The sequence below is a fragment of the Dioscorea cayenensis genome, chromosome 19, assembly GCF_009730915.1.
Source record: "Dioscorea cayenensis subsp. rotundata cultivar TDr96_F1 chromosome 19, TDr96_F1_v2_PseudoChromosome.rev07_lg8_w22 25.fasta, whole genome shotgun sequence".
Classification (NCBI taxonomy): domain Eukaryota; kingdom Viridiplantae; phylum Streptophyta; class Magnoliopsida; order Dioscoreales; family Dioscoreaceae; genus Dioscorea; species Dioscorea cayenensis.
In genome coordinates this window covers 5,398,929-5,543,107 of record NC_052489.1, presented here as the reverse complement: position 1 = coordinate 5,543,107, position 144,179 = coordinate 5,398,929, and the positions used below count along the sequence as shown (strand labels likewise).

The 144,179-nt window shown below is 34.9% G+C and overlaps 7 protein-coding genes across 11 annotated transcripts; 2 read left to right on the top strand and 5 right to left on the bottom strand.

Moving 5' to 3' along the window:
* Window positions 1-15,897: 15,897 nt before the first annotated feature.
* LOC120283537 (lipid phosphate phosphatase delta) lies at window positions 15,898-19,618 on the bottom strand. The gene is made up of 8 exons (XM_039290237.1): window positions 19,391-19,618; window positions 19,199-19,294; window positions 19,019-19,093; window positions 18,796-18,926; window positions 18,540-18,643; window positions 18,192-18,320; window positions 17,928-18,043; window positions 15,898-16,540 (listed from the first exon to the last, which is right to left on the bottom strand). The coding sequence occupies exons 1-8, from the start codon at window positions 19,553-19,555 to the stop codon at window positions 16,133-16,135; spliced, it is 1,224 nt and encodes a 407-aa protein (XP_039146171.1). The 5' UTR covers window positions 19,556-19,618; the 3' UTR covers window positions 15,898-16,132.
* Window positions 19,619-35,617: 15,999 nt separating this feature from the next.
* Window positions 35,618-36,427, top strand: LOC120283996. Its single transcript, XM_039290823.1, has 2 exons — window positions 35,618-36,076; window positions 36,161-36,427. Exons 1-2 carry the CDS (start codon window positions 35,618-35,620, stop codon window positions 36,425-36,427), a joined length of 726 nt encoding a protein of 241 aa, XP_039146757.1.
* A 5,680-nt stretch (window positions 36,428-42,107) lies between these two features.
* Window positions 42,108-75,186, bottom strand: LOC120283840 (phospholipid-transporting ATPase 3). 2 transcript variants are annotated; one of them, XM_039290603.1, is made up of 27 exons: window positions 74,823-75,186; window positions 71,043-71,107; window positions 70,861-70,922; window positions 68,983-69,064; window positions 68,754-68,864; window positions 62,936-63,013; window positions 62,717-62,813; window positions 60,172-60,278; window positions 54,034-54,099; window positions 53,786-53,907; window positions 52,551-52,635; window positions 52,383-52,460; window positions 52,162-52,278; window positions 50,951-51,100; window positions 50,711-50,815; window positions 48,967-49,109; window positions 48,533-48,634; window positions 48,383-48,446; window positions 48,091-48,303; window positions 45,329-45,494; window positions 45,105-45,184; window positions 44,473-44,712; window positions 43,961-44,182; window positions 43,718-43,885; window positions 43,242-43,604; window positions 43,062-43,168; window positions 42,108-42,655 (listed from the first exon to the last, which is right to left on the bottom strand). In XM_039290603.1, the coding sequence occupies exons 1-27, from the start codon at window positions 75,019-75,021 to the stop codon at window positions 42,358-42,360; spliced, it is 3,690 nt and encodes a 1,229-aa protein (XP_039146537.1). In that variant the 5' UTR covers window positions 75,022-75,186; the 3' UTR covers window positions 42,108-42,357. The 2 variants fall into 2 exon arrangements, with proteins under 2 accessions (XP_039146537.1, XP_039146538.1); XM_039290604.1 differs by lacking the exon at window positions 74,823-75,186 and having other exon boundaries at window positions 70,861-70,917.
* Window positions 75,187-76,898: 1,712 nt separating this feature from the next.
* On the bottom strand, window positions 76,899-93,679 carry LOC120283897 (replication factor C subunit 1). Of its 3 annotated transcripts, none has more exons than XM_039290693.1 (23): window positions 93,540-93,679; window positions 93,329-93,445; window positions 93,131-93,241; window positions 92,028-92,537; window positions 91,882-91,949; window positions 91,635-91,710; window positions 91,493-91,554; window positions 91,259-91,410; window positions 89,829-89,977; window positions 89,559-89,747; window positions 88,639-88,760; window positions 88,341-88,548; window positions 87,421-87,474; window positions 86,970-87,139; window positions 85,437-85,527; window positions 84,256-84,437; window positions 84,122-84,161; window positions 81,108-81,232; window positions 80,626-80,698; window positions 80,445-80,537; window positions 78,753-78,999; window positions 77,406-77,471; window positions 76,899-77,307 (listed from the first exon to the last, which is right to left on the bottom strand). In XM_039290693.1, the coding sequence occupies exons 2-23, from the start codon at window positions 93,329-93,331 to the stop codon at window positions 77,177-77,179; spliced, it is 2,922 nt and encodes a 973-aa protein (XP_039146627.1). In that variant the 5' UTR covers window positions 93,332-93,445; window positions 93,540-93,679; the 3' UTR covers window positions 76,899-77,176. The 3 variants fall into 3 exon arrangements, with proteins under 3 accessions (XP_039146627.1, XP_039146628.1, XP_039146629.1); XM_039290694.1 differs by having other exon boundaries at window positions 89,829-89,968; XM_039290695.1 differs by having other exon boundaries at window positions 89,829-89,938.
* A 23,348-nt stretch (window positions 93,680-117,027) lies between these two features.
* LOC120283275 (josephin-like protein) lies at window positions 117,028-121,049 on the bottom strand. 2 transcript variants are annotated; one of them, XM_039289916.1, is made up of 3 exons: window positions 120,963-121,049; window positions 118,020-118,123; window positions 117,028-117,615 (listed from the first exon to the last, which is right to left on the bottom strand). In XM_039289916.1, exons 2-3 carry the CDS (start codon window positions 118,095-118,097, stop codon window positions 117,151-117,153), a joined length of 543 nt encoding a protein of 180 aa, XP_039145850.1. In that variant the 5' UTR covers window positions 118,098-118,123; window positions 120,963-121,049; the 3' UTR covers window positions 117,028-117,150. The 2 variants fall into 2 exon arrangements, with proteins under 2 accessions (XP_039145850.1, XP_039145849.1); XM_039289915.1 differs by lacking the exon at window positions 118,020-118,123.
* A 1,551-nt stretch (window positions 121,050-122,600) lies between these two features.
* On the top strand, window positions 122,601-124,638 carry LOC120249674 (polyubiquitin). Its single transcript, XM_039258263.1, has 2 exons — window positions 122,601-122,710; window positions 123,037-124,638. Exon 2 carries the CDS (start codon window positions 123,037-123,039, stop codon window positions 124,408-124,410), a length of 1,374 nt encoding a protein of 457 aa, XP_039114197.1. The 5' UTR covers window positions 122,601-122,710; the 3' UTR covers window positions 124,411-124,638.
* A 501-nt stretch (window positions 124,639-125,139) lies between these two features.
* Window positions 125,140-125,541, bottom strand: LOC120283995. Its single transcript, XM_039290822.1, has one exon. It carries the CDS (start codon window positions 125,539-125,541, stop codon window positions 125,140-125,142), a length of 402 nt encoding a protein of 133 aa, XP_039146756.1.
* Window positions 125,542-144,179: the final 18,638 nt, after the last annotated feature.

Here is a 144,179-nt window from a genome sequence, read left to right as displayed (position 1 = left end):
CTTGAGAAACAAATATATTTAGAGAAATTTTATGAGATCTTGATTTTTTTTAGTGGAAAATTAAGTTAAATATGATTTTTTAAAAAGGGTATATTAGTGATTACCCTTTTATGTGAGGGTATAAAAGTAATTTTATTTTAATTAGTGACTTCTATTATCAAGTTTTGAGACATTCTAGCTTTCATCGGAAGTCAATAACATTATCTGCTAATTTTAGAGCCTGAAAACAACTTTGATATTAGCCACCGTCATGATTAAGTTGAGAGTCATCAAAGTCTTCATATTCGTTGACTTTTCGAGCCCCCTTGTGGTGATCTCTGGGTTGTCGGTGTACCAAACATTAACAGAGCTTATTATGCCACCTCCCATTAGTGCGGATCGTGAGAACCCACTACTGCAATAGTGGGTAAAAGAACCTTATTAGCATCAAAACCACACCCTGTTTAACATCATATCACATTTTACCATTCTTTTAATAGTATCAAAATTAATATGTGCAAGTCTTTTATGGCACAAAAATAAACAATCAACCATATAAACAAAATCAATTTTATTATTATTATTCTCAATAAGTACAACAGATAGTTTAATCATCCCATTATAAGAAAACCCTTTCCCAACAAGAATACTATTTTGGGATAAGATTAACTTTTCCGATTCATACACAAATTTTACTCCAGGTCTACTTAACAAATCTCCACTCACTAGATTCATGTTCATGTCTGGAACATGAACTACATTAGTGAGAATAACTTTTTTTACCCAAAGTAAAAACCAATAATATATTTTCTTATCCAATTACTTTGGATCTTACTTCATTTCCTATTTGTACTTCTTGGCCATCATCAATAGCGATATGCATCTTAAACAAAGACTTATCATAGCAAACATGAACAATGACACATGTGTCGTACCACCAACTAGGTACTTTTCCTTGTATTGAATTAACTTCGCTAATAGTTGCAACAATATCTGACTTCAAGTCTTGAGAATTTGTCTCTAACTTATGCACCTTCTTCAACTTACAGTCTCTTGCATAATGATCATATTTTCCACACACAATGCAATCCTTCCTTTTTTTTTTTGTGTGTGTGTGTTTTAACTTGGTTTGTTCCTTTTTTGGACCAAGAAAACTTTCTTTGATTTGCTTGCAGTTGTTGGGTTTAGATGATCGATTGAGAACATTTGCCTTGTTGTTTCCAAAGATGTTCCTGCTGCTTTTGTAATTCTTCCAAAGTAAAATCTTTGGAATCATGGAGCAATTTATTTTAATACCAATTCCAAGAACTTTTCAATTTGGCCACAATTGCTCCAACTTGAAAAGCAACAGGAAGATCGATCTCGGCAATTCTTAACTGATTTACTGTAACTTGTAACTCACGTACTTGTTACAGCATATATAGGTACATTATCTGCAAACTTAAAATTGAAATATTTTGAAACAAGAAACTTTTTAGTACCTACCTCCTCCTCGTATTTAAAATCTAGTGCATTCCATATTATATTAAGTGTGGACTTCTCGGATGCATATAGATCATAAAGACGATCATACAGAGAATTAAGGATAAGTCCTCTGCATACAACTTCGTCTTTCTCTCTTTTTTTTTTCTTTGAGTGATTAAATCATCAGATTCATATCATTTGATGGAGGAGTTTGCGTCAAATTTGGATCAAGTATGTAGAAAACCTTCAAAGCAGTAACCATGAACTTTAGTTTGTATTTCCATCTTGTGAAGTTTGCGCCATCAAAGCTATCCAGGTGAATGAAATATTAATTCATCATTTTGATAGTTTCGGAATCCATTTAATAAATAACACTTTTAGATTGTTGGAAATCTATGTAAATAATAGATAGGCTTGAAAGTCGTTGATGAAAGCTTTCCTAAAAGAGCTATTTGCCCCTCTCATCTGAGGTTGCTATAGGATTTGAATGTAAATAGCTTTAGTGGATAAGACAAGACTTTGTTTTTTTACACTAACACTAGTGAAGAGAAAACTATAATTGGAAAAAAGAAAGTAGGTATTGATCTTTTTCTTAATTTTAAAAACTTAAGATGGTTGTTTGTTATGTCTGAAAACCAACCCTTATCCGTTCACATTAATAGTTTATGAATGGATGTGTTTTTCAAACAATATAATTTTTTAAAAATATCTTATCCGTTAATTATCATTGAAAATATGCAAAGTATCATATCAATTAAATAATAACGAAGAGATGTAAGCCGTTATAGACAAACAAGAGTATATGTCATTTTATACGATAACTACCTAATAAAATGTACTCTTTTATAAATGATGTATTTAAGATATTTTTTTTTAATTAGATAAGATATTCAAATTTGAACAACATAATAATAATAATTTTATTAATAACCTAATTATTATAAAATCTCTTAATAATCTCCCACTTGTTCAAAATTGAATTCTATTCTAAAGAAGATCAAATATCATGCTTATGCATAAAATAATGTATCTTTCGATTTGAACATTACCTTAGTATAATAACACAAATTGTAATTGATATCTCTAGTTGCATGAAACATTGAACCAGTTAGTCCTTGTGATAACACCGGTATCATTATATACATAAATATTGTATCATTTTATTCTAATCAAACACTAGCTTGGCACTTATTATGGCCATGTACTATCTATTTACATGAACTTTTATAAAAGCAACTCCTAAGCTTTCGATCGAAGTAGCACCACTTTTAAGTTTACATAGGTGAAAGCAACTCTTAAACTCTCATACATTTACTATTGTATGCCTACACCTAACTGGAGGTTATGTATTTAGCCATTTATCAATCTCTCTTGTCCTTCATGTTTGTTTGCTTGGGGACAAACAAACGCTTAAGTGGGAGGATATTTGATAAGTGTCTAAATACATCATTTTTAGTGTACATATTTTATGCACTTTCATGCATATTTTATATGACTCCGATGCCTTTACCTCGTATTTTTCATTCTTTTTATTTCAGGGCATCGGAAAATCGTTTGGAGTAAAAGTAAGCTTCTTTACAGTGAAATTTGGATGATTTATCGAAGCTCACACACATTCGGGTGTTTTACCACCGATTACTTAAGCAAAGACTATGATAGAAGAAGAAGGAAAAACTTCCAATGGTTGATTACAGGTAATTGACATTTTCTGGATATAGTTGAAAAACGTTTTTTGTAGACAGTTGCATTAATGATTGAATGTTGCTTATCAGAAACATTTGTTTTGAGATTTCTCTTCTCTGCGAACAATTTTTTGTAAGTGAAAAGTAGATGTTTATTACCAGCAGGCAATATAGATAAGATAAAATCATGCCACCCAAAGTCGGATCAATTGATGTAGACCATGTTATGCAGCTATGATCAAATTATGCCACACGTCCAAATATATATACGTCCAAATATATGTATATATATATCCCAAATCAATATTCAAGAATTATTTGTAGAAACCTCAATAATGCGCATTAAGATTATACAAAAAAAACTTGAATAGAAGAAAAAAAAGCACTTGCTATGACAAAAGGAAAAATAACCATGGATTCAAGAACAAAAAGTAGCAATAACATGAAGAACAAGGCTTTTTTTTAAATATTATTTTTTTAAAAATTATTTTTATTTATTATTTTTTTATAAAGTGGACAAGTGACAAAGTAAAGGATAAGCGTGTATAGAGGTACGGAGGTGTCCTAGGGAATAAGGATACCCCGTTATGCAACTTTGGAGGGTACAAAACTCCCACAGGGCCTGAACATGAATTGTAATTTCATAATATTTTTTAATAATATTTTGTTATAACTTGTTTTACTCCTACTTCTACTCTCTTATTTCTACTTTTAATAATTCTAATTGATAAAAATTGTTGTAATATTCGATCAAAATTTTAACAAATAAAAATTATTATAGTTATAATTTTAATAAGTTAAAATTACATATATCAAATACCGTATGCCTATTTCCTCAAGTTGAGGGAAGATCTACTATCGGTCTTTCAAATTACATAATGACCGAGATGTTCAGATGATGTTTAGTTGCCACCAAGCATTTCATGATGTTCAAGTTATACAATTGTATGTGGAGCTTGGTGTCGTGACTTCCACTAGTGGGTTTTCTCAGCACCAAATTAATAGAGATAACAACATTTTACCAGAAACACTTTCAACAGAATGGAGGGCATGGGATAATCTACAACACAATTTCAATTTCACTACTTCATAACAACCATCAAGCACATCGACACACCATATAATAGAGGATATTGCCAGTCATGAAAATGAATTTGGTGAATATGGGAGTTAAAGCGTAGATGACCAAATTGAGGATAACTATATAGACAATAGCAAAGCAAGCACTGAAGATATTAACTTAGAAGACTATAATGCCGAAGATGCTAGCAGACAGGGATAAAGTGTAGAAATAACGATGCCGCCATATGAGGGCACTTGATTTGGAAACAATGTCTGCACTAGAATTTCTTGAATACCCCTCACTATATAGAAAGGTATGGATTGCATAATAGAAAGCCATTGAAGCTGCATTTGACACTTGGGAGGAGTCATACAAAGAGTTACCGAAATGGCTATTAGCATTATAGCAATTTATTCCTGGGACAATAATCGATCTCCAGACTCAATTAGCATATGATGGAAATTACCTGGTATGTGATACTAATGTTTTCCATAGGTTTTTTTTGGAGTTTCCCCTCATGTGTGGAGGCTTTCAAATATTGTATGCCGGTAGTGCAAATAGATGGTACCCATCTTTATGGAAAATATAAAGAGTTTTTGTTGATGCCAATTGCACAAGATGGTAATAAAAATATTTTTCCAATTGCATTTACCATTGTGGAAGGAGAGACGTTAGATGCATGGTGTTTCTTCTTACAGCATCTACGAGCAGACTTGACACCGCAGGAAGGCATATGTTTTATTTCTGATCATCACCGAGCTATCAAAGGAGCATTTAGAGCAAGTGGCTGTCAAATGAGTGCTCCTCATGCCTATCATGTTTATTATATCAAACATATATATGCAAACTTCATGCGTCGTTTCAAAAATAAAGAAATGCAACGGATAGTTGTTAACATTGGTAAGTTGTAAATCTAAATTTTGATAATTTCAATCTCTCATTGTTATTATTCTTTTTTAAAATATTTTTTTTGGGTAGCTTTTAATGTAGGTTACTTGAAAATATCTTATGATTTAAATTATTCAATATATTATGGGAAAAAATAAAATTATTTAAATTATTAATAGTCTATTAGAATTAGTGAAAGTAGAAATAAAAGAGTAGAAGTGGAAAAAAATAAGTTATAAGAAAATATTATGAAATTATAAGAGCTTTAATATAAACTGTTTTTTAATTTAGAAAACTTGTGGAACCCCAATTAAAAAAAATAAAATTTTAATATTAAAAAACTAGTGGGACTCCCGGTTTTTAAAAAAATAAAATAAAATTTTAGTATTACAAAATTAGTGGGACCCATAAATTTTTTAAAAAAATAAAAAAATTAATATTAAAAAAAATAAAAAATGCACATTTTCATAAATAATTATGAAAATACATAATTTGGTAAATAGTTTAAAAGAACAATATTAAAAAAATTAGCCCGAAAAACAATCACAAGAATAAAAAGAAAAAGTAGACATTAGAAAAAAAAGGGAAAATTATTGTTCACCCCTCGTAATTTTCAAAACTTCCCAAAAACCCCCTCCTACTTTTACACACCCCGGACAGCCCTTCCGTTAGTGTTTAACTTCCCTTTTACCCCCTACCGTTCACTTCAAATGGGTCCATGTTGTGAAATCCAATTTTTGGCCTTGAAAATGGTAGGAAAGAAAAGCGCCAAATAACATCATGTTCAACCTTTTGAAGGGCTTTCTGCTTGGTTTCTGATAGACAATGCCAAGGAGTTGCATTACATCTTGTTGTTCTCCTCATTATCATACCCGAAATATATAAATCGGTTTCTCAAACAGAAAATGAAATTGATTTCCATCGGATTGGTCAAGTGCACTTCATCTTCAAATGAGCTGTAGTCGATTTTATTGTCGAGGCACAGCATGTGCCATTGTCGTCTTCTCGTTTATGGTTGTAAAGTTGTATTACGACGAGAAGAACTATTGTTTAAATAATGTTCAACTATTTGCTATTATCCGTTTAAATATATTACTAATATGTTTAATAATTGTCATATCCGTTTAATACTTGCCATCTCCGTTTAACATTATCTTTACATGTATAACTATTAATATTAACGTGTAAATTATCAAAGTCTCTGCGTAAAAGCGGAGATCTTTTTCGCTTTGATCCCGAATTGTTGGCGGTGGCACGGGCGGTGGCAAGGTTATGGTATCCCGTGCATAAGAATTAATGCCGTCATTAATTCTTATGCGCGTAATATAAATATCCGAACACCCGTTCGTTCTCATCGATCGATGTCGACCCATCTGTCGTTTAACTTTTTTTCTCGAATATGAAGAGTCGACCGCTGTGGAATTCACACCATAAATAACCGGGAAGAACCCTCCCCATGGACAACCACTCCTCGTCAGTCCTCATTATCCTCCTCCTCCTCCTCGTCCCTCCTCTTCCCATGGACAACCACTCTATCTCGAAAGGATGTTTTCGTGAACCTTCTTCCCTTATCTTGAGAATCATTTAGCCGCAATCACGCAACAAGTTAAACTATCTTTTTCCCTGCCCAAGTCGAAATGCTCTCATAATTACACGAATGCGGAGGATTCTTCGACGAGTGGATGACGGGCAAGCAATTAGCGAGCATTTCGACTTGGGTAAGAAAAAGAAAGTTTTCACGTATTTCATGATTGCGGAGGATTCTCTAGAGGAGGGAGATCGTGAAAACATCCTTTAAGACTGGGTTGATATTTATCACTGAGACTTTTCACGTTACCGTTTAAGAACATTATGTCAGTGTACAACTATTACGTTCTGTGTTTAACTATCAGGATCTTCGCTTAAGTCCGACCATGACACATTGATTAATAGTCGTTTCATGAATGTGTTTGTTTAACCTTTTTAATGTTATACGTTGTGCGAGGGTTCAAGTTGATGCGCATGTTATGCAACCGTCGTGAGCATTCGAATGTACAGACACTTGTTTCGTTATACGAGGGTCGAGTCGTGAGTTATCAAAGTCCGAGAGGACATTGTAAATGTTGTAAATGTTGTAAATCTTTTTATAAATAAAAGCGAAACAAGCTTATTTGAATGTGAACTTTTTGAAATTTAAAGCGAGACCTAGTAAAAAAACAATGTGGGAAACAAAAGAACGTCATTGTAAACAATAGAAAATATGTAAATATGTTTAAACAGTGACAACGGTGTTTAAGAAAAAGTTACTCTTTAAACAATGACAACGGTGTAAACAATAGAAAAAGTTAAACAATACTCTAGTTACTCTTTAAACAATGACAGCGGTGTTTTAAGAAAATACGTAAATATGTTTAAACAGTGACCCAGGAGGTACCCATCTTCAACGCGATGTTAGTGAAAGCATTCAATTTAAACAATAACATATATTTTAAACAGTTAAATAACTTTATTTAAACGGTTTACGTATTATTTACATGATATAGACTTTATTTAAACCGGTAATCGTTATGTTAAACACTATATCTATCCGTTTAAACATAAAATACTGTACGTTTAAACAGATACTCATGTCGAGCGATGACAATATGTCTTCATCGCGACAGTGACATATATTTTTACTTTTTTGCCCTTGGGATGGAGGGAAAAATACCGCCCAATCACATCACGTCTAGTCTAACCTCTATGCACTTTTTTTGTCTTCATCGCGACGATATATATATATGCATTTTTTTGTTTGCCCTATCCATTGCTGCTTTTATTGTTTACATCTTCTTCTTCTTCTTCTTCTTCTTCTTCTTCTTCTTGACTTATTTTTTTGTTCTTCATTTCATTTGGTTTAGTACGATTTGGTTTTTCGGTCGATATATTATGGAGAGTTTTTGTGGTATTGCTAGATTCAGCGGGGAGGGAAGAGTGCTAATGTTCACGGCTCAGACTTCTTGGGAGTTGGTGTTAGCTGAGATTTGTGAGCGATGGGGTCTCGAAGTTTCTATTGTCAGGGTTAAGTTCATCACACCAGATGGATATAAAACGGTTTGCCCAATAGAAAACGATGTTGACTTCCAGCGGATGTGTCACGTGCACTCCATCTTCAAATGTGTTGTAGTTGATCTTGTCGTCGAGACAGAAAATGTGCCATTTCCGAATCCTAATGAAAACGAGTTTTACTCGTTGTAAGTTCCTTCTCTTTTAATTGTTCCAGTTGTCTGGGGTCATTAGTGTTTAAATATGTACGTTACTAGTTAAAATCTTGTACTAGCCGTTTACGTTATTAGTTAACTGCTTAAGTATTTAATTTAACGTTTAAATATTGTCATTATCACTTAAACATTATATTCTCCGCTTAACATATTGATCTTTTTCATTTGGTGAAGTGTTGGCGAGGGAATTCGATTCTGCGAGTGCTCGAGTTCATTCCCATGAGTGACCACGAGCGGCGTGGGATGTCTTCCTTCCTCGTCGGATCATTACGAAAGTGCTTTTCGTTGGATATTGGACAACATTTTGTGAGTGTCGAACATTTTCGAGGGATGTACTTGAAATCATGCAATCAAAAAGGAATTTTGACTTCAAATTCATAAAGAGCGAAAAAAACATCGGAGTGATCGTGGAATCTGGCTGCCGATGGTTGTCATTAGCGCCTTCATGCATCAAAAGAGTATAACAAAAAAATACTTTCGGAATCAAGACAATCAACCCGTCACACACTTGCGGTGGTGGCATAGGTTGGCGTCGCATCCGAAAAGCGTCAAAAAAATGGGTTAGCGCGCGGCGATTGAAGCTCAAGGACCGTCCCTTGTACTGAGGCCATCGACATTCGGAAGGACATGTTGCGGGGAACATGGTGTCCACATACCATACAAGCGAGGCTTGGTTGGGAAAAGAGCATGCCGGGTGGTCCTCGGCGGCGGTGACATCTCCAGCCTCATGTTTGCTTTGGTATGTGGATAAGGTGGGTGAGACAAATCCGGCGGCGTTGCGATCGTGGAAAGAGGCGGTGATCGTTTTAAAGCGTGCATTCTTTTTCTTTCGGTGCGTGTATTGTGGGATTCAAGAGGGCTTGCGGGGCGGCTACTGTTTCTCGATGGTACCCACCTCCTTGGAAAAATATCGGGGTACACTCTTTGGGTGCCACGAGGAAAGATGGAAACAATGGTTTTTCCACGTCGCCTTGGTATAGTCGACAACGAGACCGATGCCAATTGGACTTGGTTCATATCTAAGTTAGGCGATGCCTTATACGAGGATGGAGATTATCATGAGATAATTACCTTCGTTTGAGACGAGTCGAGGGGCCTAGTGAGCGCAATTGCGAGAGTCTTCCCTTCTTCGCCACATGCATCTTGTCTTCGACATTTGGAGGCCAATTTTATGAAAGTCGATGTCGGACTTGGGAAGGCATTGAGGGAGGAGTGCTTGGTCTATATGCTTCCCGCATTGCGTGGGCATCCACGGCTAAAGATTTCGATGATACTCGTAGAATGAGCTGCGAGCCCACATCACCGAGCTCATCGACTGGGTTGATTAATAAATCGGATATGGCACATTGGTCGAATTATCTGATTCGGAGGTGATCGTTGGGGTGAGATGTATTCAAAGCGTCGGCGAGTCGTTCAATGCTTGGATCAAGGAAGCTCGTCATTTACCGGGTGGCGAAAATGGTCGACTCTATAAGGTCTGCGAATGTTGGTTTACACTTAACATTTAGTGTTACCCTTTAAACATTCTCAATCTTTGTTTAATTAAACTTTTCGACTTTAAATATTAATCCTTTTCGTTTAAATATTTACAATAATGTTTAACCATGTTTACGAATTATTTAACCATCAACTGTCTTTGTTTAACCTTATTTGCCAGGTTCAAGTTGATGCGCATGTTATGTAACCGGAGTGAACAAGCGAACAAATGGGAGACCTATTTATGCCCAGACATACATTCGAAGGTAGAGATCATTGTTGAGGACAGCCGAAATCTTCGTGTTGAGTCGTTGTGTCGATGATCGTTCACGAGTGATCGACCGAGTCGCGACAACTACTGTGGATCTCGCCATCGGAACTTGTTCATGTCGAAGGTGGCAAGTTTATGGTATCCCTTGCGAAACACGCTTACGCGGCAATAATGCGAGCGGGACACCAGCGTACATCGATTTATTAGCGGGTACTTCACCGTCGACAATTACAAAGCTGGGCGTACAAGGAAGCTATATTCCCCATACCCGACGATGGCGGGGCCTTGAGGGCGAAAAATCGTGAGCTTCGTTTGCGACCGCTGTGTGAGAAGGCGACTGGGCGACCTAGGCGAAAAAGAAGATCGAGTCGCATAGCGTTTGATGTCCAGCGAGTTACATTGCGACCGCTGCCATGGATCCGGTCACAATCGTGAGATCTTGCAGATGAAACTGTCGCCGACTAGGCATTGTAAATAAGCTCGAGCGATGGCGGGAAACATTGTGTATTGATGGGAAACTTTCTATATTTAAACTCTTACTCTTTTCTACGAATTGAATGTATTTAAAGCGAGACATTGTTATTTTAAAGGGATACATCTGTAATTTGAAACATTTCAAGCTGATGTTTTAAGCGATATATAGTATATTTAAACAATGAAAGTGAAATGTACACAATTAGAACGTAAATTAAACAATGAAATGAAAGCCCGAATGGAATTTAACACGCTTTACAATTCAAAACAAACAAAATTTACATTAAGATATACAAGTCATGCTCTTGAATACGAAAAACAATGAATTGAATTTGTCCGAGTTTACATTCGAAAAACAAAATTGACATTCGGATATACGAGGACATGTTCTTCAAAAAACAAAAATTTAACCCGCTTGTGACGACCCCCCTTTGTCATGGACGCTAGCGCCCTCCCTCCTTAAGTATCGCGGGTAACATACCTTGATCCCGAGGGTAAGGGAACGTCCGTCTGCGGTGGCCGTAACTTCTCACCCCAAAGTAATTGCTCGATAAACCGCATGTCGTGAGCGGCGCAGATTGACGCTTCCTTGTTTTTGGCGTGGGGTTTTCTATATCGTGCGCAGTGGGTACTTTGCTTGTCGCCGACTCGCGAACTCCATATCGACACAAATGTCGAATAGATTCATTGTCGAGATATGCAAGTCGAGATTAGAATACCGATTTAAATACCAAAGCGGATATTAATCGGACATAATTAAAGAACTTACCATGTCCAACGCGTCCTTATCGTACCCTGGACATGAAGAATAATGCCTGTATTCTTGTTTATCATTGTCCAGGATGACGACATGGAAGTGGCCATTCATGATTATCGAGAGGATGACAATTTGAACTTCATGCAGTTTGCGCACAGCATCCTCGATCATAGCCATAATTGTGTCATGTGCGTCGTCACGCTTTGACATAAAGCAATGGCAAGCGGTCTGGTGATGGAGGCGCGCTTCTTGTAAGGATATGGCTCTTTGCTCAGCGACTTTTGTATTATGCATACGAAAGCGTCCATCACATCATCGGTGACCATCTCCTTCCCCTCAAGCGGTGATGTATAATTTGTCGCGTGTGGTCTGCGGCAGTCGTTCTTCCACACGACGAGTCTTTCGAGGTTAAAGCGATATGAGATATAATAAGACCATATTGTAAATATTTAAATGATATTATCAATTGTTACATGATATTATATATAATTAAGCGTTAAGTAGACAAATTAAATGATAACATAAAAGGTATTAAACACTATTAGGTAATAGTTAAACACTATAATAAAAACCTTTAAACAATATCATAAAAAAACTTTACACTTACCCAGTCCATAGAAGCGGTTGAGGAAGATCCTCATCGACTCCTGCTCGTATTTATTAAAACGACTCGAGGCCAACCCATTTCTTCTTCTTGAATAAAAAAGCTTTTTCGAGCCGTTTGGTCCAATTTTTGATTGGCCTTGATCATCTCTCTCGTTGCTCGGTCGGGGGTCTTGACGACATCTTCCTTCGATGTGGGGGACGATGGCGGCGATGATCAGCTGCAGACACGTCCTTACATGGTTGTTCTTGTTGTGGGATTGTGTGCGGCTCGATCTTGAGGGACGGCGGTGGCGGCATCAACCGCAGACATATCCTTACATGGTTCTTGTTGTGGTGGGATTGTTTCCTGCTTGGGCTGCTCTGCTCGGCCCGCGGCCACGCCGCAGCAGCGGATTCGACGATCTTCTCAGCCGTGGCCATGACAGCGGCATCATTTGGAGACACACCCTTAACTTGTTCTTGATCTTGAGGATTGTGTCCATCTTTGATGCCGCAATCTCGGCGACCCGATTCCACAGGGTCGAGGATTTCATCGAGAAGAGAGTCGGCGACCTTCTCAGCGAGCGGCAGCCACATCATCTCGATGTCCTTCTCAACAACTGACATCGGTACCGCGGATGGTGTTGCTATTGTTTCATCGTCGGTACGGCGGTGGAGACGGAGGCGATATTGTTCTCCTCTTTTTCGCAAGTCTCTTGAATGTGGCCGCCTTGGAATGACCTTCCCGATGATGTCGTCATCGTCAAATTCCGACGCCTCGTTCGTCCGGGTGCTTGATTCTTTCGAGGGATGGCGCGGTAGGTTGTGAAACGTCCTTCCAGCGCCTCAACACGAGCGACAAGCCGAGGAAACTTCGGTCATCAATATCGGCATGCTCGCATAAGAGTTGCGGTGACATCTTCGCCTAATGTCACCGGTGGGACTGCCACGGTCGAAGGAGCTGCCATGGTCGGGTGCGCCACGATCGGGAGGGCTGTCGTTGTCGTGGTAGGGGGTTGTTGCGATCTGCCGGGGTAGGGGAGGGCTTCTCCGGCGTCGAGGAATGTGTGCGGCGTGGTGGGGTTTGGAAGTAGGAGAGCGGCGTCCAGTAGCGCACGATGAAGTGCCCTCTCGTCACGCCTTGAGCAAGTGGTTCGGGAGCGATGGCATCCATCCAGTCGGTTGGCCCCAACAAATATTTCTTCTTGACGTTCACGGAACCACTTTCGGAAACTAACATATGTAAACCAAACAATTTCAGCGAAATCATTCATTTTAAACTATAAAAACTATATTTAAACATAGTGTTTATATATTTAAAGCGTTATAGAATATAATTAAGCGGAGAACAAAAATATTTAAACCCGAGTATGAATAAGTTTTTAAAGCGGTAAATACTAAAGTTAAGCGCTAAATAAAAATGTTTAAACATTAAAGACTTCTGTTAAACATTGTCCATGATTTATTACCTCTTTATCCTTCGAGCGATGACAAGCTCGTTTCTACCGTCGCTTGCTTCCGGTAAGTACTTTCACCGTAGCACGACATCCTTGGGATCTTGCGAAATGGACTTTCTTCCCCGTTCCGGTCATCTCAGTAAAAACCGGGACGTTAAGCGCGACCGAGCAACCCTTAATGTACCACATGTTGGTCTTCTTCCCAGCAGCATCTATCTTTGCACTCGGGCGGCTACTTGTGGAATATCCTCCATGCAAGCCACTTGTACGTCGCTGCGCCCGTGCGTATCGCCCCATGGTACGGTAGATCATCGGCGTAATCAACGATCCGATTCGGAACCGAGCATGATATATTTGGGAAGAGGGACTGTCCCCATGAGGTACACCATCGGGAGTTTGACAAAAATTATCTTCTTCTCCCCTCCGTCGAACAAGTTGCACGAGTGCTCTTGATGGAGTCTCTGTGTCTCTCGTAGGGTCTTTGATGAGATCACGCCCTTCGAGCGTTGACTCGGTTTTTCTTCTTACGAAAGACCACTGCGTCGCCATCGCAGCGCGAGACCAAGAACGAGGGCCACATCTTGAGGGTCCCGAAACTCGGCGAGCTTTCCACGATCCTCGAATTTATTGAGTGCGACCATCGTACCTTTGCAAAAGAGAATCAAGAAGGGCCCTCTCTTGGTATATAGCTTCAGACTCGATGAGCAGCTGCAAGCGGTGTCCTTGAATAATCTCCCGAGTAGTCGAGGGTCATGTTATTTTTCAATTCGACTAAGGTCTCCATGACCGGTGTCAAATAGCATCGCCCATTAACTAGGGTTGACCGCCATAATCACAAGCACTGCGACAATAACAACACATTCAACATGCAGTATTGACAAAAATTTAAGCGGAAATATAAGGTTTTAAAAGGTAAACTCTCAGTTATTAAACAGAGATATAACATGTTAAACAGAGACCCATGTTTTTTTAAAGCAGAGGCGAGAATACTTAAGCAGAGACAACAAATTTTTAAACTATAACATCTCATTTCTTAAGCGTCAACCTCCTTTGTAAAAGCTGCAGACCATATCAAAGCGAAAGGGGAAATGTATATTATAAATATTACACTAAATCATAACAATCGAAAAAACTATTTCGATAGTGTATACATACTGAAAATGCAAAACAAAAACAAAACCCCGAGCAGAAATCTCCCTGAGACTAACAAAACCCCAGTAGAAATCCCTTTCGGAGACTTGATATCTTCCAACAAAAAGCGAGAGCACAAAACAAAAGCGAAAAAAATCTTTCTTTGTAGCGAGCAGTTAACATAAAAACCATACTCAATACCTTAGATTGCAAGCGATGAAATGCCAACTAGTTGCTGGGGGACTTCTCCTTGAGATACTCGGGTGGAAAGGGAAAAAGGCGATGAAATGCCAATTCTGGAGGCTTGCAGTAGAGACAACTTCGGAGAAAGCTTGGAAATGGAAAAGTCGAAGGCGTGAGTTGAGAAAAAAAGCAAATAAAGCGGCTCCAATAAATTAGTCTCTCGGGGATTACCCTACGGAAAACACGCCCACTTCCTCTCAAATCGCTCGAGATGGGCTGCGACCCACGACTCCCCATGCAAGGGCATTTTTCGTCCAAAAAAATTTGAAACTCACTCCGTTCACATCCGTTCTGAGGGGTTTGGAGGTTTGAAAAAAACATAGAGTTTAAAAGGAGGGATTTTGGGGATTGCAAAAAAGTAGCAGGGTGTTTTTGGCAATTTTACTAAAGCTTAAAAGGGTTTTTAGCGATTTCACGAGAAAAACATCAAGAGGGAGAGAAAAATGAAAATAAAAAGTAATAAAAAGAGTAAATTAACTTAAAAGAACATCGGAAAAAAAGCCAGCTTTAATAGGCTTTTAAAAATGCCATGACAAAAAAAAATAAAAGATTTGCCAAAAAAAAACATTATTTAAAAAAAAATGAGCACCACCGAATGGTAAAATTATTATTTTGCACGCGGAAAATCAAAGATTTAATTCTCTTTCATTTCGTAACATAATTGACAATTTAATGTATAAAGTAACAAGTGTTTAAAGCGGAAAGTTAAATTTAATTCCCTTTCATAACATACTTGATGATTTAGTGTATAAAGTGACAAGTGTTTAAGGCATAAAGTCAAAAATTTAATTCTCTTTAATAACATAATTGATAATTGACAATTTAGTGTATAAAGTGACAAGTGTTTAAAACGGAAAGTCAAAAATTTAATTCTCTTTAATAACATAATTGACAATTGACAATTTAATGTATAAAGTGGCAAGTGTTTAAAGTTATTTGTCCATATTATTATATAAAAAATAAAATAAAATAAAAGCGCCAATTCAATACAAAAATTATTGTTATCACCAGGGAATCAGATATCAAATCAGTAATAAGAACACCACAAGTCCAAATCCAACCATTGCCCCCATGCAAAATCCATGCCACACTTAATCAACTCCCCCTAACTTACCTAGTTTACGTTCTTTATAGCCCACAAATCTGGAGAAAGCAACTTGGATATATTAATTACTCAAGTTTCCAATTTATATCTAATATATTTATATTTAATGGCACCTGACAACATTGACAATGTAAACTGTCAAAGCAGGGTATAAAAGATCTCTAGTTTACAGAAGCAAAGTTACATATATGAAATAATAAAAAAAAATTTTAATGAAAATTCTATTTACAACCTCCCTTCAGAAGAATGAGTGACTAACAATATAAATAAGCTGTGAACAACATTACATGAATTCTCAATTTTTAGTATATATTACTGCTACATATTGAGATGAGAAAAGAGAGATGGAACCAAATCAACAACTGACCAAGCAAGTCCTGCATATTGAACAAATCTTATTCCATTGTCCACTTCATATGTCTTGGGAGGAAAAATGGAAACCATTTTCTGAAGATAACCCGGTTGCTTGTTCTCCGACTTCATGCCATTTTCATTCCCTTTTAGGGCTGGGATATAACACGATGACCTTATTCGGATTCCCAAAGTGTTGCAAACCACAGGTAACAACCATTTGGCCAATGCCTTGCTGCAGAACTTCACGACAAGTATTGTTGGAATCCCGACAATTACCCTTCCGGTGAATACCATCAGGGGCAGTTGAGGGCCAAAAATGTGAGGAACTTCTTCAGAGTGGAAAGAATTATAGGTCTGCTGAATTCCACTGACCTACATGGCATATACATAATCAATTTAGGCAACAATCAAGGAATGAGAATAACAACTACGCTTGTGATATTAAAGATTACAAATGTGTATTTCTCTTTCAGTGGTTATTGGTAGATGAAAAGAATCCTTAGGATTAGATTTCCAACTAGAATCATCTTCTAGAAGCCAATTTATGTAGCTATCTCTTACTTGTGTTCCACTAAGTTATTGGAATGTAGCATAGTAATCTTCGCCAAACAGTCAAGTTCAATTTGATAAAAGTTATTAGAAGATCGTTGTTACCTATTATACAAGTCAGATGAATTTTATCTTGGAGCAATAACCTATCGAAAAAACTAATTCACCATTCTATATTCCTTTCAAACAAGAATAAAATCAAGTTCCGTACAGTTGGTTCATTTTAAATCACCAAGAATTCATGCAACTATCTCTTTTACTATATATTCAATGTTGTATACTAATTTTCTCCAACCCATCAAAGTTCATTTTGAAACAAGTAATTAGAAAATTGGTGTTAACAAAGTTGAATGAGAAGTTTCCAGTTGAGAGTTGGGTAGAGGATGCCATAAAACAGTCAGTTGTCTCCGAGAGCAATTACCTAACAGAAAAATCATACCCATTCAATATTCCTTTCAAACCAAAAAAAAAAAAAATCAAAGTTACATCAAGTTGTTGTTTTGGAGGTTATTAATGTCATCAAAGTTAAATGTGACTTGATTTCGACTAGAGAAGTTTTGATGACATAAAAGAGAATAAACAAGCTAAGCAAACTCAAATGCAAAATTGAAAACTTTCTGCCACCCCTACAATATCAGGGTTGGTATCTTATTCCCCTTCGAAGTCAAAGATCAAGAGTTTGAATCCGAAAAAAAAAAGAAAGGAAAAAGAAAACAAACAAACAAACAAATTTCTTCCTATAAATTATCTTCGTTCCTCATGAAATGATTTAAGGATTTCTTCCTCAAATATCCTCAAGCAATGCTTACAACTTCACATACTTCACATAGATGATACATAGTTGGAATGAGTGTCAGTAATAGCTAATATGACATTATAGGATCCTAGATATAATAAAATTTATTTATCTCTCATTGCTGACCAAATGCAACTTCTCTCAGCAAAGCTGCCGTTTTGAAAACATACACAGGAACTTATATAAATCATTGATATAGAACGCAACTCTGTATTCCTGATATTTTTCTCTTGTAAGAGTGCTGACTCCTATTTCTAATGCAGTAGTAAAAAAAAACACCTTGATAGAATGTCTAACCTTTAGAAATCTCAAACAGCTTTGTTTGAGGAAGCTGACTTATAAATCAACATTTTATGTCCTTAAATCAACAGTATTAAAATTCCATAAGAAATTAAAGAGAAAGTCTTTGCTTACAATTCCAAATGCAACACCAGTGAAGGCACTATGATATTCAAAGCTCGGGGTTGGGAGCTCTGGAGTAGGATAGGCAAAAAACAATAGACAAGAAAGGCAAGCCCAGAAGGAAGTGACTGCAAAAGAAAAAAACAACAAAGCATTTAATAGTGTTTTCAAAATGAGCAAAGACAAACTTTTCTACCCATCTTAAGAAGGAAGTAGTGAGAAACATCACAATAAAAATGTTAATTTGTAAAAATTACTATGTTTGAGGATGAATACCGTTTTGCCCAGAGATAATGAAGTCATCAATGTATCCATGGACTAAAAGCCAAAAGGCAAGCATAATAAGACCCATGCTGATTCCAGTAACAACATCTATCAAGCTGTGCATGCCCAAGTATATCCTTCCTAATAAAAAAAGGAAAATTAAATCAGGTCTTAAATAAGAATATAAAAAAAATAATTACACCAATCTCAATCTTAGTCCAAATTCAAAGGAAACTTCCTAGCCTTGGATTCTCATCCTAATTTTGACCAGGTATAAATACAAAGACATTAATTGTAAACAAATACAAAATTAGAATTTGAAAAAGTCATCAGTCAATAAATGTGTGCCAAAATATTCACCTATTCCAGTCAGTGCCACAAGAAGACAAACCAATGTCAACCCAAACAAAGTCATGGTGATATTCATCTCAGCTTCGCTGGTCAGAACATAGTAAAGCAAATATCTGCGAAACTAAATGTCAACAATAAGGAAAACAAAAAACAAAAAATCAAACTAGAAATTTCCATCATATATACTAATCATTTTCAATAGAAGTGTTTAATTTAAGCAACAAAAGTCATTTCTAGATTCAAAGAAGGGAGGCGGAGGCAATACCCAGACAGGCAAACCGTGTTGAGAGCATGTGAAGAAGGCAAGCCGTATTCCATGGCATGTTCCTCCTCATCTTGTGTAGCTGTCACTCTCCTTACTGGAGGGCAACTCGGTCTAGGTGCTGATACCATATCCTATTTGCAAATCAAACACAACAACCAAAATAAATAAAAAAGACATAAGAATTCAATCACGGAGAAGGCAACAATTAATTATAATCTCTCACCTTAATACAACACCCAACATAATCACAAAATGCCATCAACAAAGTCATCTGTCTCGCCAATTTGCTATGCCCGCTCTGGAAGAAAAAAAAGTCAACAACAAAAACGGAATAAAGCTCAAACTAAACAACAACAACAACAACAACAACAACAACAAATTGATCAAAAGGCTGAACTTTTACCCAAAAAAGGAGGGGAAGGAAGGCAGTATAGAAAGGAACAGAAACAGCACAGGAAAGCACAGAGAAGAAATTATCCAAAAACGCACATTGAAAAGCCTGTGTAAAAATAGAATCAAATCAACATCAAAAACTTTCCTAACAGAACATATCAAGAACCCAATAACATCATCAAAAAGGTATAATAGAGATGACCTGGATTTTCAGGATAAGAGGGGTATCTGCAACGACATGGCGGGTCACCCACGGCTGGACAAGAGATCTCAACCTAACCGTGAATGACAATAACGATGAAGCAATGATCCATCCAAGGACGCAGGAGAGGGATGCTGCTTGCCACACCGACATGCTTCCCTTCATTCTTTCTTTTCCGAGAGAGAGATTGTCTTTCTTTTCCTCAATCTTCTCAAAACAGTGTGGTGTATTCTTGCATTTATAACACTTGCAGGCCCTGTTTGTTTTGGTAATCTAACCGGAACAATTCAAAGATTCAATCGCACACTAGACTGTGTCATATCATATGTGGGACCTACGGACATATGACAATTGACAAGTACAAATCCATGTGCTGGACCGTTGTTAGTAGGTGTGGCACATTGAATAGGTCTGAGCTTGCACTTTAATTTGCGTACAAATTTGGGTTTGAATAGTTTTGAGTGATTATCTGTGTTTGTGATCAAATGATTTCAAATTCCAACAAATTTTCAATCTCTTATATTATAATTTATTTTTGAATGTTTTGTAGGTATTTTGTGTGAAGAATATTTTTTATTTTTTCTCTATAGTTGTATAGAGAGAGAAAAAAATTATTTTTATGAAGTCAGTCAAGACAACATAACTAGTGTATTTCCGTATTCATTTGTCTTTTATTTTATCATTTATAAATTTTATCAAAATAAATTTAAATAATACTTCTCAGTCAATTCCATTTTATTTTATTTAGAGGTTTATTTAGTATATTTTATTTCTCTATTTAAAAAATACTGAACTATTGAAATAGATAACTAAAAAAAATATTTTTGGGAGAGAGTATTTGACTCTAAATTGTCAAACTTAGAATTTTGTCACTTAAAAAACCTTAATTTAAAATTAATTTGGTTTGAGATTTTAATAGATATATATACACACATCAATTTATTTTTTTATAAAATATAATACCAGTTTTATGCACAAAACCTTCATTTTTTTTTTTAAATTTTAACTCATTAATAAGTTTTTCTTTATTAAATGAATTATATTTGATTTTATATAGGGATGCTATATTGTTTACAAAGATAAATTTCTCGTTCCCTTTATGCAAACTAATCATTGAGAATTACATCATTTTGGAATTTTTACAAATAAATCATTCTAAATAATGTAAACAGTTTATAAAAATAACAGCAAGGAGAATGCTTTCTAGTAATTCAACCTTTTTTTTTTTTTGGTTAAGGTGATCGTTCAAAATATATTATAAGAAAAAAAATATCCATTTGTTCAAATACAATAAAAGGTATTTGAAAATACATCACTTCAGGTTAAAGAGTAAAAAATAATTAACTATAAATAAAAAAAAAATTTAATTATTTACATAATTTCTATTAAAAAGAGGCCCCTAATGTCAAATTCATGGACTTGGACTTACGAACAAACCTTATACCATTCTTTATTATTTGAGGGAATTTTCATCTTTATCACTTGAGAGGTCCATTTGTAAGGTTGGAGACAGAAGCAAAACTAAGAGGGTATATTGATTTCAACTTAACAAAATTATAAATATTAAAAAAAAAATTATGTGAATTCAAACTTGAAGATTATAATAATTAACATTTTGATTTTATCAGTATTAAATTTAGATTGATGTTGAAACATGATATAGAATGTAAAATTTTTTATAGTATTAAATGATTTTAGAGGGGCTGGTTTGAAGCAAGTACGGCAATTAGTGGATTTGATCATTACTAAATAAAATACTTATAGCATTTTGTATTTAACTTATGTCAAAAATGCATTGCAAATTACCCTAATATGACACATATTTTATTTGCTTGAGTGCTTTAAAATATTTCTTTGTTTTATTTATTTGTATTTTTATTTAATGCATCAATAAGCTCATTAAGATTCAGGCTCTTATAATTAAAAAATTTGTACAGCAGTCAAGTACATTAATGCGCAAACAAGAGCTATCAATTAGCAATCAACAACCGAAATATTATTGTCAAGAAAAAGACAAATGTAAAAGAAAAACGATATATATATATATATATAAATAAAATTTTATATTAACATGGATTAATAAAAAAAATTAGATAATTATTGAAAATATTATAGAATTAAATAATAATTTAAAAATATCTTGAAAATTTTCACAAAATTTTGTTATCTGTTACAAAAATAAAATGATACTAGAATGTACAAATTTTTCGAAGTTGAATGATTAAACGCCTATTCGACTTGAATATGGAGATCACAAATTTAACCCAAAGAATTTCATATTCTAGAAAACCTAGTGCCAAGATACTAGTCTAGAAGATTTGATTCAAATCTGGTGGAATGAAATTTCACCAATGGGACATGGCCATTTGTGCTTGTGAAGAAGCTCATTCATCTCAAATGCAAATTGCACCATTGGGCAAAGTTCAGTGTTGGATCCATTAAACTTAGAAAGCTTGCTCTTCTTAATGACATAGAAGCCCTAGACATAACCAAAAAAGCAAGGAGACTTACTATTGAGGAAACATTTTAGGACTTTGAACTGCACATTGCCCTAGACACTATTCTCAAACAAGAGGAGATCTATTGGAATCAACGGCCTAGATTGAAACGGATTCAAGAGGGAGATTGAAACATTAAGTACTTCCATTCAATGACAAATAGAAGACGAAATAGGAACTATATTCCCCATCTAATCGAAAGAGGTCGTCTGATCAAGGGGCTGAAGGAAATCAGTAGACTTTTGACTGAGTACTTTAAATTGCAATTTGGGAACGGAATATGACTCCAGATCCAAATTCTCTTGGTCCACCTTACTAAGGGATAAGGAAAGAATTGACCTTAGCCATCTAGGCTCCCCTATCATTGTAGAAGACATAAAGAGGCTACTTTTAACTTGGGCGCAAATAAATTCCCCGGTCCAAATGGGTACCCTCTATTTTTCTTCCAAAAATTTTGGTCAGTGATTGGTCAAGATTTAATTAATTTAGGTGCGAATTTCTCTAATAGGAGCTTGGTAGGGACGCACGCAAGTGCACGTGAGATTGTGTAATAAAGTGCTCAAAAGCTAGGTCAAATCCACGTAAATAGTAGAAGTACCAACTCCAATCTTGTTATCCAGTTAAGAACAAATTATCAATGAGTGTTAAATCAACTAAATCTAAGAATGGAAAGGACTAGAATCACAAGTTAAGGGTTGAGAAATCAACAGGAGAAGAAGATGTTCAAATAAGATTTCTCTTGGAAATTTAGAGTTAAATAATTGTTGTTAAATATAGATAACCCCTTGTATTATTGGACCAAGGGATTTCATATATATATCAAGTGCTCTCTCAAGACTCCCCAATCCTTAGTCCCATGTTACAATAGGATTGAATCTCTAGAAAATCCCTAATGGTAATCGAAGCTCTCACTTTACGACTCTAATCCTGAGAAATCTCAAATGGCCTATCTCTAACACACATTCTTGATTCCCTTCATCTATGGATGATCTCACGTGATGAATCTCTCAATCTCAATCATGAAATAAATATCAAATAGACACTGTCATTAGGCTAGATCAACAATATAAAGACATAGATGAACCCAACAAGCCGAAGAAAATCTATATTAAAAGCAATATTAAAATAAAATCATATCAAGCTAAATCAATCGAGACACCCGAGGAAGCTAGCTCTCAATGGAGTCAATGTTCAAATCAAAGCAATGAAAATAAAACCCTAAAACACTATCCACGGAAGAAGAACCCCCCTCTCAATATCTTCGATGTCCAAATAGATGTGAGCCGATATCGTCGCCCTTGGATCGTCACTCCGGTGACTCCTTTGAACTCCTCCTTCTTCCTTAGATTCGCCTCGAAACCCTAGCCATCTGCCCTTAGTCACTTTCCCAAAATCGGATCCCCTCAAATAATTTTTTTAGCTTTCTATTTATATCCCCAGGAATTTGGACGTTACATGGGGCAAGTACACGGGTGTGTGCTTTGCCCGTGTAGATCTCTAGATAAATCAAAAACTAGATCGTTGGGGTACACAACCAGGTGTACATGATTGCGTATCTCTTCATCTAATCTTGTATATCTCTGGATGATCTTCTCTTCAATTTTTGAGATGCATAGTTGTGTTTTTCTCTTCAGGCCGTGTTCTCCTCTGGATCATATTCTTTAAAATCCTATATGTACACGGGAATGTACATCATTTACATGGATGTGTTCTTCTCGGAAGGACTTGATGTGTACCCAAAGTGCATGTGTTGTTCAAGTAGTAAATTAAATATTGTTTCCAAGAGAACTTTGTTGCTAATTACCAATTATTTGCAATTAGGGTTATTTAGACGAATTAATAGGTATGTCAATTGTGGAAATAATAATTAATGAAAACTAAAATTGTCAAAGTTAGGGCCACCAATGGCTTAGATGAATAATTCAGATTTCAAGGGCTTCTAGGATTAATGTTCACCATAATGATAGATAAAAAACTTTGTATTGACTCTTTCTTGGTTAAGTTTAATTTCTTTGAAGGTGGAATACCCTAAGATACTCACTATTTTCTTTCAGAATATAGTGAGGTATCTAACTTAGAACAACTTCTACTTTCGTGGTAATTGAATTTAATTAAATCTTTTAAATTCTATGGAATCCAGTAATCCTCAAGAAAATCATAATCTATGACTTCAGGTTCAATTCTAGGGTTTCTAACACCTTAGTTCACCTGTCAGTTCTCCTTTGGTATCTAAAATCATGCAAATATGAGGGGCCAACTCATTCACAAGCATTAAGTACCATAGAATTGAATTAAAAGCAAATAAACATTAATATGAAAATAGAAGTCAATACACAATTAATTATCTAAACATTGGGCTAATCCCAATCCTAGAACAAAAGATCTACGCTCTCATGTTCAATTTACAAGCTAAAAAGTTCATCACAATCATAGATCTAAACATAGAATAAATCAAAGAATAAGAAAGAAGAAACTCTTGATCCTCCGCGCGTGATGTTCTTGTCGATCGATGAATCTCTCCCTTGATCTTCATCTTCTTTATGCTTTAGATAGTCTTCAATCCTTGAAGAAATCATCCTCTTGTTCTCGTAGCCAAAAGATCCTTTCAAATTCTTTTTCTTAGCTTTGAATAGAGGAGGGTTAAATTAGGGTTGCAAGCGGCAAAGATCCACACCTATGTTAGCTGGCACGAGCAGGTTGTGTTTCTTCAAGGGTTTTAGTTTTTTAAATTTCTGTATCACGATCCATGGGTGTAGTTGCTACCACAGGTCACCCGCGTTTTAAATAAAGGTCAAACTCCACTTATCTGCATGTAAACTGATGAAGAGCAATAACTTGAACTAAAAGAGTGAAATTGAGCAAGAAATATTGGAAAATATACATGGTCAACTAAGAAATAAAGCCTAAATCTAATAGAAATATACTATAATTTATTACTTATCAGACTTAAGTATGGAGAATGCACGGTCTTGTACACAGCTATGTGAATAGCACTTGTATTTCTTTGGATGCTCATCTTGCAAATGTCTGAAGGGTACACGGGCATACCTTACCTGTGTATTTCTCTGTTTGTTGCTTTTAGCCCCATTTTGCTTTCAATTTCATTCCTTTGGATTTTGTTGTGCTCCTTTTGTCTTGAAAGCATAAATATAATCAACTAGGTACCAATTATCCATTAAAAGCACTCTTAAAGACCACTTAAGTGCACAAGATGATCAATATGATATGCATAATATAGCAACTTATTAGAGCTATAATTTGGAGAGAATCAATCGGGACTCTATCGCCTTAATCCCAAAAATGACAACCCTGAGAATCTAAATGATTTTCTCCCTATCAATCTTATAAACTCATCCCTTAAGATTCTCTCAAAGGTCCTTGCCTCTAGACTTGTCAAAATCATAGAAACTTTGGTAGACACCAAATAATCTGCCTTCATTAAGAACTACTGTATTTTGGATAATATAGCCACTAATGAAAAACTAATTTTCAATTTTCGCAAATGCAAAATTCCTAGTCACATAAACAAAGTTGACTTTGCGAAAGCCTTTGATATGGTGGATTGGAACTTTGTGCTAAAGCTATTACAGGCATATGGTTTTGGGCCAACATTTATTGGTTGGATCAGACTCATCCTAGTATCCTCTAAAGTGAACTTCTTTGTCAATAGATCCCAATGTGGATATGTGAGATACTGCAGGGGTTTGAGACAAGGAGACTTTCTTTCTTCGCTTTTGTTTGTTCTGGTTTCAGACATTTTTAGTGTCATGTTCAATCATGTTCTAAAATCCAGGATACTGTACGACATCCACTAGGAGATCTCAAGAAAATGTATCACTTGCAGTATGCGGACGATCTTCTAATCCTAACAACATGAGGGACAGAAGATTTGAGAATCATCAAGATCATGTTATACCTTTTTGAAGGCATGTCAGGATTGGCCATCAACTCTCAAAAGACTAGCATTTATAAGGTTATTCCTGGACAGCCAACAGACAACTATCTTTCAATCAGGTGTTGATAAATGCTTGAACATGCATATTTTATATATCAATTAAACTATATTTTCATGTAATTTCATATAATTTCATATGTTTAATGCCCAAACTAATACATCATTTGAGGCAGATCGGACAAACATACAAGTTGTAGAACATCATCAAGGCCTTATAACGGCCATGGTCTGATCGTGCTAGAGCACCAAATCCACAAGACGACATCACAGGAGCCACAATGGTCTTTACAACGGCCATTATATACATAACCCCTGTGGTCACAATGCACAACACCCAGAGCCAAATTGTGCCAGAGTGCGACTTATGACCTAAGAAAGAGATTATGCTCACAACGGCTAGAACAATGGTTATTGTGACCCTGACATGTTTCACAAGTACATGGGTTATTCAAGTAATAAAGTGTACCCCGAATAAGAATAGTTAGTTAAGAAAACAAAACAAGATAAACTTAAGCAAAATACAACTTGACTACTATCACATGCAATAAGCACACAAGGAAGTGCCACATAAAAGAAAGGTGTTTTCAGACAAAGAATCTCCCTAGGACTTATTAAGGCTCAAGACCTAATTACTGCTTCCTAATTCAGGTAATTTGAGCTACGGCTATCCTAAGGTACTCCGTTCCTGCTTTCACGGTGATCGACAACTATTCCAATAGAAATTCCTACCTATAACCTGTCACATCATAAGGGTTTGGATAAATGCTTGACTATCTAGGGATCCCGGTTAACCGACTAGGCTCCCAATATAGGTCAGCGCTCTTACAAGACAACTTACACCTAATCCAATAAAAATCCCTAACTATGACCTGTCACGTCAAAGAAATTTGTATGATTTCTTAAAGAACATGGGAGTATGAGAATAGGCATGGTCACATTGGAAGGGAAGTGCATACTCCTCTACCCCAGACTCTCTTCTCCCCTTTCACCAATATTGCCAGACCTATTCTAGTGGGTCTTGTAATTCTTTACAAAAACATTCAAACACATAATCAATGTTGTCACTACAAAAATCATGAGACACAAGAAACACAAGATTAGAACTCAACAAAGATCTCAATTAAAAAAAACAAGAGTTAAATCATACAAAATAAATAGTCCTAGGGTTCATACATGTTCAAATACACAAATGAGTTAGTTCCTCATGAGAGAGGAACACATCTACATACTAAAGAAAGAAAGTGCATAAAAAAAGTAGAAAACTCCCTCTCTACACTTGATCTCCTCGGATAAACAGTATCGCTAAAGGTTTTAAAATGATGTTAAAGATATCTTTCCACGGTGACTTTGTTGATGTCTTAGATCTTTCTCTACCTTCCTCCTCTTGCATGTGCTTGCCTCCCTTTTGGGGAAGATGTGTGATTTCGCCTCAAGATCACCGCCAAAGGGCAGCATCCAAGCCCAAACCCTAAAAGCCAACTCTCTCTCAAGCCTAAAACGAAGCCCTCATTTATAGTACTGATAACAGGTTTTTCCACGGCTATGGAAAATTTTTCTATGGCCATGCACCTCTCTGACTTTGTCTACCTCATAGCAACGCTACAACACTACAGTGTTTCAGCTACAGTGCTCTTGCTATAGTAATTCATCTACAGTGCACGCGGCTGAGTATTCTGCCAGTGGATCTTCACGTGTGCATCCACACAGCCGTGTTGTTGGTGGTATGATGTTCTACTTTCTGAAATTGATATAATCTTCTATGAGAACGCCTCAAAATTGCTCCAAACCACCAATTATATTCCCAAGAGGTCCTCAGACACCCTAGCTACACAAAAGAACATAAATACACAACTTGAGCACACAAAACTAATAAGAATCATGCTCGATCTATATAAAATACTATAGTACAAAATGTATAAACAAGAACTTATCAGATCTCGCGGAGGACACACTATAAATAACCCTAGAGTTTATGATTCCAGAGGGGGATATTTTATCGAAATAGGTTTGAGGCAACCGGATTTCTGGAGTTTAGCACTACTGGAGACAAGATTTAATATGATTTCAGCACTAATGTTTAAAGGAAAAGTCAATGCACATCTATAGTGGAGGGCACGCTATGAGATTCAGCGCCATCTTGACGTCCTTGGGATCTTCTAAACCTCAACCATCAGAGATCTATTAGAGGAGTTAGTTTTAGAATTTTTATTCCTTTTCTTGTCAATTCTTATATTATTTGATACTTATTCTTGTATCCATGAAGGACCAAATTAGGAGGGGAATTGTATGAAGATGTACCTAATCTTTTACTTGTGAATATTGATTTCATTGGTGATATATTATTCTTTATAGTTGATTGAGATTCATTGTGTGTTTGCTTCATGTTTATTGTGTTGATGCCGTAAGGAAGAGATTCCCACTTATTAGAACATACATGCTTTGTTAGATCTATGCATGGACTAAAGAGATTAGGCATAGCTAGGTTTCTGGATTAGGGTTTAATTATCCTTTTTGTGGATTTCTTGTTCTTAAGACGAAGATAAGAGGCTGGGTTGGAAGAGATTCCATTTTAAGTTCCTAGTGATTCAGACCTAGTTGCCAAGAGATTGAGACTGGTATGCCTCTGAATTCCCCTGGTCCAACACTAGATAACATTAACATATTTTATTTCATAATTAAGTGATGAGGGAATCCCATACGAGTACCAACTCCTTCCAATTGCACCTCAAACTCCTCAATTGTATATTATTAATTAATTTGCAGAAGTAAATTTATTTTACTATATTTATCACTGTAGAAGTTAGGCTATTGATTAAGAGAAAAAGAAGTAATAGGAGCCTTTCTCCGTTCCCTGGGGATACGACTTTTGTGCTCACTCACGGGGTATTACTTGATGATCTATATACTTATAGAGTTACACGTATTTGACCACTTACGTTGAGTGTGCATCAGGAATTTTTCCAATACCTTACCTAAGGGTTCTCATTTCGGGTAATTGTCCACGAAGACAGGATTAGGAGACCCTAATAGCTAAAGTGAGAGTGAAACTATTAACAAGGAAGGCCAAATTCTTCTCTTTGGAAATGAAACTAACCCTTGTTAATTCGGTTCTTTCATCTATCCCAACATACTCGTTGTCAATCTTTAAACTTCCATGCTGGGCGATTAAGGCAACTGACTGTATCAGGAGGGATTTTCTCTGGTCAAGAACAAACACCGAAGACCCAAGGCCTAGATCAGTAAATTGGAGAAGATTATGTAGATCAAAAGAATGAGGTGGGTGCGGCATCTTGAACTTGAAAGACTTTAACCTAGCATTACTTTGCAAATGGTGGTGTAAAGTATCAAATATAATCCTATGGTGTGGAGCAAAAGTTATACAGTTGAACTATTTTCAAAACTCTCTCTCTCTCTCTCTCTCTTGGAACCTCTACAGTCAGCCAGCTAGAAGGAGATCATTCTTCTGAAGTGAAATTCTTAGCTGCCTACCTGTCTTCAAATCTTGTACCTCCTATGATATTCTGGATGACGGTGCGAACTCTTCAGGTTTTATAAATGGTTGAATAATTGTACACTCCAGTTTATTTTCCCAGAGTTGTTTGGAGCTTTACCATAACCTTTCCGAATAATAAAAGATCTTATAACTACCTTTTAATCTCTCCCGTCCCATATAGATTTTCTGTTTCTAGAAAGAATTAACAGGTTCCCAACACTCGTGTAGGAATCCCATGATAGTAAACGCTGGTGCCTCACAACAAATGGATGTTTCACTCCCAAATCCTTCTACACTTTCGTCACTCACGGTGGTATACTCTACTAGACAACCAGATTGATTTGGAAAGGGGCTTTTCCTAGGAAAATCAATCTCTTCAACAAGCATTCATGGGAGAATCGAATACTCACTATGGAAAATCTAGCAGTTAAACGAAACAATCAGTTGCCAACAACTGTATGTGTGCTTTGCTATATGGGGATCGGGTCAACTAATTATTTTTTCCTCCAATGCTCTTTTGATGATCGCATCTAGAGTTACTTTTCTTATACTTTTAGATTTCCTATGCCCTGACTCTTTGAAGGCACTGTGGGGCTTATGGAGGCTAGCTGCCATGACATGTGATAACTAACTCCACCGATGTTTATAGTAGCATTGGAGTCTTGTTTTAGTGCAGGAAAAAGAGTACTAAACAATAGGAGGAGCCGAATGAACCAACAAATGGTGCAAATGTGCATATGCTTAAAGGATTGGTTAGATGCTAACGATAGATTACAAGATCACATAGGAAAAAACACCGGTGATAATGGCATAGAAGGCATATATACAGATTTAGAAGAAGGAGATTGATATTTCAAAATTCAAAGTTCAAGCTTGCAAAATTTACAACTTCAATGCTTCAAGATTCTAAAAACATAAAATAAATAAATAAGGTTGGAATTTTTTTTTTTTTAGAAATTAATGGGTTAGATATGTGTTTTATGTCATTTTCATATAAATAACAATAATATATTTTCAATTTTTTTTCTTAACTATTAAGTGATATAATATTTTTTATAAATTTTATTAAAAATATCAAAGTTTTGAGTTTTCCATTCATGTAATTTTGTTTTACATTTTCAAATATTTATTTTTTATTTTTTATGCATCCAACCATCCATAATTATTAATGTCACTTCATCTTCACAAAATCATGATCACATTAATAATTATGATTTTGTGGAAACATCTCTGGCTCTTCTCCTTCTTCTCCTTCAGCTTCACTTCATCTTTCACATCAACAACATTGTCTTCCACAAAATCATGATCACGATCCCACTATTGTAAATCATCACTAGAGGTGCTGGAGCCCTTGCCAAACATCAGAATCTTCAGGAATGCTATGGGCTCATATTCCCCCGAATCCTACTATGTTTCTGCCAAAACGACAACAAGAGACAATGGGTTCAAAGGCCAAGATCAAGATCATAGAGATTATTAGTTTTAAGGACAGAGGAGAGGAAACCTGGGCTAGAGGAGAGGAGGAAGGAAGCGAGACGAGGGCAGCGAGGAGGATCAGATGGTGAAGACAGTGGCCGAAAGACTGCGGAAGAGCGGCGGTGGATGTGGATTTGGCTGGGTTTGTGGGGGATCTGAGAAGCGTGCAATGATTCTGAGCTGGTGGTTGAGCAATCGACACCTAATTATCTATTTGTCTTAGTGTTGGGATTTCTAACTTTTTAAGGGTTTTTTTATGATTGGAATTTTTAGGGGTTTTTTTTCGGTTTTAAATTTTTTATGAATAGCAGGGCTACAGAGTGATTGTTTTGATTTTTGAGGATTTGATTATTTGTAATGTTTAGATGATAATCTGAAAAATAGTAATGGGTAATTGATATTTTGATTTTTTTTTTATAAATATTTAAATTATATATATATATATATATTAGTAGATTATTTCATACATTGTTGATTGTTAATTAGATGATGATTTAAATAGCAAAGAGCAATTCTTTTGATTATTTAAAGTTTTGATTGTTTGAAATCTTTGGATGATTAACTCAAAAATAGCAAATTGATATTTTTTATTTTTAACATTTAAATTGTGTAGATATTACTACATTAGTAGATAATAATACCAGTAAATATCAAAATGATCCTTCTATTTCGCGTTTTCCGCCCTTTTAGTCCCTCTAATATAAAATTTGCCCTTTTGGTTCTTGTATTTGCACATTTTCGTCCTTTAGTTGTAAAATCCGCCCTTTTGGTCCTCGTATTTACACATTTTCATTCTTTTTGGTCCCTCTAATTCATCACTTGGAAGGACCAAAAGGGTAGATCCGTCAATTAGATGGACCAAAAAGGCAGAAATGCGAAAATAAGAGACCAAAAAGACGGATTTAATATTAGAGGGACTAAAAAGGTGGAAAACACAAAATAGAGGGACCATTTTGATATTTTGACCTTGATAATACTATAATAGATTGTTAATTTATGTAATTTTTCTTTATTATAATATTGAAAGAAAAAGAATGTCACATTTCAATTTTATGGTTTTTACTTTTTAGAAGATTTTTTCATTAATCTTTTTTTTTTAGAATTGTTTGAATTTTTATATTTTTTTATTAAAAAAATATTATCGGGCTGACACGGAGAAAGCCAACCCAGAATGGGTCTTGTCTCGTGCTAGGCCAATCCATGGGGTTAGCAGTCCTTGCCGACCAAGGCACGCACAAAGCCCTAGCCGCAGCGGGCCTGTGCCGTGCTGGGCCTGGCCGGCCAACTCGACACCAATATTGTTAGGTTTAACCCTAATCTAGAGAGTTTAACACCATGCACCCTATCTGTAGATGTGCACTCAATCTCTACCTCTTATGTGTGATCTAATATGATTGATTTCTCAATTCTTATCATGTCAATAAAGTAAGCAATCTGGGCATAGAGAAATATAAGAGATTCACAAGAAACTAAAAAACCAACATAATATAAAGGAAATTAAATACAAATAGTCTTGAAGTTCATGGTCTAGGCACCGATGAAAGTTTAGCATCTCATATTAAGGGGAATCCAAATACAATCCAAAAACAAAGACAAGATTGAAATCTAGTGAAACTCCCTCAAAATTTTCTTCAAGTGGATGATGATAGAAACTTCCATATAAGAGAAGATAAATTTGTCAATCTTGAACTTCACAAGCTGAAGGAGCAACGTCAACTCATCTTGGAATGGTTGTCTTCAACTTCTGATTGAAACCCTAGCCGTCGATGAAGCTTTCGCCAAAAACTCCCTTTTGAAAACTTAACTTTTGGGTTTTTAACTACAGATACAAATAGTGCACAACCATGTTTGGGGTGTGTTTTTTGGTCTGTGCACTTTACTGGCTGAGCTTGGGACTCAAATCTTTGCAAAAAAATCCACTCCAGTAATCTGCACGACCTCTAACATGCCAATGCTTGGGGGAACATGACAGTGCTAGGAGCAAGGAAACTGTACTTGGGCTACGTGTTAAATATCTTGTTTTCCTGTTATCTACATGGCCTTAGCACGCTCATGTTTGGGTAATGTACTTCTCCGGAGTAATACTTTTCCATTCATTTCGCTCCAATTCACTCATATTTTAATTCTTCTGTCCCAAAACTTATTTGCATGTTCACTAAAGCACAAAATACCCCAAGTAGCACTAACAATATAGAAAGTTATGCATGAAGACTAGTGAAGTGCATGCAAATAACATATAAAAATCTTATATATTATGCGCTCATCACTAATCTCTAAAACATGCATTCCCAACATGAAATCAAGTAATAAACTCAGGATCCTAACAAGTATGTATCATCATCATCATTCATTCAACATGACAAACTAGTTAACTAGAATACTAACTAAAATACAAAAAATTTCAAAAGAAAGTACTTGGTTCCTAAGAAGTGCTTGTTTAACTTTTTAAGCTAAACATCCTCACCTTTCATGGCGGCTTTGTAAGAGAATAGAATTTCTTACCGCAAAAGTACCTCTTTCCAGATGAGACATCTCAACCGCTCCATTCAAATAAACTCTCAAAACTGAAATAGCCTTGACAATCTAGATTTTTACTTACCTGGAAACAATTTAGGAAGAGAATTAATTAAGAGCACTTGATCTTTTTCCTTAAATTGTTTGTTTTGTTTAACATGTTGGTCATGATATATGTTGGTCCATTCTTTATACAACTTTGAACTCTTATAGGCCAACAAACACAAATCATCAAGCTCATTCATTTGAAATTGTCTCTTTTCTCCTGTTCATTGACAATTATAACATGCTTTTACATACATCTGAGGGTGCGCTTGGTTCACGGTAATGTGAAAACATTACCGGGAATCTGGTAGTAATGTGTTAAGATTACCATGTTTAGTTACTGTAGCAGTGGTAATGTTGATGGTGATGTGAAGATTACCAATAGTGAAATATTACCAAATAAGGTGGTAATGTGATTACCACCAAAATAGGTGTCCATCCAGATTACCAAGTTGGTGGTAATGTGTAATGTTTTTTTTCCCAATTATGCCCCCACTCATTTGATCTAATTCCTTATTACACTCATTATCAAAACTCTAGTTTTTATTTTTCCTTATTATTTTTTATATTATAATTTAATTATTTATTTAACTAAATGCTTTAAATTAAGTTTTTCAAAATTTTATATGTAGGGGTATTTTAGTAAATACAAAGGTATTTTAAAAAATTGTGAAAAAAATAATTTTTGATAATTATAATTTAATTATTTATTTATCTAAATAATTTAAATTAAAATTTTCAAAATTTTATATATAGGGGTATTTTGGTAAATATAAAAGTATTTTACAAACTTGTGCAGAAATTTTTTTTTATATTATAATTTAATTATTTATTTATCTAAATACTTAGAATTATATTTTTCAAAATTTTATATTTAGGGGTAATTTGTTAAATACAAAGGTATTTTGAAATTTTGTAAAAAAATAATTTTTAATATTATAATTTAATTATTTATTTATCTAAATACTTTGAATTATATTTTTCAAAATTTATATGTAAGGGTATTTTGGTAAATTTGGCATATTACTGAGGTGATTACTATGACTAACCAAACATGGTAATGAAAGATTATCAGCAATGTAAATTTTCAACCAAACATGGTAATCTCACATTACCACAATATTCCCGGGCATATAACATTCCTGATCTCATTACCACGGTAATCTCATTACTATGGTATTATATCATTACTGCGAACCAAACGACCCCTTAGCATCTTGCAAGATTGTTGGGCAATAAAAACTTGTTTCAAGAACTTTTTCCGATATCCTATTAGCTTGCACATTCTTGACTGAACTCAAATGGTGCATCTTTCTCAAGAAGTTTAGTTAATATGTTTTGAAATATTTGAAAAATCCTTAATGAATCTTCAATAAAAACCTACATGCCCAAAAAAACTACGAATAGCATTTATAGAGGAAAGTGGTGGCAACTTCTCACTACTTTCAATTTTAGCTTTGTCCACCTCAATTCCATCTTGAGGAATTTTATGCCCCAAAACTAACTTTTCTTATACTAAAAACTGACATTTCTCTCACTTCAGCATTAAATTAGTTTCTTCACATCATTGTAAAACTCATTCGAAGTTATGCAAATATAAATCAAAAGAATCTCCAAAATGAAAAAAAAAAAATCATTTATAAAGACCTCATGATGTCCTTAACTAAATCATCAAATATAACCATCGTGCATCCTTTAAAAAAAACCATCCATAAAGACCCAAGGAGCTACATGCAAATTTGAATTTAGAAATTTAAGAAATTTTTATTAAAAAAAAACCACTGATAACATATAATACCACTGGTATAATAATATCTTTAAACGCAAAAAACAGATTATTAGATAAATTTTTGAAATACACATCCAATAATAGGAATTAGGCCCGTTGAATAGCATCTACAACTTTTTGTTAAAATTTTATAATTATGAGCATGAAAAACAAATGGAATCAGTCTAGAACCATATGTATATAGAAATTAACCAAGGCTTATCAAGCCATGTCAAAGAACCAATTTACGTTTAACCTCCGCCAGTTAACCTATACCTATACCTAATCTGAAATCTTGATAGAAACTGTGACTTGTATATGATCAAATATGTTTGAGCACAAACTTCCTTGTGATTCCAGTTGCAGTATATGTTCCACTCTTTGCAATTCATGACCAATAAGACCTATCTTCTCTCTCACGTTGCGTTGCTGCCAACGTTGTAGGTCCAACATAGGATCAAGAAGAGCCCCCCTTGCGATGGCGAGCGGGGGTCAACCTCCTCCTCCGTCCATGCTAAGTAAGACCTGGGCGAACGTTGCGGCTGCGGCCCAACGAAAACCCTCGTCTCCATTAGTGGAAGACCCTGTTCTCAGCAAGCTAAAAGCCAATACAACGGAGTTCATCCGGGTGGATCATGATACCTTATCTAGGGCAAGGATGAGGTTCCAGACAGCGCTTTATGGGAAGTTCTTCGGGAAGTCACCTCCGTTCGAGCAAGTAAAGGAGATCCTGAGTGAAAAGTGGGCGAAGATTGGTACTTTCCACATCTCCGATTTGCCGAATGAATACCTGTTGATTTGGTGTGATAATCAAGAAGCGATGAATAGACTGATGTTTGAGGGTCCGTGGGCGGTCAATAGCATCGTTCTGCAGCTGGCTCCTTGGCCACCATTCTTTGAACCGGCATTCACAAAACTCTCTACGGTGGCTATATGGGTTTAACTGCATAACCTCCCCGTCGAGTTCTGGGATGGGGAGTCACTTGAAACTATAGCTGCTATCTTTGGTCGTTTGCTTAAGATTGACGATGTTACTTATTCTTTGTCCAGGTCCAAGTTTGCTAGAATATACATTGAAATTGACCTTGCAAAGCCTTTGAAGCAAGGATTCTGGATTAGAGATAATGAACACCGCATCTTCGTCGTGGCGCTTTACGAGCGACTGCCGACCTTTTGCTATAAATGCGGGCATGTTGGCCATGGTTCTAACAACTACAACCGCCAGAGCTCTGAAGGTTCGGGACACCCCTCTCCACCCCATCGCAACGACCTGAATGGCCAGCAATAGAAGGAGATTAGGAAGGAGTCTAACTTCATGAGTGAGGGCATGGAGGCAGAGTTGGATCCTAGGTCAGCGAACACCCCGGATAGCAATGAGACGTTGGAGGAGTTCTCAAAATCAGACAATGGGCCTTGGATGTTGGTTTCTCGGAGACGAGGATGCGGTGGAGGTGCGGTGGCGCCGATGGTCTCGGGGGTCCGGGATCACGTGCGGCGCATGCGAACTCACGTGACCTCGGCTCCCCTCTGTCCAACGTCTCAAAACCCAAGCCTACTGCTGCATGTGTGATGCGTGTCGGTAGCTCGTTGAGAGGCAACGGCGGGTTGGTCGTGTCTAGAGCTTAGGTCACTAGAGGAATTAATGCTGAAACGACCCCTTTTCCTGAGAAGGAGTCTTTCCCTCTGTCCCAAGGAACATACTCTGACATTGCGTCCACTTTGGTCCCTGAGCTAGAGATAGGCACGACCCCTGATGTCTGTCCTGTAACGGCTCCTAAGGAAAGCTTAGAGCTAGTTCGTTTGCCAAGTCCCAAGGGTCTAGAGCCTCTTGGGACTTTTGCCTGCAACTTTTGCCTCATCCGAGGGTAAAGAGGTAATCATTCCTACATCTCCGAACCCTCCGGGTTCTCCGCCAATACTCAGAACCTCTGAGAACCTGGGAGAAGGATCGAGGAAAAAAGACATCTAGGAGGCTTACAGAATGGTTGTTGAAAGAGTTTCTTCCGCGCTGCAGTACTCTTCTCACAGTTCCAGTGAGTCTGATCAGGTAATGAGCGACTCTGAGGATGGTGATGGTGCAGCGTCAGAAGAAGAGGAAACAATGGAACTGATGGAATCGGAAGACACAATGATGTTGGTCCAGTACCAGAGTAAACACCGAAAAGAAGTCCTATCTAGAAAGATTGTTCAGTCTCTGATGCCATCCCATAAGAAGGGAAGAGTAGTCGCAGAAGGGGAAGTGCCTTGAGCTTTCTTCTTTTAGTTTTCTATCTGATTAATTTCTCTTGTCATATGGTGTTTTTCTACTTGATCTTCTTTATTTCTCTGATCATAACTTGGTTTAATATGTTTACAGAAATCACTAAGATAATTAGTTGGAACTGCCGAGGTGTTTCCAGTCGGGATACCACCTCCAGAGTATTTTATCTTATGAAAATGTACAAGCCAATCATGATTTGTTTGGTGGAAACCAGGGCCAATGATGACAGACTCTAGAGGTTTTGTTCTAAATTAAGGTCTCAATGGAAATGGGCAGCGATTTTAGCAGAGGGATATTCAGGTGGCATCATCATCATTTGCAACTGTAAGATTGGGTTTGTCACCCATCTAGTAAGATCTAGATATGCTCTTCATCTAGTTGTTACCCCTGTCCAATCCAAGGACTGGATCATCTCCATTGTTTACAATTCTAACTCAATCCAAGACCAACGTCTTCTCTGGTATGAACTTTCTGGCATGAATTCTTTAAATTTACCGTGGATTATCATGGGTGATTTTAATACGGTTATTTCTCAGGATGAACATCGTGGTGGCGCCCATCATTACTATAGAACTAAAGCATCTGTTTTCTCTGATTTTATTGCCACTAATAATTTGTTAGATGTGAATTTTATAGGATCTAGTTATACATGGTCTAATAACCAGCAGGACTTGGCAAGAAGATGGGCCTGACTTTATCGTTGCCTTGTAAATTCGGTTTGGTCTAATTACTTTGATGCTTGTCTAGTTACTCAACTTCTGAGATTTCTATCTGATCATTCTCCCTTGTTTTTTTCTGTTACTCCTCGTGATACTAGTAAAAAGAAACTCTTTCGGTTTGAGAATTACTGGCTTGAATTTGTAGGTTGCCATGAAGTGATTAGGGAAGCTTGGAATTTCTCCCCTCACTCTAACCCTTTGCAAGCTTTTTCTCACCTTATATCCCGTACTAGGCACAGGCTTTTGGAATGGAAGAACAAAGGGTTACAATCTATTGACTCTAGCATAGCAAATCTGGAGGCCTGGATTCTAGAAGCTGAAGCTAAGGATGGTTTGGGTGATGGTAACGATTTCTCCCCTCAGTCCCTCTCCATTATGTATAATAATCTATCAGCTCTTCATAGACAAAATAGCACTAAGTGGGCTCAACGTGCTAGGCTCTTGTGGGTTCAGAATGGTGATAACAACTCCTCCTTTTTCTTCAACTCTGTTCGCTTTCACAATCATTATAATTTGATCACTAATATCATGGATTCTGATGGTACTCTATATACTGATCATCCGAGTATTACTCAGACTTTCAATATCTTTTTTTCAGAGCTGTGGAATGGTCAGAATGGTTGGTCCACTCAAGATATTATTAATATGCTTCCTAATGAAATTCCTCAAGTGTCCAGCAAGGATGGTGAAGACTTAATAAGAGATATTACCAAGCAAGAAGTATTTGATGCACTCCAATCGCTTCCGACTGGTAAGAGTCTAGGTCCAGATGGGCTAAACGTTGAGTTTTATCTCTTCTACTGGAATGAGATTGGGGACTCCCTATATTCACCAGTCAGGTATTTCTTTTCTCACTCTGTTTTGCCTAGTACCTGGGGTAGGACCTATATTGCTCTAATTCTAAAAATCTCTAATCCTAAGTGCCCAGCAGATTATCGCCCCATATCCTTATGCAATGTTTGTTACAAGGTCATTTTGAAAATTCTTGCAAATCATTTGAAATGCATCCTACCTAAATTAATTGGGACAGAACAATGTGGTTTTGTTTATGGCCGTACTCCTTTCGATAACATCATTACTCTTCAGGAAGTGGCTCATTCGATTGATAATGATCATTACCCCCCTAGGATGTTGGTTAAGTTAGACATAGCTAAAGCTTAAGACACTATGAGTTGGTCTGCAATTCTTGCTACTTTAACTAAAATGGGGTTCCCTGGCAGATGGGTCAGTTGGATTAAAACTTGCATTAGTACGGTTTCCTATGCTTTGTTGATCAATAAGTCCCCTTCTCCTTGGTTTTCGTCTAGCAGAGGTATAAGACAAAGGGATCCTATTTCCCCTTATCTTTACATCTTGGTTGCCCAAAATCTCACCACAATGCTTAACTATGCTCTGAGATCAAATAGAATTCCAGGTTTTAACTCTAATCTTAATAGCAACTTCAACCTTTTGATGTATGCTGACGATATCATTCTTATAACAGAGGCCTCTAGGAAGTCTGCTAGAAACATTAATAGCTGCCTCTCTTTTTATGGGAACATAACTGGCCAAAGAGTTAATAATGCTAAATCTGAAATCATCTTTCCTAGCCGGTTTAACAAACACCTCTCCAGCAGAATTTCCAAAATTTAGAGTTTAGAGTTGGTTCTTTTCCTATCAAATATTTAGGTATTCTAATTTCTCCTATGCGTTTGGCACTCTCTTGTTTTTCCTTTATGATAGACAAGATTGAGAAGTCAATAGCTTTTTGGAAGAAATCCAGAATATCTCCAGCATGGAAAACCATTCTTATTAATTCTTCTGTTATGATTGTTCCAATATATTATTTATCTGTTTATCCTGTTCCTAAGTCCATCCTTAATCTAATCTCTAAAGCTACCAGGGACCTCGTTTGGGCTAAGGATAGCAATCGAAAGGGCATCAACTCAATTGGCTGGGATGAAATTTCTCTTAACCGAGCTGAGGGGGGATTATCAATTCGAAATTTGGGTATATCAAAAATCTCTCATATGGCCAAAAATGTTTTTAGACTGCTTAACAAGGATAATATTTACTGGACTTCAATTTTGGAGAACAAGTATGGTGGTTTTGATGTTTGGAAGGGTTCTATTCCTGGGAAATGTTCTTGGTTCTATAGAGGTTTGTACCGTAATGCATATATTATTAGACCTTTCCTCTGGGTCAAATCTATCAATTATGGCATAACTTCTTTCAAGAATGACCCTTGGTATTCCGAGATTCCAATTGCTCTTAAACCTACCTATTTAAACATGGATATTGATTACGATAATTTTCATATTTCAGATCTTCTTGTTGACATTCACTGGGATATGTTTAGACTTCACAATATATTTGGTAAACATGTTAATGACAACATTCTTGGGCAGAGCAAAATAGATTATGAGCATGCTAATCATTGGGTCTGGTTCCCGAAGTCTTCGGGTACTAAAATCTCCACTATGATATATTCTTTTTTCAATCAAAGAGAATGCTCTGGGGATTACTGGGAGGGTTGGGGTAAGTTATGGCGCCTCAAAGTTGCTCCTCGAGTCAAGCATTTTATGTGGTTGCTTTTTCATAATGCTGTGAAAACTAACGAGTATTTATATCAGTTAAACTTGGGGCCTAATACTTTGTGTAATTTTTGCAATCTCTTTCCTGAAAATATGGAGCATTTATTTCTCAACTGTGTTAAGGCTCAACAGGTTTGGAACTCACTTGCTCGGATGTTGGTAAGACCTTTAATTTGTCTAAAGGGTTGTATTTTGCCAATTGGTTGGATCATGAATCTTCAAGTGATGATAACTATATTCAATCTGTGATAGCTGCTACGATATGGTTTCTTTGAAAAGCCAGGTGCAATAAAATTTTCAATCTTGAAGAGTTGAACTGTTATAATGTGTCTAACAGAGCCATTGGGCATGTCAGGGAGTTTTGCTTCTCCTCTTCTCTTCAATTGAAGAATAATTTTATTATGAATAATTTTACCATGGCCAATAGTCCTATTTTAACTGTTGCTTCTATTTACAATGCAGAATTATCCATAGCTGGCCTTAGTTTTATCTTATCTAATTCAAATTCAAGAGTTCTTTGTTCAGGAAGCTGTGGATGCCCTGTTGTGTCCTCTCTGGATGCAGCGGCCAAAGCTTTTAGATTTGTTGCACAGGTCATGCTCAACTGGAATCAAAACATCAATGTCAAGACCATCCTGTTAACCAGCAATGAGCTTGTTCAGGCCATCCAGCGAAGTCCTTCGTCTGAAGATTGGAGATTTAACTGTCATCTTCAAGTTGTAACTGATCTTCTTGCAAAGATGGGTAACCCCTCCATTCATACAATCCCTTGGAGCTGGAGTAGAGCTCCCTCATCTCTAGCTTGCTATGGGCTAACTCATCCTGAGGTGTCCCTGTTTCATAGGGGAAGGGAGCTTCCTAAATGGTTGATGAAGATATTTAGATCTAATGGTTTTGTTTAGCTTTGTTTTAGTTTATTTTGTGTTTTTTCCTTGTATTTGTGTATTGTTTATTCTGTTGTCTTTTATTTGGTTTGTAATCTAACTCTTTGTAATTTTCTTTGTTATTTAATAAAATAGCTCTAAGAGCTCTTTCCCTATATATATATATATATATATATGTTTGAGCACAGCAAAACCAAGTGCGCTAACACCAGTGCCTCAACTGATCATTGCAGCCTTAATTATGAACTTTGCATGGGCCGCCTGACCAAGATACAATCACTTCTACATCACATATTTTGAACATTATTACTTAGAAAGAAGCAAAACTAGAAAAAATTAAAAGGAGTATATTCAAAAATTGAGGAAAATCAAACCAAGAAATAAGACAATGGCTTGCAAATTATGTCAAAAAAAAAATCATATGCCAGAAATATAATACCACCTTTGGGCAAGTGACAACAGGAATAATAGCAGAAATTACAAAAATCATAGTTATGTGCTGTGCAATAAAACAAACACTCAAACACTCAAATACAACAAAAGGAAACTGAACAAAAAGGATTGCTAAAAAAAAAGGTTACAAAATGGCTGTGATTACATTTTCCAATTCAACCTACAGTAAGGCATCTATAAAGAATCATCACTTTGCCTAGCAACAAAAGACAGGACAAATGCAAAACCAATAAAAAGAAACTAAGATTATGACACATTTAATTGATTATACAAGCTTTGCTCATGAGGTCAATCGGAAAAATTATACATAACCCAAAAAAAATTAGAATCTATTGTAGGTGTGTTGGTTGTCTCATACTTGCCCTACGGGCCACATCCCACGGCTTTTGCGGTGCAAAAACTCCCTGCTGTGATGCAAAAAACGATTCGTAGCCTGGTGAGTCAAATGCAAAACCGGTATGCTTGGATGTTTCCCGGGGAAGCTGAGTAATGGCATAGCTCCTTGCCTCATCTGGAGTAAGATGATTACCAATCTCCAAATGCTCTGTCCTAGTGTTCTCTTCAGGATTATTTCTGTACACTTCTTGAATGATTTGGTAATCATAGGGGGCAAACCATCTCTGAAGCCTAAAGACATGGTTCAGATCAAAAAGAGGATGAGGGACCTAAGAAATTAAATTTGTATACTAAAAACCACAGCAATAAGAGAGATCAGAGATAATTTTACAAGTCATTCAATGGAAGATGCAACATGTTTTAGTAACTAAATTTATGACTCATGACAGCATTAATGAGTCATCATAGGATAAATACCCTAGCGATTTGAGAAACTAAATATTAGAATTGCATATGCCCCCCATCACAACTAAATGCAAGATTTGAAAACCAAACAGAAGGATTAAAAGTCTACACGGTTTTCTCAAAAGTCAATCAGTAGGGCACTAAAAATCAATGAAGCTGTGTACAGCATATTCCTTTTTAACAAAAATTACATTATCAACACTGGAAGTTAAAAGGTAATTTAAAGTCTTACCCCAGATATATGAAGTCGCCAAGAAGAGCAACAACCGGAACATGCAAAAGTGTGAGATAGAAATAGAATGTACTCATCAGGACGTAAATAACAAAGTATACATTTTCCTGCAAGAGAAAGGATAATGAAGTAAGACGTGTGAATGTTTTACTAAGGAATAAACCACCTGAAGGAACTTACTTGTCTATCATATGGTGTCATTATTGCAGAGTATAAGAAGATAAACAGAAACCAGGCTAAAATACTTCCTGAAATGCTTATGGAATGCCACCTCGTAATAGAATTACAAGCCATGAGAAGACGCAAGTTGACAGTTACCACAACACAAGTAAAGGCCATAGTACTGACATCCCAGAGCCCGAATGTCTTCCCTGATGAATTATGACCATTTTGACTAGCAGTAACTGTGAAATAATAGAACACTAATGACTGATAAAAAGAAAAGAATGCCCAAACTGCCACTACTCTCCACTTGAAAAACGTATTTTGAATTCCTTCCTTATAAAGCTCTGGGTGCTTCTTTGACAAAGAAGCACTGACGTCCTGGAAAGAGGCCAATGGAACACTTTCAAAATTTAGTCAGCAGTAGTGACAGGTAATCTGACATAAAGGTCAAAAACCCCAGAAACGGAAAAGCTTGAAATCAAAGAGTGTACCTTGTCAAATAATCCAACAATGATAACAGGTAATGCTGTGAAAATGACATTATATAATGACTGGAACCAATCATCATAGAATCTCTGCCCAGAGAAACCAGTTTGAAAGGTGAACCAGAACTGGGTCAATGTAAAAGTAAGATTTTTATAGAAGAAGTAAGTGATAACCTGCAGCGAAATAATTCACGTAAGATACTTCCAATGACAATTCACAAAATTTTGACAGAAGCAAAGATGACCAACCTTGCACAATCTGACATATGACCATCTTCCATGGACAAGGAGTAAATCAGTGAGAAAACGAAATTGAGCTATTGCAAAATCACTAGCCATTACAGCCTGCATTCCTTCAAGTCCACTTATACCAACACCAACATGGGCAGCCTGAATCATGCTTACATCGTTGGCACCATCACCGATGCTGAGAGTGATTTTTCGAGCACCTTTCTTGACGAGACTGGTAACCTTGAAAATTGCAGAAATAAATTGCTTTTACATCAATTATGAAACCACCAATATATGTATAACATAAGGCAGAAGAAGCCAAAAACATAATGGCAACGAGAATAGAAACAGCTCAAAAATAAATAAATAAACAGTAAAATGAAAAAAAAAAACATAAGGCAAGCACATGAAAATGATTAATGCGACCAGTCTTCCTCCTGTCAACACAAACATGCATGCTGAAAATATATTATAAACCACTTGCATAAGAAATACAAATAATTGATCTTGGTTTAGAAGGAAAAGTTTACCTGTGCTTTCTGCAAAGGCGAAACACGACAGCAAACAACAGCAGTGCAGCTCAAACTCAGCTTAAGCAGCTTCACACGTAAATTTGGATCCAAAGCATACATCAAACATTTTCCATCAATTACAAGAGCCAACTTAGGCCCAGTTAAAGTATGCAAGTCATGCTGTGCCTCCTCAAGGCATCTCTCTAATTCTGTCTTAACCAAGTCTCTAATAAAGCGTGAAATCACCACAGGATCACCCTGTCCAAAGGTAGAGGGATGACCTAGTTTAATATATTTGAAAGTATAGAAATAGTTCTTATGACAGATAAATAGAAAAAAAAAGATGAGATAGGTTGCTAGGATTAAAACTATCTGAAGTGATTTGCGACCACCAAATGAATAATAAAGATTACTGGTGATGGTATGAAAAGAGATTACTGGTGATGGTTCAAAAAGTAGTTCGTACAGACGAAACTGATAAGGGTAAAGAGAAGATAAATTCATGACTGATAATGAAGCTTAAAAATGCTAAAGATTCTTTTGCAAACTGCACTTGAGACAGCCAAATGTTTTTAAAGAAGAGAATCGAACTGGATGAACAATTGGCCATCAAAACTTTTTAATCATATAGAAGCAAAGACTCTTCTTACCTTATCCTCAACCTCTCTGACAGCATCAGTTTCTGAGCTTATGATAAATTGCTTCATTTCATTGTCAATCAAGCTGCATGCTAACAATAGAAAAGAAATGGTCAACAAACTCACTACTCATTATTACAAAAAATAAAAAACAAATAAAGAAACACCACTGTAATTACATCGCTCAGAAAGCAGTGCAGGAAAGCTAAACTTTAAGTATACAGAATTTGACCTACCATAGGCTATATTGATTGCAGTTTCCATTTTATCTCCTGTCAAGATCCAAATCTTTATTCCAGCTTTAGACAAAGTTTCTATGCAAGATGGCACTCCAACTTGAAGCTTATCTTCAATAGCAGTGCTTCCAATGAGTGTGAGTTCTTTTTCAATTAGTTCTGCTACCTGCCAGTGATTTATCTAGCATGGTCACAAAGCTGTTTCTCAAGGAAAAAACAATGGATTATGCAAAATCATAAAAATGTCATTATGAATAATGATCTTGTACAGAATGACCATGCATGTAGACAATTAGACAGGAGCTAAAGAAGAAATTAAAGATAACAAAAAAATTGCCTTCACATGCATGCAAGCTATGAATTGATCCCAATTTCCTAATTTATATGCATAAGAAGAACTAAAAACTTTGAACTTTCCTGGAAGATAGAAATAGTAAATATATAACTTGGTAGTACAAGAATATTTGTTTGATACATGAGTGCAAGAAAATTTTACTTGAGATATTAAGCTTAATTATATTTTATACGTACATACCATTCTAATAAAAGAACACACCAAGATAGCAGAAATCAAATAAAAATTCACATGATTCAAACAATATCCTACATTTGAAGGTCAACCCTCCAAGGGCCATAGAATCGATGCTAAATTTGTTTTGAGCATGGTCTACAACTCAGTTTCAACTGTTAGAATAAACCATTTAGTCAGCTAGGAAATCGATTAAAAATTAAGAGATATTAAAACATAAATTTATATTATTGATTTTTTAATTTTAAGTTTTCAAGAACTTTTGTAGACTTTATAAATTTCTTTAAATATTATGTGGTTGGTAACACATTGAGTAAGATTGCTACAGAGGTGTATAGTCATGTTTACGATACTATTCTACTATAATTTCTTATGATTGGCAGGTAGAAATTCAGATTTGGACTACTCCAACTCTAAATAATTAACTTTAAGAACAGCTACCACTCAGCTATTGCTATCTAAAATTCAAAGCCGGCAAGATGTCCTTATCATTAAAGAAAAACATGGTGAATTTTCCAAAAGCAATCTTTCCTGTAAGCTTCCACCATATATCATGGGATGATCCTCTCCATGTAATATACACACTATGTAACCATCAACATACAGAAATTTCTTGTGCAATCAAGTTCTACCAAGTAAAGATTCCCCAATAAATTATGAATTAATCTATTTACAGTTTTAATGACAACTTTGCATTCAAATGATCCTAAAAATAATGTTTGACTATCTCCTAGATGACATCAGTAACAAACAAAGCAAAAAATCCATTTCTAAAATATCAAATTCATAATAAAAAAAAAAATTGTTTGGTTTTAGCCCTACTTGTGTCACTTTGAAGAAAATAAATCAAAACAAAAGAATAATGCATGGGCACTTGTTGTTAATCAGAGAGCCCTAATAGGGTTGGAATGTAAGAAAATATATTAAATCCACCAACTATCCCAATCAATGCATTTTTATACTAATATAATAGATAAAATCAGGTTATCAATCAATCACAGGAGAGAAAATGTATTGAATTATTCTGCATGTTATTCCATTTCTATATATATATATATATTAAGTTTTTAAACAGAGAAATTAAGATTTTGGGCCTGCTTTTTTCTTCATTAATAAAAAGCAGGTGGCAAGCATCTACCTCTTCTCTCCCATTTCACATTTAGATTTTCTATATTCTAACAAACAAGAGGAAAATATTACAAAAAATTCTTGGCTAGTTCTATTTGACAGGTCTTATCATATATTGAAGCCCCTTAAAATTATAGTTTTTAAACATTGAGAACTTAGATTCATACATTCTTTCGCCTTACAAGACATCTAGAGCATCACCAGTACAGAAGAAACCTATCTAGGAAGAAAAATTGAAGAGGAAGTAAGGACGAAAGACAGTGGTATGCACAATCTCTTAAAAGAAGGGATCCCATCTTTGCATATTTCACTGTTTGTTTACACCATACAGTTAGAAAAGAAAGCAAGCAGACTCCCTAAAAGTAGCAAGTGCTGGAGCCTAGATGAAAGCAGTTGGGTCCTCCTAGAAAGTAAACAATTTCTAATTAACTTTCCCAAAGCAAATGACTAATATAGCATGCATCAAAGATCTAAGGTTACAATTTCCAATAAGCAACAAATTACTTCTGATTAAATTCACAAAGATCAGTGATTGGCTAGAGCTAAAACATGATAAAGAATTCTAAGCAATGTTAAAAATCTAAAATGATTGTGGTACAATACCAAAAAAATTCAAATAGCAATAGCAAGAAATACCATATTGAATTAGAAACAAAAGAGTTGGTAAAGAATAGGAAATGTTGTCAAGCAAAACATAATTTATCCGAGTAGACTTCACACTTTCAGGAGCAGGTTGTTTGCAAATCACAGCATTTTGTAGTGTACATAGCAAGCTATTTATTAGGAGTCAAATTAAATCTCCACTGAGGGGACAGAGAGAAAAGAGAAGAATTTTGCATTACAAGCATCATAATCTTATCAGAAATACACCATTTAGCTTCCTATTTTGAATATTTGAACTTTGAATTATGCATTCCTACTGCAATCAGAAAACAGATTGTGCTATAATCTGGGAATAAAACACCCGTCATTTCAGTTTTGAACTCTAGTAAATAATAGTCATGTACAGGAATTATAAATAAGAAATCAGCCGAAAGAATGGAAAAGGCAAAATATATTAATAAATAACCAATAAACTATTGCTACAGTATGAAACCAGAAAAACCTCATCGAGCTTCTTCTCACGTTCTCTTAAGGAGGACTTGGCTTGAATAAATTTCTCATTCCATTTCTCATATAATTCACTACTTAATTCTCGATATGCAAGGCAAAGTGTACGTAGACCAGCAGATCCAAACTGTTCGAGATGTTCCCTCATTATTCTTTTTATGTCCTCATTCCCATCAGCCAACCTTTCATATATAACAGAATCGGCACCCTGCAGAGCACCATTTTTCACTGGGGCCAAATTGTTCGATAGAAGAAACAAATATGAAGATTTGAGTCACAATGATAACCTTACAATACAGAACTAGCTTCCCATTTGGATAGCGGCACACAACAGATTGACGCTTCCTTGTACTATTTTATGAAAACAAGAAAACGGCGATATTGTCAGCCTTGAAGGCTATGAATTCATGGACTAACCAAAAGTAGTAAATTCATACCTATTAAATTCCAGAACATTTAAAATCTCATATACAACATCTTGAATTTTGCCCATCTTTTCAACATGTGACTCACGAACTACAATTGAGGTCGGTGTTCGCCTGTGAGAGCATAGCCAATTAATACTTGCAAATCACACACTAGAAATCCATAATTCTCAAAACATCACAATAGCATTTGGACAAACAAATTTTCACAATTTATTAGTGATCTCGATGAAACAAATGACTGTGAGCTATCTGAAGTAAATTAAAGCAAAATATTCCACAACCAAAAGTTAAATAAAATTCCCCACTCCTGAGAAGTTATAAACTATTTAAAGAAAATTTCTCAGCATTTCCAAAATTAAATAATTAATAATGAAGAATGAAAAGCGACTTGAGGGGGAAGAAACACTTTATAGGTATATAAAATAAGAAAGCAAACACCATACCTGTAGAAAAAAAATCCAAAGTTTTTTGCAGCAGTAACAAGAGCAGCCTCATCTGGTGATGCAGCTTGATACACAATCTTTTCTGGGGATTCCTCACCTTCAGGAAGAACTGTATGGCATATTGCAAGGCATCTGAAGAATTCCTACAATGGATAAGGAGAAGATTGAGAATAGAATCATGAGGCAAGAAACAGAGACAACATATCCACATAAACCAGAATGAAACGTAAGATCAGATAGGAAACCACAAACAAATATCACCATAAAAAGTTATGCAATACAGAGTCTCCCTCCATGTTATCTTATGAATATATGTGATACATAAGGACTTAATATGCAACCAAGTTGATCCAATAAAAGATTAATGTATTCAGCATATACACCATGTAGTAATTAAAAGTCACTAAAAACATAATGCTAGAATACAAATGCTGAACATTACAACTTAATAAGGATATCACTTTATTTCAAAACATATAGTGTTACTTATAAGTGAACACGAGAGAAAGATGTCTAATACGACCTCCACATACCTCCAGACTTCAATAGCTTATAGCGTTACGATGTCTGTATCCTACAAAATACCTTGGCAATAGGCTCTCAATTATATTGGAAACTATAGCAGCAGGTAGGATGCTACATAACATTGCCGCCAACAAAAATTGAGCAACAAAAATGCCTTCATAAATTAGAACTACGTTTGCATTATGCTCAATAACGACAGATATTTAAATCTATAACCTATTTCAAACTCAGTTACACTCTAATAAACAGTAATCAGGCATTTTAAGGACTTGTCAAGAGAAATTAGATATAAACGTGTAATCAGATATAAAATGGCATATTAAACAAGTTCCATACAACTGTACCTTTAAATAAATCATAAATCAAGATAGACAATGATGTTGAAATAAAGACAAACTAATCAATAATATCATAGCCAACAACTTTCAACTACAATAGGATTATCGTGTCCCACTGAGAAGAGATCATCCAAGTCACAATGAATGAATGCTAAAATGGGCATGAGAATTATGAGGTAGAACTACTTTAGAAATTGGAAAACATTGTCGAATGAGCTAAGCTGTTTGTGTCCAGCATACATTCGGCTCAGGTGTTGGCTCATTCAAGCTTGTTTGATAATTAAAGACCCAAGCTTTGACATATGCTGGTTCTTTCAATAAAGGCTTGATAAGACTCAATTACAGGTACATATAGTTGTAAAAAAAGGTTCATGATTGGCCATGAAACAGATCTCAGTTTTGAATGACATAGCTGACTAGTTATCTAGATGCTTCGATCTACAATAAAAGAATAATCAACTCCTTTAACATCATAAGCAAAGAATTTACATTGGCCAGTGAAGCATGTAAACAATAGTCAAGGTATATTAAAGTGATGATTGTCAAATTCACACTTCTGGTTAAAAACCTTAAAGAAATTCTTTCAGAAAAAACAGATTTTCACAATTACTAACCAAATATACTCGAGGAAAGGTGTACCAGACAAAATAGCAAGCATTTTCATCATATGAACCATCATCCAAGTCACTCACAAACCAAACTTTGGACAATACTTCTAACATCTGTGAAAACCATACAGTTCTGTTGCATTCCTAGTCAGTGCAATTAGGCATGAGAACATCCAGCCATAAATATTTTATGGTTGATGAGCAATTGTGCTACTTTGTAAACATAAAAATCAAAACTCAAAGCTTCAAATCAAGGCGAATGCATTAGGCTACCTTGCAGATCTCAGGATTAGCCTCATTTCTCCAAGCACCACGCATAAGCCTTGCATCGTCAAAGTTGAAACCTTTTTCATGAATTGCAGTAGTTGATTTGTTTGCCTAAAAAATAAAAAAAGAACAGCAGCATACAAGCATGAATTTAGAATTCTCTTCAAGAATATAAGATTACGGGAATATATATATATATACATACATATGTCATTCCCAGTTCTCAAGAAAATATTTCTCACATACCTCATTAACTTTCAATCCCTTCCGTTCTAGACTTCCCCGTTCTATTTCAGTAATACCAGTACCATAAATCTCTCCACCAATTGAACACTTAAAGAACTCCATCATATTTCTCGTTAATGTTCCAGTTTTGTCAGAAAATATATATTCCACCTAAACAAGGCCAATTAAGAAAAGTAATTTTTCTTTGCCGTCTATTCAACTAAAGTAAAATTAACAAAACTTTCACCCAAATAAATAAATAATAAGCAACAAATCCCATACGTAATTATTTTGTCATCATCTTTTGTCAATTTATTCAGTTTTCTCTCTCTCTTTTCTTAACTCTACAGCTAAAAACTAACTCCTGTCACATGATCCACATTCCAATCACATTTGGAGGATTTACCTTTCTGATGGAAAAATAAAAACTAATGGCTTCAGCTTAAGAAAAGCAAAATCAGAATAAAAAAAAAAAGAAGAAATAAAACTTATATCAACAACCCAAAATAAGATTTGTAGACTAACATAAGCTAGGATTTCAAAAATGCTGACTTCCCAGATGAATGGTGGGATGCCCAAAGAACATTGAAAAGCAGCTTGGTTAATTAAAACAAGGAAGATTATTCTAAAATGACAAATATATGGTAAACCAAATTTTAGATGTCAGCAGAAGTGGCTATCATAAGAACTTAAACTAACATGGGCAGTTGAGTTCAAAATGAGATTAGCAACCAACACCCATATATTCTAACAGTAAGGACATAAAGCATGCCAATACCTACCCATAAAAAGCATATTATAAGGAATGCAATTGAAAATCTTTAAATCTTAATTATAAAATGATTATTCAGAACTTAAATAAACTCGTAGGGGGGCATGCAAAGAACCAGTCAAATAATAAAGGGGCACAAACATAACAGCATCAAGATGAAGAAAAGTGAACGAAACTTTCTTTCGCAGAATTTTGTATAAACACATGCCTGTGAAGATTTTGACAAAATCTCACATGAGATGCTCACATCTGTGATGAACATATATGAGACAAGGAAAAAAGGCAACAAAACCTTAAACAAAGCTGTCAATCTATAATCAACAAAAATAAAAGGGTGATATTGGAATGACTAACTGTAATGTCATCATTGTAATCTTGCCCTCCAAACTTAATTGCTTCATAGACAATCAAGCAAACAAAGTTCTAGAAATGGAAATATAGAAAATAGGTTAATGTATGCCTGTCCAAGCTCCTCATTCAAATTGGATGTCCGGGCCAATGCAGGGGTGTTGCTCTCAATATGATACATGTCCAAATCTTTGTTGATAAACTGAGTGCACTGGATAAATTTAATCATCTAGCAACAGAAAGATAAAGTGCAGTTAAAATGGATTTTATGTAAAAGGTACTTAAAGCAAAAAAAAAAATTAAAATAATAATCATAATATCAGCCACTAGCACCTCAATGGATACATAAAGTGAAATAGGGATGATGGTCGAATAGAGAGTAATTAGTGTAAACATTGTCAGAATGGTGACCTGCACAAAAGGAGAATAACTTCAGATACCACACCTGCAAGTTGGGGAAAATGATAATTTAAATAACAAGCAATATAGAAATAGACATACCACAAATCTGTTACTGGGGTTAAATTGATTCTCAACATTTCCACTAAGCGCAAGGTAATAATACTTGCGATTGATGAACACTCCGCTGAAAAAATGACCACAAATTTGAAATCAGTTCCCTCAATTTATTGAGTCAGCAAAATTGTAGAAGAAACAAGAAAATGTTTACTAAATAATTATATGGATTCGTTCTTTTTTTATTAATATAGCCCTACAAAATGGGTAATTACCCAGACGCCCAGTAAAAATCACTTATGCCAATAAACCCCAACAAACCACTCTTGTGCACATGTGAGGCTTTCTTTGTCCCCTCTCTCCGCAAAACCATCACAAGAGTGGAGTGAGAGGTAGGTTCCTAAGGTGCACAATAAGACAGAGTTGAGAGAGAAAGAAGATGAGAAGCACAGCCAAGACTTTCAAGTAGAAGCGGGGAGAGAGAAGGATGAATCACTTTTTTCTTTTTTAATTTTCAAGTTTACTTTTGACCACAGGCATACATCCGCAAATAACTGCAGCTAAAGGGGTATATAAGAGAATATTTTACACAGGTATATAAGCAACTGTCCACTATTATGGTTTTACATTAGGGGGAAAAACCTTTTAAATTCATAGGTTTGAAATCCATTGCATTTTACAAGGACTATGTTATAAGGATTGAAACAACTTGCTGCATTGCATCCCAACAATCGTTTCACAAGTTGGTTAATTATATAAGGACATATTAGCAGAGTCTAGGAATATGACCAAAGCACCAAAGTTCAATATTAAAACTCATCTAATCATAGAAAGAAAATTTTACTAATTTGTGTTATTTTTAATATGAAAAAAGATTTTTTTTAAAATCAACCATGATTTACTTCTCGTAGCTACGTAACATCATTAAAACACAAGGATAAAGTTTCCCATTCTAGAAACATTGGCACGGAAAAATTCTTAGGAATAAGATACTCAACAGTAATTGTAAACCATTAAATGCATAACAATAATTAGCTCTCTTCCCTAGGTTATATCCCTTATTTATAATGATCCACAATGTTGATACCATTCATTACAAACGCAAAGTAGCCTACAAACCATCTTAACCAAGAATTAGAGACAAATTATGCAGTATTAACGTAAGCAGAAAACAAAGACATAAGAGTACTATGTATGAGAACTTCAAGCACATATAGCAAATAAAAGGCGAACTGATAGTTTAACTATGTAAAAAATTAAAGAGAAGCACAAAATTTGACCTTCCAATGGCTCCAATAAGGCACATAAAGAAGAGGCAGCCAAAAAGAGCAAGTATAAGTTTGTCTAGTTTCCTTTCCAAGGTGCTTCTTTTAGAAGGAACATTCATTGAATTCATCATAACCTGAAGTACATGGAGCAAAAGCAGCAAGAATACAGATCTAAAAACTGAAGACAATAGAAAAAGAAAGATTGAACATCATAAACAGAGAAAATAGTCTAGTTGGATTGGAGGAAAAAGCAAACAGACTTTTGTTTCATGGCCTGTAAAGAGTACAGTCCCAACAATGTATTCTGTGTTCCGTAGACTGCATCCCTGAAACATTGCAACAGCAGCTTTGAGTTACATGATCACCACACATTTATCAAAAGACTGCAGAATTAATTATCAAAGCAAACATTGTTGTACTTCAAATTGAACTGATAATTAAGCATAATACCTACAAGTCAAATAAGAACATGATAAAGTCAATATCTAACAAAAAAACAGAATGAGCTCGAGGTGACAATTGGTCAAACAACTACGTACAACACTTAAATGTGTCTAAGCCATCAAGAATCAAGATTCACATTCAAGTAATAACAAAGCTCAGACATACAGAATATTTGCACGTGCAAGAAGAGAACAAGAAAGTCTGCCTCCACACAGATAGTCCTGCTGATAAACCATCTACTGAATAAGAACCACCAAGTATTTTGAGGAAAGTGTGATTAACAAATGTGACTCCATACGGTTGAAAGATAGAAGTACTTATTACGAAAAAGTTTGAGAAACTTCGGGTATATCCAAGCTAAAAATACAGTGGATCAACCTCTTCAATCATTAGAACCCACTGCGCAAATCTAGTTTAATTTATTCAGTAAACCATTTCATGCATTGATCAACACAACTGAACTTTTCGAGTTAATAAGAAGATCACTGAGTAGAACTAAAGAAGCAATACGTGTAGGAACCAATTTACATGCTTGATATTTTGGCAACTTTGTATCCAACTCAAATTGAAGAAACATAACAAGAATTTATACAGATGCCAGTCCAGCATTGTCAGGTTTAGAACAAATATGTCGAACTTTCTTCGAGTTAATAAGAAGATCACTGAGTAGAACCAAAGAAGCAATACGTGTAGGAACCAATTTACATGCTTGATATTTTGGCAACTTTGTATCCAACTCAAATTGAAGAAACATAACAAGAATTTATACAGATGCCAGTCCAGCATTGTCAGGTTTAGAACAAATATGTCGAACTTTCTCAGTCAAGTCAGCAGTATGCCTCCAACATGCCAAATTTCTTATTGTTTGGGAATGTTCAGAAATTCTTTTTAAGTATTAGCCATCATATGCTTATAGATGGCTAACAAGCATCTGCTATTACTTTGAATCTGCTCCTATAATGAATGGTGATTAGAGATAACAAGAAAATAACAGTAAAAAATTTAACAAACTCTAATCCATCATTGATGCTTAACTAACATTAACTTCAAGCCACACAGCCTTGACATGCACCCCAACAATGTTGGTTAGTAACAAGCATTTATTCGTTAAAGCAACATAGATGCCCTAAAAATGGGTCAATGTTTCAAAAGGCAATATGGGGATGTGAGCGGTCAACGTACCAAGTCCATAAGCATTGCCAGTCCCTGTATACATTGTTTAGAATTTTAAAAATATATATTTACACGCTTCACAATTTTATTTTAAGCCACAAGGCCATTGGAACCCCCATCACTCGGTGAGGGCCATTTCCACTATATAAGACTAGAACACATGGTTACCATCTAAAAGAAGGGGTGACAAAATGGTCGGTCTGTGTTGAATGGCAGTGGTGGTTCAAGGGCTCATTCCTTTCATTCATTCCTCTAATTTTTGTGGCCAAAAAGGAACCATATCTCATGCAGCAGTTACAGCGATCAGTTAGGCTCTAGACCCAAGTGGAGTTCAACTTGGGCTTTAGTTAGAGGAACATATCCTCCAAATTATGGTTAGCTAGGTTAACGGCTACATGACTGGTTTTAATTTGGTATGAGGTACAAATGCTCTAATTTTTGTGGCCAAAAAGGAACCACATCTCAATCAGCAGCTACAACGATCAGTTCAGGCACAAGTGAAGTTCAACTTGGGCCTTAGTTAGAGGAACTTATTCTCCTAATTATGGTTACCTAGGTTAACAGCTACATGACTGGTTTTAATTTAGTATGAGGTACAAATAGGTGGCCTCCCAGTTTGAGGATATATACTTTAAGAATGAAACATCATTTTATTACAATAAAATAGATTATAAATTTCTTTATCAAAACTTGCTCTTTATTGAATCTTAAAATGTCACATCAAGCAAGGTTGGCCAAGGTTATTAAGAAAAGCTGAACCAAAATTTTTTAACAGAACTATTAATTTGGTTTTTAAAAAGCCAAATCAAAACCGAACCAATTCTAGCAAATTTCTCTCCCTTTTTGTGCAATACACTTCTTTCGGTTGTTCATGCGCAGGAGGATATAACTAACCCCAATTTCCATGCCAAATGAGGGTGTCCCAAATATAAGAAGAACGCAACAAGCTGGGCCAGTGTTTTTTTGGATACACAACCATTCAGTCCAGCTGGCACACCTGTGGCCTGTAAAAGCAGCTGGGGCCCAGTCTTCGTCATCTGGTATAAAAAGGCATCAGACTGGGGTTTTCAGGTGAAAGAAAAATGAAGGATAGAGGATGGCGGCAGGAACAAGAGACAAACCTGGAAAAGACTCTGAAAAGAGCAAAAAGGAAGAGAAGAAGAGAATTCTAGTTGAAAAACTTAAGCATCAAGGCTGCACTACCCGTGGAGTGATGAAAAGGAAGTTCTTTCTATTTTGAACCCTATACTTGCATGAGCAATATTTATAATTATGTTATTCTTCTTATTGTATCTCAAAAATGAGAGTGTAGAACCCTACCTTAGGTTGGGATTAGTTCAAGGTTTTAATGGTTAATTTTTGCTTGTATTATGTAAAACATTTTATGTTTAATGGCAAGCCATCTTTGATTTGGCCTTAAACCTTGTGCTTAAGTAGCTTGTGAAGATAAAAGCATTCACTTGCTTGATCATAAAGGGCAAGGATTGTTGAAAGGTAAACTTATGCCTTGGATCTTTTGAGATCAAACCTGATACCTCTCACCAAGATTTCTTGAGGGTGTGATGCGCTGTCATTTATTTTTAAAAATTTTTTGTGAATGTTAATCACCACGAAAAATAGGGATTAACTAGCTCAAAAGCAACCAGTCATCTCTTGAAAGGAGGAGGCTGGTTTTAAAGGGCAAATACCCTTTAAAAAAAAAACTTGAATGAGCTTGAGAATGGCCTAACACTATCTCCATTACACCTTGTTATTAATTCCTAACCCCGGGTTTATCATTGACTGAACTTCAGAATCCATAACCTTGTTCCTCTTTATTGTTAATTCCTGCATTTTATAGTTCCATTTCAGCACTTTAATTCTTTCACTATTGTGTTGTAATTATCATAGATAGCTTAAGGTTGCAATTGATTAGTAATCTGCACTTGGTCTCCAAGGGATCGACATTTTTTATACTTGGCATAAACCGTGCGCTTGCAGTAACCCAACATTAACCACTACTATCGATATTCTTAACTGGTTTTTTTTTATAATTTTTCATCATGAATTTAATTGGGTGGAATCACCAAAAGTTTGGTAAACCCAATAGAATTACTTTCCTTAGTCTAATAGAATCACTTTATATTATATTGGGCTAAGAATCTACTTCTCAAGTGAGAGGGAAAGTTGCAAAAGTAAATTTTGTCTAAAATGCTCTCATTATCAATGACTAAAATCTAGCCGCCGCTTCTCTCCCCTTTTCCTTGTACCTTATTGTTTGGTTGTCTTCTTTAATTTGCCTTCGTCTATCTTTCTCTCACTTTTTCTTCTTTGTTTTCCTCCCCCTTCTAAAATATTCTTTATTTTCCCCTACAAAAAAAAAGTAATCTAATTTCATTTGATAGCGAACTTGGGCATGGTTAAATAGATGTTTCATGTTTAGGAATTGAGAAAGGAGTTTAATGCGAACTAGGGCACTGGTTATGTTTCCGGCATAAATGCAAGGAGATCAAATACCACTTCATGTGGTATGGTTAAATATTAACTTTCCATTGACTCACTAGTTAACTAGCTTGAGAGTAAATTGGGAAATTAATAAAGCATGCCAAAACAAATGCTAACTTACCAAATATTGGAATATTACTTTCTATGGATTTTAATTAACACTTTCCTTCATATACCAAACATTATAATCTTGCTTTCCAAAGATTTTAATTCCAAGGAATCACCTTCGCATCAATCACTCTCCTTGGAATGTTTTTTTATGGAAAAGTATCATATGCTACTTAAAGGGATATTTCGTTGTGGGATACGAGGGTGAGATTAAGGTAATCTTTGACAAATATTGGGTTGGAGGGAAAATTTTAGTTAAAATATTTAAATAGTCACCCAATTATTAGGGTATTCCTATTTCGGTTACCAAATTATAAAAAATTTCACTTGGATCACCCAACTTTTTATTGTCAATTGGGTCATTGGTGCTCACGTCGTTAACAGTGTGTTGACATGGCGATACATGTCACCTATTTTCTCGCCATGTCAACACAACCACGTTGCTACTAAAAATATCACTTTCCCCATAAACAGTTCCACATAACTAATGATGCCACATAAAATACCACGTCACTCAGCATTGCCATGTTAGCTTAGCATGAAATAGGTGGCATACATCGCCAATGTGGCAAAAAACAGATGACATGGACTGCCACATCAACCCACCGTTAACGGCAAAGGTGTTAGTGATCAAAATAACCACAATTCTTAAGTTAAGTGACCAAATTGAAATTTTATATAATTCGGTGACCCACATAGGAATACCCGAATAATTGGGTGACTATTTAAGTATTTTACCAGCCTAAGATTAAAAATTTACTTTTCTAAATACTGATGTGTTTATTAATATTAATATTAAAAAAGTTAATTACTAAATATATTTATTTAAATAAATATATTTTCATTATTAGATTTATAAGATGTTATAAAACGTTTGGTTATGCCAATAGCACTTGTCCCCAACCAAACAAAATCCAAGCATTCCCAATTTTGCCTATTAACGCGCTCAATAAATTTTTCAACCCCAATTCAAGTTTCGAAATAAACCCAAAAAAAAAAAAAAATCAAGCTTATATATCATTTTAAAACATTGCACCAATTTATGTCATTTCACAACACACGCTTATCCTTTCTCTTCCAAGATAACACTCTAGATTAAACCATAAAACCAAATCATACAAACACTACACATCCATGTTTTCCCCATAATACATCCAGTATCTTCATTTACACTCATTGTTAGAATGTCCGATGAAAACCCTTTAAGGTGAGAATTTAGGAGTACCAAATGAATAGTAAATTAATTGAAGCAAGATACTTAAATATTAGCATTGATAGACATTGTTAGTAAATACTTCTTTGCAAATGTCTAATAACTTGAAAATCATTACATCCAAAGATAGTAAGCAACGCGAAGATATGATTAATTATAGGCCATCAACTAGCTCAGTACATCCCAGTATCATATGACAATTTCGTGATATTTCTTTTCTTTTCTTTCTTGTTTCCAAATGATAATTTTGATTCTTTTACAGGAAAAGATTATATAAAGATGACTAAATGCAAGGATGACTAAATACTTATGCACATGCGAATGAAGCAAGATTATGATTTGTAGTTCAAAGCCCAAATGCTTAAATCATTAGCTTATAAAAGCAAGCTTATAAATCTAATTAAGTGGTGAATCATCTAATCCGTCCTCCTCCCTACTGATACTACTTAAGGTTGCTATAATCATCTTGAGCTAATCAATCTCATGCTCTCCCTCAATGGTAGCTGCACACAGTAAAGTATAGGAAAGAAGTATGACCAACTTCTCCAACTGCCATGTTGGTGGATACAAAATCATAATTTTTTAAAAAAACCGAAGAAAAGTAAATATGGCATTCAGCAAAGCACAAACATACAATCAATGGCATACACAATTTCAATATGTGATAGAATGGTTATCTTTCATAATTTTTCTCATTTGCAGACAAAGAATAATAACCTTCAATAGACCAGGAAACGAAAAACCATGTAAGGTTACAAGAAATTTTTATTTCATTCTTTTCAAAGATAACATGACTTTAAGAGAAAAAATATTTATGGGAACAGAATCATGATCCCTAGATATAATTATATTCTAACACTGTAAAACAAGTAAAAAAAATTTGGCCTGTTAAATACAAGACAATGCTTGTTAAAACAAGCATAAGGTTTTAAACCAGAAGAGAATAATTTACTAGGAAAAGGAAATAGAAGCTTACTCTCAGTAAAATTTGATTTGGGGAAAGTGGTAATGTTTGGTTTTCAATAATAAGATTTCCCGTAAAAGTATACAGCGAGTTGTTGGGTTGTTCACACTGGATTTCCCCTGCAATGCATTAAGAATCTCTAAGAATCAATAATCTGATATACTGAAAACCTAAACTGCAGGCCATTATGAACACAAAATAGCAACTAGATATATCTTTCACCAGATTGGCAAGAGATTACATGTACAAATGACAATTAAATAATAATTTGCACCAAGTGACTTGTCTGTGTGTAGCATGTGGAGTGCATTGCATATGTAGTTATCAGAGCAGCTAAAAGTCCCACATTGATTAATGTAGTAAATTTAGACATGAATATGTAAGCTCAGTTCTATCATTGTATCAGCTTGAGCTTTTAGGATGAATCAAACTCAAGTAATAACTGTGCAATTTGCATCTAACATGGTATTAGAACTTGGTTTGCAACTTGGCTAGACTAAAAGACTAAACGAGCACATATCAAGTGGGTGTGCCATAGGGACAAGTACTCCCACAATTTTAAAGTTAGTAAATAACAATATAAATAAGTATGCACCTTTCATCCTTTTAACTTAAGCTTTTGGTTGAATCAAGCACGAGTAATATATGTTTGTTTCATCTATCGTGGTATCAAGAGGTTGGTCAACTGGTTTTTGTATTTTCTTTTTATTCTTTTTCTTTTTTTAACAGTGGCCAGGCAAAATAGACTACCTTGTAGCAAGGACATATTAAAGTACCTAATGGGCCCAAAGCTAATTTAGTACTTGTAGACTTCAATATGCAAATCTAGGTCTTTATTCCACCCTTGAGCTTTTAGGTTGAACAAAACCCAAGTAATATGTGTTTGATTTGTGTCTAGCAATTGTGACTTCCTTTTGCTTTTTGGTCACATGTTAGTTACATTTAAGTAGGTTCATACTTACAACATTTTACACAGGTCTAGCCATGCTCCTGACCTCTCTCCCTTTCAACCTTTATTTTTAAAACTTAATTTACACATATATAGAGCTATTCTTATATCATCCAATTTTAATCTTTCAACTAATCAACAGCTAACATCATATTTAAGGAAAACTATATAATATACTACTTACATTTAAACTTAGATAGGACTAACCAACTATATATAGAAATTTTGTTAATAAAATATTATTGAAATAATTAAGGAGTAGCTAATTAGTATTTTTTAACAGCAAACAAAGCAAGGGAAACACTTCCATGCACATGATGTTAAGCACTAGATTTTCAATTGCAATATATTTATTACTTGCATCATATCAAACAAAAGTCAAATATTGTAAGTTCACTTGCTGCACAATATAAAAATAAATTAAAAAAAAAAAACAAACACTATGTTGCAATGTATCTAAAGGAATCGCATGTAACAGCACTTACATGTTATATTCACTTCTTAATACCAAAGGGCCCTAATAGAAGTATAAAACAACTTAAATCTTATCTGTGTAAGAACATGTAAAGAAAAAATCCTTAAATTTATCAGATATCCATCTCAAAGATTTGTATTTTCCCAAGAATATCAAAACTAGAAAAAGGTACCCACGAGCTGCTATCAGATGCTTCAACCAACTAATAAAAGGTACTCTAGGTAAATGTCCTGCATATGGTTTAAGAAATCAAATCTTAAGGCAATGAAACCAAGAAAAAAGTGTCTTAATGCAAAATTTGACATCAATGGAACAATTTTAAGATGATTGAAAGGTTGAAATATTAGGCAAATATTGATTTATGCTTATATTTAATCTCCTATATTTTTGGACAATGGGGTCAGGTCACAGATTTTCCTGCCCTTACCCATATTTTGATTGAAGGCTTTAAAGGAGAATTTTTCACTTCACTAATTCTATGAATCCTTTCCACTTCCTAAGATAAATAAACACGGATTGATAACAAAATGGCTGAACTTGAAACTTAAAGCCCGGCTCCACACACACACACACCCCAAGTCACAACTACTTCCATATTAGAGCTGTAGACTGCAGCAGCTGGTGAAAAAATGGGAAGGCTCAAAAAGGAAAAAGAAAAGAAAATTTAAAGCCCACACACACAACACAAGAGTCACGAAAAATATAGACAATAACATATTGACATTCCATCATCTATCGTCAAAGAATATGGTATCAGCTATATCCTCATCTCTTAGCCGAAAAAGATTCACAATAGTTTGTCAATATGTTATTGTCTAGCAAGCTTTCAAGACAAGCTAGATGAAAAAACAAAAGGCCACCACTAAGCAAATTGGAAAACTTATGACCTCTCCATTAATGAGTGTCAGATTTATTCAAAAAAATATACAACAAATGACTGTAAATCTAACTGAGGTTAATTCAGACTAAAAAAATAAATAAATCAATTCTTTGCTTACTAACAATCATGAGCTGCTTACGGAAACAACATCAATAGCATTTGATATAAATCTAGTACTATAAAATAAACAAGCTCCAAACATATGGCACAATAAGTATTTTCTCGAAGAAAAAACATTCCATTAACTTCAAACCTTTAAATTCTGCAGCTTTCTCAGGAAGCAAATAATCCCATGTCCTCTCTAATGCTTTCCTGATTTTCAAGTTAGTCTCTCCATCAAGATTTGCAGTCTGTGACCCATGAATAAAATTAATTACAATGTGAAAAGTAGGTCTAAATTTGATCAGTTATCATCCCACATAAGCATCAATACAAAAACACTCCTATGATCATAATAAGAGAGGAAGAAAACCTCGATGTAACAGACACCATCAGGGTTCGAGCTAGCTAGGAAAAGCACATCTGCAGGGAAAAACCCATCCTGCTTAATCTGCATGAGATGAAAAATTAACTAGGTAATCTTCTGGAGAGCACTTATGAACGGAGAATGAAAAGAGACAAAAGAACAATAATAACAATATTGCACCTATATAGTAAGCACTTACCACTAGTTCTGACATCAACTACTGAAAAATATAATATTAACATGGTAGAAATAACTTCTGGCAATCTTCTGAAATGAAGAATGATGGAAGTCAACCATGGTAGCTTCACATCCAGGAAATTTCCAATGTTGCCAACAGTTATTATCCATATACAATAGCACAATAAAAAAAAACACTCACGTGTGAATTATGAAATGCTAAAGGTAACACAATCATTTCTTTAGATTAGGAAAAGACATTATGAGAAGCACTCAAGCAACAACACGACCAAATTTCTTCAAGATCACTGGGCAAGTTCACTTAGGGAGTGTTTGTCTCTAGGCAATTGGAATGAAAAGAGACAAAAGAACAATAATAACAATATTGCACCTATATAGTAAGCACTTACCACTAGTTCTGACATCAACTACTGAAAAATATAATATTAACATGGTAGAAATAACTTCTGGCAATCTTCTGAAATGAAGAATGATGGAAGTCAACCATGGTAGCTTCACATCCAGGAAATTTCCAATGTTGCCAACAGTTATTATCCATATACAATAGCACAATAAAAAAAAACACTCACGTGTGAATTATGAAATGCTAAAGGTAACACAATCATTTCTTTAGATTAGGAAAAGACATTATGAGAAGCACTCAAGCAACAACACGACCAAATTTCTTCAAGATCACTGGGCAAGTTCACTTAGGGAGTGTTTGTCTCTAGGCAATTGGAAAAGTTCAAATAATGGGGGTATAATATCTCTCCTATGACATGGGAGGAAATCGAGATTAATCTCATTTTTGGGGTTTGGATTTGGGGGAATGGAGCATGCACTAAATCAAATCTTATGAAGGGTTGTTACTTCCCTCGGTTTAGAATGTTTTGTGCTGCAAGTTAGAGTAATACAAAATGGAAAATGTATGGAAGAGTGTTTGTGTGTGGAAAGGGGAAAAAAGGGAAGAGTTTCTATAGAAGAAATCATACCGACTTCAGAGAATCCCACGGTTATGGTTCAAAATTAGCTCAACAATGTAAAAAATTGCCAAAACTATTAAATTTATGACTGCAAATAAAGTTTCGTTAAAGCTAATGGGCCATTTGGATTGAAGGAATGGGCACTGTTAGAATGGGAATCATTGTCTACAGTAGTGGTGTCAAACGGGCCGGCACTGCCCGGGTTCACTACGGCCCACGCACTATGAGTGCTCGGGCCGGCACGGCCCGTCTGGAAATCGTGCCGGGCCGGTATGGCCCGCCAACCATCAAGGTCGGCCCAGCACATGGCCCGGCCCAGTTATATTATATTTATATTTTTTATTTTAAACCCCAAAACAAAAATATAAAAAAATGCCCTAAAATTGCTAAAAAAATATAAAAAGTATCCTAAGTTTCAAAAACATAGAACTAAAAGCCTTATTGACTAAAAAAACAAAAAATATACAAAAAAATTAAATAAAAAAAAAAGAAAAGAAAAAGAAAAAACTTGCATTTGGCGTGCCGGGCCATGTTGGCTCATGATGAGCAATGAGCTCATGAGTCGCAAACCCCTAGCTCAAACGACGGCCCGGGGTTTGGGTCGTGCCTAGCCCGGGCATGGTACTGTAGCACCGTGCTTGGCCCAAGCACGGCCCAACTCATGCCGTGCCGGGCTAGAGTCGACACGGCCCGTTTGACACCACTAGTCTACAGTATAATACTCGAATTGGTCCCTCTATTTTTCTCTCTTCCCTTTTGGTCTCTCTACTTAGAAATGCTCCCAACTAGTCCCTCTACCTTTGAAAATGGGCCCACTTAGTTCCTCTACTCTTAATCTCTTCCCAATTAGTCCCTCTACTCTTGAAAATACAGGGACTAGTTGGGTCATTTTCAAGCATAGAGGAACTATGTGGGCCCATTTTCAAGTGTAGAGAGACTAGTTGGGAGCATTTCTGAGTAGAGAAACCAAAAGAGAAGAGAGAAAAGTAGAGAGACCAATTCGGGTATGATATACCCATGTTTGAATATACAACTATTAGGATAGGAATAGATACGGTAGATAACGGGATTATTTATTACCTAAAGGAACGAGGGGAGGAATAGGGAGGAATAAACACTGTTAATAGTGAAATGACATTTCCCCACAGTTAAGATTTAATCAAATAAAAATCATCAATTTAAATAATTGATTATAATAATTAAAAATAATAATAATTAACATGAAACATACATATTTAATTATAATAACTAAAGTGAAATAGTGAAATGACATTTCCCCACAGTTAAGATTTAATCAAATAAAAATCATCAATTTAAATAATTGATTATAATAATTAAAAATAATAATAATTAACATGAAACATACATATTTAATTATAATAACTAAAGTGAAATGACATTTTTGCCCTAAATTCAATTAAATAAAATAGTTACTTTAAGTGTTAAATTGTGATAATTAAAGTGAAATGGCACTTTTGCCTTACTAAATATTTACTTAAATAATAATCATTAATTTAAATAATTAGAACGAAGGATGATAAAAGTTAGATATTTACTTCAAAAATTTAATTAAAATAATTAATTTGAATAATGATATTCAAAATATTTTATAAATAAAAAAGCTTTTATCATTAAACATTATTCACTAATTTATATATCAATATTATTTATCTGTATTAAGGGCATAAAAGATATTTTATCACATCTCTTACTCCTACTTTTTCAATCCCAATGAATTATCATTCCAACCAAAAATTGGTTTCATTCTCATTCCTATTCTTATTGTTGCACATATAAATTGCATTATAAACATCATGCATTTAGCTAGTATTCATGCATTTTTCCTAGTTTTTATGGTCATTTCCCTTTCTCTTTGTACAATCTACTTTTTCTAGTTGTTTTCATTGTAGGAAGCTGAAATTGGCTGAGAAACCTGGAGACTGGGAAGAAACACAGCCTATCTGTGGTCTGCGAGAAGTACCTGTGGTCCATAAAGTGACTGGGGCCCGGCTTTTATCTTTTGGCTATAAAAAGGACCATAAAGGGGCTTTAGGGAAGAGGGAAGGTCAGGAAAAAGGGGTCAGGTCGGAAAAGCGGAAGGAAGCTTTGAAGACACGGAGAAAGTTGAAGAAGGAGGGAGAGCTGAAAAATTGAAGATCAAACCACAGTGGACATCATAGGGAGTCCTCTCGACTTGCTTGTTGTCTTTTGCCGTCGAATTACTATTCTTTCTATCTTTTTCTTTATGAGCGAGATGGTGTGTGAGTAGAACTTTTCTTAGGTTTGGGATTAACCCAAGGTGTTTTGTGTATGATGTGTTGACACTTTTTGTATGGATCTTTTTATGCTTAATGGTAGATTTCTTGAGTGATTTCGATTTGAGTACACGACTTGTGATTGTGAAAGCATTGCTTGCTATCTTAGAGATCTAGGTTGGTCGAGAGGTTAACTTGGGTCTTGGAACCTCTTTAATCACCCCGAATATACCGAAAAGGTAATTCTTGAGGGTCTTTGCCTTAATCATCGCATGTAATCGGGGTTTTGAAGAGGTTTATCTACCACGAAAGTAGGAGATAGCCTAATCAAGATCTAACTTGTTATCTCTTGAAAGAGAGTGACAAGTAGTTTAGGATTAATGCCCTTCAAGAGATCTACCCAATTATAACCTAGATCCAAAGACATCGTTCATATTATACCTTGTGGTGAGTTCCCAAACCTAAGTTTATATTAGCCTGAAAGTACGATCCGCGACCTCGTGTCCCTTCACTACGATTGTGTTTCATTCCTTGTTTCTTGTTGTTCTTAATTCTCATCTTTTTTTAATTGTCTAGATAACCTCTTGTTGCAATAGGTTGGTAATTACACTTGGTCCTCGTGGGATCGATACTTATTTACTACTTGGAAAAAAACCGTGCGCTTGCGGTTGTGCAACACTTATAAAGTCTCATTCCCATTTCTATATTAATTCCCACTCCATTCCCATTCCATGAACCAAACGCCCCCTAAAAGCCTTTGCAACATAGTATAATCCTTTATCAGGTGGAAACATTCATAATATAGCATGACAAACTGAATGCCAGATGCTCTTATAGATGTCATAACCCATTCCAAACTCTTAAATTTAGCAAAATCAACCATTCTTAATCTCTGGAGTGCTATAACTAATAGAAGGCCTTTATTAACCTATTTCTTGAGGAAGTCTAATATTTAAACAGATGTAACATACCTAAACAATGCTCGATGTATATGTATTTATTGATTATATAAGTTGGGACTTTCATATGACTCTTATAATCATTAGTAAGGACCCTTTTTCCTTAAGCCAATTTGAAGTCTACAAGAATTATTAGTACACTTAGAAAAACTACAATGATGAGAGAGTTTCTTGCTTGGAAATATATCAACAGGACACACAGATTTTACTAATGACTACATGAGAGTGGTGCAGCTTACTGAAATAGATTTACAATTGAGCCACTAATTTTAAACAAGGTAGTCAAATCGAGATTCGAATCGTGAATCGAAATTCTAAATTTGTGAATCGAGTATCGTGAATCAAATCGTATCGTAAGATTCGTTCAACATTTCAAAGTCATATATATATATAACATGATTATATAAAAAATAAAAAAATAAAAATTCTAAGTCATGAATTAAATATAAACTAGTTTGGAAGACATTTTCTAAGTTTGAGATCCTGTTTTGAGCTTAGAAGACATTTTCAAGTATTAAGCAAACCTATATATATTTAAAAAAAAAACATTAATTATTTCAAAAATAGTTCAGATTTAAAAATTAATAGAATAATCACAAAAAGATTAAATTATGTTAAAAGATTAGTTTTTTTGAATTAAAAAGATTTCTTTCCATAACAAGAGTTTTTAAGATAACAAATTAATTTGATAATAAAAATTAAAAAAGCATTATCTTTTTAATTAATCTTTGAATTTGTTTTTTTGGATAACAAATTTAAAAGATTAATTAAATAATCACTAATTTAAAAAAACTTTTTATAATAATTAAAAATAGTTGATCGCATACATTATAATAAAAGAATTTAAAAAGAAAAAAAGAGAAGAATGTCAAGAAAGATGAAGATATGGTATAAAATGCCTTTGTTGGGGATGTTGGAATAAAACAACCAAATTTCTCATTCCTCCTATGTTTCTTACTCTTTTTATTCTTCCTTTTCCTTTGATTTTCTTTTTCTTTTTAATTCAAAACTTGTATTAACTAGGAATCGTTGATCTTCTCGATTCATATCGATTCGACCGATTCGAGACAGATTCAAACGATTCATTTACGATTCTAGATCAATTTCGATTCTTTTATAAGATTCGAACCGTTACGGATGATAAATGATATGAATCGTAAGATTCGTATCGAGAACCGTACGATTCTAACTACACTGATTTTAAATCAAAGAAATGTGTACATTTCATGATAAAATATTTGTGTTATCATTAAACAGCATGAAACCTCTCCCATAAAAGGAATCCAAAAACAAAATGAATATAGGGAAAGAAATAAATAAAGGCAGATGGCCTGCAGGTGGGAAGGTGACAATATCATGGTGGCAAATGCACAGAGAAATCAGTTCACCACTCTAACATACCAACAAGAAATCAAACATCGAAAAAGGAAAATTAATTTATGAAACCTACCCTCACAAGGTCGCCAACCTGCAACTTTTTCCAGGGGATGGTTTCCCATTTTTTATTTTGCAGTACATCAACAGGGGCATTATTTATTGATTTATCATTCTGAAAGCGCTTCTGCAGAGGGACAATAAAAATAAATCAAATAAAAAAATATGAATTGCAAAACTGAATCATGAATTTCAGTTTATATGTAAAAATTTAAAATTAAAAAAAAATGCAACGCACTACTAACCCAATCCTCAAAAGCCTCCTTTATAAGAGAGACTAGAAGCACAAGACTGAGAGGAACCACATTTGTTATGGGGTGCACAGGACTGAAAAGAACAAGACAATTTGGTTAAAAACATCAATGATGTTGCAGGTTGCACTATTTTTGCCTGCGATAAATATTCAGCCCGCAAAAACTATCTGAAAATTGTATCATATTTGTTCACAAATAGAAATAATGATATCAAGTCTGTCAAAGGAGAATATGTCAACATGTTTAGATTTTTATCAAAACTTAAAAGCATAATAATTCAATTTCATTGAAACAAAAAATTCGGACAACCATATCTTAAACAGAAACAAAATTTGCCATTAGATTATACTAGACCTTTCACTTCAAGTTGTAAGAGATTGGTTATGAATCTCCCCTTGCCTCACTATTATAATTACCCCTCCCCTCATCTAATTTTATAAAACTCATCCTTCAAACCCACTCCTCAGAAACCAACACAGTTTGCATTTTATTCATTAGAAATATCTTCAAAATTCTGAGAGCCAGACAAAACAACAAATCTAACGTTTGGTAGATGTTTTGAATTTTTGTAAAATAGGAACAGACTTTCTCTTTTCCCTTTCTCATTATATAACAGATCAAAAAGCCTTGGTAGTAATTATGAGGTCGATGTGGAGCATTTTTCATCATTATACTGTTAGGGAAGCAACATGGACTTGCTTATCACAGTAGACTCCTATACCTTTTGCAAACAATATTAGGACCTATTTATGCCATACTATACTATATGTGAGCAAAGACATTAAATTGATGGTATAGCTCAATCATTGTTTTACAAGCTAGGCTGCAATATTAGGCATTTGGAATAAAATTTGCATTAAATGAAATTGGGTAATAATACAGTTATTTGGCTTTCTAATGCAATATGAATAGATCTCCCAAGATAAAGTTATATTTGAAACTCTATTGAATCCAAACCTCTAGCCTTTAAAATAAAAGTCATATTTCGAATATTTCTATGTACTGGATATACCACAAAATGTGAGCACAAATAAGATGGAAGGAAGGATTAGTAAAAGAACTAACAAATAATCCAACAACTCTTATACAACAAAAGAGAACATAAAAAATTGCAAACTCAAAAATATTTTAGGCATACCTCCTTATTCATTTCAATTTTGAATTACAAGTTTTAAAAATTAAGAAAAAAAATAAATTTGTTGTTATGCCACCAACTAGGTTGTTGCTATTTCCTATCCCTATTCCTACTCCCTAGGAGTTGCAATAGTTTTGTCCCATCAGGTTGTGTCCAGCCTATTTACGAGTATTGACAATGAGCAATAAGAGAAACTTGGGCTTGACAATTCAATTTTATCTGTTAGCGTGACTAACAAATGCGAGGTGTCTCTAAACCCTTTATCTGTGCAACCATCACACATAATTCCTTCTTTTTTTCCCTGAATTTCACTTCTGATCACAAAGCCTGCATCATTTTCAATGTGTTTTGCCTCTCAAAGGAAATATTAAAAGAAAAGGATTGTTATTTGGCTACATAGGAAAGAAAATAAATTCCATCTTCACTCATTCATAGAAAAATCTGCATTTTCATCTCCAATATAAAAGATGCTCTATGCTAAATTAATAACATCATAGTTCAATTATGCAATTCAAAAAATGGAATTGCAGTATGGCCTTCATTGTGGCAATACTCAAGCTATTGATCATATGCCATGCCTATAATTCATTTGGCACTCTATTAATAGCCTCCTATTACGTCATGAGTGCACAAGATTTAGTCTTTAAGGAAAGTTTAAACACTATAACTTGACTCAAGCAACATAGAGCAAAATTACCAAAGCAAAAGTGAAATACTATAAAAAGAGAAATCACCTGATTGGCGTAGTAGACAAAATTGAGATCATAAGAAAATATAAATTAGCCACCCGCCTGAACTGTCAATTTTAATGCAGAAATTTCAGGATAATAAAAGGATAAATTCATACAGTAAGAGCTAAAATAGAACCGATCATCAAAATAAAAAATATCAGTCTCACAAATGACACAAAAATTACCTGCTCAAACAAACCCTTAGGCAAAAAGGTCAGCACATTATATTTTGTTGTCGAAATTGAATTTCCTGCAAAAGTAAGACCAAAAGTTGTTTTATAATTTCCACTTGAGGACAATATTGGCAGAAGGGCAACTGAAATATTGGTATGCTTCCAACAAATTTTAGTTTCAAATTAAAAACTTAAAAGTTGTGATCTGCATTTGAAATGGAAATGGATACTAACATTACCGCATTAAGGTGTTGTTTGGTAGACAGGGATGGAATGAAGTGGAATGAAATGAATGATAAGTATGGAACAAAATGAGAATGGAATGAAATGCATATTCCCATTCTAGCATTTGGATATAAACATGGAATGACAACCTTATTCCCATTAAATTGTTTGGTTGTTCACTAAGATAATTTTGAATTGATTGATGTATATAGATTTCTAATATATTTAATTATAAAATTAATATATAACCACAAAAATTTAATTATATTTTGATTAAAAATTATACTAAGGATATAATTATATCTCAAACAAAAATTTTAACATGATAGAAAGAAAATGTTGGGTAAAGGATTGTGCAAGTAATGGGTATCCCAAAAGCTTCTCTTAAAAAGAAGGTTCTATAAACCTTTTGAGTTTTTATCTATATTCTTAATGGTCAAATCTCATTCCGACTTAAAGTGGAAATGACCATTCCCCCGCCATTCATAAGGAATGGTCATTCCCATTTGACTTCCCAATTCAAGTGAAAATAACCATTCCCATAGAATGGGTAATGATTTCCATTCTCACTTTATAAATTGGCACCTTACATGAGAACGAGTGTTTTATGTTGAAACGTCCATTCCATTCCATTCCCACCTACCAAATAGCAGGTAAGAGACATTGGCAATGGAATAAAAAAGTGAGCATTCTCATCAATAATGGCTATATAACCCACCACAGTAGAAACAAATGAAAATTTAACACCAGCACAAATTGAGGTGAAACGCCCCTCATTTCACTTACTGCTAACCACCAATTCTCAGTACACTATATGTACTCAACTAATTGTAATTCACACGAATGCAGATAATGTACAAACACAAAAACTTGTGCAAACAAATACCATAGAAATGAGACAACTATGATGATATAAATAGAGTCCCATGATCTGGTCTATACACTGACCATATTCCAAAGAGCGCAATGAGCATCATGATGTACATATAGCTTAAACTAAATGAGCAACTGCCCAACTCAATTTGATTTAAATCAGCCTTTATTTTATTCAGCTCAAGTCTCAACTAAAGAATTCTAATAGAATATCGCTTACCAGGTACATTTATGTGTTATAAATCTCAGCATGGCAAATATTAAAGCAAAATTAATTATGTTAGTCTACTAACCAACCTGATAAACTAAAGTTGACATGTTAAAAACTAATATTTGAAAATTTACAACTACCATATTTGCAAATTGAGATTGATTATCACTCTAATGATCTATATTTTCAATTTGTTTTCAACAGAAAATGGACAGGAATAACTGAATTGACCAAACATTCAATTTTTTTCCAATTCAGTTGTCACATTAGGAAGGTAACATAATCAAAAAATTTCTGTTATATTTATTTCATAGCAAAGCTGACTATTTTGACTGGCCCAAGATTTAAAAAGGCGAAAGGCCTACTTCTTAATTGTTGTCAATTTTAGTTGGTAAAACAAAAAAACAGTTGTTTGCATACAGGCCCCATCTTAGGGGGCAATCACTTGCTATAAAGTGGTCTAAAGTGTAAAAGTGCGTAGAAGTGGCACTTCCATGAAGTGGTCGGAAGCAATATCATTTCGGCAATGCTGATGTTCATTTTGCAGGATGAGGGGTAAGTGAGCTTTTACTTCCTCTACTTCAGATATAAAATCTTAAAGTGGGTTTAGTTCAAAATTAAAGTTAGTGCCGAAGTGAGGATAATGTCACTTCCTCCACCTCAAGGCAAATGAACATCTAAAAGAGAAAAAGCTAGTCTACATTAGTAACTTCCTCACCAATTAAGAGCAAATGAACGACCCCTTATACCTTTATGATGTGATTTAATGATCAATATTTAATATAAAAAACCCCATATCTTCCACCTTCATTGCAAATAACCTCGTCTATCATTTTCCCATTACCATCAAGAGAATATTTTGAGAATTGTAATTAATCTATCGATTGTATATATTAATGTATTTATTTAATTGAATTTAAAATATAAGTAAATTTTGAAATATAAGTACAATTTGAAAATGCATAAAAAGATATTGTGATAGAATTAATAGAACCATAGTAATATTTTAAAAAAATGAAAACAATTTCTAAGCATTCCTAAATGAAACCATACATAGAGCCACATAGGCAAGCACATACCACATGCAATAGACAAACCCATAACTGTCCATGCACACAGCACTTATGGAAACACTATTGGCATCAACACGAGTCTATTAAAGTAGTACATTAAACACAAATCCATATCATCCTCTTACTAGCAACTAGAATCACATGAGTGAAAACCATTTAAATCTATACAATAAATAGCAAAGGAAGGATAAGGGAGGATGGAACAACATTAGTGATAATTATGGTTATAAAAGGCCTCAAGAATGAGAGCAACAGAAGAAGCTGACCAAACTAGAGTAATATTCAAGGCCCAAAATGTATGTCAAATGGCTCTAAGAACCTTTTCCAATACATGTCCTATAAGCATTAAGAAATCCTATAACAAAGAAATAAGCATTATAATTTATGGTGCAAGCTGATTGTTTGAAATAACCAGTAAACCAAGAAGTTAGTGGCACTCGTCCTTCCAAAGTAGAAAGGCACTACTTCACGTATCTTATGAAGTGATTCAGTAGCATTTAGTAGATTTTACAGTCACATAAATCCCTTCAAGAAGCATACATGTAAATAGAAGCAAATAATCTTGGTTAATATGAAGCTAGAATTCGACAAAATGACAGGTGTCAGTGGTTTCATAAACATCTAGTCATAAAATTTAATTGCTAAGTAACAATTACACTACAAAACAGTAATCTATAGATATGGATCTCACCAACACATGATCCAGCAGCTTAAACATATGTAGACGACCATATCTTTTTGGTGGAGTAAATCCACACATTGTAATCTTAATATGTAAGAGCAATCTACCCCTATTAGATAGCAGGTTGAACCCAAATAGGACACACTCTAATTAGGATCCATCAAAGCACATTCAAGGATCAAGAAGTGTAAATTGAAGAGATCCTGTTTTCCATAGTCATGTCTCCATGCAACCCAGAACAGATTAAGATTGATTGAGATGAGAAGGGGAACAAAGCAGGGCAATTTCACAAAGACAAACTAAACAAGAGAACCTATGATTAAAAATTTTATATTTCTAAGAAACTTCTACAAAAACAATCTAAACCATACAGGTAGGTTAGTCCTATGTACCTTACCCAAAACTACCATACAATCTTAACCCCCCAAATTGAATGAATTCAAGTTGTGAGGCATTTCCGCCACATTAGATCCTTTTTCAAATACTCCAACACATAAGTTTATAAAATTTCTCCATATCATCACTAGAACAGCTCATTTTTGTCATATAACCCTAAGGAAAAAAACTCAATCAAGAGACCATGATCAACCCTAATCAAAGCAATATACACGAAATCAAATCAAATCAGTCTCTTAATCATTAAGCTAACGCCAACACTCGAGAAAGAAAGTCATAACACTAATGTCAAGAGAGAGAGAGAGAGAGAGAGAGAAGAAGAATCGCAAGAACCTTGTATCTAACGGGCAGGTTAGCCTCACGATCGTTGCAATAGATTGTGCGATGGCTGGGAGCCTGTGGCTGGACGCGTCCAAGCCGGATGGTGCGTGACGAGCGATCGCCATTACCGGCAAGATCTCTGGATCCAAATGAATCCCGGCCCCGCAACGTCCTGGAAGCCCTAGTTGTTCTCTCCCAGATCCCGCTCATCTCCTCCAGAGCAGGAAGAAGAGATCCAACGTCAATCCCTCTTCGATCTCCCAATTCTCAAAGCTATGTCAATAACTCTCCTTCTCGCTCGTGCTTTTCGATCTCCAACAGGAACGGGAGGAGAAAACGAGCGAGAAACGGATGGAAACTTTTGGTGAAGAAAGCAACGACCGCTGTCTTTACTTTTTCTTTTTTGGTAAATTCTTTTTCCTTTATTTGGTTTTCTTTAATAATTATGATATATCTTATATTGCTCTTACCGTAAACCTTTTTAGAATATATATGTTTTATTTTATTTTAAGTCATTTGGATATAAAATGAAGATTTTGCAAAATATCAAATTTACTATTTCATGCCTATTAAAAAAATCAGTTAAAATTAGTTGATAATCTAAATTTTATAAAAAAAATTATTAATTTAATGCTTAGTTGATTGTAATTTATTAAAAAATTATACAAATATATTAAATTAAAAGATTAATTTGAAAAAAAATATATTTAAGATGAAAAAGAACAAAAAATAGCTCTAAAATGTGACAAATAAAAAAATAGAGGGAGTAATATTTTTATGACAGTGAGAACATGTTTAATAACTTTTAAGATGAAAAGAAACCTAATCTTGTGCTTATGAAAAATGTAGATATATTGAATTAAGTGAAAGGAACAAGAAATTGATTATTGTGATATAAAAATGGCATGTTATATAAATATTATATGATTATCTTAATTTTTTTAATTAATTTGGTAAAAAAAAATTAAAATTTCTAGGAAAAAAACATGTAAACTAATCCTTTAGCCTTTAATATGTTTTAAAATATCATTAAACATCGTGGCTTGTTTACATTTATTCAAATAAATATATAAATATTTAAAATAAATTAAATTGAATAGCATTATACAAATACCCAAAAAGAAAATGCATAAATACGTTATTATATAATAAAATTACATTTATTTGTACATTCACTAATAAAAAGAATTCAAGAGAAAAAATATATAATTGATTTTCACCACAACCATATAGTTCAACGGAGATGAATTGACATTAACAAATGATACTTATGTGATCCATTTAAAACCAATCGTCTCTGTTGCTAATTATCCAACAAATTATACTTGCATTCATATTTTTATTTTCGGAAAAAAATCACCTTATAAAAATTTATTTTAAAAGGCACCTTATTATGAACATCTTTGACTATTTCAAAACATAGGTTATGAAAATAAGCATTTGCTAAATAAATTTGAGAGTTTATAGTTCATATGATGAGAGAGTATAGTTATTAACTTTTTTTAATAACTTCGTACCCAAAACTTTTTATACTTTCAAAGGAGTTCATCATCTTCCTAACCAATATCCATAACAATATTCACCTCACTTTGCAAGATGTTGTAATGATTCACTAGCCCAACAAGCTTTCAAGCTTTTATCACTTGCCAAAAAGTTTATATGGTGTTTTTAATGATTCACTAGCCCAAGAAGCTTTCGAGTTTTATCACTTGCCAAAAAGTTTATAGGCTGATACTTTGGCCCCACTGTAAAATGCATTCATGTGAAAATTTAAAAACCCCGAGTTCAAATCCTGCTGGCCATAGTAATGGCAACATGTCCACGGTTTTGACCTGAATCCCGTCCTATTTGGATGAACACACACGAATTGAACGATCAATTCCTAGTCCATGCACATGCCCCTGTCCATACTGTGATTATCACATTTGCCACCCACCAAAAAATAAACAACTATGATAATAGCAAATTCGGAAGTGGAACACCTGTTAATAGTTAATCGTCCCAAATAAATAATTTATCCATGAAAACATCATTGAATAAAATGAGTATAAACTGAGCCCCATTAGTTATATTTGCCTGCACAACAATCAATAATAACCAGACATGCTGCACATGCCCATCAACTGAAAAGATCATATTAGAATCATTCTACTTACCCTGCACAGCAAATGTAATACTCCGCCCAGAAATGCATAAAAAACATCGCGTAATTTGAACACAAAAAAAAAAAGAGGGTGAAACAGGGCCAGTTGAAACATGAAACCTACAAAAGCGAAGCATGCAGACGGCATGATTCTTACTGTTGGTAACTTGCTATACGCAACCAAAAACTGATACCCTTCTACTATTTGTCGAGATAAAGCAACTACCTCCATCGCTTTCCTAAACCACCTCCTCGCTTCTCAGTGGATGCAGAACCCCGAGCTTTGCTTGCTGGTGGTGTTTTCTTTGCACTTGGTTTGTCATTGCTTTTCAAATCCAGCTGCACTTGAATGCCTATATAAACAAAGGGAGATCAGAAGGGTATTTTGAAGAAAAAAAAAGGCCGAATGGGATGATTTGATATAAAGTATATAACACCAAAATAACACGACCTTTGGACTTATTATTCAGCAGATCAAATTGAGGTTTCTTGTCATTATCAGGATCAATACCATCACCTGAACAAAACAAAGTGACATGAGTTGTGCAGCTAGCACTTAAAATTTAAACATGAAGCAGATGTTCCATTTATCTGCACTGCTAAACAAAAAGTGGAACACTCTTCTGGCAATAAGAAACTGCTTCAGTTAAAAAGCATGTAATACATAAGAGCAAAATCAGAAATCAGAGAATAGAAACACCATAACCATCATACATGATTAAATTAATATATAAAATTCAGTTGACAACTGTTTCAAATGTTGAAAACCCGTTTACGTGCATGCCTTTACGTGTGCTTGTTGTTGTATGGTTTAATTTCAAATTATTTACAAATGAAAACAACCTGTTCTGGTACTTGCTTAGAACTACTAAAAGAATTAGTAAATATGCATTTGTAATTATATATATCTGACTTGTTTATGTCATCCTTATCGCCAGGAAAACCTCTGAACTGAATGTCAACCCAACCAGAGTAAGGTTTATCAACAATAATATTTGAGATGTTGAACGGTTGAACCCAAATAGGACACACTCTAATGAGATTCCATTAAAGCACGGTCAAGGATCAAGAAGTGTAAATTCAAGAAATCCAGTTCTCCATAGTCTATCCAACCCAGAGCAGATTAAAATTGAGGGAGATGAAAAGGGGAAGAAACCAGGGCAATTGCACAAAGGCAAACTGAACAAGAGAATTTACATAATTAGCTAATTCTCAATGGTCTTAAATATTAAGCAATTGCAAGTGGTACTTGTCGCGCCCTTTCTCACTGCCAAACAAAAACCGCCCAAGAGGGGCAACTATGTCATTCTAGATTTAATTGAAGTTCTAGAGGGTCAGCAGGTGATATTCTCTGCACCTTCAGCTTGAAATCATGCCCGGAAGGTTATCCGAAGCAGAAATTTTGTACCAAGGGTTATATATATATATAAAGACTTTCAAAAAGGAATTAATTCATATACTGCTGGTTTCCTAGGGTGGGGAGTAGAACTTAAGACAGACACTTGGATTTAACGGAAAGATCATAGGAATTGATACACATACTACTGGCCATAATCAAGCAATTTCAAAAGAGATCAATTCATGCCAAATTTATTACACATTATAACTGTGACAATTTTGAGATTATTAAGAATAATATCCTCTTTTTTGAGTCAACATATGTAAGTTTGTTTTCATTTGAGTAATTGGGGGATCTCATATCAATTGTAAGGATTAGACAGCGAAATTATACATATTGATGGAAATAACCAGTAACTAATATTTCATGAAAAGAAGAAAAAAACAGAAAAGCACTGACCAGCATCATTCGTATCTAAGGAATCCTCCTCTTCACCATCTAATGAAGTACCACCATTTTCTTCAAGCAAACCATTCTCATCGGGCTCTAAAATCGCTGCTATCCGCTTTTTTGGAGCTTTCTTCTGGCCTGGAAGAGTTATTAAGTCAGCGACTCGTACATGTCGAGTGCTGCTACCTTGTTTATATGCCTTGGTTAACGCAGCTTTCACTGCAGGTTGTACACCATCCATTGGATTTGGGTGACCCTAAGATCAAAGATTTAAATGATTAGAGATGTAGCAAGAATGGATCACCAATGTATACTGAGTAGACAAAACGAACAATTATTGTCAACAAATATAGTAGAAGAGATTCCCCTGAGCTCAATTACTTGGCAATTCTATGTAAAGATTGAGGTAAAGACAACCACACGTATGCCAATCAATATTCCCATAAACTACCATTAACATTATCCTCCAACTCACAAGTTCCTCGACTAAAAAATGGAGTAAATTTAAGAGCTAGGAAAAGAGCTTTTTTGTCAGGATATTATCTTTTCTGCAGGATATAACTTGTAAATACAAAAATAGAAATAGAAGCCTAAGTAGGAAATGGAAGCATGCGTGCTCAACAGGTAAAACTATTAAAGAATCAATGGAAAAGAGTGCTCGTCTCACAGAATAACAATAACAAGCAAAACAAGCATGTCAAGCACAACGTGATGCAATTCATCTACAACCAACACCAACTGAAGCAGTGGAGAGAGCTGTCCATAAGATATTTCTTCAAATTCCTTTACCAATCCTCCTTTGGTCGTTATACCATTGATGAAATACAAAACCATCAAGAACCATATAATAGTTTTTTTTTTTATTACTTTTTATTTTTATGAAGAATAACTGATCCAGACTTGTAATTCAAAATTATGGCATCTTTGTCATAAAATTATGTGTTCTATCATCCCCCACACAGCCAATACAATAAAACTTGATTACAATCATCAAATACTTACCAGAACTGCATATACATGAGTTACCTCTAAAAAGAACAGCATTTTCTTGTACTCAACAGCCTAACTCATGAGGACTCTGAAACCATTCAGACATTTTTTAACTTGAGGATAGTATTTTTTAACTAGAACTTGTAAAAACAAAAGAAAAGGGAAAAAAAAAATCGTTATCGCTCAGTCCACTATCAGAAGTAGTTTCAACCCCGCCATATTTTTCTGTCAATCTTGACACAGAAGTGACCATACTTTCTCAAGTCTATCTTGCAAAACCTCATGTGCATCCCAAGCAAGTTGTGTTTCAGCAAACTCACAGTTTTGGATGAGGGCCATTCATGTCCAAGCAAGCCTCTACCAGAAATCTTTCATTAAAACTCTCCTTAATACTTGTGGTAATTCATAACTGCAAAGCTTAAGATATGGAGCAAAAACTAATGAAAAATTCCATCTTGAAGAAAAAATATTTACTTTATCATCCAGCTCACTTGTGAAGTATATTAAAATCTTGACTTGCTCTTTCAATTACAAATAAGCAGTAACCAGCAGGAAAACCAAACTGAGAGATTCAAACAGAATAAATAATATTCAATACCAAAAATAGGACAAGATAATCTTAACAGAGCAACCAGAACCAGCCTAGTGGAATCTAATGATGGAACACATTCCATCTGAGATTTCAAATGGATAAAAGTCCATAGAACCAACCTGAAACTTGGAGAGCTCCACAATTGTGTCAAAATCCTCTTGGCTTAACGAATAAGCATCCATGAACTCCACAACCTTCTGAACAGCAGCATCCTGATATAGATTTGACATGAAGAATGCTATCATTGCGCGTTTATTAAGCTAGCGGGCTATTGTATCTCAAAACAATAGGAATACAGACCTTGGGGAGCACTCGAAGAGGATCAGTTAGCTGCTTCAAAAGAAGAGGCACATAATCAAGTCGAAGTGTCTCCCTGTCAGAAAGAAGTTAAGAGGACCTTAAGCATCAATTTGAGTCCAATTGTTATTTCAGTCATGCTGATTATATTCATTATATATTTCAACACACAGAATGCACACAGAAAACCAGCAATGCTAACCCCTGTTTCTTAATGGTAACATGCACAGGGATGGGATTCAGACACTTGAGCATTATTAAGGATAAAGAGCTCAGCCCCATGAGTAATTCTCAACACATCCGCATTCCACCCTAGGGCTTATTTTACATCCATCACACAAATGACATATTATCACTTCAAATCACATTTTATTTACTCTCTCTGACCTTGCCTACACCATTTGGAAATTTTGAATCATCTCTCCTCAATGATAAATTGGGATAAACAAAATACTTGAAAGTGGCATCACATAAAGACATACTACCTGTCCAAGCTGGATTCTTGGGAAGCGAGAACATGGACATGAACATCTTCCAAAAGTCTCAAATTCTTTCCTGTTGTTGAATTCTTGCCCAGCCATCCACCAAATCTATTAAAATTACGTTCTCCCTGCCAAACCGTGTAGATATTAGGAATAGACAGAAACCATATGGTTCACATAAATGTAGAGCAAGTAACAAGAGACATTGGGAAATATCAGAAATAATATAGCATTTAATAGAAATTTGCCAGTGTGACTCAGTTATTCATGATGATGTTTCTGTCTAAACATTCACTACTGCTCACCATCAACATCTAGCTGGTCATTTTTTTGTGGTGCTTCCAAAGTTTGAAAGTATCATGCAAAATAAGAGCAAATAAGTAATGCAACTCTGACAGACAATATGAATATAACCAAAACATATTCTGATAAGGTTTATAGACTTCTTTAAAAACATCTAAGGTCTTTTCATCTCATGTGCAAGAGCTAAAAGAGTTTTAACAGTTCCAACACACAAGTAGAGAACAATCACAACATTTGCAGCTGAGCCTTTATACATGTTCCCAAGAATAAGAATATATGAATAGAGAAGGGTTCACAGCAGAACAAGAACAAGGCGACAAGGCCAAGTTATCTGCTTGAGATAAATCAGACATAAAGAACAACTCATAAAAAGAGGTTGTATAGCAAAAGCTAAATGGAAAACTTTCAAGCCAATGACAAATGAAGAGGAGCACAAATGGTAAAAGGCAAAAGAAAGATACATGCAGCAAACATACTCATCAGTGTGCTCTTATAACAAAATCTTTCACCAAACCACAGTAAAATGTGTTTGATGCATGTTGTCACAAATAAATCTAAAAATCATAATTTAGCAAGCTGTTAAAATGGCAACCATACTCATCATTGCACGATTATATTAAAATATGTTATCAAAACATGGCAACATGTGTTCAGACTTTAAAGTCAAGTCACTTAATATTCTTTCACAACTATTCACAGTAGAAAACCTACAGCTGGGCACTCACATCTACTAATTCTAGATGCATTATTATAATGTAAAATTGGTACTAAAAGGTCCCTCCATGGATAGTGGCTAAAGATGAAACAAAATAATAAAAGAATTTCATGTCAAGTATTTTAAACTTTTGCAGTGGAATACTTATTTCCATATTTCGTCTTTTACAAATTTGGAAAAAAAAATTTAAAACATTTTTTTGGGACTCAGGGAACCAGCAATGTGTGCAGAGAGAAAAGTGAATAATGACAGTTTTCTTCTCTAAAGCTAAAAAAAGTTTCACATTCACTAATTCTCACAATTTTAACGTCAAATTTAACTAAAAATAGAAGGCTTCATCTTGGACTGTGGTCAAAGTAGAACATCTCTCAACTCACTCTACGGCGCTGTTTCATTACCTCCAAATGTGGAGTCCATTTACAGGCAACTAAAATTTAATTTTAACTTTGTTCTAAGTACTCCACTTCATGTGATTATACTTACACCAAGAGGCTCAAATGCAGCATTTATGCTTACAAACAATTTGGTCGTAAGTTGAAAGCTGCATTCCTTACCAAACGTAAGCTTTTGAGTTGTCAGACCAAGCACAATACCCAAATCAGTAATAACCTAAGCACAAATTTCATGATATTGTTAAATTTCAAAAAGCTGCATTCCTTTTTTTTTTTTGGGAATGGATTTGGGTCAGTCTCAGCCAATTTGGCCAAAATCTCAACTCAGAACTGCTCTCATTGTTATAGTTGCAACTACCACTTACATCAAGCCAAAAAATAAACAAGTGAATATCCTCATATTGCAAGTCCATTTACTTCAAACCAAAAATCCCCTAAATGGGTTTTCGTATTTGATGACAATTGCTCTTTGAAACATGTTAGCTTAAAAAATAACCATGTGCTACTAGAAAACTCTCTTATAAATGACAGTATATATATGTATATATTTTAATAGTCTATTTGAATACCTTGACTTGTAATATAGAATTACTTCTGCATAAAAAAATGTGAATATATATTTTGAAAAATCTGGCATGCACTGGAATATCTGAAATGCACCATAGACGAGGACACATGCAGCATACATCCTTACTGCTATATCTATTTACCATAAATCTTGAATCATTGTGAACATATAGACAGCCAACTGCTTTGTCAATGTTCAGGTGATACGGAAGTAGGAATCAATTGATTCAACTTACAGAAAAACATGCTACCTGTTCACGAATGTACATTGAAAAAATATACAAAATTAAAGATTACAGTACTTTTAGGATATATATGCTGATTAACTTTTACAAGTGTACCTTTCCAAGAATATGAATAGGCACATTTGGTGGGAAAAAAAAAATTTCTTGGTGGGCAAAGGTAAAGCAGCAATGATCAACTGTGAACGGAAGCAGAGATGGATGGCCTCAATTGGAGGGCTCATCAAGACGTCCTAAACGGAGGGCTCATCAAGATGTCCTCAAAGGAGGCCCTTATTAGACATTAACAGGGAAGTAGGTCATAGGCAAGTTGTTTTTTTTTAGCATGATACAAATGATAAGGTGAAAATAATGATTAGGTTTTCTGAGACATCTATTGGTTAATTTTGCATAAAATGAAAGTGAAATACACTGACAATGGAGGAAAAGCCAATTTTAGCTTTTTTGTTGAAGTAAATAACTCCCAAGAATGACCCCATTCTCACTTAATATCATTTGACTAAACAGGTGAACGGGAAATTGGGATGGGCACTCTATACCACATTATTCATGCATATTAAACATGATCGCATGAAACCATAAGGACAATGCAGTGCAAATATCACCTACTGCAGCAAAATAAACAAAATCTTGAAAAATCGGATAATGATATGATGCCAGAAAATGAGAAATAAAAAACAAAACAAGAAGGAAAAAAGATTTAGTGATTGTTAGAAAAAATTAGCAATAGATACAAAACAACGCAGGATACAAATCCACCAAAAGCTATATGATAAAATGTGCAGGTCAAGGAATTACCGATTCAAAAGTTTCCCTATTCCCATGCATCAAAGCAGCCCTGATTGTGGAAAGATGAAACTGTCAATGATTAGCTTTTCCAATAAAATCAGCATCATCATAAAGACTAATTTTGTTTGGAATAGAGAGCGTACGGGACAATGCAAGACGCAAATGAGCCAGCCTGGGATAGTTGCCACTGACGATATCTTCTAATTTGCACATTGACTACATCCCCATCAGCAATAGACTCAGCAGCCCGGGCTAGCAAATTCATTCTCTTGATTCCATTTTCATCTTTTCCTATGGATGTTGGTCGATAGTTAATGTAATTTTCCTGGAAGGAATTAAAAAAAAAAAAAGGCTATTTAAGCCGCAGCTTCCTTGTAATGCATGACTATCACTGAAAATATTGACTCCAAATGAGATGTTTACTGTAGAATTTGTATCAATGGAAGTATTTCAGAAGCTTGCAAATGTAAATAAGGCTTCTCTTACTTGAACATAGATTGAAATTGTTGATAAGATGCGGGTTCCAACATATAATTCGAATGAGATCATATTAACGAAGATAAAGATGTGTAAACAGTAACAAATAAATGAAGTTAGGCTCTTTCATCCTGATTTAATTGATAGTTTTATGTAGCAATTTCACAATTGCAGGCTTTCGAGAAAAAGCTAAAGACCTGTATGCAGACAAACATGGTGGTTATTTTGAAAAATTGAATAAGAGACACCTGTGCCGCCACCTCTAAGACCTCAATGGTTACAATAGATGAATAAAACAGGTGATTCATGTCTAAAGAGAAAATGGTCTCATCATCTCCTAGAGGATATGCAAGCAAAATTATGCTATAAGCATCTCCATGCCAAATCCAATTTAATTATAGATAAAAATGTTAAACTAGAAATGATACTTGACACCAAGAATGATAGATTATATAAACAATTCCCTATTAAACTAAAAGAAGAAATGCCCTTACGTGTATAATACCAATATCAGGTGCAATGAGCCAACATAGCCATTAAAGGTCAGCTAGAGTGCAAACACAGTAAAATATATAACTGCAAATAAAATCTTCACAAGGTCCTCTAGCTTAGATTGTGCACATTGTTCAAATGGGACAGACAAGAAAATGAGTTGATTGCCAAGTATATGTTGTGATGACACTAACACAAACACATGCAAGATAAAATAGGAGGTTGTTAAAACTGATTAAGGGCAGCAATGAAAGTTGGAATAATATTCCACATGATAAGAGTTCTCGTAACAAGACAAACAGTGCAAATGTTGCATCAATGATTTGATGTAATTAAATTCCAGAGCCCCTCGAACCTGAATAATTAGAGGGACCAAGTCGGGATCACTCATGCAAAGATCAATCCTCTCATCCATCCGTAACTTGCCACCATTGAAGCCAAATAGCCTAGAAAATTCCACTAGTTATACTTCTTGAAATAGAATCCAACACTAGATTGGGTATTATACTTTATGTGAGTTTCTCACTTCATTGCATGCAATCTCAAAAACTATCAATTGGAAGCAGTAAACCCATTACACTAAATGCCATAAACACAACAAACCTTGTTAGTATAAAATCACAGTTCAACAAACAGGATATGTTATGGAGAGGCAAATTATAAAATATGAAACCAAAATAAATGCCCTAACAGCTCTGACATTTATATCTTTTTACTGAAAGCTAAAGTGGTAAAGCTCCAGTCCATAGGCAACGGTGAATCAGTGAATGTTTTTTCATTGAATAAAAATGTCAAACCATTTAGAATTCAAATATTGTATGTGGGGCCCTCATGTTTTTGCTCTTAAGAAACCAAAAGAAGTCAACAACAATAAATACCAGTAAAGAGCCAGCAAAATTGGCAGAGGGGATATTATTATTCAAATAAGAGTACTTCATTTACATGATCTAAAAAAAAATAAGAATAGATTACAAAGGAATGCAATCTTGAAAAGAACTATTCAGTTCCATGATTCCTAAATTCCATATGTACAGCAAATATAAGATCTACCAAAGATAAACTAGACAGTGGAACGAGCATGTGTTTTATAAAAGAACATAAGAAACCTTACTTGGATGCATACATAGATCAAACTTCTCGGATTCACAAGAACAATAGCTAAACTCTATCAAAATTGTGTTTTTGACATAAATAAACAGCAACTCATGAAGTACCTTAATCCAACCCATCCTTTCTGCTCCAACTCGGGCATAAATATGATCTCCCAAAAGATCTTTTAGGAACCCTAACGAACCTACCAACAAATTGTCTATTATCCTAGTCTTTCTCATAGATAAATCTAAAGAGTCAAAACTCCTACAACTTACACATAGAAGTACTGAGATTTATCTTGAAGAACCCTAACTAAATATTTATAAATTTTCAGAAAATTATTATAACATGTTGCCCTTTCAAAGTTGCATACCTCTTAGATAGGAGTTATATACTCACAGATTCAAATTAAATTCTATCAGTAATTGTCTGCTCTCCAATTAAAACCATTGAACTAATGTTGCAACTGTTGCACAAGAACCAACAGATAAATTTTTTAGAAATGGATATGAGTTGCAATGTTAGACCTAGGAATATCAGAATATCTGTGTCGTTCCTTTCTAGTCTCATTATATATATATATATATATATTCTTGTGTAAAATGAAAGCCACCTTATGATGGACAAAATAAAGGTCAAGCCAAAAGATTGTGGGGAAAGAACAAGTTGGGAATTATAAGAACAGATCCTTGGTCAAAAGCATGACTAACTAAAAAAGCATGACTAATTTACGATCGAAAATAGTTCCGATCAATTTACAAAATTATTGCAGAATGTAGAAAGGAACATGGAATACTTGTCAACAGCAGTGAAAGGTGAAATATCTTCATCTTTTGCGCTTGCAAGAAGGCGTCTTTTAATATCATCATATTCAAGAACAGAATGTGAAAAACTCATATATTGCAGTTGATTCAATGCCATCCGTATGTCCCCATTGACTCTGTCTGCCAGTTCCTCAAGAGCAATCTGCCCAAACAGAGGGAGAATGAGGCATGAAAATCTATATTAGCCTTGAATCAAAAAGAAAATATATAGAAGGAAAACAATAACGAATTGAAACTAGTAAACTACAAAGAGAATACTTATGATGGCCACAATAACATCAATGTTACAATAAACAAAATACCAGCCAGCATTTTAAGAATTCCAATGTTCATGCTAACTTTTAATCCTAAACAAAGATAGAGCATAAGGTACAACCCTATACTCAAATAGAAAATTGGTAATAGCGCAAAATAAACTATTACCTCATTAACTTGGAGGCCTTCAGCACTTGCAATTTGCATCAACCTCTTAGCCATCTAAACAGGAAAAGCAGATAAGCAAGCTTTAAATGTATGAAGGATTGTTCTTTGACAGTACACGCAGCTAATGCATAGATTATCAAACGAAAAAATAGAAGCTTAGTAGCTTCTGGAAAAAGAGCAAATATGAGACAAAAGGATCAATATAACTATATAACAATCCAAAACAGCAACTGCGTCTAATCACCAAACAGATTGAGCAACAAATGTGAAACAAATGACAATTAACAATACAGCATCTCAAATGACAAAATGGATATAAAAGAAGTTGCAGTATTTCAAATGACAATGGCACAAATAAAACAGACTGATACCAAGAAATAGATTTAGCAACAAATCGAAAGAAGAGCTTTCGACGTTGATCACGCTTTATATGAAAATCAACGAAACTTAAAAAAATCAATAAAACAATTAACGTCATCGTCCTACAGCCATTAACAGAATATGGAAAATAGCAATCGCTTAATCAAAGATAATAGTCTTTGACATTTTTCATAACCCAGCATCTGTCATGTGAAAAAATAAACTTAGAATTAATGCTTGTGCTTGAGTCATCCACTTCAAATAAACTTCAAAACAATAGCTTGTGCATCCTTTTAATGCACAAAAGCCATACAATGAGTCAGGACCTAAAAATAAAAGAAAGTGAATTCACACGCGCCAGCAGCCAAAAGCTAACGTCAAGAAAACCCTAAATTACTTGTCCTGCATTGCCTTAAATATAATAACTAAAATTAAATAAGTAATAATAAAGCCTAATGCTCAAAGCATCCAAAATTTCAAAATCAAAAGGCCCTTGAGAGATGAGAAAGTAACAAGTATAACACATTCATTTCAATTATAAAATGTCGCAAGCAGACAACCTGCTGTTTTGTAGGCTTCCTGAAGTTTAAAGGTAAGCAGTAGTTGATGAGACTTTTAAGTTTTTGGCTATAACGATCATTGCAGATACAAATAATTGGTATTTTGGAAATCTTGATGCTAGCAATAAGATCAGCCACTCCGCCTCTATCACCAGCAGACATTCCATCAACCTCATCCATAATCAGTACAGATTTGGGGTGCTTCGACCTGGTGGATCTCAGCAAAGAAATGGATACAGGAACAACTCAAAATTTTCATGATAAATTATTAAACTGCATCACCATCAAGAAAACATACCGATCCTTAGTATGACTTAGTGCTTCATTATTGACGAATTCCTTGATACAATTTGATGTACTTCCCCCAATTCCTTTTAGGATTTTGCTGTCAGCTTTCCCCCGACTATCACTTGCGTTAACCTACATTAGGATACAAAAGTTAACAAAAGGAAGAAAGGAAACAAAACCATAAGCGGCTTCAGTCTTTGTTCAATCCACAGATTCTACACTTTTATCATTATCACCACCATCAGTTAACCTAGAACACAGATTTGAGGCAGCAATGTTTAACGAAAAGAAAGCCTCACAAAAATATGATATGCAAGTTGATGAGGTCCAATGCAAGGTGGATTCTCTCTTCTGAGAGTGTTCTCATTCTTGCCACTTGACGCTCACAAGGAGATCCTTGAGACTCTCTATGAAGATTTTGACCCACTGATGTGGTCCAATGCAAGGTGGACATTCTTCGAAAGTTTTTTTCACTTTTACCTCTTGATGCTCATAAAGAGGTGATTGAGGACTCTTCTTTGAAGATATTGATATAAAATATGGTCTAATGCAAAACATGATGCCCTCTTTGGGTAAAGAACAAAAGAATGATGTTTTATGATATGAAAGAAGACTTTTCTCCAAGTAAAGATAAGAAATATTGTTTTTCGAATGTCGATTAAGACATGCATGGACAAACCAACTCTAAGACTACTGTTTAAATCTTGGCTGGAGTTACTTCTAAGACATGCATAATCACTACTAACAGAAGATAAAACCACGAGAATCCCTTGGCAATTTCAAAGACTATAAAGTGGGAAAATGGTAGCTACAGATCAAAGGCATCAAATTCATCTATGAGGAACATGTAACGAATGAAAGAGAAATTGTAAGACAAACCCAAGAGTGCAAGGAGTTCCACTGTAAAGAATATATTAGACAGAGAAACACCTCAATAGTCTTGAAGCCAAGCATTTGACTAACTAACTTGGCTGATGTGCTCTTCCCAATGCCAGGTGATCCACTTATTAGTACAGCTTTTTTAAAACCACTATCATTCTGCTTTTTCCCCTTCCCTTTCTGACCAATATACAAGAATTGCTCATGCCAACGTGCTAACCAGTCATGGAGCTGCTTTATCTGCAGAGAACAATTATGAATTTGTAACTGAAGGTAGATGTTGCTCAAGTCTATGGAAGTTGTTAGTCCAGAGATACATACAATAGATTGATTGCCAACAATGTCGTTCGGGACCTTGGGCCGATACTTTTCAGTCCATGTCAATGAATTACCATCACCACTTTTTCTTTTATGAGCACTTCCAACAGCACCTTTTTTAATCAAAGAACTAGACTGATCATCTGAAATGCCTAAAATGTTACGATTGAATTCCATAAAGCACAGTTTCATTTAAAAAAAACAATAGCAATTCTACAGCAACTGAATATGTGCAATTACAATCATTATCTGAAAGTACCTTGGCTACATTGACTCCAACAGCATGGTAAAAATGGTACAAAAATCATTGGTTACATGCCTAATTATAGTTAGAAAGTTTACAAGGCAAGAACATTAACAAAGATCTCATCCTTCACCCACCAAAGTGGACATATATATGGGGATAATTTAACATGGTCCAAAACTTCTATGGTTAAATAGAAATAGAGAATAGTGTTGTGGGTTATCATTTAACAGGTAACAGATAGGTAAATTCTCATAGAACTCAATAGATCTTATATGCCCGAGAAATTATATTATGTATCAAATACTCCATGACTCTGATAAAGATTAACACCTTCAACAAAATTGGATCAGCTTTACTATTCTTCACACTTATGATTTAAATGAAAGAGGTCAGTAAAAAATTAAGAGCCATAATGCAATAAAATCAAAGTATGATTAACTTGATAGCCCAAACTGGTAAGCTGAACTAAACAGCCATATAAAAGTCAAAATAAGTTCTTGAAAAAACTTTTAACAAGCATGCTAAGCCCATACCAACAACAACACGGAAGAAATAGTGCTTCTCATTAATATCATTTAGTTTAATGGTTTAAGCTGAAGAAAATACTTAGACATCAGAAGAAAGAAAAGCAATTTTGACAAGAGAGAGTCAGGAATCCTCAAAGATCCTACTTTTTTTGAAAACCACACATGAGTCTTCGCCTTAAAAATCTTAATGCTAGAAGATTGTTTTTAACAAGCAGAAAAGAAGAATACCAAATGCATAGAATAAGGTAAATTCCTCCCAAGACCCAGTCCACTGAATCTGGTCTCATGGATTAGATCCCTATGAGCATGAGATGCATTAAAAGCACCGATGGGTGTTTATTGCACAGAAGTCCCAAGAACATATACATGTGTATATGTAATATCAAAAAAGTATAATTCTTTATTTTATAAACTCAAAAGTGATTTAAAAACCTAACCATACACCTTATACATACTAGTAAGATTTAGACAAAAATAACTCCTAGAATCATGATAAAGTGGAGGTGAGAATCCCCAAGAAAATTAATAATATTATAAACAAGACAAGTTAATTCATAAAGTTGAAAATAATGGCATGACTTTAACAGGTCAAACATCTAAAAAGCCGTATAAAAGAAAGTTTCAAGACTGTTCAACATTTCAGAAGGTTATGGCCAAACCTTTTGTGTCACGTTTTGAAGGACTACTCTTCACCTGTGAACCGTCTGCCTTTCCCGTAATTTGCTTCTTCAGGTCTTTCTGGGGAGATACTTTCACAGGCTTTGATTTTCGAATCATATCAAATAATCCATCTTCAGTCAGAATAGTTGTACTACATGCAGAAAGGAAGAAAATTAAATGATTATAGGGTATCCAGAAGGAAACCAACAAACACCAATGTACCAGACCCATACCCAAGCTCTTTGGCTTTCTTAGATTTATTTCCGCCAATATCTTCATCCGCTAACAGATAAGTCTGAAAATGGATCATGTCAATAATACACCTAGACCACTTAAACATGGTTCAGAACTAGTACCAAAGTTTTGTCAAGCTACCGTTCTTTTACTGACAGATCCAGTAACCCGACCACCATGTCTTTTGATCAAATCTTCTGCTTCCTCTCGTTCCAAACTATAGACAAATTCAATTTATCAAAATGGTTGTGTGCTGTTCTCAAAAACGAGATCACTCGCACTCAGTGAACTTGAAAAGTAACAGCAGATCATAAGAAGGAAATTTAATCTTAAAACTGAAACCAGTAATGTTTTCAGAAGAGCAACATATGGGATGCTTTTAAAGTACCTGTCAAGAGTACCACTTATGACAAAAGTAAGCCCAGATAAACAATCAGGTGCGCCCTCTGGAACTTCCTGAGAAAATGCGTAGGGTATATAAATCAGAACTTCACTTGACTTGATTGCAATACAATACAAATCTTTCAAATTTACCTTTTCTCCTTTGTGCGGTGGGTCTTTTCTTTCACCAAAATTCATGAAACCACCTCTACCACCTCTTCCACCCCCTCTCCCCCTTCCACCAGCAGCCACTCCTGATCCTCGTCCACCTTTACCTCTTCCGCCAGCTTTAACAGGAGTTTCCACATCCACGTGAGCAAGTTCATCTTCCTCATTGTCATCCTCATCATCAACAGAATGCTTGGCCACTCCAACACCTGCAGCATTCTTCAACTTCTTGGCTGGTTTGACAGGTGTGGTTTTTTTCTTTTCATTGGGCAACACAAAGTCATCATCTTCATCTTTATGTAACTTTTTAGCTGGAGAAGGTTTGACCTCATCATCATCCTCATCAGCAAAAACCTCACTAGATTTTCTTGCAGGAGCCCTCTTAGTTTTGGCTTCATCTTTCACTTTTTGTTTAGAGCTTGTGTCTGCATCAGCTGCTGTTGCAAAGTATTTGCTTGTTTTCCTCCTTCCTGAATTCTCTTGAATTGCTTGTGCCTGAAGCCTCACAGGTTAAATCATTCTAGTATAGCTTATTAAGAAATACAAAATAACCCAAAAATCCAAAATTTTAAAACTGATCCTCAAATCTGATGAGACTACACTATGAGCAATGAAAATTATGTACCATATATAAGATAATAGATTCAGCCTAAGAGGAAGAAATTCACAGAGCTAGAGTTTTGGTCTTACTTTCGCCTTTCTGCTATCTACAGTATAATATGCCTCTAATAAATGGTGGTTAATATATACTTTATTAACAAAAAAATAGAATGTCAAAATTCATTTTGATACAAGACAGGAAGAAACAATTAATGGCACTGAGGCAAGAAAATATCGAATTAATGAGACTGACATACTTAGCCATTATACCAAAACCACATCCAAGTAACTATGATCATATTCACATCCACAAAATGAATTGATATTTTTTATAACCAAAAAGACAAAATTGATTGAAGATATGATCATACTGGAGCAGGGCACAAGATGAAACCCCAAAAATAAATTAACAAAGCAAAAAATAAAAAATAAAAAAAAATTCAGAAGATAAGAACACAAAACAAAAGGAACAAAAGCAATAACACTACCGGTTTCTCCACGGGCTTCTCTGGAGGTAGCGTGGCAGCCTTAGCAGGCTTCGCCGTCGCACTTGCATTACCCTTGTCATGCTGTTTCATGAACCATTTCCTGATATCCGACTAAATTCAAAACCAGACAGACTTCCAGTTTCAGCCATTGTTCTCAAGATTTAAGGAAAAACAAAAAAAACAAAAAACAAGACTCACCATTTTGGGGCTTCAATCTTTCCTCTGTGCAAGAACCCTAAAACCGATCAGCAAGAACGTCGAGACGGGTATGTGAACAACTTAGAGAACGCAACGCCAACTCCTCAAAGATGGCACCTTTTTTTCATAAAAAAAACAACGGGAAACAAGGATAAAGCTAGGGTTTTGAAGCCAAAGAAAGAAAGAGAACCAGAGTTTGAGAGAGGATTACTCGTTTCAGAGGATCATCATCTTCTCTCCTCGAGAAACCATCGATGCTAAGAAGCGCACACACGAGCGAGAGGAAGGAGAACAATGGAGATTCTCCCAGTGAAAAGTGAAAACCTACGAAGAGAAAACACAAAGAATAGAATAAAATCCCTGTTTTCTGTTTTTGTTTTCAGAATTTTTTTTTCTTTTAAAAAAACACCCTTGTAAATTCTAGAAATTAAATATAATATAATATTAGAATTAGTGACATATCAATTTTAAATTATAATTATCCTAAAATTATTTTCATCGTTAATTTAAATAATAAATGATAAACACAAAGAATAGATGAGTAATAACTTGCATATAGGAATAAAAATATATTATTCAAAATTTACTTGCCTGTTTAATTGCATTTTGTAATTTCTCCTCTTTTGTAAATATTAAAAATAATAACAAAATATTGGCATTAGGTGAAGAAATAAATCCTAAAATATAATTATTCTAATGAATAAATAAAGAGAAAACAATAAACCCAAGTAAATATTCTAAAAAAATAAAATAGATAAATAAATCACAAGTATTTGCATCATGGATTCGCTTTCTTGTTGAGACGTGGCACATAAAATAAAATAAAATAAAATATTCACTTTGTAAACAATAAAAACTGGGTTGTAAAAATAGTACAAATATGCCCAAGAAGACATTGATAATATAATTTTTTTAAAAAATCATTTTCAATAAAAGAAGTATATTGTCCATTTTTTAAACATATATGAAATAATTTTTCAGTTATTTATGTATTGTTAATAAAAATTTAGGGTGTGTTTGATTGGCAACATGGAAAATGGCTGGAAAAGAAAATCTTTCCATGGAATATTTTTCAATGAAAAAATTTTACATGGAAAATGAAACAATAGTTGTTTGATTGGCATTATTTTCTAGCTAAAAAATCAAAAAAATTCTATAAAAAATTCAGATTTTGGTGTTTGATTGCTCTTCTTTTACACGGAAAATGAAACATTTTTCATGAAAAAAACCTCATTTGTTGTTTGATTACATCAATTTTCCCTAGAAAAAATCACATTTCCATAGAAATTTTTTTAAAAATTATTAAAATTATAAACATCGCTACATGAATTGAATCTTACCATCAAAATGCCGCCGGATCTGTTCACTGATCTGGATAAATTTATTTAAAATATTATCAAATTATATAATTTATTTTTAAAAAAAATTAAAAGAAAAGGAAAAACTTTTCTTTTAAAATTTTTAAAAGAAAAGCTATTTTAAAATTATAAACACGGGATTTGTTCACTAATCTAGATAATTTTATTTAAAATATTATCAAGTTATATAATTTATCTTTTTAAAAAAAATTAAAAAAAAAATAAAAACTTTTCTTTTAAATTTTTTTAAAAAAGTTATTTTAATATTTCAATCGCACGTTATTTTTTTCACAAAACCCCTTACGTTTTCCCTGGAAACCTTTTCCCAGGGTGGAGGCAAGAAACAATTTTCACTGATTTGAGGGAAAAAGGGTCACGTGATAGAGTTTGTGGAAAAATTTTTCACGGAAAATTTTGACAAACAAACAGCCTATTTAGTTGGAAAATGACCCATAGAAAATTTTCCAAGGGAAAAAAAGGCAATCAAACACAGCCTTAAGGGAGAAAATACTATTTCAATAAATCTTCTAAAATATAATAATTAAGTATTCAATACAAACCATATGTTTGTGTTGATTCTTTTTAAATTCTTTTAGAATTTATTTAATTATTCTCGCTAATTATGCAATTTTTTCAAATATTCATTTCCAAGATTGTATAAAGTATGGGAAATAGTTTTTCTTTTTAACATCCTTTTGAGTAAAAGATGATATTGTAAAATTTTGAATAAATGAAATTTTAATCATTATTTCTACATATTTTATGACGGGATTATCTAAAAACTAAATAAAATTATATTAAGAAATCCTCTCAAAGAACATAATTGATTGTTTGATGAGAAAATTAAAAAAAAAAATTCAACTTTGTACAGATTAATAATTTTGCAGGGTTGGAAAATATAACTAGAATGATGTTTGTTCGTAATATGTTAATCGTTGTTACAATATGACATATATTTTCTTTGTTTTTTCCAACTTAATAGTTGAGGGTTATATCTCAGTGTTTATTATAACCAAAAAAACATATATTAATTGATAACTATTAGTGGCCATTTTTTTTTTTAACCAAGCACCTTTTTATTATTGCATTGTGCTTATACGAGCAAGGGGTTTACCCCTGCATAATAAATATTACCTTGTAGTCGTTGTTGAAGAAAAAAACCGTAACTCTGATACTACTAGAGTCTCACAGAGAGAAGACCGTTGGGATGCCTTTCAACTTACTTAGGTGTGGCTCATCCAAGTGAAGTAAAGATTATGAGGGTGGAAGCTCTGCGATTAGAGAGTAAAGAGAGAGGGATGCATAAACAAGAATGAGAGAGATATATATTCACAAAGAAAGAGATTTCCTTATTTCATAAGCTTTAGTGGAGAGATATGTGGCAGGGGATGAGCGATGCCTTCTTCTTACAAACTAAGGGGCCTTATATAGGCTCCACAAACTTAACCCTTAAGTAACTAAACCCAAGGTTAACTAACTTAACCATGGGCATTGTTAAGTTAGTTATATAAGGCCCCTTATTTTGTAAGGAGAGGGCATCGCTCATTCCATGCCACATACCTCTCCACCAAAGCTTATGAAATAAGGAAATCCCTTTCTTTGTGAATATATCTCTCTTTCCTTCTTTGTTGTGGAAAGAGTCAGTAGGTCTTAAGATGGTAAACTGGAAGAATCTGTCAGGGTATGTTCATGATGAAAAGTTTAGAAGATTTCTTTGAATAAATTTTAAAGAAGGACAGTTAAAAATTTTTATTTTGAAAAAGAAAAGTTGAACTTAAAATGAATCTTTTATATGAAATGAGTTAATCTAACTGGTATAAGGAGTAAGACAAACTAGACTGTACCAAACAGTACCCGCCAGAGGACAGGAGGTCCATTAAGGGGGGAAAACGAGTGTGGAGGTAAGTCTTGACTCTGACAATTAAAAAGATTATACTCTCACATATTAAGAGATACTCATGATGCTTGATTACTAAGACAGTTTGATTGTTCTTATATCAAGATAAGTGAAACTTTAGAACTTAAAAAATCCATAAAAATTAAAAAACTAACAAAACCAAACAAAAATTGAATTTTTACTTTCAATAAATATGGATTAAGTAAAATTATTTGCCAAGGTTAATCTTCTATCATATTGCATCTTGTGGATCTTGTTGTTTCATAAGTATTTCCTTACTTTCTCTTATTTGTTTAAATTTTATTTTTTGCAAACTTTATTTTAGTAAATTTCATTTCAGCAAAGTAGTAGTAAATAATTTAAATTTTACTTTCAACTGCAAAAAATATAAAAAACAAAGAAAACAAAATAATTAAAATATTATATCAACAAAATCAAGTAAATAATAATTAAATAAAGAAAACAAAATAATTAAATAAGTAAATTAAAATTAAATTAAAAATAATCAATAAACGAAAAACTATTAATCAAATTAATGATAAATCAAGCAAAAATAAGTAAAAATAAAACCAAAAAGTATCAAACAAGTTGGAGTCGAAGTTTTTTTGTTGTTGTGTAAAATAGGTTTGTGACTGAAGCAACAGTAATTTTACTGTTGTAAAACCTTGGCCTTGCCCATGGCTGGCGGGTACTGTTTGGAGCTGTCCAATTTGTCTTACTCCTTATACTAGTTAAATTAACTCATTTCATATAAAAGATTCATTTTAAGTTCAACTTTTCTTTTCCAAAATAAAAAAATTTTAACTTTCCTTATTTAAAATTTATTCAAAAAAATTTTCCAAACTTTTCATCATGAACATACCCTAGCAGATTTTTCCAGCTTACCGTCTTAGGACCTACTTGCCCTTTCACATTTGTACTGAAGCGATCCTTGTAGAGTCTCTATCTTTCAAATCTTAGGCATTTCATTTGGATGATTACTCAATTAGAAGATGTTCTTTCAATATGTGTTTTAAATAAGGAAGTCAAAACTGAGGCAAGATTACTGCTATATTGCAGGCCACCTCTAATTACACAAAGACCATTAGGTGTGCTTTTGACATAGCTTAGCCCACTTCTAAGATCTTTGAAAAGCAAAACTCATTTTTTAATTTTTATAAAAATTCATGGATCAATAAAAGCTATAATACCTAGATAAAACTTACTATCTACATGTTGGAAACTCTGTTAAGGGTTTACCCCTGCATGATAAATATTATCTTGTAGTCATTGTTGAGGAAAGAAACCATAGCTCTGATACCACTAGAGTCTCACAGGGAGAAGACCGTTGGGGATGCCTTTCAAATTATTTAAGCGTGGCTCATCCAAGTAAAGTAAAGATTATGAGGGCGGAAGCTCTACGATTAGAGAGTAAAGAGAGAGAGGAATGCATAAACAAAATGAGAGAGAGATATATTCACAAAGAAAGGGATTTCTTTATTTCATAAGCTTTGGTGGAGAGATATGTGGCATGGGATGAGCGATGCCCACTCCTTACAAACTAAGGGGCCTTATATAGGCTCGACAAACTAAACCCTTAAGTAACTAAGCCTAAGGTTAACTAACTTAACCATGGTTGCAAGAGTCTCACAGGGAGAAGACTGTTGGGATGCCTTTCAACTTACTGAGGTGTGGCTCATCCAAGTGAAGTAAAGGTTATGAGGGCATAAGCTTTAAGATTAGAGAGTAAAGAGAGAAGGATGCATAAACAAGAAGGAGAGAGAGATATATATATTCACAAAGAAAGGGATTTCTTTATTTCCTAAGCTTTAGGGGAAAGGTATGTGACATGGGATAAGGGATGTCCTCTCCTTACAAACTACAGGGCCTTATATAGGCTCCACAAACTTAACCCTTAAGTAACTAAACCCAAGGTTAACTAACTTAACCATGGTTACAATAGTTGAAAAGATACTTACCAACCCACTCATATAACCATGGGCAAGCCCAAGGTTTTACAATAGTAAAATTATTGTTGCTACAGTCACAAACCTATTTTACACAATAAAAAAAAAATGAACTTCGACTCTAGTTATAATATACATTAAGAAAAAATAGAAATTTAAAAGAAAAAATAAAAGCTAGACAATGTCTTTGGTTAAGAGGAGTTAAAAGATATAGAACTTTAAGAGATCAAATTAATTATTAAGCAGAATCATTAATAGAAGTAAGAATTAAAACATAAGAAAAAGATGAACATGGTAATTCTATTTCTCCTTTTCCAATTATTACTCCTAAAAATTCTATTTTTTTTGCATCCTAATTTCATATTTTTTTTTTTCTCGGATGATACTAAACCATGTCTTTTACATTTTTTAAAAAATATATTTTTAAATGGTTTATATGCTCCTTTACATTGTTACTAAATACTAGAATATCATCAATATAAGTGACAATGAATGAATCTTCTCTAAATATGTCGTCCATTTTTCTTTAAAAAATTTGAGGAGCATTTTTTAAGGCCAAACAACATTACTTTCCATTCATAATGTCCATTGTGTGTTAAAAATGCTGTCTAGTAGGAAATTACTAGCTATGTCATGGTTCCTAACTAGTGGTCATTTTGTCAGAGTAAATAGTTTTAGTTTAAATCATTTTTATTGTGGATATTAGTGTAGAGAGAGATAAATATTTTCAAGTTTTTTTTCAAAGTATCTAGTTGAACTCATTTACATCGTCCAATTAAAAACACTCTCTTTATCTTTGTAAATTTATATATTTATCAAAAAAATTATCAAATATCTTTCCTAGTTTAAACACACTCACCAAATTCTAACTTCCATCACTACTGTCCCTCCTATCCATCCATCCATCCTTGCCCCCTCTTTTGAGGAGATAGCTTCCATGCAAAAAAAAAAAACCTTCCTGTCTTTTCATTTTAGAGAGAGAGAGAGAGAGATGGCGTGGAGCGCATAAGTCTGCCACTCTCTTCTTCTCTTTGTTATGGTTTTTTTTTAATTACTATTTATTTATTTATTTTGGTTTTCCTAATCTATAGGGTTTCGAATGCAAAGATGTAGAGAAATTTACATTTTACCACTCTAAATATTTGTAATTACTCTGGGTGCTTTTATCGAAAGGTTATTGCATTGAGTTCTTTTTTGTTGATATACCCTTATTTATACATATATTTAAAGTAGATGTATAATGTGGCTTGAGAGCATTTCAAAGAATAATTATGATTTTTTTGAAAAAAATATTATTACACTTAGTTATATATTTTTTTTGCATTAATTATGAAATCAGTAATATAAAAGTTTAATTGCTTTCTTAAATTTTGCATTAAATACTCCATAAAATCTTTCAAAACCAATTATAGTGATTGAAAATTATTTGTTTTGTAATAAATGTATGTCTATGGGAGTTATTAAATCATAATTTTTTTTTGTCAATTTGCAAGTCATAATTGAAACATGCCATTTATCTTGAATTATATCTAAGTAAAATAGAAAAAATTAAAAATATGAAAATGTAAAATGTTAAATAATGAAAGAGGGTGTTATATGTTAAATGTTAAACAAGTCATTGATTTAATTTTTTTTAATTAGCTATGGAAGAGGGTGTTATATCTATGATTGTGTAATTAAATTTTATTTACTTTTTCATTTCTATTCTATTTTTTATTTTTATTTTTTTTAAATAGTTCTTCGGCTGGGTATTACTTCATTTGCATTTGCTTTATTTATTTTCTCTTAAAAACTCTCTCCATGATGTTATAATTTCATTAATTAAACTATTTTATTTCAAATTATGTCTATATATAATATTGCCTTATAACCATGAAAAGGGAAAATTACCTAAAAGTCCCTGGATAGTTTCAAATTTCCACTACAGTCCCTCTGACAATTGCATTTTCCATTAGATCCCTCCTTTTTTAATCCAAATTTTTTTCAGCCCTTGGTGTGAAATGGAAATAAAATGTCACAAATGCCCATGTACCCGTGTAAGATGGAAAAAAACAAAAGAGACAATTTTTCCTACAAGTCACATCACAATTAATGAAAAGCGTGGTCATATATTCCAATGAAGTTTTTTGTCAGAAAAGAGAAGATATTTCACTCCTCCTTCTCATTCTTGTCATATTTGTTGAACTTCTTTTTGTTCATCTTGGTTTGTTTGTCGAAACTTCAACTTCGTCTTTCCATCTTGTTTAGTTAGTAGATTAAAGTGAAGATATTTACACGTAAAATGTTGTTGTTGTCGTCGTCGTCGTTGTTGTTGTTGTTGTTGTTGTTGTTGTTCATCTTCTTCTTCATCATCTTCTTCATCTTTTTCTCCTTCTTCTTCTTCATCTTCTTCATATTCATCTTCATCTTCTTCTTTTTCTTCTTCTCCATCATCATCATCATCATCATCATCATCATCATCATCTTCTTCTTCTTCTTCTTCTTCTTCTTCTTCTTCTTCTTCTTGTTTGTGTTATTTTACATGCTTTTGCGTCTGGAATATAACAAGCTTTTTCACTTTTGTCATTCTTTCTTTGATGTGGATTCTTACAAGATTTTTGAAATTTCATGTAGGCGTCATCAACAATGGAAACATTTTTCGCCATGGCGAGATAGAAAGGAGAAGGATGTGTGCTTCAATTCACCGTCTTAAGTTCATGGGAGTCAATTATGGGTGAGATATGTGCACATTGGGCCCTAGATATTTCTCAAGTGAGAGTGAAGTTCGTAACGCCTGACGCATACAAAATGCTTTGCCTAATTAAGTCTGACGCGGATTTTCAATGCATATGTCATATATACTATAGTTTCAACAAATTTGTCTTGGGCATCATAATCAAGGAAGTGAGTGTGCTTGCAGATGGAAACTCGGCCTCCTTGATCCCATTGTAATACAACAATCACTGCTATTGCTGGTTACTTGTCTTTTATGTGTTCCTATGTTCTAGATGTCAGTACTATGAATGACAACCATTTCATGTGTATTAATATAACTTATTGTCTATTATTCATGGTTTTTGTGTACTCTACAAGCTTTCTGTTTATTATTCTGATTTCCCGTGTAGGATATATGAAACCCGTGTAGAATATTTGTTTCCTGTGTAATTAAAATATTTATTTCGTGTGTATTTTGCAATTTTTTTTTCAATACAGAGAATCCTTATCAAGCAGCATGAACCCCAATGGCAATAGTTTTCTCTCCCAACATAATTCTTCTGGGCATTTTGACTTTACATTTATAAAAAAATGATAAAATCTGGGTGCTTGTAAGGTGCGCTGCTTCAGATTGCCAATGACGAGTGCATGTTTTGAAAAAGGGAAATATAGGCACGTTTCAACTGAAGACAATTTAATTAACTCACATTTGCGGTGGAGACATTAGTACGACAATGCATCCAAAAGTAAGCAAGAAGTGGGTTTCTAAACTTGTCATGCAGAAATTGAAAGAACAACTATTATATAGAGCTATTGATATATCATATGTGTCATCTAGTTTCGAGATTGTTCTTGCAGAAGATGGGAAGTACATGGCCTACCGTACAAGCATGCATGTTCCACAATCGTTCAAACAGACACAAATGTCCATTTTTACGTATACAATTAATTTACAGTTGAAAGGTATTGTCGGCGTATGCCAACCTAATATCCTCAATTTTTTGACAGTGACAAGCCATTTGACGATAAGCATTAGCTTTGAATTCGGCCGCCAATATAAAAAAAAAACGGTCCGACCGTCCAAGAAGAAAGAGAATCGAGTCACAAGCCTTCGATGTCTGCTATTTACATTGTAGCTGGTGCCATCAAGCTAAACATAATCGTAGATTATGTAATGCAGACATAATGGACTAAACATTCTATCCATAATGGTAACATAATTTATTTGTTTTTACTGTTGCAATGTTTAGTTTTTGTCTAATATAAGCATGAATTATGTTTGTTTTGTTGTTGTTGTGTAGTTTTCTTTTTACTTGTGTATTAAATTTTTTTCCTGTGTATATATTCTGAGTACTATGTATTATTTTCGTTTCATGTATAGAAAACAGGCTTCATGTGGTGTGCTTCAGTTTACTGTGTACTATATCCGTTTCCTATGTGTTATATCGAGTTGGTGTGTATTATTTACATTTCCTGTGTATCTTTAACTTTTCCTGTTTAGTAAATTATATTGATCTGCATTATTTTCTGTGTACATTTCTTATTTAAGGCCGATTTTGTAATTAACTGTATATGCAATGTTTTTATTCACAAAGAACAAAAAAAAACACAAGTATATATATGGAAACTAAAGTTATGAAAATATTATTGTTCACATGAATACCGAATACATCAACATTATGGCCGTTTTGAAACGGCTTCGTCGTTTGCAGTAGTTGTTTTTTTGTTGTCGATCTCCTAATCATCAACAACTCATTTTGTCACTAGCAAACACAAGTTCGAAGAACTACAAAGCAAACACACAACAAATACAATGTCGTCAAAACACTACACATTAATTATTTATGTTTCCTGTGTATTGTCCATATTTTCCTGCTTAACATTCCATTTGATGTGCATTATTTGTTGAGTACATTTCGGATTTATGACTGATTTTGTAATTACAAACAACAAAAAAATGACAAGTAATAATATGGATACTGAAGTTCTTGCAATGTTAATGTTTAGATTAGGTATTGATGTCGGAGCCCTACAGATTTATCTCAGGTTTGACGTTTAAGTCTACCATTGTCTCTTCCATCATGTATAACACACCATTAAAATTAAGAAAAGCTTAATTTATACAGTTATTATTCATTATGTATAACACACCATTAAAATTAAGAAAAGTTTAATTAAAAATAGTTAGTAAACATGTATATATATATATATATATTGCATAAACCAATTTTTAAAAATTATAAAGAAAAAACCAAATTACAAATTCAATAATTCTTCAAAATTGTAGAAAAACTTAATATATTTTTGGATTTTTTTTCTATGAATAACGGTCTAATTAGATATGCAATGAATTTTTTTTTATAAAGTTGAATAAATCATAATTTCATTTATAAAAAAATTACAAAAACAAGGTAGCATGACAAGAAAGAAGCAAAGAAATTGGGATAGATCATTAAGAGTGATTGATATTCTTCCAAAATAAAATAAGTTTTATTAACCAATTTAAAAAAATAATTCCATTAATTACTTATAAAATAATAATTAAATATTATTTAAAACTATTTTAATCTTTAAACAAAATTAAAGTACTATAAATTTAAAAAAAAAATTAAATTTATTATTTTTAAAATAAGAAAAACCAAATTTCAAACTCAGCTGTTCCCAAGGAAAAAAGCATGGTTAAAAGCGTCATTTCAGCCCGTTGAAATGATGGCTAATTAAATCATCTCACAAGTTATCTCTCAAGGGCGTTAGTGTAATTTCACAGGCCATTTACCGCTTCCGTCTTCTCCATTAACAGATATTGGGCTGAAAAGTAAATTCAAGAAAAAAGAGGGACCCCTGAGGAAACTCAATATTTTGGGGGATTAAATAGAATTATTCAAATTATTGAGGGATTTTTGGGTACTTCCCCGCCATGAAAATTATAAAGAAAAAAGAAAATCAAAACCGAAGCGAAGTAAGGGAATTTCTTAGTTCTTTTTTAAAAGATATGTTCTTGTAAAATTTATGGTTGCTTACATCATGTAATAATTGATTTATAAATTTATAAATTTATAAATTGTTTTATTATTTTTTTTCCTTTTTTATAAAATGAAAGGAGGAGTGCAAGAAAAAAGTTATTGCTTTTATAAGTTTATAAGATTTTATTTTATTATTTTATTTTGAAATAAAATCCTGACTATTATAATTATTTTATTGCAGATGTGATTGAGTTGATTTTCAACCCAAACCAAAAGGAATATTGAGTTCGGAGCCATTCCAATCTTTATTCTCTCTAGTTTTAGAGTAAGTTTTCTTTTTGTGTTTTAAGTTTTCATTTTTCCTCTATATTTCCTTATATTTCTTGACTTAGTTTTTGTTGTTGTTCCTTTTTGTTTTTCAATGTGTAATCACTATGTTTTTGTTTATCTTAAAATGGGAGAGAGACTAAAAGCATTCCTCACGATATAATTGAAGAAATTTTTGGATTTATAGCTTCAACATCTTCTAAATCCCTTCATGATCTTCAAATTATGTGTCGATAGTAATTTCATTCATTCATAGAATTAAAAAAAAACAATTATTTCTTTCAATAATAACGAAATGGGTTTTTGTAGTTGCAAGAGTTTTTATGAAGCATCTTAAGAGTCAGAGAGTTGACCAGCAAGTAGAGAATTTATGATACCTTGCCATGAAAGAGTATATTACTTTTCTTCGTAATTGTGCATTGAGTGGAAATCTAGAAGCTAGTTTTGAACTTGGGTTGGAAAACAGTAGTGTATTATACAATAACTATCCAACAACCAACATTTCTAGGTAAGGATCACTCCACCATTCACATGGCATCTTTGAAAAATCGAAAGAAATTTTTCTTCTCATATACAGAATTTAGTTATAAAGTAATTATTACAATTTATTTAAAAATAAAACAAATTATGTAAAAAGATAAATAAATTGAATATAATTCAGAACATTTAATTGGAAGTTGCAACCTAAGTAAAGTTAGATATAGCTTTAAATATAACTTTTAGATTGGGAAAATAAATATAGTGGACATTGGTTGCTAGTGATGCTTTTAGAAATGAAATCATAGTCTTTATCATTTAGGCATTTATTGACAAATATAAGCGCAAAGTTTAGATTCATTCACATACATCTATGCTATATATTGGTGATCTTTCGCCTTATTTGAACATATGATTAACTTGAAAATCTAAAAAAACCCTAAAATTTAAAAAGCAAATATGCCAATATTGGGTCAACATTTGAAAATTTTGGTTAATTTAGATATTTCCTATTTATATATACATATAATATAAGATTATTTAATGGGCAAAACAACCAATGTTGCAATTTGAACTATTTGTTTGTAGGAAAAACAGAGAGATGGCAATGGAGCAATTGTTGAGGCGCACTTGGGTAATGTTGTTGGTAAATGATATTATGGTAGCAATGAAGAATGAAAAATTGAGACTAATTGTTAGGGATGTATTCCCCATCTCCGACTTGCCAAACTCATCCCTCTCAGTCCTCAATTTTTTTTGTCATCTATTAAATACATCAAATAAATTATCTTTCAATAATATATATTTTTATTTAATGTAAATAATTTTTAAATATTATATATATTATAGTAAGATTATATATTCATGGACGAGGCTAAACGGAAAAGCTATTCTCCATCCCCGATCCTGTCCCAGACGGGGATTTACATCCCGGCCCCTTGACCCCGTTCCACGAATTTTAGCCCCCGAATGGGAAAGCTCCATCAAGGCGGGAAATTGGGCTCCCGTCGAGTTCGGGCAAATTGACAACCCTATGAATTATGAAGGAAAGGGTGGTGGTGCTTGTAGTAAGAAGAGACTATTGTATGAGTTACGTTGTTTAGATATTGTTGCAAAGGTTGAGGACGAATCCAATGATGTGAAAACAACGAGTTAGCAGAAAAAATGCCATTAATGCATAAGATTGCAAAGATGATCAGTGGACTACCATAATATAAATATGCTAGTATGGTTAACCTTTTATTTATTTATTTTTCTTAATGGATAAATTGATTTTTTCTGCCACTTGATTACTTTGAATTCTTTTGCAATCAAAAAATTATTACGATCGATGCTATTAAAAAGTAATATGACTAAATTGACCATGAAGGCATTGGTATCTTATTGTAATAAAAAGAAAAAAATTATTTTAATTGAATTAGTTCCTACACCTGTTATTAATTGGAAAGTTTTGGGAATAATATTCTGTATGTGAAAGAGATAACATGTTTCACATCAGTTAATGATTAACCCAATTTATATCTATCATATAATTATTAGGAATGAGTTATCAATAAGTAATGAATTTTATAAGCTTAATAATTTGATTAATCAAGTGAGTTAGACAATGACCATTCAATAACCAACTTTTCTAGCTAAGGATCACTGCACCATTCTTGTGGCACATTTGAAAAACCTAAAGAAGTGTTTTCTTCTCATACCTAACACATCTTATTATTATTTTTTATTTTTTGATTAATCAAGTAAGTTAGATAATGACCATCCAACAACCAAATTTTGTAGCCAAGGATCCCTAGACCACATGGCACCTTTGAAAAAAATATAGAAGTGTTATCTTTTCATACCTAACACTTTTTTTTTGTTTTTGTTTTTGTTTTCATTTTCTTTATTCTATTTTCAGACTTGCTAGATTGACTCGCAGATACTAAACATAGGTACTGATCTAAAAATGAAATTCAAGATAAAATTTTAGAAAATTTCAATTTATTCATGTTTAATATTTATCACTTAATTTAGATTTGATCATATAATTTAGATCACCCCCCTTGAAGGTATGCGTTAGAGAAGAGTGGATGAGTTTAGGATAGAATTTCAATTAATTCATGTTTAATAGTTATCATTGAGTTTGACTTTGATCTTATAATTGAGATTAGCCCATTTAAATATGACGTTTGTTTTCTTATATATACAATTATATATTCATATGTTGAAAGTTTTAAACATCACATGCTTAAAACTTTATATATATTTGTTTTTTATTTTTATCCATTATCAAATCAAATAAAGTTATAATTATGATCTCGTCCCTGTATAAGATATATATATATATATATATATATGAGTTTAGGATAGAATTTCAATTAATTCATGTTTAATAGTTATCATTGAGTTTGACTTTGATCTTATAATTGAGATTAGCCCATTTAAATATGACGTTTGTTTTCTTATATATACAATTATATATTCATATGTTGAAAGTTTTAAACATCACATGCTTAAAACTTTATATATATTTGTTTTTTATTTTTATCCATTATCAAATCAAATAAAGTTATAATTATGATCTCGTCCCTGTATAAGATATATATATATATATATATTGATAATTATCTTTTATGTATTCTTAAAACCATCTCCTCATATTCAAATTATACCCATACAAAATTATAAGAAACAAATTAAAGGCTTATATAATTTTATTAATGTAGTCCATTTCACATCGGGCTTTTTTCCCAATGCAAGAACTCTTTTGGATCGGTAAAATAACATGGTAATGCTAATGCCGCAACAGTGTATGGCCACCAGCCAAAAACCAACACTAAAACCAAATCTCATTACCATGCTCATTAAACAATAAAAGAAAACCAAAAATCTCCAACTTGATCACAAAGACTGAAAAAAGTCATGGGAGATTGAAAGAGACAATACTATTGTTAAGAGCATGATTGATAGGAAAAAAAACCCAATCAAAACTGGATAAATGTTCCTCACGAGAAATGCTCAGAAAAGGGGAGATGTATAGGGTACTGAAAAGAATTCATATTTTAAATAAAAAAATATAAATTATTTTTTCTAAAAAAAATTAAACTCTTTGTCTCTTTCACATTCAAGAAATTATTTCTAAAACTTTCCACTTAATATTAATAGTAAGTGTCCCGTCATCTCTCTACCTCTCATCTCATGTCCATTTTATTTGCAATTAATTAAACTCATGTATCCAAACATTAATAAATCTATGTTTTTTTAATTCATTTCAATTTTTTTTTTCTTAATCACCTCCCATGTATGTCGTTCACCATGCGATTTGATCCTATTATTTGTTATGATCTGTTAGAGTAATAATATTACTTATTCTATTGTATACTATACATATATACCCTTGAGTATACATATTCCTTTATACATCCTTCTTGTATATATAGGGGCTGGTTTCACTCTAATGAACACATTCATTCTTTCTCTCATATTATATTTATCATAGTATCAGACGCCGGCCGACCTCCGCCGTGTATTTATTAGCTCTCCGAAGAGCTTTGTTTTGCCGGACCTTGTTTCCTCCTGTCTTTGTTGGCTTTCCGATGAGCTTTGCCTCGTCAAAGCTTTGTTTTGTTCCGTTCAGTCCTGTTAGCTACCACACGAGCCTTGTATCATCACCGACACCTTATTCTGACCCGTTGCTCTTCGACGAGGGTTGTTTGCTCTCAGACCATAATCTTCGACGAGTGTTGTTTTGATCCTTTGCTTTGATATGATCCTTTGCTCTCCGTTAAGTTGTTCTGATCCTTTGCTTTGTTTTGATCTTTGCTTTGATCTCCGATGAGCGTTGTTCCAATCCTTTCCTTTGCTTTGACATCCCGCCGTGATCTACTACTTGCGTTCGTTGTAGCGCCGCCTTGCGACTCATCACCGGCAAGCTTCTTCGCCGTGATCCACAGCCACAACCAACCTTTCATCCGACGAGTCAACATCCAAAACCCTTTCTTTTCTTTGATTCACTGACAGGCATGCATCCTTTCAACAGCTCAAGTTCCAAGCATTTGTTTTATCCTTTTGTCTAGATTCTTTTATTATCCTTAACAGTATATTATATATATATATATATATATATAACACAAAAAAACAAAAAACCGAGATTTGATTCTGTATTATTTAAATATATTATTATTTAATTATATTATTTCAATATAGTATTATTTAAATATATCTTATATTATTTACTAACATCTACTATTATTTAACTATATCTTAAAATAAAAATGGCATCATCTTCCTCCGCTCATCATTTCCTAGCTCCAGTTGACATCAAATTAAATGGTTCCAATTATAGAGAATGGTTTACTACCGTTCATATTGTTTTACTAGGTATGGATTTACTTGGCCATGTTGACGGTACCTCTTTCTAACCTTCCAACCCCGATGCATCATGGACACTTGCTGATCGCCGTACCATGACTATTATCTGTCAGTCTTGTGAGATTGATGTTCGTATGAAAATTGGACATCTTCCCACTGCTCATGCAATGTGGGAACACCTACCCCATATGTTTGAGCATTCCAGCTTTGCTCGTTAGTATGCCATTTTACAGGATCTTACTCACATCCAACAACGTGAGCGTTCAGTCAGAGAGTATGTCAGTGATCTGCGGTCCCTGTGGCGACAGATTGATTCATTTGAGGAGTCCACTAGCCTAAAATGCACATGTTGTAAAAGTCACACTCAGTCTCGCCAAATATAATGCACCTTTGATTTTTTTATGCGTCTTCGTCCTGATTTTGAGGCTGTTCACAGTCAATTGCTCAATCGAGACCCTCTTCCATCATTTGACGATGTCATTCGTAGTGTTATTGCTGAAGAAACTCGTCTTAGCACATTATCTCCATGGCTTATCCCTACAGACACAATTCATGCTATGGTCTCTACATGTTCCACTAGAGTACCCTCCAGCCCTTTTGTACCACCAGCTCCTGCTTCATCGACCTCTTCTCGGTCTTCTATTATTTGTCACTACTGCAAGCGTCCTGGTCATATGAAGAATCAGTGTCTGAAGCTACAACAACGATAGTAGCCATCATCACAGTCTCACCCTCCGCCTCGATCTCTTGCTTCCTCTCCTCATGCTGCCTCTATCTCAGTTTTAGATTCTCCTGATATTCTTTCTCAAGTTGCTCAGCTTATTGAACAGATTTATGCTATACAGTGCGCTTTGCCCTTTAGTGTTTCCTTTGCTACGTCTGTTGCCTCTGATATGTCTTCCTTCTCCTGGATTTTTAGATTTTGGTGCCACTCATCATATGACTGCTGATACATCTAGCCTAGTCTCTATTACTACACCTCATACCTTTTTCAGTGTTCGCATTGCTAATGGGAGCCTTCGTCCTGTCACGCAGTGTGGTCGTCTTCAGTACAATTCATTTAACATTCCTGAGTTCATTATGTCCCTGGCTTAGCTCTTAACCTTCTTTTTGTTAGTTAGCTCACTCATCATGGTCTCACGATTACCTTTCTTCCTCTACTTGTTCTGTGTAGGACCATCTTACAGGCCAGAGGATTGGGATCGGGCGTAGAGTTGGCAACCTCTATCACATAGATTCTCTACACCTTCTTGCTTGTCCATCTTCTGACATTGTTGCCTCTGTATGTTCTCTTGATCATTGGCACAGTCGCCTCAATCGTCTGAAACTCTTAACAAGTTCAGGTAATCTTGGTTCTATTTCTTCTATTCCTTCACATCCATGTATCGGTTGTAAACTTGCTAAACCCATTGCTCTTCCTTTCTCTTCACGCGAATCTATTTATGAATCCACTTTTGATTTAGTTCATTCTGATGTTTGGGGTCCTGAACCCTTGTCCTCTCTTGGTGGTTTCTTCTATTACATATCTTTTATTAATGATTTCTCGCGTTATACTTGGCTATATATTTAATGTGTTCCTGATATGAGGTTTTTGCTATTTACTCACAATTTGCGCAAATGATCTATACTCAGATTGGTAAACGCATTAAGATTTTTCGCTCTGATGGGGCACGCGAGTATCTCTCTACATCCTTTCGCACATTAAATTCTACTCATGGCACTCTTCCTCAGCAATCATGTCCTTACACACCTGCTTAGAACGGTGTTGCTAAGCGCAAACATCGCCATTTCTTAGATACTGCACGTGCACTTCTTTTTGCTTCTTCTGTCCCTCAATCCTTATGGGCTGAAGCCATTCTTACGTCAGTCTATCTTATCAATCGCAGTCCTACTTCCACTCTCTCTGGAATCACACCTTATGAACGTCTTTACTCCCTTTCTCCATCATATGGTCATCTTCGCACTTTCGGTTGCACTTGTTTTGTTCTTTTGCCCATTGTCAAGAAAAACAAACTTTCTTCCCATTCTGCCATGTGCATTTTTCTTGGATATAGCTCTGAATACAAGGGTTATCGTTGTTATGATCCTCATTCTCACCGTCTTCGTATTTCCCGCCACATCACTTTTCTTGAAGATACCCCCTACTTCTCTTCACCCTCCCCAAATCTTTCCTTTCTCCAGTCTTCCGCTAGTGCATCCTTTTCCCTCCCCTCCATAGTTCTTCCAAGTTCCACTACCACTGCCAATTTTGTGCCCTCCCCAAATGTCTCCATAGACACTTCTTCTGTTCCTCTCTCCCCTTCCTCTAGGTGTATTTGTAATACCCTGAACCTTTGGATACCTGTTGGAAAATATATTCAGGGTATTACTATAGTTGCGATGAAGATTTTTTTCTACGAGTAATCTTGTTGAGAAACCCCAAGTGGAAAGAATAAGGACCTAAGTGTAAAAGTTTTTTTAAAAAGATTTTTGGGTTAAAGAATAAATGAAAAAGGATGGACATGAAATGTTTATGGAAACCGAGGGACTGAAAGGTAAGATGGAAGGGATCTTTTTAAAAATATTGTGTTATAACCTGGGGGACCGTTGGGTAATTTGAAAGGACCTTTTTGAGAATACTATTTCATAATTCAAGGACCATTTGGGAGTTTTTAGGGACTGTTTTGTAAGAAATTATGTTTTCAGGGACTAAAAGTGAATTTCGGCTGAAGAGTTAATTGAGAAAAAAATCTAGAGCTTGTGTTGTTCATCTTCTTCTCCACCATTTCTGCTACAGAACCCGAGAGTTATGAAGAAATGGGAGAAATTAGAGGTTTTTAAAGAGAAAGATTTGGAGATCGCCGGAGGGAGTTCGCCGGAGTGGTTACTTGCTTGGTAAGGATTTCTTTGGTGTAGTTTTTGTTTAATGTTTGTATATGTTTGGATGTATATATATATATTGTGGATTTGATGAATAAAATGATGGATTTGAGTAGAAATAATCATGGTTTGTTGTTGATTGATGATGAATGCTTGAAGTTATTTGGAAAAAACCTTGTATTTGTGATGAAATTCCTTGAAAATGGAGATGAGATTGCTGAATTCATCGTAGCAATCAACGTAGCAACCCGAGATTAGGGTTTGGTTTGATTAATTAAATTGATGATGATGATGATTAATGTGTTAATGATGATGGTTAGATTGAATTGGTTGAGTTAGCCAAGTTGATTTGGTTGAGTTGAGTTGATTTGGTTGAGTTGGGGCTCGATCAAATCAAGTTGAAATAGGGTTGGGTTTGGTTCGAGTTGATTTTTAGGTTAAGGGTTTTGGACTGAACCAAGTTGGTTCAATGGATTTTGAATAAGAATTGAATTGGTTCAGTCTGGTTCGAGTGAAATTGAGTTTGGTTCGGTCTGATTAAGCTTGGTTAAGGGGAATTAAGATTGGTTCGATTGGTTTAGACTGTGTTTAGTCTAAGCGAGTTGGTTTAAATACAACCCTGAAAAGCCAATTGGACTATGCGAGGTCGGGTTTTAACCGATTGGAGTGAGTGGGCCCAATAGAGTTGATTATTATTTTTTGTATTTTTCTTTTGAGTTTAAATATGTTATTTATTTTTTTATTATATTATTCTATTAGGTGTTGTTCGGGTCTTGGGAGGGAGTTCCGAGTCTAGCAAGGAACTCGAGGACACCGAGTGAGTTGGTAGTGGCTATTATTTTTAAATAAATAAATTATTTTTTTATTATTTTGAAATAATTGTTTAATGGCTAGTATTTTGGAAATAAATGTTTAAGTATTTCATTTTATCATGTTTAATTGCGTATAAAGGTCGAAATATACTTATATTTATTTTCCCTACGATGTGCCATGATAACCCAGTATTGATACATCGGTTTTTGTATAATTATACGTATTTGTGAATAGTGAAAAATACATGTATATGTGATTTAATTATTCAATTCTTGTATTTATTTTTTTGATGGGTATATATGCTTTTGATTTGGAGTGATTTGCGAAAACCATGTGAGCATATTAAAGATGTTTTATCGGCGATTGTTAGTAGAATTGGTTTTCATTCCCGGTATAGGAATGGTATCATGGATCTTTCTTGGCATTATGCATGGTTATACTTTTGGCATTGGGCTTTGTGGAAAAATAATGTTTATTTCCGTGATGTGAATACTTGTCATGGAAAAAGGATCCCGTGTTATGATTTATACGGATGGTATTATTCTTTGTATTTACTTGATGGTTTTGATGGTGACGGGCTGAGGCCCGACTCATGCGATAGTGGGTCCCCACGGGCCGGGTCTTTAGAGGTGGCGTGGTGGACCCGAGTATTGATTTCTACGAGGGCCGGTTCGGTGGGAGGCGGAGAGCCACGATCGGATATTCATCGGGTAGCCGGGGTCGCCGACCGGTGAGCCGATGGGTCAACGATGAGGACATGAGTTCCTCGACGGCTCGAACCTAGCCGCGGCCACGGCGAAGGTTTAGAGAGTTTTCTAGACCATGTTATCTTTGGGTGAGTGTTGGGTATTGTTTTTATTTTTGAATTTGAAATTTATGTTATTTTTTTGAATTGTGATGAGGCGCGTCTCTTACAAAAATTTGTGTTTTTCGAGAAAAATCAATTGATGTTGATCTATGTTGAATTTATGTTTCAAAAAGTTCTTTAAAGATTGTATTTTTGCTAGAATTCGGTATTTTTGGAAAAGTTGGAAAAATTATTTGAGCGATTGGTATTTATATACTTGATATATACTGTATTTAAGTATTTGAAATTATTAAGCCACTACCGACCAACTCGAATGTCTTTGTAAAGCTGCAGGGGAGCGAGGACCCTATATTGCCTGATTGAGTATAGCGCTAGTCAGGGTTGAGTTCAGGATTGCAGTGGATCCCCCTTTCTTTCTTTATTGTTATTGGTGTTGTGATCTTGTAGCGATTGTACCCGCAAATTTGAGTATTTGTATTTATTAGTATTTACGTATTTGAACCCTGTACTTGGTGAAAAAAATTGTAAATTGTGATTTGTAGGTCCGATTTTTGTTTAAAAGCAGGTGTCGGGTTTCCGATTAAAAGGGAATTTTAACTGATGGGTGCCACATTTACCTCGGTAGAGGGGGTGGGTGTGACAGTATTAATAACTCTTGTGATTCGTCTCCTCTCTCCACTGATCCATCCTCTTCTGAAGATGCTCCTGTTGTCCATCATTGTTACCCAGACCGTCCTCACCGCTTTCCTGCTCGGTACGCTCTTTCTCTCTCCTTTACTTACTCTCCCAATTTCCACGCCTTTCTTGCTACTATTCACTCGCATTCTGAGCCGCAGTCTTATCGGGAGGCTGTGAAACATCCCCAGTGGCAACAAGCTATGACAGAGGAACTTGATGCTCTTCATCGCATGCATACGTGGGATCTTGTTCCTCTTCCATCTGATGTTACTCCTATCAGCTGTCGGTGGGTCTATCGAGTTAAGACTCGAGCCGATGGCAGCATTGAGCGCCACGAAGCGCGTCTTGTTGCTCGTGGTTTTACTCAAGAGTATAGCATTGATTATGAGGAGACATTTGCTCTTGTGGCTAAGTTGACTACTGTTCGTCTTCTCTTTGCGGTTGCTGTTGCTCGTCACTGGTCACTTCATCAATTAGATGTGACAAATACCTTCTTACATGGAGATCTTTCTGAGGACGTTTATATGACTCATCTTCTTGGTTTCTCTCATCCTTCTCAGTATGTCTGCCATCTTCGCCGAGCTATCTATCGGCTCAAACAGGCTCCTCGTGCCTGGTTTGAGCGTTTTCGCAGTGTGGTTCTTACTCTTGGTTTTACCGAGAGCTCTCATGATTATGCCTTCTTCACTCAGCAGACTCCTCGAGACATCACAATCCTTCTTCTTTATGTTGACGATATGGTTATTACTGGTGATGACGTTGATACTGTTCTTTCCTTGAAACAACGGTTACACTTTGAGTTTCAGATGAAAGATCTTGGCCCTCTTCGTTACTTTCTGGGTCTTGAGGTTGCTTATTCTCGTCGAGGTTACTTAGTATCTCGACAGAAGTATATTTCTAACATTTTTCGACGAGCGATATCACTGATCTCCGCACTGCCTTTACTCTTATTGAGCTACATCACTGGCTCTTCTCATCTGATGGTGAGCCTTTATCTGATCCTACTCGCTATTGTGCACTTGTTGGTGCTCTTGTCTATCTGACTATTACTCGACATGATATTGCCTATGCTGTTCGTGTTCTCAGTTAGTTTGTGAGTGCTCCTCGCTCTACTTATTACGCTGCCCTCCTATGAGTTCTTCGTTATCTTTGTGGCACTGTATCTCGCTTTTACTTTTCTCTACCACGTCTTCACTTGAGTTGCGCTCCTTTTGTGATGATGACTGGGCAGGTGATGCCTCTGATCGACGTTCTACTATTGGTTTCTACATTTTTCTTGGTGATTCTCTTATCTCTTGGAAAAGCAAGAAACAATCCACTATTGCTCTTTGTACTGCTGAGGCTGAGTATGGTGCTATGTGTTCAACTGCTAAGGAGGTTCTTTGGTTGCGTCAGATTTTGATGGACTTTAGTGTCTCTATTTCTGCCCCCACTCCTATTTACTGTAACAACCAAACATTAAAATCGCTGCCAACCCTGTATTTCATGAACATACGAAGCATCTTGAGATCGTTCTTCACTTTGTTCGTCATCATTATCTTGTTGGCAGTATTCTTCTTCCTTATGTTGCCTCTATACAGCAGCTTGCTGATCTTTTCACTAAGGCACATACTGTCTCTCGGTTTCGGTTTCTAGTTAGCAAACTCTCGGTTTATGACCCACCATGAGTTTGAGGGGGTGTGTTAGAGTAATAATATTACTTATTCTATTGTATACTATATGTATATACCCTTGAGTATACATATTCCTTTATACATCCTTCTTGTATATATAGGGGCTGGTTTCACTCTAATGAACATATTCATTCTTTCTCTCATATTATATTTATCATGATCTATTTTTAACTATAACATTACCACTTGCATTTTCAAGTAAACAATTAATATTCTTTATTATTGAGGGTATATCTCAAAGGTTAAACATTTTATTTTGGTAATATTATTTTATGTTTCTTACCTTAGGATAACCAACATTGAAAGCACAAGAGATATCAAGGATATTTGGGTAATATTAGTACAAATCCTTACTTTTCTCTACCTCCAATCCAAACACAAAAAGTTACATAACCTTTCTTTACTCTAGTCTTGCCCCAAGCATGATATAAATTCAACTCTTACTTTACTGTACTTTACTTTATGAACCTTCCCCGTACTCTATCCAAACAAGACTGGGATTGGGTAAATGCTATTAGTTGATGGATGGCCTTCCAAGTTATTAACATTAAAAACTTCACATGTTACAAATCACCAAATGACCCTCCAAAATGACAATGCAAAAATTTTTTTTAGGAGATAATCTTAAGAGTAAATATATATAATTAAAAATAATAAATAATCAATACACAAATATTTTTTTTCTTTAGTATCTTCTATTTATGAAAAGAGGGAATGAAAAAGATAATTATTATTCCAAGATAATTCTATCGTTAAAAAATATTTAAAATTAAACAAAAAATGGAAATGATAGATATATTATTTTGCACTTCAAAAATCAGGTTTTAATCACCCTAACATTCCATACAGAATTAAAAAAAAAGACCTTTAAAATAGTAAAAGAAACAGATAACTTGCTCTTGCCTAAATCCAAAAGAACATCACAAAAACTTTACATTAAAAAAAAAAATTTGGGCAAGTTAAATGTTACGATACATCATAAACTGCATTTCTCATGCAAGATGATGAATACTTGACCACCTTGACTGATGATGTTGTCCAAGTACTCTAATACATGTTCGTCATTTTGAAATGGTTTTCCTGCTTTAAGATCACTATCCAAGTTGTACCAAATACCATGAATTTTTCGGAATGCAACCCAATGCCTGCTGCGCCAGAGGCCGCCGAACTTCTTGGTCGGTACATTGAGCATCATACCTGTTAGACTATCATCTACAAGCTTGATTGAGGAAGATCCAGTTCGATGGTCGTGCCAGACTACTTTCTTTCCTTTGGCTTCTAGTGCTGCAATGAGCACATTGACATCGTAGTTTCCTGTCAATATGTTGTGATGGGGTTTAAAAATGAATGAAAAAGGGGTCCATTTATCCTTGTTAACATCATCGAGAACAAGCTTGTCGGCAATTGCATCCAATTCTGCTCGAGTGAATGCATCCTTTTCCTGGACCACAGTAAAAGTCATGAAATTCAATAAGAAGATGTACATTGCCAGACGGTGAAGTCAAAATGAATCTGCATTAGCATCAAGTTTTGAGATGTGAATGGAATGCACCACACGCACACACAAAATGAAGAAGAAGAAATTTAATAAGAGCATGCACATCGCAGCCGGACAGTGAAGCCAAAATGAATCTGCATTGGTATCAAGTTTTGAGGTGTGAATAGAATGCACCACACACACACAAAAAAAAATGATGAAGAAGAAAGAAGCATAAAAAAAATGAAAAGAAAGATCCTGAATGCGCTGTGAAGAAAACATGTGAGAAGGGAGAGGAAAATATAAATGAAAAATGAATCAAGATCATTAAGAAAAAAGATCTATCAAATTTTCGACAGTACAAATACCTGGAGAAGGTTATTTAGAGCATGCAAGAGACAGAACTGCAATCTCTGCGTCTCGTGATAAATTTGTTTCTCTTCCATTGCAAAAAGATAGTGCAAAATGGAGGCTAACATAAAACATTAAAAGTTGAAATAGCAGTCAGCTTACATTCCACAACTGAAATCACCACAGAAAGATCTGCGAAAGATACAAGAATATACACCCAACCAACAAAATTTTGCAGGGAACTTATTTAAGAAAATAGCATTTAAATTTTATCCAAGCTAGAATTATCTCATTACCTGATGTTCATACATATTTCATTTACCAAGAGGTCAAATGATAACATAACTAGAAAAACTCCCATCTAAATTCCAATTGGTCTGGACTGGCACTCATTTACAAAGTAAGCAATTCAAAGAGAATGGGTTGATTGGAGAAGTTTGAGCCTAAACTAATCTGTAAAGGTCCATTGAATTTGAAGGTGATGAAGATGTCACAAGGCGAGAAATCTATCATTCAAATATGAATTTGTGATAACTGAAAAAGGAAATCTTAAGGATGCAATATAAAAGGCGCAAATCAAAATTAAGGATTACTTACCATTTTGGCTTTGCTAGAGAATCAAATTTAGCTAAACAATTGTTATTTTATTCTTTATTTAATTTGGCTTAATTTGGGAATTGTAAGGCTTGCATACCAAGAAATTAATATTTTTCCTACTTAATTAGAATAATTTAAGAATTGTGGCATTAATTTAGAGATTCTACTGCCAAAATTCCTTGACTCCTCAATTTAAGAAGCTTTTTAGCTGAAATAATCTAATTACCCTTTTACGATAAAATTGTGAAATTTTTTTGAATTCTCTTTTAGTTCTTTGAAAACTATTCAAGCTTATCGGAGTTCTCGTGACGCTCAATCATCGACTTATCGAACAACCTTCCACAACTGTTTGTGACGTCCTCAAATACCGAGGTTCTTGCTTGACATAAACAACGGATCAAGATTCCTTCCCAAACTAGCATTAGCAAACAATCCGAGTCAGTTATGTTATGGGTTTCGTCACAAGTTGAAGGGGTTCATATCATCAAAGCAATAATGATCTTTCCAAGTTTAAAGTAAATGGCAGAGTTTATAATTTTATCCACCAACTTATGGATGAGATATGTGAAAAAATAAAAGTATACATAACTGATTTTGGTATTCTTACGCAATTTCAAGGAACGAAGTGTTCTCTTTATAGCCAAATGCATCATATGTAATCCTTTTTTCAAAGCAAAGGCAACAAGAGAATATTGAGCTAGAAACAAAAGATGGGAAGTTCATTAATACGTTTGAAAAAACATTACTCCATTAGACAGGGAGTAGAGCAATTGATTTCTTTCCAAGTGAAGCCTAGTCTCTATGATTAATGATAGAATAAAATAATATCAATGAGGATGTTGAAACATTATTACTTCTTCAATATTCTCTTGTTTCTAGTCCACCAAATCCCCACCAACCAATTCTTCATCAAGTATATGATAGAAAATCGTCTCAAGGATCAACTCAAACCCAAAACAATATAGAAAATGATCAATGTCTGCAGGTATTCCAAGGAAGGGGCTCTCAAACTGAAACCCACTCTATTTTGTCCAAGAATAGGCGGAAGTTTGGTTGCCAATCTCTGACAGTTAACAGTTGATTTACAAAGCAACATAAACTAGAAGATTAGATGCAAAGCATATTACCAAAACCTCTAGAATGGAAGACAAAATACCCATTGCTATGTCACTTACCTAAGCCAAGGCAATACTGTGCCATTTTTGTCTAAACATTTTACAATGTATATTCAGAGGAATTCTCAGACCTGACACTCTGACAGCTTCCCCGCTAAGGCATTTTTCCAAACAAAACTAATTCACTGTAAGATTTCTTCAAGATTACCACTTTACCAGGGATCCAAAAACACTATTCTTTGAGGTCCAAAAAGGTTCATTTTCTCACAACCAGTCTCAAGGATATGGTAGGGATCTGCATAAGGATGGACAAAGCCTTGTGACCAAAAAGCTAAACCATAAATTAGTTTTCACAGCCCTACCCACTAGTACACTCTGCCTTTAGGGTATACATATACTACCTTCCACTATGGTTGGCAGGCAAGGTGACTATGCGCCAATATATGACCCTGTTGAAGGATATCCTATGCCCTTCAAATGGTGAAGGCAAAGTCTGATGTCAAACTACAAAAATTGATGGCCACAATCAATTTAAACAGCTCAAGAAGTCATAACAAGCATGTCAACCACTTTGATTACACAATGCCAATAAATTCATGATTTCCCAATAAAGTTTCATCACCTAGACACATCAGATCAATCATATTTAGAGCAGACAACAACATATACTGAGAATTTTCTCTTCTTTTCTAAAATAATTAGTAAATCCAGCCTATTTTTACATAAAAATAAGTTTTTGGAGCTTGAATAAAAAACAATGTCACAATCTATTTATGCTTTCAAAACTCAAAAGCACTGCTAAGTGGAAAGTCAGGCACCTCAATTTCCCCTAAACTCCGCAAAATTCATCAGTTCATCCACCAATTACAAGTAAATATCTGTTAATTTGAAAGAAAACTAGTAAATTCAAAATCAACACTTCAAACCACAATGGAATTTAAACAAATATTATCCTCCAAAGTGTTTTCAGTCACAAAAGACTGATATTTTGTAATAAAAAAGCATGAACATGGTTCAATAAGCCACTAGGTTTCCCCAATTCTCATGAATCTTTTCTCCTCCAAAATCCCTTCAATCACACTGCTTAGTTATCATAATTTTCAAAGAAAAACAAATTTAATTCATCATAATCTAAAACAAAAAGCAAGATCAAACGAATCACAAGCAACTAAGAACAACTATAAACGTCCCATCTAGAGGGGTTTTCCAAAGAAAAGAACAAGAAGACGATAACACCAGGGAGCTCACCGGAATCCGGCGAGAAATCCCAACGGCGGTGAGGTCTGGGGGAAGGATCTCTCCAAGAGAAAACACGAGAAAGACAAACATCAAGGTTTTTAGTATTTCAAACACTGTAAAATTTTTTATTTACGAAAAGTCCTTAGAAGTTTGGATATCTTTTAAAAAAAATTCAATTATTAAAAAACCCTAATGCAAGGAAACTGCTTTTCAATTTCAGTATTAATAAATTTTTTTTTTAAATAATTTTTATAAGAGTCATATGTTTGAAATTAAAGAAAATTCAGTTTCGCTTTATTTCATTTTGATTTTTTTTTTGGGCAACTTTTGAGTGGTGCAATGTGAAAGTATATTTAAATTTTGTGTTTGATATTATAAATAAAAATTAAAATAAATTATGATCGAATGTAATGTTTAAAAAATAAAAAGATAATATTTAAAACTTACAAATTTTGATTTCAATTTAGTATGTAATATATTAAATAATCAAAATTGTAATTTTAATTATTAAAATATAAATATTACTCTCTCCGTTTTTTTTAATTTTAATTTTTTGTCTGCCGTGTAATATATTAAGGGTAATTTTGAAAAAATAATAATAAATGTTTCTTAATGTTAGAAAATGACAGATAAAAAAACATGAATTTGTGACTTACAAAAAAGAATAGAATATTTAATAACATTACAAGTATATTTTAATATTAAGATATTCTAATACATAACAATACGGTGAGTATTCACCTACGACAGATTTATTGGATTTACACATAAATTTTGAATATCTCCAACTAAAATTTTAAAAGTTCAAGTCCATTATTTGGTGAGAATCAATATTTAAGTCCTTAAAAAAAAGACTATTATTGTTTGCATTAATAAAGATAACATAATGGTCCTTGCTTTCCTACCACAATAATTATTATCTTTAAATATGTTTTTTTTTATTTTAAAATTCCACTTTTAAAATTATGTTTTTAGTTTAAAACTAAGATATGAACATATCCAAATTATAAGTTCAAGATAATCTCATGGATTTTTTTATTTTGCAATAATTATAAATTATGCCTTTTCAAAAAAATATATATAAATTGATAAATTTAGTTTTTTTTAAATATAAACAAATCATGATGAGAGTCAAACCTCTAATTTTTGAGTTGGGGAATAAAATACCACTACTAAAATACAGTAGTTTGAAATTATATATCTCAATCATAGGAAAAATAACTTAAATACCAAAAAATAATAATAATAAAATCATGTCATTTTCATCATCAATCACTGTTTTTTTTCTTCTAAATAATAAAACTAAATAAATACAAGTGGTCCATAAAGAAACATTCCACATAGAAGAAAACATTTTAAATTGAACTCTCTACGAAACTCCCATGATTAAAAAATACAATAATTGATAGGGACCCAACTATAAAAAAATCTAAACGGCTATAAGTTACGTCTGTCAATTTAAACGCTGTTAACTAACGGAGACCTAATCTTGAAGGCTGCCGCTTATTTCCTTGCCTCTCACGGGAAGGGATTCAAAGTTTCAAACGCCAACCAACTCTGACTACACGTCTCTTCCCAGTATTCGACACGTGTCACCATATTATTGGGTTTAATAAAAAGGGTAATCTCACCGCGAGTAACTTTATCCTGCTAAGTCGGTCAATCATGCTATAAATAGTGACCCTCAAACCTAATTGTTCTTCGTATTTGTTTTGGCTTCTGAATCGATTTGAAGAATTTTCTAGCCGATATTCAAGGTATTGATCCTTCTTTTATTCTCTAGGGTTTTTGCTGGTTTGTTGTTTAGATCTTGATTTTTGTATTTGTTTTTGTGATTTTCTTTCGTTTCTTCTTCTTCGTTATTGATCTTTTGTTAGAATCATCATGTAATCCGTGAGGGATTTCGTCTTCTTGGTGTTTTTCCCTTTCTAGGGTTTTGATTTCTTTGGTTGTTCTCTTTTGTTTGTAGATTTTGGGTTTCTTGTTGATTTCTCGGATCTGATTGTTAGATCGGTGATTTTTTGGTTTATTAGTGTGTTTTTGTTTTGATCCTGGGTTGATCTTTGTGGTATTGGCTTCACAGATGCAAATCTTCGTTAAGACCCTCACCGGAAAGACGATCACCCTTGAGGTGGAGTCTTCGGACACCATCGACAACGTCAAGGCTAAGATCCAGGACAAGGAGGGGATTCCGCCGGACCAGCAGCGTTTGATCTTCGCCGGCAAGCAGCTCGAGGACGGGCGTACCCTTGCCGACTATAACATCCAGAAGGAGTCCACCCTCCACCTTGTCCTCCGTCTCCGCGGTGGCATGCAGATCTTCGTCAAGACCTTGACGGGTAAGACGATCACCCTGGAGGTGGAGTCGTCTGACACCATCGACAACGTGAAAGCCAAGATCCAGGACAAAGAGGGCATCCCCCCGGACCAGCAGCGTTTGATCTTCGCCGGCAAGCAGCTGGAGGACGGCCGCACCCTCGCCGATTACAACATCCAGAAGGAATCCACCCTCCACTTGGTCCTTAGGCTGAGGGGAGGCATGCAGATCTTCGTTAAAACCCTCACCGGCAAGACGATCACCCTTGAAGTTGAATCCTCGGACACCATCGACAACGTGAAGGCCAAGATCCAGGACAAGGAGGGCATTCCCCCGGACCAGCAGCGTTTGATATTCGCCGGCAAGCAGTTGGAGGACGGCCGCACCCTTGCCGACTACAACATCCAGAAGGAGTCTACCCTTCATCTCGTCCTCCGCCTCCGTGGTGGGATGCAAATTTTTGTGAAGACCTTGACTGGCAAAACCATCACCTTGGAGGTGGAGTCCTCGGACACCATTGACAACGTGAAGGCCAAGATCCAGGACAAGGAGGGCATTCCCCCAGACCAGCAGCGTCTTATCTTCGCTGGAAAGCAGCTTGAAGATGGCCGCACCCTTGCTGACTACAACATCCAGAAGGAGTCTACCCTTCATCTCGTCCTCCGCCTCCGTGGTGGGATGCAAATTTTTGTGAAGACCTTGACTGGCAAAACCATCACCTTGGAGGTGGAGTCCTCGGACACCATTGACAACGTGAAGGCCAAGATCCAGGACAAGGAGGGCATTCCCCCAGACCAGCAGCGTCTTATCTTCGCTGGAAAACAGCTTGAAGATGGGCGCACTCTTGCTGACTATAACATCCAGAAAGAGTCCACACTTCACCTCGTCCTCCGTCTCCGTGGTGGCATGCAGATCTTTGTGAAAACCCTGACGGGAAAGACTATCACTCTGGAGGTGGAGTCCTCCGACACCATTGATAATGTGAAGGCGAAGATCCAAGACAAGGAAGGCATTCCTCCAGACCAGCAGCGTCTGATCTTTGCTGGGAAGCAGCTGGAGGACGGTCGCACCCTCGCTGATTACAATATCCAGAAGGAATCCACCCTTCACTTGGTGCTCCGCCTCCGTGGTGGTAACTAAGTCGTGTGCTTCTCTCGTTTACAGTCCTCCGTGGTGGTCAAATGGTGTCTGTCGTCTTGTCTGTCTCGTCCCCTGGTGAATGATGTCTGGATCCAGCCCTCAATCATGTGGGTTGGACTCCTCAGTCTATTTCTTTTCTGTTTTTTCCTTTTAAGTTCCTAATAATGTTTCTGAGTCAATCAAAGTTTAGTTCTATAATTGCTGAATGGTGTTTGCTATTGTTGAATATATCTTGTTCGATGGCATGTAATGCGCATCCCATATGAGAAACTGCCAAGTGAGTGATTCCTGAACAAAGTGATGCGCATTTCAGCAAAAGCATAACTTCACCCGTCTTGTCTCAACATAAAAGTTGTGAATGGCAGCAGTTCTAAATTTATATATGCTCTAATCAAATCTAGATTTTTTTTATGAGTGGGTTCTATTTTCTTTTTAATAATAATAATTATAGAAAGGATGTTTACATATTGTTGATAAAGATTAAACACAATTGATGTATTTATTTATTCAATAATTGGAAAGAGATCTTCCGATTGTGTTCCAGCATAACCACAGTTAATTTCCAGTTATTTCATACGTTTTTGAATTGTTTGATATTATTGGAAAGAATCACACACTCAAAACATTTACTACAAGCTAGTGTCATTTAACTTCACAGTTGATTTTTCTTAGATTCTGCTTTCACTGTCAGTAACAAAGTTAGGCAAAACGTCAATAGTATCGTTATGCTTAATTAACCTCATGCCATAGAAACGGCCTTCCCTCATCCATCGCCTGCTGCTTATGTATAAAGACAAAGCCAACATCCAGCCACGCCAATTGGTGCAAATCCTTCAGCCTTTTTAACTTCTTCCTCAACTCGCTCACATTATCAGTCATATTCACCTCCACATCTATTATCTTCTCCGTTTTCTTGTACCCCCGCACGTTCACCTTTATCATAAGCAACACGACCACCTCCGTCCCCTCTACAACGCCGTAGTCCCTCAACGTCCTCTGCGCATCCTCCATCTCCACTCCCCCCACTACCAACACCTTCCTTCCCACCATCAAAAGCTCAACTTTGATCATCTGCTGCAGCTGCTCCACCGTCTTCCCGTCCTCCACATCCAACGCAAACCGCTTCCTCATAGCAAGCACGTTTACGATGATCTTGACTGTGTTGCTCTTCCTTTTCCCTTAACGTTGATAGTCAGCATCATCCTCCACCACCACCACCTCTTTACTACCAGTGCCCACCAAGCCTTGTTGTTGCCCCAAGACATTCCCAATCGTCACCACCTCATGACCACCACCCAAGCGTTGTTGCAAGCCCTGTTGTTGGCCTTTAGCAAGCACGTTTAGGATGCTCTTGACTGTGTTGCTCTGCCCTTTCCCTTCTGGAACTCATCTCCACTGGTTCTGAAACCAGGAAATACCCTGATTTTAGCCTATTAAATTTTGACACATATCTACAATCACAATAGGAAAAATATAATAATATCACATGGGACACATGTTAAAATATGATAGGCTAGAATCAATGTATTCCCTGGTTCCAGAACCAGGGGAGTGAACTCTCCCTTCGGTGTGTGCTTAGATGGAGGTTTTGGGAGGTAATGTAAGGGAAGGTTTTGGGATTAATTTTGCTTAGGGGAGGGAGTAAGGATGGAGGTAAGGGTTTAGAGGGTTAGTTCGAGGTTTTAAAACCTTCATCTAACCCTCATTTTCCAACCTTCCAAATTGAAGGGTTTGAGAGGTTTTCAATAGAAATTATAATTTTGTTGACAAAAATGTCCTTGGTCATTTACAAAAATTCCAACATATTAATTAATGTAAAAAAATATTAATTAATTAATTAATATAACAATTAATTTTAAACTATAAAGGATGTATATGTGTGTATTATGCATATACGCATACATATATATATGTCTATGTGTGTAAAAATACCTATGTATATTTATATAAATATATATGTGTATAAGTATATGTATGTGTGTATTATGCATATGTGTATGTGTATATGTATATATTTCTCTATATATATATGTATATATGTATGCCTGTGTGTTGTGTATATGTATATAATTTTGTATATGTGTATATGTATATATGTATATGTTATATGTATGTGTAATTGATGTGTATGTGTATACATATATATTTTTTGATGTGATATTTGAAGTTACTACTTCAAAACAAACATTACCGTAATTGTAAATCAACTTTTGTCTCTCAACATAGGGGTAATTTGGTAATATTATTATAAAACCTTACCTCCAATTATTTTCAAACCAAACACAATAAGGTTTCAAAACCTCTATTTACCTTACCTTGCCCCAAGCAAGGAAGGGTTTAAAAACTTCCTTTTACCTCCCATTACTTTACTTTACTTTACAAAACCTCCCAAAACCTTCATCCAAGCAGACCCTTTACGGTGATGGTCGGCAGCATCCTCCACCACCAGTACTGCCCACCAAGCCTTGTTGTTGGCCGAAGACATGTTGCATGTGGGCCCCACACATTTTTTTATAATTATTATTTCATTTATTTGGCATGCATGGCGGTCATGAAAAAGGGTGAAAAAACCCTTTTTATTAAATTCTTTTAATTCAAAACCCTAGCCGTAGTCTCTTCGTTTTTTTCCAATATAGATTCTCGTTTGAGACTAAGAAAAAGGGAGAGATTTAGCCTCTTTTAATCTAGCCTCTTTTCTCTCTCTTTTTTTTTTTGGTGTGTGGTGCCGGCTGTTGGGAATTCGGATTCCCACTGAAGATCGAGAGAGAAAAATAAAGTAGAAAACAATCACAAGAAAGATAAGATTTACGTGGTTTGGCAAGATTGCCTAAGTCCACGGCCGCACTAGGGTTTTATTTCAATATCTGAAGCACACATACATCTTACAAGGGACTGCCTATATATAGAAGAAATCTGAGGTATATCTGGATTAGAGCTTTGAGGCATATCTGGATTAGAACTCTGAGGCATATCTGGAAGAGGGTAAATCATATCTGGATCCTAACCCTATCTGGATCCTAAACTTATCCAGATCCTAAACCTATCTGGATATAAATCCTATCTGGGTACTATTTACAAGATTATCAAACTATAATTCTAACCATATACAAATTACCCTTGTATCCTACTGCGGGGCGTTCTCCCCGCACCTCCAACCTAAACCGATGCTCTCCTGCACCTCCTGGGGTGTCACACAATCAGGCTCCACATACCCAACAATCTCCCACTTGGAGACTGATCTTCTAATATAAGCGGCTCTCTTATAGCCCTCATCTATGTAGCTTAGATGATGCTACTAGTGCGGCACCTCCTCTTCATCAAGCAACTTGGAGGCCAACCGAGGCCATGCATAGCCTCAGTTTCTGAATAGTTACACTCTTTGTCAACATGTCTGCTGGATTCTCTGCACCAAGTACCTTCTTTAATGCTATTGTCCCATTCTCAATCAACCCACGAATATGATGATATCTCAACTGGATGTGCTTGGTCCTAGAATGAAATACTGGATTCTTTGCAAGATGAATAACACTTTGACTGTCACTGAAAAGCATACTACTATTCTGCTCTTTGCCCAACTCCTTTAGAAAATTCTTCAACCAAATCATCTCTTTTGTTGCTTCTGAGATTGCAATATATTCTGCTTCAGTGGTTGAAAGAGAAACACTTTTCTGAAGTCGTGACATCCAACTGACTGTTGTGCCTCCCAGAGTGAACACATAACCTGTAGTACTCTTCCTTCCATCTACATCACCAACCAGATCTGCATCACAGAATCCTTGCAAAACCACACTGCTTTTTCTGAAACAAAGCCCAACACTTGATGTGCCTTTCAGATATCTTAAGAGCCATTTCACAGCTTCCCAATGCTCTCTTCCTGGATTTGCCATATATCTGCTCACAACTCCCACTGCATAAGCTATATCTGGTCTCGTACACACCATAGCGTACATCAGGCTTCCAACTGCAGATGCATATGGCACCTTAGACATGTGTCTTATGTCTTTATCTGTTTTGGTGACTGCTCCTTAGAAAGCTTGAACTGACTTCCCAAGGGGGTGTCTCTGGGCTTTGCATCATGGAGACTGAACCTGCTCAATACCTTCTCAATGTACTTCTCTTGGGATAATTCTAGAGTTCCCTTAGTTCTGTCCCGACTTATCCTCATCCCAAGTATTTGCTTTGCTGCACCTAAGTCCTTCATCTCAAACTGGTTTGACATATGTTTCTTTAACTTATTGATCTCTTTCATGCTAGAACCTGCAACACGCATATCATCCACATATAGTAATAAGATGATATAATAGCCATCAAACCTCTTAAAGTAGCAACAGTGGTCCATCTCATATCTGATGAAACAATGATCACATATGAAGGCATCAAACTTCTTGTACCACTGCCTTGGAGCCTGCTTCAAACCATAGAGACTTTTCTGCAATTTACATACAAGTTCTTCTCTTCCAGGAGCCTTGAATCCTTCAGGTTGTTGCATATAGATGTCCTCATCTAAATCTCCATGCAAAAAGGTAGTCTTCACATCTAGCTGCTCTAGATGCAAGTCCTCTGCAGCAACTATACTAAGTACTACTCTGATGGTAGTCATCTTCACAACAGGAGAGAACACCTCTGTGTAGTCAATACCTCTCAACTGTTGAAAGCCCTTCACCACTAGTCTAGCCTTGTACCTTTTCTTGCCATCATGCTCTTCCTTGACACGATATACCCACTTGTTATGTAAGGCTTTCTTTCCATCTGGCAACTTAGTCAACACCCAAGTTTGATTATTCTCTAGAGAGTTCATCTCTTCTTTATGGCTAACTCCCACTTGACAAAATCTTCCGCTTGCATAGCTTCTGCATAGTACTCTGGCTCACCACCATCTGTAAACAATAAGTAGTATAGTGAAGGAGAATAACGTTGTGTAGGTCTGGTTACTCTAGTAGTCCTTCTGATTTGTGTTGAAGGAGTTAATAGTTCAGGGTCTTCATCTTGATTCTCTGGATTCTCTAGATTATCTCGAACTCTTCCAGCAATAGCCTCTTCACTGTTATCTTCTAGCACAACCTCTTCATGCCTCTGAATGTTTCTCCCTGCATTATCAGATTCTACTGCAGGCCTGTTTTTATACAACATGGTTTCATCAAAAGTAACGTCCTTATGCCTTATGATCCTTTTATTCTGGTCATCCCAAAGACGATAGCCAAAATAATCAGAACCATAACCAATCAGATAGCACTTTCTAGCTTTTGCATCTAATTTGTCTATGGCATCAGGATCGACATGTACATATGAAACACAACCAAATACTTTCAAATATGAAAGGTTTACACCCTTTCCTGTCCACTGTTCTTCAGGGATCTTGAAACCTAGTGGAATTGAAGGTCCTCTGTTGATCAGGTATGTTGCCGTGTTGATTACATCTGCCCAAAAGGTTTTTGGTAGCCCTGCATGCAATCTTATGCTTCTTGCCCTTTCGTTCAAAGTCCTGTTCATCCTCTCAGTAATGCCATTTTGCTCAAGTCTTCTAGGGATTGTTCTAATCATTCTGATCCCTTTCTCTGCACAGAACTCTTTAAACTCTTGGCTATCATACTCTCCACCATTGTCTGTTCTCAGACTCTTCACACTTAAGCCAGTTTGATTTTCCACCTCTGTCTTCCACTTCTTAAAAGTAGCAAACACATCAAATTTATTCTTAAGAAAATAAACCCATACCTTTCTAGTAGAATCATCAATGAAGGTGACATAGTAGCGCGAGCCTCCATGAGATCGTACTGGAGCTGGCCCCCATACATCACTGTGCACCAACTGTAGTTTTTCTGCCTTTGATACTCTAGTAGTCTTTGAGAAACTGACTCTTTTGTGCTTCCCATAAATACAATCTTCACAAAGACCTACATCAACCGTCTTCAAATCTGGCAACTTTCCTTTTGATGTTAACAGTTTCATCCCTTTCTTGCTCATGTGCCCAAGTCTTCTATGCCATAATTTTGAATCAACAGAAGAATCTGCAACTGATATTGTATCTCTGCTCTCTGAAGTCATGTATAATGTTCCCACCTTCCTGCCTCGTGCCACAGTCATTGCACATTTGGTTACTTTCCATGATCCTCCTCCAAACATGGTAGTGTATCCGACACTATCAATCTGACTCATGGAAATCAAGTTCCTTATCAGGCCTGGCACATGCCTGACTTCTTGCAGCTTCCACTGTGTTCCATTGGCAGTCCTTATGTGAACTTCACCCTTCCCCGCAATCTCCAAAGGTTCATTATCAGCAATATAAACCTTTCTATATTTTTCTGCAACATAATCATGTAGCAATTCTCTACAGGGTGTTGAGTGAAACGACGCACCTGAGTCTAGAATCCACGACTCAATAGGACTGTCAACACAGCAAACGAGTGCATCATCAACATCTTCGTTGGTTGAATTTGCAGAATCGTCATCTTCTGATTGATTCTTCTTATTCTTCTTTGGTGCCTTGCACTGCCTACTGAAGTGGCCCTTCTTATCGCAATTCCAGCCGACAATATCTTTGCAATCATTTTTCTGACCCTTCTGTTGACTCCTTCCTCTGTTTTGTATGCTCAAAGCTAATTCCGACGATTCTCCTGATTATTTTCTGCGAATATCCTCACTCAAAATCAAATCTCGGATATCATCCATCTTTAATTTCACACTTCCTGATAAACTGCTCACTGTAGGTACTGTCGTAGACCAACTTTCCGGTAGGGATGATAGTAAAATCATCGCCTTTATCTCATCCTCAAACGTGATCTCCACAGAACTCAATTGAGTCGTAATCATATTGAATTCATTAATGTGATCTGTTACGGACGCACCTTCTACCATCTTCAAGTTAAATAAACGACGCATTAAATACACCTTGTTCGAGGCCGATGGTTTCTCGTACATATTTGATAGCGTCTTCATCAGATCCGCGGTTGTTTTCTCTTTGATGATGTTAAAAGCCACATTCCTCGCCAATGTCAAGTGAACCACTCCAAGCGCCTGGCGATCAAGCAGATCCCATACCTCATGCTCCATCTTCTCTGGCTTTTTCCCTGATAGTGGTTCATGCAGCTTCTTCTGGTAGAGATAGTCCTCTATCTGCATCTTCCAGAATCCGAAGTCCTTGCATTGAATTTTTCAGTTCTAACCTTGCCTTCTTCCGCCATTGCTCCCACTCTTCTTCTTAAACCTGGCTCTGGTACCAGTTGTTGGGAATTCGGATTCCCACTGAAGATCGAGAGAGAAAAATAAAGTAGAAAACAATCACAAGAAAGACAAGATTTACTTGGTTCGGCAAGATTGCCTACGTCCACGGCCACACTAGGGTTTTATTTCAATATCTGAAGCACACATACATCTTACAAGGGACTGCCTATATATAGAAGAAATCTGAGGTATATCTGGATTAGAGCTTTGAGGCATATCTGGATTAGAACTCTGAGGCATATCTGGAAGAGGGTAAATCATATCTGGATCCTAACCCTATCTGGATCCTAAACTTATCCAGATCCTAAACCTATCTGGATATAAATCCTATCTGGGTACTATTTACAAGATTATCAAACTATAATCCTAACCATATACAAATTACCCTTGTATCCTACTGCGGGGCGTTCTCCCCGCACCTCCAACCTAAACCGATGCTCTCCTGCACCTCCTGGGGTGTCACACAATCAGGCTCCACATACCTAACAATGCCGGCGACAAGGACGGAGATATGCTCTTCATCAAGGGTTGAGTCGTTATTGTTGTGAGATAAGCGTTCTCTTCCTAGATCTAGGATTAAGTGGAGAATTTTTTTTTATTTCCTAAATATTGTCCTAGTATTGTTTAATATTCTTATTTAGGGATTATGTTATGTACTTGGTGGATTGATTTTTCTCATGATGAAACTAGCCATTGAACAGTAAATTTTCTATATTGATTTGCAAAAATTATTGTTGCCTATGTTCATGATCAAGTTCTAAATGTGTTAAAAACATTATTTTTGATTTGAAAAAATAAAATAAAATTGTTATTATTGTTTTGGAAATTAGTGTGGAATTAAGTGGTGCTGGCGTCCACTTTAGCATTCACAAATATAATAAATATATATATATAGATATATATTAAATTTATTGGTTTGGATGGCTGTGTTCATGCAAGTTCTTTATATATTGATAAATTGTGTTGCTTTTTATAAGAAAGCAAATTTTTGCTTTTGTTTATTAGTAATTTAGAATTTGCAAATGCTACTCAATTTTGATGGATGGAACCCAGGTTCTACAGTCCACTTAGATATATAAGTATTATAATTAATTAATTAATTTTTTAAATATTGTATTTGCTAAAGCTTCATAAGGAAACATAATAGTTGTTATTTTGTTTCTGATAAGCTTAGGTTAGTTTGTTGATATCATGGGTTGTTAAAGTTTTGCTCGTGTTGTAATGCTGGTAAATAGTTTCATTCAATTTCTGTGCATTTTAGGAGTATGCATTAACTAATGTGAATGCTATGGATTGAAGCTAGGAAGTGCTCTTGGGAAATAGAGTAACTGATTGTGCATAATTATTTTGGTTTAGTTTGGCAAGACATCACTGTTTGTTTACCTCTTATAATCGAAGACCATAACTCTTTATTGTGTTATTCTTAATTTGTTTATTTATGTTTGACTGATTAAGGACTAAGTACATGGTGTGTGTTTGACTCAGTGTCTAAGTGACCAACTTGGTTTGGTTAATGGTTATTGTTTTAATTTAACTTTGGAATCTAAGCCAAAGTGTAATATTTATGTTTAGGGTTCTCTCGAATTCTGATTTTAGTGTCCAAGTAGATTATATAGCTTGGGGATTTTTCTAGGTAAGTACACCACATATAAATATGTACATATATGTATATGCAAACTTTTGATTTCCGATAAATATCTACGTAATTATTTAATTAACTTGGGTTTTACTGTTAAAATTATTCAAAAACTCAGGTTTTGTATTTTGTTACTATATTTACAATCACTTTCATCATTTAGTAATATTTATTTATTTATTTTATTTGTTTTATGATATTCTATTTAATTAGAGATTTTATGTTAACTTAGATCATTAGTTAATTAAATCATTCTACAGATTCATGAAACCTTTTCTAAGTTACTTTATTTATTTAATTTATGATTTCTTAGATTGCTTTGGGTTGTTGGAAAGTGTGTATATATATATATATATATTATTTTTCTGATTAATTATATTTTTTTTAATGCTATTTCCAGATTTAATTAATTTTTTTAAATTGTGTGGAATATTCTGTTAATTGATAGTTGATTATTTGATATAATTGGATTAATTTTTTGTTAGAAAACGGGATCACTAAATTTTCATATTTATGCATTGACGATGATTTGGACCCGACATATTTTGTTATAGAAACTCGTAGTCCCCAATTAACTGTGCAATAACCCTGTCACTGGGGGTTAAACACTGACCGTGTCGACATGTACTTCTGACATAGAAACTATAGTTTCACACCGTTCCGTCGGTGAAGAATAACGGCTTCTGATATTCTGGCTCGGGTCACCGAGGGTAAACCTATGAGTTTTGAAATCTGACTTGGGTCATCGAGTTTAAATAAATGAGTTCTGATGTTTTGTTCTGGCATTAGTTGTTTGGGGGACATATATGCTTGTTATTTTGGTAAACTAAATATGTTTTGATTTATTTATGATTTCTGAATTTCACTTTGATATTTATTCCTCTATGTTACATTGTATACTTTCAGAAATTATTGAATTTTTGTGATCCCGATATTTTTAGTGGTTGCTTACTGGGCTCCCGAGCTCATTAAGTTGTTCTCTCTTTTTCAGATCAGGAGTAGGGTTGGGTGGTGGATAGCTTAGTGGGGTCATTGAGCAAGTCGCCGTCTAGTTCATTATTAAGTTGACTTAGAACTTCTTGTCTTATGTTTAATGTCATGTGAGACACTTGTTATTTGTTTTCATTGTATTTCGAGTATTGTGCCTCTCTGTTGCTTTTGAAAGTTAATGTCTTTGTTATAGGTTGTTTTTATCTAGTGTGAGACAGGTGTTTAGGCCTTGCGTGCCTACTTAGTTACGGCCTTGTAGGTGTGCGGCCATTTGTCTACGCTTCGGGATCGGGGTGTGACATTGCAAAGTTTGTTGTTGGCCAAAGACATTCCTCCTCGTCACCATCTCCTAACCACCTACCAAGCCTTCTTCTTGGCTGAGGACACCCTCCACTGAGGCCACCTCATGACCACCTACCAAGCCTTATTGTTGGCCGAGGACATCCTCCATTGACACCACCTCATGACCACCCACCAAGCCTTCTTGTATATCTTGTTCATCTTGGCCGACGACACCATCCTCGATCACCTCATGACCACGCACCAAGCCTTCTTGTATCTCTTCTTCATATTGGTTGACGACATTGTCCTCCTCCGTCTCCATCACCTCATCACCACCACCCTATTGTATAACTTGCATAGCTTGCAAGCTTTCTTGTTTCTCTTCTTGATCATCTTGGTGCATGACGAGCTCTATCTTGTAGCCTTGGACCACTTTATAATACAACGTGTCTCGATCGTCTTCCATGGCGACTCTACTGATGTAGAGCATTTGCTTGTCCAATGGCACTCCATGGTGTTTGTGAATCTTCTCCTTGATCTTCAGCACTGTGGAGAAGAACCAAATCTCCAGAGTAAAGCTCGTCCCATCTTTCTTGTTCTCGATTATCACGTCCATTAATCTACTCCTCCTCCTTCACACTGATGATCAGTACGTAGCTTCTCTTGTGGGATTTTCTTTCTTCGAATCCTTATACGCTTACTAATTACTAATATATACATACATATATATATATATATATATATGAATATTGATTTTGGAAAAAATATACATATAGTAATAGTTTTGCATGTTGGTATCGGTAAAACAAATTATAGTTTCTATTTTATTGTAATAAAATTTTTTTTCTGTTTTTATTTTTTAAGATATATACACACATAAATTATGAGATTTTTGTATGTGTTGAGAATGATTTATAAATTGCATGTGAGACAACTAACTTGGGGCATATAAGTATATTAAGGTTTAATGGTCATTAAGATAGTTATGTAGTTTCTGGTTAATGCATAGGTTTTGAGTATGTGGTTGCTTAGTCAATTATTCATGTATTCGTGTCTACACTATGATGCTGTTGTAAGAGACATATATTATAACAATATTTGTTTGTTTTTTTTAAAGAGTTGCCGCTATAAAACCCAGAACAAAACAGAGCCTACAAAAACAACAAAACAGCAACACCTTAGAAAACTAAAACCAAACACCTGAGCTTCTAACTGCTATCATCAACCAATTCAGTAATTCCTTCCCCTGGTGGAAAAGTGATAATTCTGTCTCAGCATACCCCACAGTTGCAAGCTTATCAGCCAACAAATTCCACTCCCTTGGAATCACGTCCAACTTCATGCAATCCCTTGCATGAATGAACTGTTGAATCCTCATTACCCCTTGCTTGATGCGCCAGTTGCAATCCTCCGATCTTCCCTCCACCGTGTGGACTACTTCAGCACAATCAATGAAAACATTTACAACCTCTATTACCCAGTCATATAATAGATGTAATAGCCAACCAATTGCCGAAACCTCAATCTCCAAGCTAGAAAAGTGCCACACCTGTTGGCAACTTGCAAGAACAACTCTCTTAGTAGTTGTGATAACTATGAAGCCCATGCCCCTTGGAAGATCAGGAGATCTCAAGGCAGCATCACAAAATAAAATCAGTCTGGAGTAAGGAGAATGATCAAGAATAATAAAGAACTTCCCCAATTTATCCTTGGTCTTCCTTGCATATTCGTTGACATGCTCAATGCCGCAAAGTACAATTCCATCCAGGCTGGGTGGAGTACCTCTAAAGATAGTGTTACATCTCACTTTCCAAACCATCCAGATGACCACATCAATCATAGAAGTGACACAAACAAGGTCACAATTTCTGCTATTATTTAGCGAGTGACAAGACATGATACCTTCATTAAACTCAATGATGTGGCCCAGAACATTACTCAAATGGCTTCAAACATATTTAATTTGGGGACAGTTAACAAACAGATGTTCAATGTTCTCCAGATTCAAACCACACAACATGTACAATAAGTGGGAGGAGCCAAATTAAGCATGTGCAAGTAGTCATAAGTCAAGACTCTTTCATGCATCAAAAGCCAAGTAAAAAATTTAAGTTGAGGAGCAACACTAAGCTTCCAAATTTTCTACCATCCAATCCAATGAAAGGAAGCCATGTCCTTATTGTTGAGGAACTAATAAATAGATGCAAAGAGCTTATTGTTATTAGAACCTGGAAACCAGACCCAAGCATTACTAGAAGTTGGATTGATCATGGCAAGCTTCATGGAATGGGAATTGAAACTAGCACCAAAAATCTCTTTAAGCAAAGAATTATTCCAAGAGCCACTAGAAATAAGATTCTGCATTTTAATTTGATCAAGATTAAAATCCATATGTAGAAAAATGGGTTTAAAAGAAAGAGGAATTTTAGAGCACCAAGGATCACAAAGAAAAGACGTGTTTTGGGGACAAACAGAGTTAATCCTAAGCTAAGATTTTATGCTTTCAGCAGTTTTACACAGGCTTTGAAGCTGATTCAAATCTAATTGGAGTCAAAGAGGTAGGGATTTGATTAATGGAACCGATGGTGGTAACCGACTGAGAAGCCTCGGTCTAACTATCTCGAATCTGGCTGGCTCGCATTCTATTCTTTTTGAAAGCAAGACTTGAGGTAGGAAGTAACGGACTCGGGAACATCTCTCGTCTCAAAAGAGGTTGACCTCACTCACTGTGTCTCTCCTGATTGGACTGATAGTTCATGAACCACCCCGGTCAGGTAAATGATTATGTAAGTAAAGTAAGTAGAAACGAAAATGTTGTAGAGAGAATTGCTTTTCTTGTTTAGTCCTACGTCTATCTTTTGTGAGCACGCGTCAAGCTAAAGTCCCTTTGATCGTCAAAAGAGCTACCATGATTCGTAGACGAGAAAGAAAAGAATCAAAGGCATGCCCGACACGAGCTACAAGGCTAGGGCCAGGATCTAAAAAGCCACGAACATTTGGGCTGAGGAACCATACTTCAGTTCAAGAGATCGCCATATGTCATCTTGGCTAATTCAACCCAAGCAACCTCTTTATTATTAAGTAAGGTCAAGACATTTTTGGCCATCATAGCAGATCTTACAAGCTTAAGGTATTTGATGCCTAACCCCTCCTCAAATTTATCAAGTGTAGTAATGCTCTAGCTGACAGGTGGGATTCCACTATGATTGGCACTACTATTCCAGAGGAAGTTCCTAGCTAACTTGGTTATATAATCAAGAATGGCATCCAGAATGGGATAAGCAGACAAATGGTACAGGTGTACAGTGAGAATGGAACTTTGAATGAGGACCTGATGGCCTGCTTTAGAAATGGACCTGTGATTCCAAGAGGCCACATAATAAGTGAAAGGATAAGAGCCACTTTTGAATATCAAGATAGCATTAATACTAGTGCTAATACAGATGTTAAGCCAGCTAGGATAATATACTGCAGATTTAAGAGTGTTAGGCCTTTGGCCAGTTAACCTAGTATAAATAGACAAACAAAGATTGCGGTTTTTGGCAGTTTGTCTATTAGCTCATGACCAGAATAAGATCATCCGCATACACCAAGTGGTTAAAATTGAGAGTCAATCTAGAATCAAAATAAGGAATGAGGGACATGTCTATAGCTTTATTTAGGGTGATAGTCAGAATCTGAGATGTGAGAACAAAGAGATAAGGAGACAGAGGGTCTTCCTGCTGGATTCCCCTAGAAAAACTAATCCAATCAGAAGGAGTTCCACTAATTAAAAGGGAGAATCTAGTAGAGGGAATGCAAGCTTTTACCCAAGAAATCCAAGTCAAAGGAAAGTCCATTCTATGAAGAGTAGCAAGAATAGAATCCCACTTAATAGTATCATAGGCTTTCTAAATATCAAATTTCAGAATCATCCTGGGGGGATCTATAATCTTGTTCAATAAAGTGTGCCACCATGACCAGCAAGAATGTTATTTAGAGAAATAGGACCAGCAATGAAACCGCATTGCTCTCTACCAACCAGATTAGGCAACACAACCTTAAGTCTATTAGTTAACAGTATAGAAATGACCTTGCGACTCACATTGCATAGCGAAATGGTGCAATAATCACCAACCACTCTAGGAATATCAATCTTCGGAATCAAAGCAACATAGGTATCCCCCCAAGATTTTAGAAGAACAAAGGTAATAAAAAATGATTTATAGTAACAAATAAACGATCACCACTATATTTCCAAAAACATAGATAAAACTCACAATTGAGACCATCAGGCCCAGGGCTCTTTCCTGAGGGAAAAGAGAATAGAGTCCTAAAGACAACCAATTTAGTAAAAAGTATAACAAGAAGCTCTTTATCTAAGTTGGAAGCATGATTGAAATCATCTGGAAGAGTAGTTAAAATCTCTTAAAAACTAGAATTGCAGGAAACAATTCTCAATACTCTCTCTGCTAGTATATCCAGTGCTCTGGCCATCCACAATATGAGAAATGAGATTCCTGTGCCTATGAATGTGAGCACTATTGTGAAAAAAACTAGTGTTAAAATCCCTATTTTTAATCCACATTAATCGAGAGTGCTGCGCCCATTTTAAAGAATTTTGGCCGAGTAAAGCATTATACTTATTGTAAAAAATTTTAAGATTCAAATAAACATTCTAATCGGGATTATCAAGAGAGTCGGAACTTTCTAGATCATTAATCTTGAGCTCAGTGTATCTAAGTTCTCTATCTAAAGAATTGAGACCATTAGAGCGCCAAGCAATCAAATTGAATCCTGTACGAGCGGCGAGATGGGAAAACACATGCAAAGGAGTAGACTTGGCCTTGGAATTCCAGATTTTTGATATGATATGATATGATGACAATTTGGGTAATCCAACCAATAATTGTCAAGCCGAAAAATCTTGTTTTTTGAAAATGCATGTTTAGAAGCAGTCAATAAAAGTGGGGCATGATATAAAGAAATACGGGGTAAATGAGAGTTAAAATACGAGTCAAAATTTGAAGTCCAAAGGGAGTTGGCTAGGCACCGGTCAAGTCGAGCCCAGTGATAGCCAGGGCCCAACTGATCATTACACCATGTATAATCCTATGGATCTCGCTTTTATTGGATTCTATATTTTAACTGATGGCATATTTGTAACATTAGGGCAATGTTGTGGAATTATTATCTTTGAATTTTGTATTATTGTGGATCACTGCTTTTTATGGCTTTACATTTTTGGAAAAGGCTTCAAAGCCTGGATTCCTAGGAGCTAGTATAGTTCATTTCTCAATCCCATGTTAACCCATGATTAAGCCTAAAATTTCTGTTGTTGAGTGTTGAGCTGAGCAACCATCTTCTCCCTTTTGATTACCATCCTCGCCACCATCATTCCATTGAGCTGCTACATCCTCCAAAGCTTGATTTCTTCATTAGAACTCCCGATTGGCTGCTCATGTGGTCCTCCTTCGACCAACTTTTCAAAGTGAGGATTGATTTCATCACCAAAACCCCCATTGGTATCTTGATGAATGTGAACTCCAGTGAATGGTCTACTATTTGAAGAACTATCCCCATCTTGTGAGCCAGTTGTTGAACTATTTTTAGTTTTTGATGATATTTGAAGAAGCACATAGAGTGCTACTGATTTGATCATTGATTTCATAGGAGAAAGAGTACTCATAGTTTGGGATTTGAAGAATTCATTGTTTTCTTCTTTATATTGAGGAAGTGTTGATAGTGCTTGTTTGAAGATGTTCATTCCATAACATGATGAAGTTTCTGATAGCCTTTGTGATTTTATCCTTGTCATACTTAGAGATCCAAGCGATTGCCAGGCTGCAAAGGATGGCTATGTTTGGGTATTGTTGGATGGTGGCCCATCCTGTGTGATTTCCGAGACTATTGTGCAATTAATGCAAGAAGATCTTAACATTTTGGAAGGACATTTTGAAGGGGCCTGAATTTATCGTTCAGTTTGGATTTAGAAGTTTGTCATGTATCAGGTAAGTAATCCACGTACAAGTTCTCATATTTTTTGCAAGATTAAAATTTTAGCAAATTGTGCATGGTTTATTCAACTATTTTTTGTGATACCTAATTATTAGTTCCAATTATTTTGACAGAGCATTTATCCTTTTAATAATCCTATTTATTACCAATAACTGAAGTTTTAAGATTTAATAAGTACTTGATTTTTTATGTCCACCTTCCATCCGCTTTGGTTATTTGTTTATTATTCATTATTTATGTATTCCTTAATCTGTCCACTTGCCTTTACATTTTGCTTATCTTCATTCCCAATTTGATTCTTAATTTGTGTCATCTATTTTTTTGACATTAATTACTCTTGCAATTATTTACTTAGTTATTTTGAAAATAAGTGGGTTATCTTCTTTGAATGATGAGATACATTAAATCTTGTATTTTTATTTTTTATATTTTGCTTTATTAATAATTATGCATTTCACCTTGAGATTATTTGAATAATTATTTATTTGGTTTCGCTATTAATTATAATTGTGGTATTTTATTTATTTGGTTAATCATTTATTATCTTTAAATTTTTGAATATTTCTAAGTATATGTGAGCTTGAAAAATGTTGGATTTTTTTTAACTCATACCTTGCAAATATTTTTATATATGAACGTTTTGGTCTCCAAATTAGCAATATACAACTCTGTCAGTGGGGGGTTAAACCTTGACCTTGTCGACAAGCAATTCTGGAAAAATGAGACTGCAATTTCACACCGTGTCCGTTCAGTGAAATAATTAACGACTATATGATTTTCAGTCTCGGGTCACCGAGGGTAAACAAATGACCTCTGGCATTTTTAGTGAATTTGAAGACATACTCTGGAATCTGTTACACTCTGCTTTGACTTTTGATTTTGATTTTCTTCAATTGCATTATTTGATTTCTGTGTATATCTTAGACACAAACTTTTTTGTCATGGCTTGAAGTTTCTGTATTTTTAAGATCGCAATCTGATTTTTAAATTATGTAAATGACATATTTAGAAATTTTCTTTTATTAGAATATTATACTATGTATTTTGTTTAAATTATGATTTCAAAGACTTGTATTATTATGAAGATCCGTTATACTTGAAACATACCTCTGTAATTTCTGGTTTAGTCTAACTATGCTTCAGAGGCCTATGCTCTTGTTTGATGATTTACTATATTTCTGATTTATATCTTTGAAATCTGAAAATTCTTTTGCCTACAATATTTTGGTTAACGATATTATTTGAGAACTATACCCCTGATGGACTATTTATTTTGTATTTGTTAAGCCCTTTTTAGTCTAAGTTTGAAAGCTTAATTGCTCTCGGTATTTGAAATTATGCTTTATAAACCATGTTGTTTCATATACAATTTCTGGATTATTTATTGGGCTAGGGAGCTCATGAATTTGTTTAAATCCTTTTCAGATTAAGAGTTGTAAACCAATGTGCACTTAAGAAGGCTGCAAATAGATGATGCCTAACCTTGGTGTAGAAGTTGAGTTGTATTTGTCCGATCTGGTTTCCGTATTCTTGTACCTTGGACTTCTTGTACCCCTATATTGTGTACTCTGTAGAGTTTGAAATCTTGTAACTTTGCTGGTTTGTCACTTTTTGTCTATTCCGAACCAGGTTTGAGGCCTTCCAGGCTTATATGGTTCACACCCTGTAGGTCTGCGCCTGTTTGTTAGCGCGCCGGGTCCGGTCAGGTTGGGTTCGGGCCGTGACAAATCAACTCCTATAAACCCAAGATCCAATAAAGCATTACGAGTAATGAAATCATTGAAAAGGTTTGCTTTGCTGGAGTAGTAATAAAAAGAGTTCCCTTGATGTTCCGAAGTAGAGCAAATTGAGTTAAAATTGCCCATAATAAGCCATGGGAGGTCTAAAGAGTACATACCCGAAAGTTCTCACCATAGATTTCTTTGTTGCTCCAAGCTTTGGCCATTGTAAACAATAGACAAAAGCTAGATTGTGGGGAAAGCCGCATAGATGACCAGATGAACAGAAGCTCTAGATATAGCGAGAGGAGTAATCTTCCCAATTGAATCTTCCAAAGTATAATGATTCCCCTTAAATAACCCTCAGCAGGTATGTCGATCCAGTTCTTGGCTCTGAACTTATAGCAGAAATGAAAGACCCGATCTTCATTGGCTCTGGTCTCTACTAGACATAGGATACTAGGATTATGAATCCTTACAAGGTCTTGAATGTGGTTGAAAGTATTCACCACCGCAACACCTATGCAATTCCACCATATAATACTTAGAGACTTTATGAATAAATATCGAAAGAGAAAGAGAAACAAAAACCAAATGTAAAGTGAAAAAAATGGAAAGTGAAAAAATGGAAAGTAAAAAAAAAAAATGGAAAGAAAGGTTTCAGTTCCAGAGGAAACTGAACCCATCCTCCCTTTCTTAGGAACAAGTTCGCCATGGTTGTGTTCTCGCCGAGCTAGAGCTTCTTTCTTGATCTCCGATCGATATTGACCCAGAGTCATTTCTTGTCATAGGTCCTCACCATCGTCAATGAGGTCATTTTCCCTCGATGAATCTTCCATGTTCTGATCTGAGGCAATCACTGGTGCTAATTGTTAAGTATGCATGTGTTATTAGTGATATATGTGTTCATTGCCTCTATATATCTGTAACATCTTTTCACATGCAGTATCATATACAAGAGTGAATCCCTCTTTGTTTCCCTCTGACATTATGGTATCAGAGACAATGCAAAGTTTCTCTCAATTCTCATGGCAACAGGAGGCAATGCTATGAATGTGTCTCAGCCTTCTCTACCCATCTTCAAAGGGGATTCTTATGATTTCTGGGGGCATTAAGGTGATGACCATGTTCTATTGAGAATTTTTATAAATGAAAAAAAAAACATGAAAACAAGATGTTTTAGGGAAGAAGAATAGAGAGTTTCATTCATTCATATATATATACTCTAAAAATTTATTACATCTCTATCTTAATTTGAACATAACAAAAGCTTAGTGTAACACGTGTCTATTCCAACTTGACTTAACCGCTTATCACTCCATTAACTTAACACCTACCTCTAACTAACACACTCATCTTGATGAACAAATCTGCACCAGCTATTTTAAACACATTCCATCACAACACTTCCCTCCTTCTCTTAACTGAATCTAAGGGTTAGTTTGATACTCAAAATTTTGAGGTACAGTACAACACAACTTCTCTTGTTCCTCGTTTGGTTTGTAAAAAAGGTTGAGAGTACAACACAAGTAGACAAAATATTTGTAGCACCAAAACCATGGTACAAAAAATTTATCGTGGTACAACACAACTAAAATACTAGATTATCCTTAATAAAGATTAAAAATTACAATAATGTATTCCACATCCCATGACGCTCAAGTCCCCGACCTTGCACCTCCTTCTCTTCCTCCTCAGACGCTCTTTCTCATCATCACAGTCCGCTTCTCCCACTCCCTCCCCCTTTCCTCCTCTTTTCCTTACTTCTTATTATTTTCTCCCTCGTTTCTCCAAAATTTTAGGATCTCTTTGAAATTTTAGGATTTCCAGGGACTCTCCCTGAGAGAGATATTGGTTACGGATTCACGCTGAAAAGGTATGTGTTGTTGAGATTATAGGTTTATATATATATATATATATATATTTCT

What these genes read in the sequence shown, in the direction of transcription:
- LOC120283897 (XM_039290693.1), bottom strand. An exon ending in ATAAGTGGTACTCTTGACAG is followed by an intron (nt 91,711 to 91,881) that starts GTACTTTAAAAG and finishes ATTTGTCTATAG; the next exon opens with TTTGGAACGAGAGGAAGCAG. An exon ending in GCTGAATAATAAGTCCAAAG is followed by an intron (nt 77,308 to 77,405) that starts GTCGTGTTATTT and finishes TTGTTTATATAG; the next exon opens with GCATTCAAGTGCAGCTGGAT.
- LOC120283275 (XM_039289915.1), bottom strand. Translation starts at nt 121,043, where the DNA reads ATGTTTGTCTTTCTCGTGTTTTCTCTTGGAGAGATCCTTCCCCCAGAC. An exon ending in GGATTTCTCGCCGGATTCCG is followed by an intron (nt 117,616 to 120,962) that starts GTGAGCTCCCTG and finishes ACTGTGGTCCAG; the next exon opens with GAAAAGGATGCATTCACTCG.
- LOC120283537 (XM_039290237.1), bottom strand. Translation starts at nt 19,555, where the DNA reads ATGAAGGGAAGCATGTCGGTGTGGCAAGCAGCATCCCTCTCCTGCGTC. An exon ending in CATTATCTCTGGGCAAAACG is followed by an intron (nt 18,044 to 18,191) that starts GTATTCATCCTC and finishes TTTCTTTTGCAG; the next exon opens with TCACTTCCTTCTGGGCTTGC. An exon ending in CTGGTGTTGCATTTGGAATT is followed by an intron (nt 16,541 to 17,927) that starts GTAAGCAAAGAC and finishes TATGCCATGTAG; the next exon opens with GTCAGTGGAATTCAGCAGAC.
- LOC120283840 (XM_039290603.1), bottom strand. Translation starts at nt 75,021, where the DNA reads ATGAGCGGGATCTGGGAGAGAACAACTAGGGCTTCCAGGACGTTGCGG. An exon ending in CACTTTATGTATCCATTGAG is followed by an intron (nt 52,279 to 52,382) that starts GTGCTAGTGGCT and finishes TTCTGTTGCTAG; the next exon opens with ATGATTAAATTTATCCAGTG. An exon ending in TGAATGAGGAGCTTGGACAG is followed by an intron (nt 51,101 to 52,161) that starts GCATACATTAAC and finishes GGCCTTGTTTAG; the next exon opens with GTGGAATATATATTTTCTGA.
- LOC120283995 (XM_039290822.1), bottom strand. Translation starts at nt 125,541, where the DNA reads ATGAGGAAGCGGTTTGCGTTGGATGTGGAGGACGGGAAGACGGTGGAG.
- LOC120283996 (XM_039290823.1), top strand. Translation starts at nt 35,618, where the DNA reads ATGGCGAGCGGGGGTCAACCTCCTCCTCCGTCCATGCTAAGTAAGACC. An exon ending in TCTCTACGGTGGCTATATGG is followed by an intron (nt 36,077 to 36,160) that starts GTTTAACTGCAT and finishes CGTTTGCTTAAG; the next exon opens with ATTGACGATGTTACTTATTC.
- LOC120249674 (XM_039258263.1), top strand. Translation starts at nt 123,037, where the DNA reads ATGCAAATCTTCGTTAAGACCCTCACCGGAAAGACGATCACCCTTGAG.